Here is a 144,179-nt window from a genome sequence, read left to right as displayed (position 1 = left end):
CGTTTATGTTTCCACATTTTCCAAAAACTCATGCATTTTTGTTCCGAATTAAGATTCAAAGTTGTCTGCAAAAATAATGGGGTGTCAGTTATGACATGACACATTGAGTTATAAAAAATATATTTTGATTATTGAACTACAGTAAGTGATGTGGATTTACATCCAGTCGCAGAATTGTGGTAACGGAATTTCATCATGGGCCTCCTGATTTATATTACACAGAAATGCATAATTATGGGTATGAATGTCATTCTCTTCATGGTAATGTATCCTAAATAGGTACACAAAAAATTTAGAAATATGTACTATCATCCTTTGCATATTTGGGTATTATTTTTTTATGAGCTCTGCCATCAAACAAGAACAAATTTGGTTGGTCCTGACCGGACCAAATCTGAACCAATCATAGACGTCTATGTTCAACAAGTTCGGACATCAAAGTAAAGCATAGTACAGTATAGCACAGAACAGTATTGTTTTGAGTCCATTGTTTACTCAACTCTAGTGTGCTCTACTTTGTACTGAACTCCATTATCCTACTGTACTGAACTATACTTTACTGTACTCTACCGTGTAGCAAAGACAGACCTAGCTCGAAATAATGCAGCTCGCCTTGCCTTTAACTGCACACACAGAACTAACATCAACAGCATGCATGATAGTCTTTCATGGTTCAGACTACTTGGACTACTTCTCTTCTAGCCTTTTTAAGAAAAATGTGTTGAAAATGCCTAACGACTTGTATAATCTACTTGCATACACGTCAAAAGGTATGTACAGTACAAGTCAAAAGTTTGGAAACACCTACTCATTCAAGGGTTTTTCTTTATTTTTACTATTTTCTACATTGTAGAATAATAGTGAAGACATCAAAACTATGGAATAACACATATGGAATCATGTAGTAACCAAAAAAATCTAAGCCAGGGTTGATTTTTCAATGTCCATGGACTTCCAGTGTCGGTCGGTGATCAGTGGGTGAGGATGGTGTTTACAGTAAATGGAAAGAGAACGGGCTCGTGGGTAGATGTCAGTAAGAGCAGAGAGAGGTGACATTAATGGTGAAGGTGCATAACGATGGAGGAATTCAGATATGAGGTCATCGTTTGAGCACTATCCCCAGAGTTTTTAAACTACAGTGTGCGACATGGTTTAAATTTGCCTATACAAATCAGCACAATCTACTAGCAGCTAGAATTGGGATCATGTATACTGTGCTAATGCCGATACAGAAAATTAGTAACGGAGAGCACTGTACAATACTGTGAACTTAGCAAAATAGGTGTTTCTGGTAAGTACATGGGGGCCGGCATCTATATGCACCCTTGCCATTGGAGAGAGAGCGAGAGCGAAAGAGGCGGGTGGGGAGATAGGAGGGCTTGTCCAGACTTTTCACTCTTGCTTTGTCCACCAGACAACAGAAAGAAAACAGTTATCAGCTGAACATAAGAGTATGCCAGTGGAATGGAGGATAGTAGCAGGTTACCCAACTGTGATTTGTGACTACTATGATTTCCTCTTATAGCCAATTCAATTGCAGAACTTCCGTTACTGATTTTTGGCAAATTCTGTTACCGATTTGGTAATAATAAGACCCCTTTTCCATCTGACAATAAATCAATGCCTTTGCTTATTTCAATTTTTCTTGAAAAATGTATACTTACCTTAATAAAAAAATAAGACTCTTAGCTTTCATTTAACAGCCAGTTTGATATGCTCCTATAAACTTTTACATGGAAATTACCACACACATCGTATGGATCTGTTCAAATCTGCTACAGTAACAGGCAACTTTTTTATTTAAAAGATTCTTTCACTCTGATTTGAAAGTTAAGGGCCAAATATTTCAAAAACTATTTTGAAAGCGATGATTATGGAAGTTTCTAAACGTTAAAACACAGCGTCGTAATTGTAGTTCACACGGACCCATCCGTGGGCAACGCTAACCACTGAAAACCCCTACACAGAGCTAGGCAGTAGGCACTACTATACTAGACCCCTTGTGCCAGATATGATACAGACTTACTGACAGTAGTTGCCTCCACTGATTATACCCCCTTAGGCCTATTATGGGATGGTTTCTGCCACAAAAAGGCATGTCTAAACCAGCAGAGTGCATGTTGAGTGTGTGAACTCAACCTGGTCTCAGAGCATTTTGTATTTTTCCGGATGTTAATCCAAAACACTCCTTTTAGTAAGATGTTACATTTGGTATGGTTACATAAGACAGATGGTTTCTTAAGTCAAAAACAAAAGGAGGGTGGTTGGTCAGGGTGGATGGGTATAACGCAAATGTCTAGCAATCCAAAGGTTGAGAGTTCGAATCTCATCACGGACAACTTTATCATTTTAGCAACTTTAACTACTTACTACTTAGCATGTTAGCTAACCCTTCACCTAACATTTACCCTAACTCCAAAACTTATCCATAACCCATAGCCTAGCTAACAATAGCGAGCTAGCCAATGTTAGCCACCTAATCACCTAACTAGAATTTGTAACATATTGTACGTTACCAAATTCATAACATATATTAATTGTAATTTGTAACTAATCGTACGAAATGGGTGATGGGCATCCACAAATTAATTCATACCATAAGAAATGTAACATACTAAAAATGGAGTACTCAGAATTAAATACAGAATAATACGAAGTGCTCTGACACTAGGTTGCTGAACTGTACTATAATCATTTGTGTGCTAATAAGCAAACAACTATCTGATCGCGCCGCGCACTGTTGCAAAATAACAATTTGACAGATATCTAGTTTTAGAACATTGTGCAAGACCAAGACACCAAACCTCATTAACGTTAAACTTGACATTTTCTTGAACAAACAAAAAAGATCTACGTGACATTGTTTTATTCACTCTGTTAAATCAGGTGTAAAAAAAAAGGTACAAGTTACAGTAAAAAAAAAGAAGACTGAAGGTACAGTGGAACTAGAACAATATCAGAAAGGTTGACGGAATGAGCCTAGGACAATGTAGAAGTTTCATCTTAATTTTAGTTGTTTTAACTCATGACAAAACAAGTGCTGACTTTTCCTGAATAAATATTGGGGTTAAACGTAGGCTACTTGTCATATCTGACTGACTACACACAATTTGATCAGCGGTGGACCTGACGTGAGTTTAATTGAATTAGCGAAACCCACATTACACAACCAATAATAATCATGCGTAGGCCCATAATAAAACATTCGGTTGCTTACCGCTGTTTTAGAACAAAGTTTATCCAAAGTTTCGCCACAACTATAACCCCAAATGTAACTTATATTTGGAACACTTCCAACAGGTAAATGTACATTTTCAACCCAAGAGGCCAGGGTTCCTGTCAATAAGCACTGTTTTGACTGCTCATGCAGTTTTGCTTCGGTACTGCAGATTAACTGACGCCCGGCCCAGATAGACAATTTCCATACACCGCCACCTAGACAAGTCACATTCCAAGTAAGACATCACCTACAGCCAGAGTTATTAAAGCTGCAATATGTACGTTTTGGGGCGCCTGACCAAATGTACATTGAAATGTGAGTTATAGATCTGTCACTCTTTGAAAGCAAGTCTAAAAAGCGCCAGATCTGTACTATGTGCGTTATTTCTATGCTTCCCATTAGGGTTCATGTTCGAGTCTTTAACTTTCGATTTTGTACACCGGCTTCAAAAACCTATACAAGAAATGTTAGTTATTGAAAATATATTTCACAGCGGTTTAGATGGTACAATGATTCTATACACTGCTTGTTTTATCACAAACTGAAATTAGGAGAACTATTAGAATTTTTGCAACCAGGAAATGGCAGAGCGATTTCTGCATATTGCACCTTTGAAATGTTATATTCATCCAGTCTTTAAAAATTTTTTTTTTTTTTACTAACAACAAATCAATACAGATAGTACATGGGGGAACACAAGTATACATAAATGATATACAAATGACAATTGGGATACAATATCACATTACACAAGGACCTTAAGGACCTTACAATTTTAACAGATTAAAAGTCAATAAATAATAAAGTTTATCTCAACAATGACAGAGGTCAAACGTTTTCACAAGGTTTTCACACACTGTTGCTGGTATTTTGGCCCATTCCTCCTCCTCTAGAGCAGTGATGTTTTGGGGCTGTTTCTGGGCAACACAAACTTTCAACTCCCTCCAAAGATTTTCTATGGGGTTGAGATCTGGAGACTGGCTAGGCCACTCTAAGACCTTGAAATGCTTCTTACGAAGCCACTCCTTCATTGCCCGGGCCGTGTGTTTGGGATCATTGTCATGCTGAAAGACCCAGCCACGTTTCATCTTCAATGCCCTTGCTGATGGAAGGAGGTTTTCACTCAAAATCTCATGATACATGGCCCCATTCATTCTTTCCTTTACACGGATCAGTCGTCCTGATCCCTTTGCAGAAAAACAGCCCCAAAGCATGATGTTTCCACCCCCATACTTCACAGTAGGTATGGTGTTCTTTGGATGCAACTCAGCATTCTTTGTTCTCCAAACACGACGAGTTGAGTTTTTACCAAAAAGTTATATTTTGGTTTCATCTGACCATATGACATTCTCCCAGTCTTCTTCTGGATCATCCAAATGCTCTCTAGCAAACTTCAGACGGGCCTGGACATGTACTGGCTTAAGCAGGGGGACACGTCTGGCACTGCAGGATTTGAGTCCCTGGCGGCGTAGTGTGTTACTGATGGCAGGCTTTGTTACTTTGGTCCCAGCTCTCTGCAAGTCATTCACTAGGTCCCCCCGTGTGGTTCTGGGATTTTTGCTCACGTTCTTGTGATCATTTTGACCCCACGGGGTGAGATCTTGCGTGGAGCCCCAGATCAAGGGAGATTCCTAATAATTGCTCCCACAGTTGATTTCTTCAAACCAAGCTGCTTACCTATTGCAGATTCAGTCTTCCCAGCCTGGTGCAGGTCTACAATTGAGTTTATGGTGTCCTTTGACAGCTCTTTGGTCTTGGCCATAGTGGAGTTTGGAGTGTGACTGTTTGAGGTTGTGGACAGGTGTCTTTTATACTGATAACAAGTTCAAACAGGTGCCATTAATACAGGTAACGAGTGGAGGACAGAGGAGCCTCTTAAAGAAGAAGTTACAGGTCTGTGAGAGCCAGATATCTTGCTTGTTTGTAGGTGACCAAATACTTATTTTCCACCATAATTTGCAAATAAATTCATAAAAAATCCTACAATGTGATTTTCTGGATTTTTTTCTTCTCATTTTGTCTGTCAAAGTTGAAGTGTACCTATGATGAAAATTACAGGCCTCTCTCATCTTTTTAAGTGGGAGAACTTGCACAATTTGTGGCTGACTAAATCATTTTTTGCCCCACTATGTGGCAACATCCAAACTTTTTCCAACAGATATTATCAATAAAACCGTTCCAATAAGGCATGACATACAACATCCTGCTGAAACAAAGTTCGTATCGCTCTGTTGTTGAATGGACCAAAAGAGAAACAAATCTCTCCTCCTGATGACTCAACAGGGTTAATGGAAGGTAGGCTCTGAGGGTCAGGTCTTGACAAGTCCTGAATAATAAAGCAACACATGAGGGAATGGCATCTAAAACAACTGCAAAATCTTTAGGTGTTACAGGGACCTTGTAAAGTGATAAGAATTCCTTATAACTAAGTAAGAAACCCTCTGCATGTACAAGTTGGCTCACCAATAGGATAACATTTTGGAAGCAATATTCTAAAAACAAAGAGGTATTTTTATACAATATATCTTGATTATTCCATATATAATATCTGTGTGGAGAAAAATTATGTTTATAAATTAAGGACCATGACAAGAACCTGCCGATGAAAAGCAGAGTTTCACTGGAACTTTGTCAATATTATAATTGCAAAACAACATGAGGTTAAGGCCACAAAAAGTAGAGAAGACACAATGAATCAAATTCCACATAGAAGTGGGTATTCTTAGGAATTGTTTTATCCAATTGATCTTAAAAGTATTATTTAAGGTAGTCCAGAAAGTCCAGAAATTTCAGCCCACCATAATCATAAGTGTTGATTACAACAAATCTCCAAATGTAATTGTTACGATTTCTCCACAGAAAGTTGAAAAGCATCTGGTCCATCTCCTTGCTTATTTTACCGTCAAGATATAAAGAGAGAGACATATTTTAGCCTAGAGATACCTTCAGCCTTGGTTATTAGGACCTTTCCTTTAAAATATGTGAGAGGGTCCAAATGTATTAAGCCTCTAGACTTCTGATCCTTAGTAATGGTTATTCCTAATTATGTACAGCTGTTTACATACACTTAGGTTGGAGTCATTAAAGCTCATTTTTCAACCACTCCACAAATTTCTTGTTAACAAACTATAGTTTTGGCAAGTCGGTTAGGACATCTACTTTGTGCTTGACACAAGTCATTTTTCCAACAATTGCTTACAGACAGATGATTTCACTTATAACTCACTGTATCACAATTCCAGTGGGTCAGAAGTTTACATACACTAAGTTGACTGTGCCTTTTGGGATAGGGGGCAGCATTTTCACTTTTGGATGAATAGCGTGCCCAGAGTGAACTGCCTCCTACTCTGTCCCAGGTGCTAATATATGCATATTATTATTATTATTGGATAGAAAACACTGACGTTTCTAAAACTGTTTGAATGATGTCTGTGAGTATAACAGAACTCATATGGCAGGTGAGAACCCATATGGCAGGTGAAAACCTGAGAAAAATCCAACCAGGAAGTGGGACCTCTGAGGTTTGTAGTTTTTCAAAGCTTGGCCTACCGAATACACAAAGTTGCACTTCCTACGGCTTCCACTAGATGTCAACCATCTTTTGAAACTTGAATGAGGATCAACTATAAAGGAGGGGCTCATGAGACCTCTTTGAGTCAGTGGTCTGGCAGAGAGCCTTGGTCTCATGACGTGCGCTCCCGACAGAGTTAGCTGGTGATCCAGTGGTTTTCTGAAGAAAAAGAAATTCTCCGGTTGGCTCATTATTGACGTTTTATGTTAAAAACATTCAAAAGATTGATTCTATACATTGTTTGACATGTTTCTAAAGGACTGTAACGGAACTTTTCAAGTTTTTGTCTGGATGAAGTGCCTGCGCCTCATGAAGATGGATTACTGGGCTGAACACGCTAACAACAAGTGGCTATTTGGACATAAATGATGGAACTTTAGGGAACAAATCAGTAATGTATTGTCGAACTGGGATTCCTGGGAATGCCTTCTGATGAAGATAATCAAAGGTAAGTGAATATTTATGGTGTTGTTTCTAACTTTGTTGATTCCAAAATGGCGGATATTCCTTTGGCTGTTTTGGGTTCTGAGCGCCGTTCTCAGATTATGGAAAAAGTTTTTTTGAAATCTAACACAGCGTTTGCATTAAGGTGAAGTCTATCTTAAATTCTGTGTATAACACTTGTATCTTTTATCAATGTTTATTATGAGTATTTCTGCAAAATCACCGGATGTTTTGGAATCAAAACATTACTGCATGTAAGGGGCCAATGTAAACTGAGATTTTTGGATATAAATATGCACATTATCGAACAAAACATACATGTATTGTGTAATATGTCATATGAGTGTCATCTGATGAAGATCATCAAAGGTTAGTGATTCATTTTATCTATATTTCTGCTTTTTGTGACTCCTATCTTTGTCTGGAAAAATGGCTGTGTTTTTTCAACTTGTGACCTAACATAATCATATGTTGTGCTTTAGCTGTAAAGCATTTTTTAAATCAGACACGATGGGTAGATTAACAAGATGTTTATCTTTAATTTGCTGTATTGGACTTGTTAATGTGTGAAAGTTACATATTTCAAAAAAAATGTTTTGAATTTCGCGCTCTGCCTTTTCAGTGGAATGTTGTGCACTAGAAAGGTTAAACAGCTTGGAAAATTCCAGAAAATGATGTCATGTCTTTAGAAGCTTCTGATAAATGATGTCAATTAGCCTGAGTCAATTGGAGGTGTACCTGTGGATGTATTTCAAGGCCTACCTTCAAACTCAGTGCCTCTTTGCTTGACATCATGGGAAAATCAAAAGAAATCAGCCAAGACCTCAGAAAAATAATTGTAGACCTCCACAAGTCTGGTTCATCCTTGGGAGCAATTTCCAAATGCCTGAAGGTACCTATCTGTACAAACAATAATATGCAAGTATAAACACCATGGAGCCACGCCGCAGTCATACCACTCAGGAAGGAGACGCGTTCTGTCTCCAAGAGATGAACGTACTTTGGTGCGAAAAGGGCATATCAATCCCAGAACAACAGCAAAGGACCTTGTAAAGATGTTGGAGGAAAAGGGTACAAAAGTATCTATATCCACAATAAAACAAGTCCAATATCGACATAACCTGAAAGGCCACTCAGCAAGGAAGAAGCCACTGCTCCAAAACCGCCATAAAAAAGCCAAACTACGGTTTGCAACTGCACATGGGGACAAAGATCGTACTTTTTTGGTGAAATGTCCTCAGGTCTGATGAAACAGAAATAGAACTGTTTGGCCATAATGACAATTATGTTTGGAGGAAAAATGGGGAGGCTTGCAAGCCAAAGAACACCGTCCCAACCGTGAAGAACAGGGGTGGCAGCATCATGTGGGGGTGCCTTGCTGCAGGAGGGACTGGTGCACATCGCAAAATAGATGGCTTATGTGGATATAGTGAAGCAACATCAAGATATCAGTCAGGAAGTTAAAGCTTGGTCACAAATGGGTCTTCCAAATGGACAATGACCCCAAGCATACTTCCAAAGTTGTGGCAAAATGGCTTAAGGACAACAAAGTCAAGGTATTGGAGTGGCCATCACAAAGCCCTGACCTCAAGCCTATAGAACATTTGTGGGCAGAACTGAAAAAGCGTGTGCGAGCAAGGAGGCCTACAAACTTGGCTCCATTACACCAGCTCTGTCCGGAGGAATGGGTCAAAATTCACCCAACTTATTGTGGGAAGCTGTGGAAGGCTACCCGAAACGTTTGACCCAAGTTGGACATGAGCCTTCACAACAACCGTTGGAAAAAAGTGGCTAAAGGAATGAACACAGCAACATAAAAATTTATCAAAATACATACATCTCCAGTTCCACAGGCTAGACCTCCTCCACCTCCACCACTAGAGTAATGCCAAGGGGCCCAGGATTTCCTTCTACCTCAACCACAGGGATGCCAAGGGCCCCAGGATTTCTTCCCTTCACCACAGGGATGCCAAGGGACCCAGAATTTCTTCCCTATTTCTCCACCACAGGGATGTCCAATATGGAGTAAAGCAATTATGCTTTAGCGAGCTCACATTTCAGAGAGAGAGAGAAAGCGAGTGAGAGACAGAGAAAGATTTGTTTTAGGTGTGAAGCTCTCTTCCAGTTTCCAATTACTTACAGCTAGTCATATCTGTGAAATGATTTAAACACCGATTTCCATTTGTGACAGGTGCTATGATGAGCACCTGTCCATTCCTTTACTTAGATCTGTGTGTTTGTCATGGAATTGTGAGATTACTTGTTTGATATTGCTGAACTGTCGGAACTAGAAGCACAAGCATTTCGTTACACTCGCAATAACATCCACTAACCATGTGTATGTGACCAATACAATTTGATTTGTTATTTTACTATTGCTCTTCAATTATTTGTTACTATTTATTTATTTTTAGGTATTTTTCTTAACTGCATTGATGGTTAAGGGCTTGTAAGTAAGCATTTCACTGGAAGGTCTACCTACACCTGTTGTATTAGGCGCATGTGACAAATACAATTTGATATCTTGGTTATCCAGGTGAGAAAACTACCCATGTTAGGCCTGGAATATCAGCCTCTGAGCTGGCTCAAATGATCAGAACCCTCTCCCTGATCCGTGTGCCTGAGGGTAAGTGCCCTTTTGGACAATAAATATTCACTCTACTCTCGTAAAACAAGCCGATTGGGCTGGTGAGGAAAATAAAGGGTCCACTATTGTCCATTCTAAATCCAGTCATCAGGCTTCCATCCATGCTTTTTCTTTGTTCCTCTAGCTAATGGAACAACAGTGCATTCGGAAAGTATTCAGACCACTTGACTTTGCCACATTTTGTTACGTTATGTCCTTATCGGGGCGGCAGGTAGCCTAGTGGTTAGAGCGTTGGACCAGTAACCGAAAAGTTGCTAGATTAAATTCCCGAGCTGACAAGGTAAAACTATGTTGTTCTGCCCCTGAAGAAGGCAGTTAACCCACTGTACCTAGGCCGTCATTATAAATAAGAATTTGTTCTTAACTGACTTGCCTAGTAAAAGGTTAAATAAAATAAAATTGTAAAATGGATTCAATTATGTTTTTCTCATCAATCTACCACAATACCCTATAATGACAAAGCAAATCAGGTTTTTATACATTTTTGCAAATTATATCACATTTCCATAAGTATTCAGACTCTTTACTCAGTACTTTGTTGAATCACCTTTGGCAGTGATTACAGCCTCAAGTCTTCTTGGGTATGACACTACAAGCTTGGCACACCTGTATTTGGGGAGTTTCTCCCATTATTCTCTGCAGATCCTCTCAGGCTCTGTCAGGTTGGATGGGGACCGTTGCTGCACAGCTATTTTCAGGTCTCTCCAGAGATGTTCGATCAAGTTCAAGTCCGGGCTCTGGCTAGGACTCTCAAGGACATTCAGAGACTTGTCCTAAAGCCACTCCTAATTTTGTCTTGCTGTGTGCTTAGGGTCGTTGTCCTGCTGGAAGCTGAACCTTCGGTCCAGTCTGAAGTCTGTAACGTAACAATCTCTGCTGGCATCACAAACACATCTTTCTTGTGAAATTCACAGCTTGTTTCTAGCCTAAAGCATCAATTCACCATACACTGAACGTACAAAATATTAGGAACACCTTCTTAATATTGAGTTTCACCCCCTAAATAACCTCAGAACAGACTAAATTCTTCGAGGCATGGACTCTACAAGGTGTCGAAAGCATTCCACAGGGATGCTGGCTCATGTTGACTCCAATGCTTCCCATGGTGATGTCAAATTGGCTGGATGTCCTTTGGGTGGTGGACCATTCTTGATACACATGGGAAACTGTTGAGCATGAAAAACCTAGCAGCGTTGCAGTTCTTGACATACTCAAACCAGTGCGCCTGGAACCTACTTCCATAAAGGCACAAATATTTTGTCTTACCCATTTACCCACGTGTCTATGCATAGATAATAAACAGAGGATAGCAGCAGCGTAAACAAGGGTGGGGGCCATGCAAATAGTCTGGGTAGCCATTTGATTAGCTGTTCAGGGAGTCTTATGGCTTGTTGAAGCCCTTTGGACCTAGACTTGGTGCTCCGGTACTGCTTGCCGTGTGGTAGCAGAGAGAACAGTTTATGACTAGGGTGGCTGGAGTCTGACAATTTTTAGAGCCTTCCTCTGACAATGCCTGGTATAGAGGTCCTGGATGGCAGGAAGCTTGGCCCCAGTGATGTACTGGGCTGTATGCACTACCCTCTGTCGTGCCTTGCGGTCGGAGGCGGTTGCCATACCAGGCAGTGATGCAACCATGCTCTCGATTGTGCAGCTGTAGAACTTTGAGGACCCATGCCAAATCTTTTCAGTCTCCTGAGGGGGAATAGGTTTTGTCGTGCCCTCTTCACGACTGTCTTGGTGTGCTTGGACCATGATAGTTTGTTGGTGATGTGGACACCAAGGAACTTGAAGCTCTCAACCTGCTCAACTACAGCCCTGTCGATGAGAATGAGGGCGTGCTCGGTCTTCCTTTTCCTGTAGTCCACAATCATCTCCTTTGTCTTGATCACACTGAGGGAGAGGTTGTTGTCCTGGCACCACACCACCAGATCTCTGACCTCCTCCCTATAGGCTGTCTCGTCGTTGTCGGTGATCAGGCCTACCACTGTTGTGTCATCAGCAAACTTAATGATGGTGTTGGAGTCTTGCCTGTCCATGCAGTCATGAGTGAACAGTGAGTACAGGAGGGGATTGAGCATGCACCCCAGTCTGTGCTAGCAAAACAGTCCTGTAGCTTAGCATCTGCTTCATCTGACCACTTTTTTTATTGACCGAGTAACTGTTGCTTCCTGCTTTAGTTTTTGCTTGTAAGCAAGAATCAGGAGGATAGAATTATGGTCAGATTTGCCAAATGGAGGGCGAGGGAGAGCTTTGTATGTGTCTCTGTGTGTGGAGTAAAGGTGGTCTAGAGTTTTTTTCTCTCTGGTTGCCCATTTAACATGCTGGTAGAAATGAGGTAAAACAGAGTTATGTTTGCCTGCATTAAAGTCCCCGGCCACTAGGAGCGCTGCCTCTTGATGAGCGTTTTCCTGTTTGCTTATGGCCATAAACAGGTAGTTAGTGCCAGCATTTGTGGTGCTAGACAGCTACAAAGAATATAGATTAAAAACTCTCTTGGTAAATAGTGTTGTCAACAGCTTATCATCAGATACTCTACCTCAGCCGAGCAAAACCTTGATAGTGCACCAGCTGTTGTTTACAAATATACATAGATCACCACACCTTGTCTTACCAGAGGCTACGGTTCTATCCTGCCGATAGTTTATAAACTGCCAGCTGTATGTTATTCATGTCGTTGTTCAGCCACGACTCGGTGAAACATAAGATATGGCAGTTTTTCAAGTCACATTGGTAGGATATACGTGCTTGTAGTTAATCTATTTTATTAGCCAATGATTGTACGTTGGCTAAGGAAAATTACTCACTCGCCGCTGTCTCCTCACAAGACACCCCGACCTTCGTCCTCTGTCTCTTTCTCCTGCGAATTACGGGGATGAGGGCCTTGTCGGGTGTCTGGACTAAATCCCTATCGTCCGACTCGTTAAAGAAAAAAATTGTATTTTAAACCGAGGTGAGTCATCGCTGTCCGGATTTCTAGAAGCTCTTTTCGGTCATAAGAGACAGTGGAAGAAACTTTATGTACAAAATAAGTTACAAATAACGCAAAAAAAACACAATTGCACAATTGGTTGTGAGACTAAAACGGCAGCCATTCTCTCCGGCGCCATTCTTTGTCCTCACAGCATGATGCTGCCACCCTGCTTCACTGTACGGTGGTGCCAGGTTTCCTCCAGATGTGACGCTTGGCATTCATGCCAAAGAGTTCAGTCTTGGTTTCATCAGACCTGAGAATATTTTCTTATGGTCAGAGTCTTTATGTGTGCTTTGGCAAACTCCAAGCGGGCTGTCAAAAGCCTTTTACTGAAGAGTGGCTTCCGTCTGGCCACTTTACCATAAAGGCCTGATTGATGGAGTGCTGCAGAGATGGTTGTCCTTCTGGAAGGTTCTCCCAACTTCACAGAGGAACTCTGGAGCTCTGTCAGAGTGACCAAGGCCCTTTCCCCCCAATTACTCTAGGAAGATTATTGGTGTTTACAACCTCATCCATTTAAAAATGATGGAGTCCATGGTGTTCTTGGGGACCTTAAAACATTTGTGCAGCATTGAATACGCTTCCCCAGATCTGTGCCTTGACACAATCCTGTCTCCGAGCTCTTCGAACAATTTCTTCGAACCTCATGGTTTGGATTTTGCTCTGACATGCACTCTCAACTGTTGGACCTTGTATAGACAGGTATGTGCCTTTCCAAATCATGTCCAATCAATTTAATTTACCACAGGTGGACTCCAATCAATTTGTAAAAACATCAGTGATGATCAATGGAAACAAGATGCACCGGAGCTCAATTTCAAGTCTCATAGCAAAGGGTCTGAATACTTACGTAAATAAATTATTTCTGTTTTATTTTTACGTAACAAAATGTGCAGAGTTAAGGGGTCTGAGTACTTTCTGAATGCATAAAAAATTATTAACACCCTTGACTTTTTCCACATTTTGTTATTGAATTTAAAATGTATTCAATTGAGATTATGTGTCACTGGCCTACACACAATACCCCATAATGTCAACGTGGAATTATGTTTTTAGAATTAAAAACAAAAAGCTGAAATATCTTTAGTAATAAGTATTCAACCACTTTCTGATAGTAAGCCTAAATAAGTTCAGGAGTAAAATGTTGCTTAACCAGTCACATAAATTGCATGGACTCAGTGTGTGCAAGTGTTTAACATGAGGTAGTCCTAAAAAAAAATCATCTCTGTACCCCACACATACAATTATCATCATTGAATTTTAAACCGATTCAATCACAAAGACCAGGGAGGTTTTCCAAAGCCTCGCAAAGAAGGCCACCTATTGGTAGATGGGTGAAAAAAAGCAGACATTGAATATCCCTTTGGGAATGGTGAAGTTATTACACTTCAGACAGGTATCACTACAAAGATACAGCCATCTTTCCTAACTCGAAGAAGAAGAAGGAAACCACTCAGAAATTTCACCATGAGGCCAATGGTGACTTTAATGGCTGTGATAGAAAACTGAGAATGGATCACCATTGTAGTTACTCCACAATACTAACCTAAATGACAGGGTGAAAAGGAGGAAGCCTGTACAGAATAAAAAATATTCCAAAACATGCATCCTGTTTGCAACAAGGCACTGAAGTAAAATACTGCAAAAAATGTGTCAAAGCATTAAACAAATGTTGTCCTGGTATTTATACTTTCTGAAGGCACTGTACATGCTACAAATGGGAAGCTTCACTATTCCTCCAATCTCTAACTCTCAAAAGTTCGTATCCCTAAAGACAGCATGGGCTAGTTTTACAGATAGATTGCACCAGTACTGTACTACATTGTGCTCTAGTCCATAAATAGTCCATTCCCAACATCACAGAACCAAATGTAGGACTTCACTAAGGAAACCAGTCCAGAGCCCTTATTACCATAATCCAATGTAATAAAAAAAGACCAACATTTTGTTTATTTTTTATTTTCTATAAAAGAGATGAGTTTACTCCATGATCATAACAGATTTAATCATTGACCGACAGACCACTCACATACCAAACAATAAATCAAGGAAAATGTTACACAAAACCCCCCCAAAAACAAGAAAATGTAACACAAAATAAAATACCTGAATAAAGCAAACTCTCTGCTGAGCACATTCTGAAGAATCCATATCTATGGCACATAACTTCCATCAGTTACCATGGGGATAAAATTAAGGAATTAATAAAAGGCTTGAAGGAATGAAAAAGTATTTGACTTTTTCATAACTTGTCTAACAAAACAAAATTATATGTAGGCTATTCATATATGGTGGAATTCATCAAAATGACTGACTTTAGCCAAGAAACTCGTTCTCTTGTAGCATTTTGTATATTAATCTTCATCCCCGTTTAAAATGCTTTTCTACAAAGGGACACATGCGTCCCTGCGCCACATACTAAAATCATACATACACACTCATCCACACAAACATTCTGACACACAAATGCTAAAGTGGCGCGGCACAGAGACATGTCTACTTAAAAGTGTACTGATTGAAAATTATAGTAGTTGAGTAGTTGAGTCAAGTGTACACTCATACCACAGAAGTCCAGCTAAAACTAGATTTAAACCTGAATATCGTTAATTGGGTCAAATATAAAATGCTGACTTTTACGTTTTACACAAGCTTATCCTAAATCTCCCTCCCCATCAAATATTACACCTCCCCTTCCGTATCCACCCCAAGTGTAATATATGCCAACTAGAATCCTAGAACAATACAAGCACTGGAGAATTACACCATAAGAGAAAACGCAGAGGACCGGGTCAGAGGTCAACTCGTCGTGACCCTCGACCTGTGACGCCAACAGAATTAGAACTCACATGTATCCACTAGAATCGAACAAGAAAAATGACAGAAATCAGAGCTGTTTTTGTAGAGTTTTCTAGAACATATGTCGTCAAATTTTATGCAATTTCCTTATTTCTCAAATTTGTACAGCTAAAAGTTTCCCTCTGATTAATTGTAGTCATAATATTAACAGCAAGACTCACGCACAGACTAGCCAGGAGGTGGAGCTCTCTTTTAGTCTCTGCATTAGTAAAGTCTGGAGGGTGGAGGTACATCCCAAACGGCCCCCTATTTCCTATATAGTACACTACAGTACCCTGTTCAAAAGTAATGATGCATCCTGGCTGCATCATGGAGCTACATCGATGAGTAGTGTCTCATCTGTTCTTATAAGAGCCCAATAAAGTTGCTGTTAGAACTAATTATGTTTTGAGGTTTGCCTCTTATCCCATTCCTTGTCCCCAAATGACATAAAGTAGAGTGGCGGGCTCACTACCAGATTAGAACCCTTTGGATATGTTCTAATAACCATACCAGCACACCACTTATATTGCATGACCAATACATTGCTGTTTTTTAATATATTTTTTTAAGTAGTATGCTAGTGTGGATAAAGTAACATTTTCATTTTAACTACGCAAATTCCAGGACAATATACGAGCAAGGAACAGGGAGGAATCAACACAGTTTGTAAATCAAACAGTTCAGTAATAGTTATTGGATTCTCTGGTTCAATAGTTTGTGAATCAGCTACAAAGAGGAAAATGCCATTAATTAATGACTACTTTCCTAGCTGTCTCTAAGAGCAATAATACACAATAAGGTGTTACAGTGATGGTGAACTCGGAGTCAAATCAACCAAGACATAGCTCTAGAAACAGCTGGACTCTGACTTCCTCCCAAATGGGAGCCTATTCTCTGTTTAGTGCACTACTAAACTAGTGCACTATGTAGGGAATCAGGTGCCATTTGGGACTGAGCCTCTGCCTCTAGTACTGATCAGAATGTTTTGCTCCAGCTTCAGATGAGGAAGAAAACATGAAATATGACAACTTCAAATGGTTCTTTAATTAATTAACACTTGATGGAATAATGCATATATTAGGTTTTATCCTCTTAAAAAAACTACCTAAATGCTTTGTTTGAAGAGGGGTGAAGAGGACAAGGGGGAAAAAATCTATTTATATATTAAGAAAAAAAAACACTTTATTTGAACAAAGAAGCATTAAAAAAAAGGAGAAGTGGGAGGAGTTCAGCATTAAAAAGGTAATGGTGGTTTGGCATAGACGGTGGGGGAAGTGTGTTGGGGAGGGAGGGGTAAAAACAAAAAATATATATAAAAACAAACAAATAAACAGTAATCATAGAATAAGAAAATACCTCTTTACAGTAGATCCTACATAATGAAAAAAGAAATCCGCTTTCTCCCTCCCGCTGTCGGCGGACTGTCCCATACTTTGTTGTTACTGATTTGTTCGTATGCCCAGGCAAGGGAGAGATAGGCCTATGTACTGTCTGTGTGTGTGTGTGGACAATGGACAGGAATGAGGCAGAAGGCAAAGCTGCACTGTACCTCCTCTCCTGACAAAAAATACATGTCAGAAGTTAAATCCCCCCCCCCTCTATACACACACATCCCCACCATTTCCTTTCATGTGTTCTTTCTATAACAAAACGAAAAGCAGATCACATAAAAATACTTATTCTGCCTCTCCTCTTATCAGAAAGACGTCTGTCTTGGCAGTCTATATGAGCGCCTCGGTCTCGGTCTGTACATGCGCATCAGTACTTTGTTTCTCAGAGCATGTCACCGTTACTGTGTTTTCTGTTATCATCTTTAACTTCCTGTTTACAACATTGTTCTCCTTTGCTCTGTCCCATGTGAAAGTATCAAACAGGTGTGACATTACATGACCACCAGGAGTCCTTTCCCTCATGTCTTATTGCCAGGGGCAACAACAAGGGTCAAATCCCTAGAGAAACGACACCAAACGTGGTTGAAAATATCCTGTTTATGTTGCTCCTTCAATGTGGCATCTTACTTCCAAAGAGGCTGCATAGCAGAGCAGGTAACATCCCAGTAGCATCTCGCCAGTCTGGACCAGTCCAGCTGAAGATCACCCTCTCTGCTCTGCGGGGGGATTGTTTAATTCACGTCCTGTATCTTGGTTCATTTACCCCCCCCCCCCCCCAACCATCTGTGATGTCATACAGAAGATTCCATTTCATAAGAAATGTTCCATTCCATAATCATTATTCCATTATGTGTTCTTTTTGCAGTTCTAAGTTTCTGGGGGTTCTCTCGTCATCAGAACAAGTTCTCCTCAAAGATAGCCATCAGGTCGCTTTGGAAATTCATGTCAATGGTTGCCGCCATCTGTAGATAGGAGAGGAGAGATTGAGGTGTCAGAAGAGCTGAGAGATTGAACATAGAATGGAGACTGATCATAACAAACTCTGACATTGCTTGTGCTTCTCCCCTCCTGTCAATTCCCAAAAAGAAAAGCATGGATGTGTAAAATATATATATATATATATATATATATATATATATATATATATGTTTTACAAAATGCAATACATGAGATAGGACAAGGACATGCAATAGTCTTTTTAAATATGGAACCAATTTGGTTTCAGCACTTGTTTCCATGAATGATCAAAACTTTTTTTTCGTGGCTCTCTCGCCTATCTACAGCAGATATATGGTGAGCAATGTTTGGACCATGGAATCGCAATAATAAGTATCGTGATAACATATCGTGAGGACCCTGGCACTTCCCAGCCCTACCAAATATATAGGAAACTTGTCTCACCGCTTCTCTCCTCCTCCTCTCCTGCTCGCGGCGTCGCGCTAGCTCCCTCTGCTGGTCCTGGGCTGAGGGCTGGGGCGGCGTGGGGGCCTGTGGGGGCTGGGGGAGGGCAGCCGGCTGGGCTTGGGGGGCTGGTGCCTGGGGTTGCTGCTGGGGTTGGGGGGCCTGGATGTGTTGCTGCTGCTCCAGACGTCTGCTTCGAGGCTCCTCATGAACCCTCCTCGACTGCTGCTGAGGCTCCAGGATATCCTCATCATCCCTGTCACGACCACTGAGAGAGAGAGAGTCAGAGGAGTGAGTTTCCCCAAAGGCTTTATAGCAAACGCTCTCTTGACGACCAAGACTTACTCATAGAAAAGCAAAGTGCTTCAATTTGACATATTTTGTTCATTCATAGAGAGAAAAGGAATGAGAATTGAGAGAAAAGGAATGAGTTTCGTAAAGCTTGGTAGCTAACATGGTATGTTCTTTCTGTCGACAATCCCAGACCCGCAAGACTCATAGAACAGCAAAGTGAAACTTCATTTGAAAAATGTAGCTTGCTCACACAAACACAGAAAATGTATTGTCAAACATCGATGTTGAAATACACAGAGAAACATTGAATGCAGGGTTGAAAAACTTTGGGGTTGATCCTCACCGTAGTTTCTCCTGCTCCCGGCGCAGTTTGTCCCTCTCAGCCTGCTCTGCCTGGGCCTTAAGAGCCTTTTCTCTCTCCTCTTTCTCCCGGGCGGCCCGGCGGAACTGCTCGAAGCTGTCGCTAGACGACTTCACTGCAGACAAGGGCGCTGACGTGGGCTTCTGGGCCAGGCTGGCCCACGAACCCATGTTCTTCAGTTTCACATCCTGACCGATGGAAAGATAGACGGAGAGTGAGACAGACACAGATAGACAGATGAGCGCGAGGGAGGGGATTAAGGAAGAGCAGATACGTTAGTATTTGATCATGACTGAACAAGGGGTCGACTTATCACATAGCCACTCATTTCAATTGTTTGGCTATGACGGTATTCTCATTATAAGAGATAATATACAGAGTATACCAAACATTAGGAACAGGGGAAACTGTTGAGCTTGACAAAAAACGGTGCCATGAGCGACTTACATGAGCAATTAGGGTTAAGTACCTTGCTCAAGGGGATGACGGCAGATTTTTCACCGAGTCAGCTCTGGGAATCGAACCAGTGACCTTTCGGATACTGGCCCAACGCTCTTAACTGCTAGGCTACCTGCCGCCCCATATGTTTATAATAAGGTGTATGTGTGTATGGCAACGTGCTGCTTGGTCTTCCACCCACCTGTACCTTTTTGGGCGCGACGGGCGTTTTGGGCTCCTGTTTGAACTTGTCCTTGTCTGGCAGGGAGGAGGGAGGACCGCTGGGCTCTGAGGAACGGATGACCGGCCGAGAGCTGTCCATCGACTTTACATCTGATGCACATAAACACATACAAGGAATACAGAACATGGTCAAAAAAGAAACACATATGCACTCATTTGCTGTGCACCACACACAACCACGTTTATTCTTACGTGTTTGTCTGCAGATGAACACTATTCCCAAATATTGTTCTTCCATACACAGTACACCCCCCATATAAAATCATACACACTAGGGCTGGGCAATATGGCCAAGGTATTTGACACGATTTTATGTTTTTGAATCATATAAGTTCTACATTTGCTTTATGAGTAGTGCATGACCCCTAGGGTGGCAACATATATTCTAAGTGTTTTTAATGTGGCTTTCTCCATTCTGATTGTTTTGTACTGTTTAAATCCAACTTTTTCCGAGTGCATTTCCTGCTCTCATTTGAGATCATTTCCACACAAGGCTGCACGATATGGGCAATACAGCTAGGCCTTGTTTTTATCCAAATGTTAACTTGTGATTTAGATCAAAACACTTTGAACGGTTGTAATCATGGAAATATAATGATTATTATAATTCTATAGTTAGAATATAATAGTAGGCACTTTGAATACAGTGTTTGACATGATAACGAATGAAAATGCAAAAGAGTTATTTATACAGAGTAGAAACCAAAGTGTTGGTCAGTGTTTTCCAGGGGACCCTATAATCTTTGGCTATTAAATGTTTACTATTACTTTTACCTTTGTGGATTTATATTAATAAGCAAAGTGGAAAGGAGCTTCGTTGTCATTCGACATCTTGTTGTATCTGCTGCATTGACTATGCAGTCTCATGGTCGAAGCATTAACTGCGCTACTTGATTGACAGGGGGCAGGGCTTGGTGAGAGAGTGAGAGCAACGACTCAAGTAGCGGAGTAAACTATAAAAGAGGACGTTACACACGGCGGAGTGGCGTATCACATTTAACATACCAAACATTGAAATGCCATTAAAGAAGTTCAAGTAAAAACCCAAACCGGTCAGTGCATAAATACCGGTATATAGTAAAATACAGTATAACGCCCAGCCCTAACACACCCACAGTTTTATTTTGCTATCGTTGTGGGGACCAAAGAATTGATTCCAATCCTATTTTCCCTAACCCTAAATCTAACCATAATACTAATCCTAAACAAAATATATTTTTTCCCTTGTGTCAGCAAGGGTCCCCACAGGTGTACTCACTCTGCTGTGTGTGACCTGGTAGAGAGGGCTTGCTGTGGCAATCTAGGTGTTTGTGAGGGTCTTGTCTCATGGCTGGGCTGAAAGGCTCTCCTCCTCTCATCACTGGAGAGGGAGGCAACTTCTCTTCTTTCAAGCCTACCAGGGCCGGGGGCGCACGCTGCTCCTTCAACACACAGCACAAAGCCGGACTGGGTTAAAGGCACATTCTGGAAGATGTTCTGCTGTTCAATGGTTGTTTCGATGAATGATATTCACCCATTAAAAAACATTCACCCATTAAAAGACTTAAGATTGTGGCTTAAATGCTTGCTGTCCCTTCAACAAGCACATAGAAATAGGTTAACGCGTACATTCCCCACACAGAGGCTCTATCGAACTTCACAAGGCACAACCAGACAAGACCAGGGATTCAAATAGTATTTGTTTTCATTTAAATATGTTCAACTTTTGATTGAGCCGGCCTGGAGCGCACTTTTTTTTAGGACTAGTCTATTAACTCCATTGTGCCAGGCAAGCTCAAACAATCCAGTGAAGCTATAGTACTTGAGAGAAAACAAATATTATTTGAATGCACGTTTTCTAAACAGATCCAGATGCAGACTGACAGAAATAGAGACCGACACACACAATACTCACTTTCTTGGGCTGCAGGTTGTGTGGCGGAGACTGGTGCGTTATGGGGGGATACTGGGGGAGGTGGGGGGAATGCATCATGATTGGGGAGGGGTTCTCCCTTAGGTGCCCTGTAGGCAGAACAGGGCATGATTAGAAACACTATTTAGTCGGATTCAAATCCTACAGCAGTGTCCTAACATACCGAAACACACAACGTTCTAAATTGTCTCTTTTGCAGTCACGCTGTATAGATTGCTATGTTACAATAATGTAGTTCCTGAGACAAAACACACTTCCAGGTTTTGTGAGAGCTGAGGTCTTCCAATAAATTGATCAACCAACCAATTTAATCACTCAATCAACACTTGAGTCTCACCGCTGTTGTATGGATCAGCCTTGATCTGTCGAGGGGAGAGGTGTTGCTGGATGATATGCTGTGCTTTGGTGGAGGACTGCATGGAACCCTTGTGTTGCCCTGCAGCGGCGTGCCTGTCTGACTGACCCGTCTGCTGCGCCCCAGGCCCCTGGGAGGGGTAACCCATCTGTGCATGCTGCTGCAGGTGGCGGGCTACCTGGTGCGGGGGTAGGATCTGCTGGGGCTGGCGCGAGGGGGGGGTGGGTTTGGACTGGGGCTGGGGAAGCTGGACTGAGAGCTGGGGTGGCTGAAGAGAGGGTTGGGAGGGCTGGACCTAGGATAGGAGGATAGGATCAATTTAATGTCCCAGAGGGCAAATTTGACTAAGACACACAGTGACTCTGTATAAGAAATAAACAATGTACATTACACAATCAACGTACACAATACAAATATTGGGATATTGGGATTGAGAACAATGCAGCAAAGGCAGCAGCAGAATAGATGAGGAAACAGCCCTTGCCTTAAATAGGCAAATTATTTTTTTACTGATGCATTTGGCAATATTCAATCCATTCCTACAAAACATATGAACAAAAGCATTCACTGTGAACGTTGATACATTTAGGCCCTTCGTATATAGGCTATGCGCAGCACTTCGTTCAATTGATCGAATCAGTTATTGTTTTCTTCCTCAATCCGTGAGCAACACCTGTCAAACAGACATTTCTCTCAAAACACAGGGATGTCGATTCGCAAGGGTATTATAGTATTATCAGAAGACCTTGGAGTTCGTCAAAAAACAGTAGGTTATTCTGTCTGGAATTGTTTTTAAAAATATTTTTTTAAATACAATCTGCCCGCAGTGACGCCATTCAACCTTTACATTACATTCAGTCATTTTTTATTTATTTATTTGACCTTTATTTAACTAGGCAAGTCAGTTAAGAACAAATTCTTATTTTCAATGACGGCCTAGGAACAGTGGGTTAACTGCCTGTTCAGGGGCAGAACGACAGATTTGTACCTTGTCAGCTCGGGGGTTTGAACTTGCAACCTTCCGGTTGAACTTGCAACGCTCTAACCACTAGACTACGCTGCCGCTCATCTAACCGTCTCCCGTCCAGAGCGACCCACAGGAGGGGTCAAGGACCCCCGCCCAAGGGCACGTCAACAGATCTCCCACCAAGTTAAAACACGGACCCGAACCAGCGACCCACTGGCCCCCCGGGAAAAAAATGTAGGGCTTAACCTCTAGGATAGGGGAGGGGCCCCCTATCCTAGAGGTTAAGCCCTACATTTTTTTCCCATTTGGAATTTTGGATGAAAAGCATGCCCAAATTCAACTGCCTGCTACTCATCCCCAGGAGATAGATTTGGATAGAAAACACTCTGAAGTTTCTAAAACCGTTTGAATCATGTATGTGAGTAAAACAGAACTTGTGTAACAGGCAATTTTTTTGTGAAGTCACCCTATTTTCAATGAGGTTTCATTGGGAATCCAGATTTCTAAGGGACTTGCTTGCAGTTCCTACCGCTTCCACTGGATGTCACCAGTCTTTAGAAATTGGTTGAGGTTATTCCTTTGTGTATTGAAAAAATACAAAGTTGTATTACAAAAGTAGTTTGAAATGTTTTGGCAAAGTTTACAGGTAACTTTTGAATATTTTGTAGTCACGTTGCGCAAGTTGGAACCAATGTTTTTCTGGATCAAACGCGCCAAATAAATTGACATATTGAACAAAAGGACCATTTGTGATGTTTATGGGACATATTGGAGTGCCAACAGAAGAAGCTCGTCAAAGGTAAGACATGATTTATATTTTTATTTCTGCATTTTGTGTCGCGCCTACAGGGTTGAAATGTTTTCTCACTTTTGTTTATGGAGGTGCTATCCTCAGATAATAGCATCGTTTGCTTTCCCTGAAAAGTATTTTTGAAATCTGACATGTTGGCTGTATTCACAACACGTGTAGCTTTAATTTGGTATCTTACATGTGTGATTTCATGAAAGTTTGATTTTTGATTAGGAATTTATTTGAGTTTGAAGCTCTGCATTTTCTCTGGCTTTTGGCCAAGTGGGACTCTACCGTCCCACATATCCCAGAGAGGTTAATACGGTAAATTACTTAGGCCTATATTGTAATATATACTCTAATCAATAATTTATTTGTTCATGCCATCACACGAGACATTCATGCTTTGAAATTAAATCAAGCAGTTTTGTTTTAAAATTAAATAAAGGGAGCTTTGGATAACTAACCTAAACAAGAAATAAACCGCAATTCACAAATGCATGCAACTGTTTTTAGCCTGCTGTAATAAAGGCTTTATAATATTATTCGTTAGAACAGAGTCTCTGGCACAGTTAGTGATTATTTTTAAGTTTATTTTTCACGTCTTCCGCATCCATTTTGCTGTCGATATTACTGCGTTTATTTTATTTTAACCAATTAATTGATGTGATTATGATAGGCTATAGGTCAGGCCCTATTGGTCACATACATGCGATGCTTACATGTGTCACGTAAAGAGAGAGCAAGGGTTGAGGGAATAGGGAAAGTTTTTCCTAAACCAATTTGGGATTTCGGTAACAGAACTTCTGTCAGAAACAAGTAAGAAACTATATGGCTGTAATGATGTTGCAGATAAACACTTGCTGTGCTGTCTTTCTCTGCAGTAGGGAGGAGAGCGAGACAATGTGCGCCAGTCATCTATATTCATCAAACCGTGTGTATCAGACAAGCTCAGTGCGTACGTAGTTGATTTTATTTAAACACATAGGTTGTGTCTGCCCATATATGGAAAAGTAAGGATTGGTCGAAAGAACCATTCATTCGACCAATATAATTTTTTAGTTGGGGACAGCCCTAAAATATATTACACACTCAACGTATACACAATACAGACCTGTACAGACTGCAGGAGGGGAGCCTGGTTCTGTTGTTGTTGGCGAATCTGGAGAGACTGCATGATCTGCTGGGGATTGTGTGGTTGTTGGCCAGGTCTTCCCTGGCTCTGTCCCTGCTGGAGCTGTTGCAGGTAGAGATGCACCTGGCTGAGGGGTAAGGGCGGAATCACCTCCTCATCGTCCTCCAGGAGCATCTGGGGGGGCAGGGAGGACATCAGGCCCTGAGGGGTGAGGGAGGGGGGGGAAAGGGGCCGCTGCTGCAGGGATTGGGGGGGGGTGGGATGGAGAATGTGGGGCTGGAGGTGGTGCTGGGGTGGAGGGGCTTGTGGCTGGAGCTGTTGTTGTTGTTGTAGTATTAGGGTTGGCTGGGTCGCTGGTTGCTGCTGCTGCGGGGGTTTGGGAGGTAGAGCTGCTGCCCTGTGGCTGGGTCGAGATGGCTGCTGGGGTAAGGCGTTGTGCAAAGCTACATGTGAAGAGGAGGAAGGGAAATAATGAGAAAATGTGGTTAGGAGAGTCATGATGGAAACATCACAATGAAAAAAGTCAAAGGACTGCCTAGTTAATCTAATCATAGGTCAACAAATTCTTAGAATAAACTTTTAGGAAGCCTTCGGATAACCCAAGACCAGCTTATTGCAGAACTGGGTTCAAATAGTGTTCTGTCAAATACCTATCTTGCGTTCGATCACTCCTGCCCAGTGCACCAGATGGGTGGGTTTGGCAAATTATAGACTTTTCCATTGGTCCCATTACGCCAGGCAAGCTCAAATCAACCATAGTATTGGTATTAGAAAAAAATACGAAAGACTATCTGACCTCAGGCAGGTCTGGCTTGAAGAGGCCGGGACTTACCTGGGTTAGGGTTGGCGTGGATGGGGTGCTGGTTGAGAAAGGGGTGCGTCTCCGGGGACACCGGCCCCGCTGCCGAGTGAACGTTGAGGTGGGGGGGCAAGGCAGGCGACGAGGAGTGGTGGTGCTGGGACAGGTGCATGAGTGGCTGCTGGCCGAAGTGGGGCAGCAAATCAAACGTGTTCTCCAGCAACTGGGAGGACTCCAACGCCGTGACCGTTACCTAGGCATTAAACACACGCACGCACCATTATACAATGAACTTCACTGCTGCACTTTTTCAAATGCTTTTTTAGTAATTTGTAAAGTCCCACTGTACAGTCCCCATCCAATCAAATCGTATTGGTCGCATACACATATTTAGCTTGCGTGTGTAGAGAAGTGCCCCACTACATGTTTTCTATATCGTCTTACTGCTGTTTTTAAGTCCTGTAATAAGCTTTTATGAAAACAGACAATAACATTCTATCATGTCGTATCTTTAAAACCACATATGAAATAAACATTCAAGCTTTGTGTTTTTATCCTGGATAATGGATCATGTATGCAATGTTAAGTATCTTAAATAAATCCTTGTGTATTTTCCTACTAGCACTGACTTTTCTGAGGGACCGTGTACTTCCGACTGTGACATGTGGTTATTTAAATGACCAAAATGTTAAATATGTCTCCGGCTGGGGCAGCCTACTACTTTTAGTTCTCATAAATTCAATCAATCAATCTTACCGGGGGAGGGGCCATGTAGGTGACGGGGGAGGGGTTATGGTGCTGTTGTTGCTTCAGGTGGATGCTGGGCTGCAGGACAGGACCCTGGGGGTGAGGGTGGCCCTGGGGGTGAGGGTGGCCCTGGGGGTGAGGGTGGCCCTGGGGGTGAGGGATGCCATGGGGGAGGGGCCCAGCTCCAGACATGGTATGGTGGAGATGGGGCTTCTTCCCTTCGTTGGTCCCGTGGCCTTTCTTCTGTTTCTGTTTAGGAGGGATTCCTGACAAGAGAAGGCAGAGAGGAGATCCTGACTACTGAATTAAGCTTTCGTCTATCAATTCTGAATACGTGATAAAAATCTGTTGTTGACCACAGCCACAATGTGAGATTGTTAAATATTCAAGTATTGACCATGATATATGCATGAGGTAAATAATATGGGGCGTGCGAAATACCTCAATGTTACGCTTCAAACCAAAGAAGATAATAAAGGCTTAAAAACAACATTTGAGGAGTGAAATGAGAAGGGCTTAATGCGTGTCCCTACCCTTCTCCTCATCACTGTCTGAGGAGCTGGAGTCGCTGCTGTCGGAGTCAGAGGAGGAGCTGGCCTTGATCTTGGCGGCAGTCATGGCCTCCATGGTCTTCTCTGCCACTATAGGAGGGAGCGGCACATGACTCAACATCTTCTCAAGACACACTAACATGTTAGGTCAACATAAAACTACATTGCTAAGACAAAGTTAAAGGAAACCGCTTGGCAAAATTATAAAAAGTGACCTAGGCGCTAAAGGAAAGCTGTGGAAAAGTTATCAATACCTCGTTATTCATGTTTTGTAACCGTAATTTCGGGATTGATTTGAATGAATTACGCAACATCATTACATTTCAAATTATTTGTAGGAGGTTAGGGAGTTTCTGTTTGGCCACAGGGGGAGGCAAAGATACGCATGTTGAGACTCACCAGGAACCTTCTTCTTGTTCTTGCGGAGGCACGACGACACGTATCTCTCCAGCTCTCTCAGCGTGGACGGCTTGAGCGTCTCAAAGTCTATCTCGATCTCGTCGGGGTTGGAGTTCTTCAGCGAGGGCTCTCTGGACTGGATGATGTGGACCACACGACCCAGCTTGTCGCCGGGCAGCTTGTTGATGTCCAGACTCAGCTGCCTCTTCTCCTCATACGACATGGGCCTACCCTTCTCCCCAGGGGCTCCAGCTGCAGCCGGGTCGTCCTCCAGGCCCTCCCCCAAGCCCGACACGGGCTGCAGAGCTGGGGGCTGCAGCGCTGCCTGAGGGCCCAGGGCTGCAGAGTGGTTGTTCTTCACCGCACCTCCCTCCTTCTTACTGCAAGATCAGAGCAGAATATATAAACTATCAGTACAATTTCAACTGGAAGAGAATAACCTTTGTCTCTATTCCAATGTCCAAACAAGCATACTACTTAGAATGAAGTAGGTTCCTGGTAACTGAGCTAAACGACTACCACCCTGCCCCGTAGCACTCACTTCCGTCATCATGAAGTGCTTTGAGAGACTAGTCAAGGACCATGTCACCTCCACCCTACCTGACACCCACTACAATTTGCTTACCGCCCCAATAGGTCCACAGACGACGCAATCACACTGCCCTATCTGTCCCATCTGGACAAGAGGAATACCTGTGTGCGAATGCTGTTCATCGACTACAGCTCAGCATTTAACACCATAGTACCCTCCAAACCCTGGGGCTCGACCCCACCCTGTGCAACTGGGTACTGGACTTCCTGACGGGCCGCCCCCAGGTGGTGAGGGTAGGTAACAAACATCTTCACCCCGCTGATCCTCAACACTGGGGCCCCACAAGGGTGCGTTCTGAGCCATCTCCTGTACTCCTTGTTCACCCACGACTGCGGGGCCATGCACGCCTCCAACTCAATTAGAGGTCGACCGATTAAATCGGAATGGCCGATTAATTAGGGCCGATTTCAAGTTTTCATAACAATCGGAAATTGGTATTTTTGGGCACCGATTTTTTTTATATATTTTTATACACCTTTATTTAACTAGGCAAGTCAGTTAAGAACACATTCTTATTTTCAATGACGGCCCAGGAACAGGGGGTTAACTGCCTTGTTCAGGGGCAGAACGACAAGATTTCCACCTTGTCAGCTCGGGGGATCTAATCTTGCAACCTTACATTTAACTAGTCCAACGCAATAACGACCTGCCTCTCTCTCGTTGCACTCCACAAGGAGACTGCCTGTTAAGCGAATGCAGTAAGCCAAGGTAAGTTGCTAGCTAGCATTAAACTTATCTTGTAAAAAACAATCAATCAGTCATAATCACTGGTTAACTACACATGGTTGATGATATTACTAGATATTTTCTAGCGTGTCCTGCGTTGCATATAATCTGACTGAGCATACAAGCATACAAGTATCTAAGTATCTGACTGAGTGGTGGTAGGCAGAAGCATTCATTCAAACAGCACTTTCGTGTGTTTTGCCAGCAGCTCTTCATTGTGCGTCAAGCATTGCGCTGTTTATGACTTCAAGCCTATCAACTCCCGAGATGAGGCTGGTGTAACCGAAGTGAAATGGCTAGCTAGTTAGCGCGCGCTAATAGAGTTTCAAACATTACTCGCTCTAAGCCTTCTAGTAGTTGTTCCCCTTGCTCTGCATGGGTAACACTGCTTCGAGGGTGGCTGTTGTCGTTGTGTTGCTGGTTAGAACCCACAGAGGAGCAAGGAGAGGGACAGAAGCTATACTGTTACACTGGCAATACTGAAGTGCCTATAAGATCATCCAATAATCAAAGGTTAATGAAATACAAATGGTATAGAGGGAAATAGTCCTATAATTCCTATAATAACTACAACCTAAAACTTCTTACCTGGGAATATTGAAGACTCATGTTAAAAGGAACCACCAGCTTTCATATGTTCTCATGTTCTGAGCAAGGATCTGAAACGTTAGCTTTCTTACATAGTACATATTGCACTTTTACTTTCTTCTCCAACACTTTGTTTTTGCATTATTTAAACCAAATTGAACATGTTTCATTATTTACTTGAGGCTAAATTGATGTATTATATTAAGTTAAAATAAGTGTTCATTCAGTATTGTTGTAATTGTCATTATTACAAATAAATAAATAAAATAAAAAATTGGCCGATTAATCGGTATCGGCTTTTTTGGTCCTCCAATAAATCGGTATCGGCGTCGAAAAATCGTAATCGGTCGACCTCTAAACTCAATCATCAAGTCTGCGGACAACACTACAGTGGTAGGCTTGATTACCAACAACAACGAGACGGCCTACAGGGAGGTGGTGAGGGCCCTCGGAGTGTGGTGTCAGGAAAATAACCTCACACTCAATATCAACAAAACAAAGGAGATGATCGTGTACTTCAGGAAACAGAGGGAGCACACCCTTATCCACATCGACGGGACAGTAGTGGAGAGGGTAGTAAGATAAGTTCCTCGGCGTACACATCACGGACAAACTTAATTGGTCCACCCACACAGACAGCGTTGTGAAGAAGGCGCAGCAGCGCTTCTTCAACCTCAGGAGACTGAAGAAATTCGGCCTGTCACCAAAAGCACTCACAAACTTCACCGCCTGGTACGGCAACTGCTCCGCCCACAACCGTAAGGCTCTCCAGAGGGTAGTGAGGTCTGCACAACGCATCACCGGGGGCAAACTACCTGCCCTCCAGGACACCTACACCACCCGATGTCACAGGAAGGCCATAAAGATCATCAAGGATAACAACCACCCGAGCCACTGCCTATTCACCCCGCTATCATCCAGAAGGCGAGGTCAGTACAGGTGCATCAAAGCAGGGACCGAGAGACTGAAAAACAGCTTCTATCTCAAGGCCATCAGACTGTTAAACAGCCACCACTAACATTGAGTGGCTGTTGCCAACAGCTCACTTCAATAATGGAAATTGATGGAAATTGATGTAAAAACTGTATCACTCACCACTTTAAACAATGCCACTTAATATAATGTTTACATACCCTACATTACTCATCTCATATATACTGTACTCAATACCTTCTACTGCATCTTGCCTATGGCGTTCTGTACCATCACTCATTCATATATCATATATCATATTCATATATCTTTATGTACATATTCCTTATCCCTTTACACTTGTGTTGTTGTGGAATTGTTAGGTTAGATTACTTGTTGGTTATTACTGCATTGGAAGCACAAGCATTTCGCTACACTCACATTAACATCTGCTAACCATGTGTATGTGACAAATAAAATTAGATTTGAAGTAGTGAATTCTAAATAGTATGCTAGAAGATGGGCATTGTAATGTAGCCACTGTAATGTAACATCTCTGTGAAATGCAGAAAGAGCAGAGGGAGTATACAAATCATGTTACAACACTTGCCGTGGAAATGAGACAGAAGCTTATAAATGGCTTAGAGGATTAACAACGAAACAGCTTCAGTACTTTTATAATGTGCCAATACAATCCATGCGCTCAGCAAATTATGTGTCCCCTTGAAAATGTCACAGGTCCTGACTTCTGTAAACATTTTTTATTTTACCTTTATTTAACTAGGTAAGTCGGTTAATAACAAATTCTTATTTTCAATGACTGCCTACGAACAGTGGGTTAACTGCCTTGTTCAGGGGCAGAACGACAGATTTTTACCTTGTCAGCTTGGGGATTCGATCTTGCAACCTTTCGGTTACTAGTCCAACGGTCTAACCACTAGGCTACCTGCCGCCCCAATGCCACACCTAAGACAGAAATTCCCATAGCTGTGTATTGTACTGATGGAGAACCAGGTCAGTGCAGTACAGATGGGTTTATGACAAACCAGGATCACTGAGTTAACCAGCTAACTTTATTAAACAACCGGAAATAACTCGTGATTTTCTGTTTAATATAAATAGCTGCATTTAAATATTTTTTCCACCATTTTTTAAATCAATTTGCCCATTTCAAGCTCCTCTTAAAAAAAATATTCAGGCAAGTTAGCTGGCTAACTCCTTGGTCCTGCTTTGTAGCATACACCTCTTCTCAGCTTGGCTCAGTAGTGTGAAAAAGCTATTATTGTTCCAACCTGGGTTTCTTGGTCTTCTTGGGCAGGAGCTCCTTGTTGTTGTTGCTGCTGCTGTTGTTGTTCTTGGTCTTCTTGGGGAACTGAATGGCCGGCTCCGGGATCTCCTCCACCGCTCCTTTCCTTTTGTGCTTGTCTTTCTTCTTCTCCTTCTCTTTTCTCTTTGGTTTGCTGGCCTGTGGCTGCGAGAGGGCCGCCAGCTGCTCGTGGACAGCTTTGAGCTGTAACAGACAGACAGGAAACCAACGGTCAAAAAACAATGGATAGTCATTGACTGGACATCACCAAATATTCCAGGGGTCAGAAAAGACACAGCACCCTTCATCCATCTTCAGGGATTCAATTAGATTTTAAACAACTTTATTTATCCATCAAATGTATCACAAATGGATGTTATTAGTGCCAAAAGAGTTAGGAGGGGGTTATGGTTCATTTCAATAATGTATGATGAATAGAGATGTCACCAGAGAGGCTGGAATCCCTCAATCAGGGGGAAAAATCCAATCCTATTTGCATTCCATGTTGTTGTTTCGGTCTTTCCTCACCTGTTCTTGTAGCTCGGCCAGTCTCTGGGCTCTCTCCTCCTCCAAGTCGTTTGTGGAGGATTCCGACTCAGAAGACGAATCACTGGAGCTGTCCGAGGAGGAAGCGGGGTGTTTGACCGAGGCAGGACCTAGGATGGAAGAGGCAGGGTTTAGGATGGGCGGCGGCTGGGCCTTGATGATGGGGGCGGAGGACTGGAGCAGCACGGGGGCAGGAGCCGAAGCCAACATCTCCTCGGGCTCATCTGGCATCTTGGCGAAGCGCATCTCAAACACGTCCTGTTGGAGAGAGAGAGGGAGGGAGAGGACATACTCAGTGTCAGAGTCTGGATAGAGAACAGAACTGGGTGGTGCTCAATTGGGCACACCGTAGCAAAACTAGTTGCAATGGAAAAGCAAACATCGGCGTTCTGATTTTGGAAAAGTTCAGGAACCTATGAATTTCACTCGGTTTCAAAACGTATTCTCCCTATTGAACAACCCAGATTTCAAAGACATCTGCTGCACCAGTAAAACACAGAAAATAGTTTGGCATACAGGTACATGAAAAAGTTACAAACAGGTACATGAAAAGGCCTAAGCTCATGTGGGCATTTGTTATGAAATAGAGTTTTGTGACTTACATGTTTATCTGTCACACGTGAACGTTGCCATTTATATATTTACTATACATCTTTATCTCATCAGACTTGCCACAACTTAAGTTCCTTCTGGAAAATGTAAGTAATTAAATATAATTATGAGGGTATTATTTACTGTGTTACAAGTGTATTACCTGTAGTCTGCGTGCCATAGCCACCACCTCGTGGTCGGGTGGGTTGTACTTGTAGCAGTTAGAGAACATTAACCGAACGTCGGCAGCAAACTCCTGGGCGTCTCTGTACTGCCTGTTGTCCAGCTTCAACTACAAACACATCACAACATGTCAACAAAACCACGTCACAATGTTGGAATCCTTTTAGAGGACAAGGACATCCCTTAGAGAGCTAGACTTCTTCAGGCTTTCCTGCCAACCCTAATCCAACATAGGGCTCTGGTCGAAAGTACTGCACTATGGGCCCTGGTCAAAAGCAGTGTACTATATATCGGGAAAAGGGTGCAATTTGGGACACACCCATAATTGTGTTCCATTCAAACCCACCTTGACGGTGGCAAGGTCCATGGGGTGTTTGATGATGTCGTGGTAGTCGTGCAGCCCCAGCATGTCCACGTTTACTGGCTTGTAGAAGGGCCAGGCGTAGGCCGCGTGCTTCTTATGTAACATGTCTCGGACCAAGCTGGAGCAGTACCGTAGCTGCTCCTGCTGCTTGGGGCTATGAGCCCCTACCCCTGGTCCTCCGGGTCCCCCTAGACCGAGACCTATCCCAAGGCCCAGGTGGTGCTGGGAGTCTGGAGCCTCCTTCTTGATTAGCTTGGTGGGCCTGGCGCTTTCACGTCGCGGCAGCGTCTTCCCCGACTTGGACTCGGCTGGAGAAGACTCACTCAGCTGGTCGTTGGCCGTGGGGGTGGTCGTGTCTGCTTTCCTCTTCTGGCTCTTTCTCTGCTAGAAGGGGGTATAGAGAAATTAGGGGCACAGGGAGAGGGACAGAAAGGGGAAGGAGAAGAGGCAGAGTATGAGAGGAGAATGTGATTGTTTTAAATCAGATGCAAGGTAATAAACAGTGTACTTTTGTCAAAAGCATTCTGAACTGCGATTGATTGAGCTTCCTTGGTGCAATGGAACCAATGGAGTAGCCCTAAAAGTGCAAACCATGTCCATTTGGCACTCCAGAGAGGTTCAATTAAAAGCTCAAAGTATTTGAAGGAACGCAAATACTATTTGAATCAAATACTATTTGAAGGGTCGTTCATTATGCATCAAAATGAAGAAGAAAAAAACCAGACAAACAGGGAGGGACCACCTCGAAACACTCATTAATTCTCATTTTCCATTTTGCGCTATAATAAACACAACCCAGTTCTGCAAGCAATATATCCCGCACCCTCCCTGTGCATGCCAAACCCTCCATCTGACTCACTTTGGCCATGGGCACGGGGTTCTGCAGTATGGGGGCAGTGCTCTGGATGGAGGTGGGGGGCAGAGTGGTCTGGGTGGGTGGAGGAGGCACGGAGGTCATAATCGGGAGCTTAGGAGGGGCCTGGAGAGGCAGGTCCGACGGGCCCAGTGAGTAGGGGGCCCCCAGCTGTGGCGCATGGGCATGGGTGTGGACAGGTAGCGTTGGGGGCACGCGGGAGGGCAGGGCCTGCATGAGGGGCTGAGGAGGTAGAGATGGTGGCCCCTGGTCCTGGGTCTGTTGCTGCACTGGTGGTCCTCTGGTCTGAGGGCCTGGGGAGTGGCTGGAGAAGCCCCGTGTCTGGGGGGTGGTGGACGGAGAATCCATAGTCGGGCCTGGCTTCAAGTTCAGACCTGGGAGGGTGTGAGACACACAGAGAGACAGAACAATGCGTGAATGAAATTGAATAAGTAGAACTACAAGAAATCTAAGATGTTAATTAAATGATATCCAGCTCAGGGCTCCAACTATGCATTTGGTTTTCTAACTTGCTAGATAAGTGGCTAGATGTCAAGATCAAGCTTCTTGGTTACAGTAGATATTCAATCCCCTCCTGGAGAAAGATCTAGGGCCCTATAAAATCCGGAATACGTAGAATGTGGACGGAACTCACGGAATCCAGAAATTAAAACGGAATTCAACAAAATTCTAAAATGCATTGAACTTAGTAGGGAATCAACTAAATGTATTGAAAACGTAGCAATTAATCCAAGTTTACCATAAAACATGAACAGAATGCATCATTGATTTGCATTTCCTGCAACTTTCTGAAGAAACTTTGTGCAGCCGTTAGCATGATGCTAATGAAAAGTCTTCTGGTAGATGGAAAGGCTTCCACAAAAACCTTCTCAATTAAACATTAACTACAAAGTAGCCTATGCTGACCTGGCAGAATGGTATCATTATTATTTGCATCAATCCAGTGGGTATTTGTTTAGCGAACTCTATCATCACGTGCCAAAACAACACAGCTAAATAACAGCCTTTTGCTGGTGTGCACTGTAATTAAAGGGGTAAGTACACCCCAAAATGTTACTTTCTCAAATGTTTCCCCAGACCTCAAGTGGTCTCTTCATGTGGTTAAAAAAATAAATAATTATACTTCATATTCATCATCTCCAGCACCATCCCAAAATAAACATGTGAAAATCGTGCATTTCTATGTTTTGCAGTAAAAAGGCAGAGGAACATAAGTGTTTCCAATTACATTGTTGTTGCCTCGTGTGATTTCAACCTATTATGAGTAGGCATTGCATACTAATTGTCTACTAATGTAATTGGAAACACTTCTCTTCTTCTATCCCTGTTGCCTAAAGTGTTGAGCGTAAAAACTCAATTTTTAAATTGCGCCCCTTGTGTGCACTTACGGTAACACCGTATACACGGTATGGTACAAGGTATGACGGTATAAAAACGTGGATACCGCCAAACCCTAAATTGAATTAACTTAAATGTATTTTGGTGCCAGTTGGCAACCCATCCCAGGATTAATTGACACAAACATACACGATGATGATACACAGTGATAATTATTCCTTTTATTTAGTATGAAAAGTGGAGGTTACACACTCGAAACATGAAACCCCCCCAAAAAGTCACAAGATATGACAAAAGACAACCTGAAACCTACTGTGCAAAGTTCGAGCAAAGTTCCAGCAACTATGGTGGACGCATAACCTGGCCAGCACAGTTCAGTAGGGTATTGGAAACCCCAGGCCAGGAGTGTGTATGCGTTTCAGTGTGTGCCTGTGTGTTTGTGTGCAGTACCCTACCTCCTTCCCGTCGGCCCCGGCCTCGTCCCTTGCCGGTCATGACAGCAATCTCTGTCTCGTCCTGGGGCATCTCAGTAATCTTCTGGAGAAACATCTTCTCCAGCTGCTCAGCCATTAACACTATATCATCTCCAGGCTTCAGTCATGGGGAGACAGACGCTCCATGTTAATACAGTACCAGAAACCAAAGCCTATACATACCTAAGACCTAGACGTACACAGATCTAGCACTACCTAGGACCTAGACATACATTTATCTAGCACTACCTAAAAAAAGGCATCCATTCTAAAACAGTGTCCATTCTAAAAGTTAGCCAAACTAAATATACGTCTCTGACACTAACTATATGGGGTGTGGCGGTCATAAAATGAACCACCTGATTCAAATTGTCAGGGTTAGTGGTTCCAAGCCCTTTCTATAGATTATATTTCTATGGTGGTGGTTGACAACAGATACAGTGCATTACTGCATCGTTACCTTGTTGTAAATGTAGCAGTTGGTGAACATGGTGTTGAAATCTTGAATACATTCTTGGGCGTTCCAGTAGTAGCTGTTCTCAAGTCGCTTCTTGATTGTTCCCATATCCATAGGAACTTTAATAATCTTGTAGTAGTCCTGAAAAACATTATTTTTTTTAAGTACAATTCAATTAAAACAAGACAGTCGCAGTCAGACAGAGGAATCTGCCAAGTGTGCATGTTGGGTGCTTGGGTGGCACAGCCACACATAGAAACACTAGTAGAATCAATAATCAACTTAATACTTCATGTAAAAAAAAAAAGCTCTTTGGGGTGCAGAGTTGTAAGGGTGTGACTTAGAAAAGGGAAAACTATCACTCACTGGAAATAGTATAGACTGTTCTCTCTGCTACCGCAAAGAAAGAGGTACCAGTGCACAAAGTCTGGAACCAACAGGACCCTTAACAGCTTCTACCCCAAGCCATAACACAACTAAACAAGACCACTAAATAGCTAATCAAATGGCTACTCAGAATACCTGCATTTACCCTTTTTTGCACCAACTGGCATGCACCGACTATGGACATACACTGGACTACCCAGACATAACACAAACAGCATGCGCACACATGCATACTGACGCCACACACGCACACGCTACTGTCTATTATCTATCCTGTTGCACAGTCACTTCACTCCTACCTACACTCTGGCCTGTTTATTAGGAATACCACATCATTCATAAAATTGGTTCGCTCCTGCAGACAGTGAGTCACGTGGCCGTGGCTTGCTACATAAATCACGCAGACAGGCATCCAGTTACTGTTTGATTGAATGTTAGAATGGTCAAAACGAGTGACCTAAGCAACTTGGAGCGTGGCATGATCATCGGTGCCAGGCGCGCCAGTTCCAGAAACCTCAGAAACAGCCGGCCTCCTGGGCTTTTCAAGTGTGACAGTGTCTAGGGTTCACAGAGAATACTGCGACAAAAAAATATATATAATAATCCAGTCAGCGGCAGTCCTGGGTGCGAAAACAGCTCGTTGACGAGAGGTCATAGGACAATGGCAAGAATCGTGCAAGCTAACAGGCGGGATACAAACACGTAATTAACAGCACAGCACAACAGTGGTGGGCAGAACAGCATCTCAGAACGCACAATTCATTGGATGGGCTGTTGCAGCAGACAACCACACAGTGTTCCACTCCTATCAGCTAAATACAGGAAGTAGCGGCTCCAATGGGCACGCAATCACCAACACTGAACAACCGAAGTGGAAAAACATTGTCTGGTCTGACGAATACCGGTTCCTATTGCGTCATGCTGATTGCAGAGTCAGAATTTAATGTAAGCAGCATGAATCCATTGCCCCAATGCAGCATGATGTCAACGGTACAGGCTGGTGGTGGTGGTGTAATATTTTGCTGGCACACGTTAGGCCCCTCGATACCAATTGAGCAACGATTGAATAATTCAAGATGTTCTGGAGGTAAACAGGGGTCCGAGTCGGTACTAGATGGTGTCCCTAATAAACTGGTCAATCAATGTATATGTACATCGCAACCTTAATTACCTTGTACATCAACTTGGTACTGGTACTCCCTGTATATAGCAATGTTACTTGGACTCATTGTTTCTCATTATCCATTGTGTATTTATTCCTCGTGTCACTACCCCCCCACAAAAAAACATTGTTCTTTATCTTAACTCTGTTAGAAAAGGTCCCGTGACATTAAAATAGTTGGAAAAGGACCGCTAACTTCTTTGGGGTAGGGGGCAGTATTGGAAATTTTGGATGAAAAGCGTGCCCATATTAAGCTGCCTGCTACTCAGCCATAAAAGCTAGAATATGCATAGAATTAGTAGATTTGGATAGTTTTAGAAACTTCAGTGTTTTCTGTTTGAATGATGTCTGTGAGTATAACAGAACTCATATGGCAGGCAAAAACCTGAGAAAAAATCCCACCAGGAAGTGGGAAATCTGAGGTTTGTCGTTTTTGAACTCAGCCCCTATCGAATACACAGTGGGATATTGGTCATTTTGCACTTCCTACGGCTTCCACTAGATGTCAACAGTCTTTAGAAACTTGTTTGATGCTTCTACTCTAAAGGAGGGGCTCGTAAGAGCTCTTTGAGTGAGTGGTCTGGCAGAGTGCCACAGGCTCAGTCTCGCGCGCTCACGTGAAAGGTAGCTACGTTCCACTTCATTTCTGAAGACAAAGGAATTGTCCGGTTGGAACATTATTGAAGATTTATGTTAAAAACATCCTAAAGATTGATTTTATACATCGTTTGATGTGTTTCTACTAACTGTAACGAAGCTTTTTTGACTTTGTCTGAAACTAGTGAACGCGCTTTATAAATGTGGATTACTGGACTGAACGCGCTAACAAAAGGAGCTATTTTGACATAAATGGACATTATCGAACAAAACAAACATTTATTGTGGAACTGGGATTCCTGGGAGTGCATTCTGATGAAGATCAAAGGTATGCTATAATGCTATTCTGACTAATGTTGACTTCACAACATGGCAGACATATGTATGGACTCTGAGCGCTCTACTCAGATGATAGCATGGTGTGTTTTTAAAAAAAAAATTATCTGACACAGCAGTTGCATTAACCTCTTGAAACTAGGGGGCACTATTTTCATTTTTGGAAAAATGACATTCCCAAAGTAAACGGGCTATTTTGTCAGGAAAAGATGCTAGAATATGCATATAATTGACAGCTTAGGATAGAAAACACTAAAGTTTCCAAAACTGTAAAAATATTGTCTGTGAGTATAACAGACGTGATATTGCTGGCAAAAGCCTGAGAAAAATTCAATCAGGAAGGGACTCTTATTTAGAAAGCTCTGCGTTCCTATGCGTCCCTATTGAGCAGTGAATGGGATATCAACCAGATTCCTTTTTCTATGGCTTCCCTAATGTGTCTAGTGTCACAATACATAGTTTCAGGCTTTTATTTTGAAAAATGAGCCTGAACGACAACATTACGTCAGTGGTCAGCTGGTGGCTCTCAGAGTGATTTGTGCGTAATAGACAAATGCGGCCACTGTTTCTCTCTTTCCTACTAAGAAGCCACCTCTCCCGGTTGATATATTATCGAATAGATATTTGAAAAACACCTTGAGGATTGATTATAAAACACGTTTGCCATGTTTCTGTCGATATTATGGATCTAATTTGGAATATTTTTCGGCGTTGTCGTGATCGCAGTTTCCGGTGGATTTCTCAACCAAACGTGAAGTACAAACAGAGGTATTTCGGCTATATAAATAATCTTTATGGGACAAAATGAACATTTGCTCTCTAACTGGGAGTCTCGTGAGTGAAAACATCTGAAGCTCGTCAAAGGTAAACCATTTAATTTGATTGCTTTTCTGATTTTCGTGACCAAGTTGCTTACTACTTGCTGGACATAATGCTATGCTAGGCTATTGATAAACGTACACAAATGCTTGTCTTGCTTTGGCTGTAAAGCATAATTTCAAAATCTGAGATGACAGGGTGATTAACAAAAGGCTAAGCTGTGTTTCACTATATTTCACTTGGGATTTTATGAATATTAATATTTTCTAGTAATATGTTTTGTCCGCTGCGTTATGCTAATTAGTGTCAGTTGATGACAATTCTCCTGGATCCGGGAGGGGTAGTTCTAAGGAGAAGTGGATCTAAAATTTCATGCATAACACTTGTATCTTTTATCAATGTTTATATATGAGTATTTCTGTAAAATTGATGTGGCTCTCTGCAAAATCACCGGATGTTTTGGAACTACTGAACGCCAATGTAAACTCAGATTTTTGGATATAAATATGAACTTTACTGAACAAAACATACATGCATTGTGTAACATGAAGTCCTATGAGTGTCATCTGATGAAGATCAAAGGTTAGTGATTACTTTTATTTATATTTCTGCTTTTTGTGACTCCTCTCTTTGGTTGGAAAATGGCTGAATGCTTTCTGTGACTAGTTGCTGACGTAACATGTTGTGCATTCGCCGAAAAGCGTTTTTGAAATCGGACACGGTGGTTGGATTAACGAGAAGTTTATCTATAGAATGGTGTGAAATACTTCTATGTTTGAGGAATTGTAAGTATGGGATTTCTGTTGTTTTGAATTTGGCGCCCTGCAGCTTCACTGGCTGTTGAGAGGTGGGACGCTCACGTCCCGAACGGTCCCAGAGAGGTTAAGAAAGCATTTCACTGTTGGTCTACAACTGATTTGTTAAATAGAAATGCAATTAATTTGCCTGATGATTCATCCTGAAATTAATTCCACTGCATACATTTATTTAGTCTGAAACTGCCACCCCCAAAAATTTGTGCTGACGTCAAAATGAGGGGCGTTGTACAACACAAATTCATCAACGTCACTAACCAATCACAGTATCAAAGCCAATAACGGCTCTGGCCCAACCCTTCTGTATCTGGGACCAATCAGAACGGTCATTTTATAAAATACCAGGGAGAAAAGCAAACCCAGACTCATGGTGGGGAAGAAACACTAGTCGTTTGGTCAGAGCAATGTGGATGGGTAGTCAGGATAGGTCTAAAGCAGGCTACACTCCAACCCAAACCGGCTCTGAAGAATATTTAGTGAATTCAACTTTTAAATTAAATAAACTTTCAAAGACTATTTTCAGGTCGTACGTTTCTCCTTTTCTAGTCCATATAGTGAGACACCACAGCCAGCCAGGCAGAAACACAACACTCACCGGCAGGTTGAGTTTGACAGCATCGACGGGTGCCTGGAAGGGCCAGGAGAAGTGGTGCTTCCACAGGGTCTTCAGCACCACCTTCAGCAGGTACTGCAACTGGTTGGTCTGCCGCTTGGGCTGCGATGAGTTGATGTACTCCGGGGGCGGCGGGTTAAACTCTGGCACGGTTGGAACGTAGGTGGATGGCTGGGGCTGAACCCCCTGGCTGCTACTACTGCTGCCCGACGAAGACATCTGCACTGTGGTTGCGTCCAGGCCGTCCCCCATTCTTGCAGAGGTGACTGGGGGCGCGGGCACAGGGGCTGGAGCAGGGGTAAGGGTTGGGGTAGGGGCGGCGGAGGCCGCGGGACACCAGTTGTTTAGTCTCGACGGCGGCGCGGACGACTCCACTGAGAGAGCACCGATGATTCCATTGCACTCCTCACTAGGCTCTCTAGGAGAAGAGGGTGGGACAGACAGAAAGAGACAGTCATTAGCATCTCTGTCAGACATACATTGGGGCAAAAAAGTATTTAGTCAGCCACCAATTGTGCAAGTTCTCCCACTTAAGAAGATGAGAGGCCTGTAATTATCATCATAGGTACACTTCAACTATGACAGACAAAATGAGAAAATGTTTTCCAGAAAATCACATTGTAGGACTTTTAATGAATTTATTTGCAAATTATGTTGGAAAATAAGTATTTGGTCAATAACAACATTTTCTCAATACTTTGTTATATACCGTTTGTTGGCAATGACAGAGGTCAAACATTTTCTGTAAGTCTTCACAAGGTTCACACACTGTTGCTGGTATTTTGGCCCATTCCTCCATGCAGATCTCCTCCTAGAGCAGTGATGTTTTGGGGCTGTTGCTGGGCAACACAGACTTTCAACTCCCTCCAAAGATTTTCTATGGGGTTGAGATCTGAAGACTGGCTAGGCCACTCCAGGACCTTGAAATGCTTCTTACGAAGCCACTCCTTCGTTGACCGGGCGGTGTGTTTGGGATCATTGTCATGCTGAAAGACCCAGCCACGTTTCATCTTCAATGCCCTTGCTGATGGAAGGAGGTTTTCACTCAACATCTCACGATACATGGCCCCATTCATTATTTCCTTTACACGGATCAGTCGTCCTGGCCCCTTTGCAGAAAAACAGCCCCAAAGCATGATGTTTCCACCCCCATGCTTCACAGTAGGTATGGTGTTCTTTGGATGCAACTCAGCATTCTTTGTCCTCCAAACACGACGAGTTGAGTTTTTACCAAAAAGTTCTATTTTGGTTTCATCTGACCATATGACATTCTCCCAATCTTCTTCTGGATCATCCAAATGCTCTTTAGCAAATTTCAGACGGGCCTGGACATGTACTGGCTTAAGCAGGGGGAGAAGTTGCCCAATTGGTGGCTGACTAAGCTCCCTCTAAATTACCAGTTACCGGAATCTTCAGTCATTTTGGTAAGTAACAGGTAATCTATGGCAACTTTGGTCATTTATACTTAAATAACTTTTTCATATATTGTATACATTTTTCTATATGTGCCCATATTGTCCATGAGCTTCTAGTGGATAGACTGTCAGGTTCAAGAGAAAATGGCTCTTCCAACTGTCTTTTTTTCACAACTGCCATCAGTTTGGTCCTAAAACATGTACAACAAAGACTAAATAAAATAAAAGGTGTGCAAAAAAAGAACACTGAAACCCACAATGGTATTCAATAAATTAATGGTTTATATATTTAGGATTATGTTATACAGCTTTAAAAAAATAAAAAAAAAATAAAAAAGATTTTTGTAAAAAAGTAATAATATTTATATATATTTAATATATTTTAAAGACGTGATAAAGCCACAGAGGGACAGAGATAATTACAGACAGCTGTACCTGGAGTACCCAAAAAAAGCAATAAATGTAATGATAAAATTGCATATATTCCTTAAAAGTTAACAAAATGAATGGTAGTTTACTGGTAAACTTTGAATGTTTCCAGTAATATACCCTCCCCTTTGCAACTCTGTGGGTGACTCTGTGGGTGACTCTGTGGGTGACTCTGTGGGTGACTCTGTGGGTGACTCTGTGGGTGACTCTGTGGGTGACTCTGTGGGTGACTCTGTGGGTGACTCTGTGGGTGACTCGGCTACAGCTGCTAAACACCGAAAGGCATGGGATGTAACGATTCACCAATGTATCGGTCTACGATTCAAAATGTTTAAGATACAAATGGCCGGTTCACGTTGTATTACATTTTATACCTTCTCAAAATCGAATCTCTTGTAACAACTGATGAGTCCTCTCCTTCAGTTTCGAACTGCATGTAAGTGCGTTAACAGCCATTGATCCAACATATGTAATTTGCTAGGTAGGCTACTGTTATCTACTGTTATCTATACTCTGTTGAAAATTGTTTCACCTTAATAAAAAAGTAAACACCGGAGAAATGTCATCAGGCTAATAGCCTACCGGCTTAAGGGGGCTTACAATATATTTAATTTGCAGTCACTTTAACTCAATTAACCGGTGCCCCCACACATTGACTCTGTACCGGTACGCCCTGTATATAGTCTCGCTTTGTTATTTTACTGCTGCTCTTCAATTATTTGTTATTTATTTTTTTAGGTATTTTTCTTAACTGCATTGTTGGTTAAGGGCTTGTAAGTAAGCATTTCACTGTAAGGTTGTATTCGGCGCATGTGACAAATAACATTTGATTTGATTTTGATCGTTCAGGTTCACTGTCAGCAATAGTTTAGGTAGTTTTGCTTTAAACAGTCAGTCTATATGGCCATTATTAGATAGAGTAAAGTTGATAATTTCACAACGAGGACATCACTTTTGCGAGAGCCCTGCATGGCCGAAGACAGAGAACACCACTGCTTAAACTTCAAAAAATTCAAAACCATTAGATTATGAGATACTGAAATCTAAAGTTGTCCTAGTGCAGTCAGTAAGTATTTTGAACCCTTCTCTTTTTCCACATTTTGTTACGTTACAGCCTTGTACTAAAAATGGATTCAAATTTAAAAATCCTCTTGTCTACACACAATCCCCAATAATAACGAAGCAAAAACAGTTTATACATTGTTAAAAAATTTATTAAAAAAAAAACGGAAATATCTTATTTACATAAGTATTCAAAATTGAGCTCAGGTGCATCCTGTTTCCATTGATCATCCTTGAGATGTTTCAACAACTGTAGTACATTCAATTGATTGGCCATGATTTGGAAAGGTCCCTATGTAAGGTGCCACAGTTGACAGTGCATGTCAGAGAAAAAAACAATCCATGAGGTCGAAGGAATTGTCCGTAGACCACCGAGACAGGATTGTGTCGAGGCACAGATCTGGGTAAGGGTACCAAAACATTTCTACAGCATTGAAGGTCCCCAAGAACACAGTGGCCTCCATCACTCTTAAATAAAATAAGTTTGGAACCAGCAAGACTCTGGCTGCTGTGCCAAACTGAGCTATCGGGGTAGAAAGTCCTTGGTCATGCAGGTGACCAAGAACCCAATGGTCACTCTGACAGAGCTCCAGATTTCCTCTGGGGAGATGGTTGTCCTTATGGAAAGTTATCCCATCTCTGCAGCACTCCACAAATCAGGCATTTATGGTAGAGTGGCCAGATGGAAGCCACTCTTCAATAAAAGGCACATGACAGCCTGCTTGGAGTTTGCCAAAAGGCACCTAAAGGACTCAGACCATGAAAAACAAGTTTCTCTGGTCTGATGAAACCAAGATTGAACTCTTTGGCCTGAATGCCAAGCGTTACGCCTGGAGGAAACCTGTGCAGCATCACTCCCCATCCAACCTGACAGAGCTTGAGAGGATCTGCAGAGAAGAATGGAAGAAACTCCCCAAAAACAGGTGTGCCAAGCTTGTGGAGTCATACCAAAGAAGACTCAAGGCTGTAATCGCTGCCAATGGTGCTTCAACAAAGTACTGAGTACTCATGTAAATGTGATATTTCATTATTAATTTTTTTGGCAAACATTTCTAAAAACCTGTTTTTGCTTTGTCATTATGGGATATTATGTGTAGATTGAGGAGGGGGATTTAAAAAAAATCCATTTTAGAATAAGGCTGTAGCGCAACAAAATGTTGAATAAGTCAAGGGGTCAGAATACTGTTAATTAGTGGGTGATTGCAGAACCAGTGGGGTGGCAAAAAACTTAGTAGGTTACATTGCCCCCCCCCCCAATCTGATATAGATTAGGGGGGGGCAATAGATACTAGATAGTCTCCCTTATGGCTCAGCTCAGGTGCTTACATAGTGCATACACCACAGATATTCACACACACAAATGTCAGCTCAGAGGCCCAGATCATGAGCTCCATCAGCAGCAGATTTTTCTTTAGAATGGAAAATGTATGCATTTATGCAACAAATGTTAGTTAAATTCGGTACAGTCCATCAGTCCAGTTTGCGGGTAGAGTACTGTACTTTCCTAAATGTTTTGGGATTTCCCCATTCTACTCAGCATGTGACATTTTAACCACAACAAGACAACACAGATATAACAAAAACCTGGCTTTCCATGGGAACACAACAGTTAGAGCAAATTAAAGTAAGACAACTGAGATCGTAGCCTATGATTCAAAAAGTAAACTATTTCATCTAACATATCCAGGAAATGCATAATTTATATTTTGATGGTAACCTGTCAAAAATAGGACCCATAATTATCAGGTGTATTTTTGCCTCTTCAGAGAACTTGCAGAATCTTTGACCATATTGATCTATTATTCACAACATGAGCAAGTGCGAACTAAAAAAAAAACACTTAGCTAGATTGCTAACTCTAACTATGATAGTGTTTCTATATAGCCATGTAGGCTACTTGATTAATGTAATCAGTAAATGTAGGCTACTCCAAAAACTTTCCAGTGCTAGGCCTAGGCTACTTGATAGGCTTATTCACTGCGAATGGCGTGCTCTGCGGGCACATCAAAACCATAGGCTACCACACCCTACTCCGGTTGTAAAATGGTGCCATGAACGCAATATTAAAAGGGGAGAACTAAATTATATACTCACAGAAAGATATGACACCTCACTATAACTAATACAGTAGTTGCTGTGAAAACTGTATTCTTATCCGCAATTGCATTTTGCGCAACGGTCATATGGTTGTGCTTCTCACGATGCATCTCCCCCTTCTCCGTGAGCAGCGGGGGAAGGGGTGTGAGTGGCTCGCTCATACAGCAGCCGACAGCGAAACAAGAACAGGCAGACACTTTCATGGCAGGAATTAACATAATGGACAGGCCATTACTGTTGAACAAATAATGGTTTTAGAACAATCTACAAGAACGTTGGGAAACTAAAATCACATAAAATTACAAAACGTATGCTAAATGCGTCAGTAAGAGGAAGGCAATGTGTGTCTAATTTTCGGTTTATCATCCCAGCGCTACCATCATGCCCCAAAACCTACCCACAAAAAAATTCTGCGTCGTCATCATCATCATGATCCCACATTCAATTACCGCACCTAAACTAGATGTGGTCTGTGAGTTGGTGCATTGCAGGAAGATCAACCATCCCTGTTCTGAGCTCTGACCTTACAGGTTTCAGGGTTCTCCCCAAAGAATGCAAGAGAGGCGTTGCTCCACTTTGTGTAAAATAAAAAAATATAAGGATTATTTTTGCTCTGGATTGGAGGAAATGGCAGTTACAAGGTGTACAAAAACGCAAAAATCTCTCGAGTCCAAAAGGGGGACACAGGCCTTCGGTCCTCCCCCCAGCCCTTCATAAAACTCAAAAAATAAAAAGGCTGTCAGGGTTGGGATTAATTCCATTTAAATTCCTGTCAATTCAAGGTCTATACTGAAACTATACTAGTTCCAATTCTGGTTTACTGAAAGGACTAGAACTGAAATTGACCCCAACCCTGTGTGTGAGAGAGATCAGAGATGGGTTAGTGGTTAGCCATCACTGGGGTTTTGGCAGGGCTTGTGTGTGTTGCTGTAATGGTTTATGCAGGTCCCTGGTAAGAAACAGACTATCCCATTCCTTGGAAATCTCTGGTCTCTGGAGTGTTTCAGGATGTGGGAGGTTGTTTGTGTGTGTGTGTGTGTGTGTGTGTGTGTGTGTGTGTGTGTGTGTGGTACATTTGGCATCATCTGGCTGCTGGTGGAACCCAGTGTTCCCATGCTTCATCTTGCCTCTACCCTTCTTGTCCCTGCCCCTCCCAGGCTACTACGTCACAAGGCCAGTGTGTTGGAGACAGAGTACAAAGACGCAGCAAAGTGTAGCAATGTGCCATACCATAAATTATTGATCATGAGGGGTTTTAGTTTAGAACTCTGGCCAGTTGCACACACCAGTGTGTGGACCTCACTCGAACTAACCACATTCCTGATGAGTCACCTTTCTGAGAAGTTAGCAGTTAACCAAGCACATGATCACTGCCAAGGCCTCCCTGGAGGAAACACACCCACACACTGACTGACCTCTGTATGGGATGACAACAGGAAAGAGGAATTTTAACTTGTCTGCTACTTGCCTTCCCACTCGGGTCAAAGCACCACCCAAAACATTTAATTGAACGTTTCTTATAACAGAGTACAAACTTCCTGAATATAATGCTAGACATGTTACAGGACAGAGCTGCTGCTGATGACCGAATAGCAGCCTGCATTAGGAGACAAAGATCCACATAACTCCCTTGCAGAAAGCAGATTGGGACAGTGGTGGCTTTGGTACCATGCAACTTTAAAGGAGGGAGAAGCTGGGGCTCCTCTGGCAATACATTTGGGTGGTACAGACAGTGTGTGTTGTACAGTGTGTGTGCTCAACTGAGGTGGAGGTACAAAAGAGGTTGACCGGGACAGACAATAGGACCAAGCAGCAGTAGCAGCAGACATAAGAAAGAAACTGATAGGCCCCTCCGCAAAGAACAGGGTCGTTCGTGTTCATTGGGGCACGCAGAAAACATTTTAAAATCTCCTCATTGGACATAATGGACAAATCCAGGACAGTTCCCTCCCTGTTATAAACAGAAGAACACCACCCAGCTCCTAGACACAGGAGGACAGATATTGGGGAGGTGTCTGTGGCAAGTACAGACTGACAGGTCAGGGACAGACAGGAGGGCTCCCTCTACAGGGACAGAGTGTAGCAATGTGTTCGTTAGGTAGCTAGCCACAACAACAGGCTGGGCCGGGATGGAGATGGAGTGTTTTCTGGGACTAGGAATCTGCCGACGTATACCAGCACACACAAACATAACCACCAGATGGTTCACAACAGCCAGGCAACAACAATCAGGGAATCCAGGGACACACACACAGTACAAAGTACACAATTTATCCCCACTGTGTGCTATTGCTCCACTATTGGGTCTAGTCTAGTGTGATTACTTAAACCCTCAACTAACTGCTGACTGAACCCATTTGACCAGATAAGATGCAGAGCAAACACGATTAGCTCAGGCAAAGATGCCACACAAGTCCTGTTGGTTTTCACCAGGTTTTACTGCAGTTTCTAATGTTTGAAGAGATGTTTATTTAGCCCCCCCCCCCCCCTTTACACATATGTTGCATCCCAAATGGCACCCTATTCCTTATGTATTGCACTACTTATGACCAGTTCAAAAGTAGCGCACTATAGGGAATAGGGTGCCATTTGAGACGTGTTCCCTAATCAGGTCTACTTGGGTCCATTCTCACCTTCCTACTTCACATAAGTGACAGCAAAATGTTTGGTTTCAATTGGCAACAGGAAACTTTTCAGACTGGTAGTCCAACAGACAATTGACATGTACATGTCAAAAATACTAATCTCACCAGGAATAGAAGTGGCTAATCGAGAAGCTGACAAAGCCGCTGACCAATGCTTGATGGCTGACCAATGCATGATGGCCAAAACACATCCATTGTGATTAAACTGTTTGGTCACTGGGGGGGGCTCAGTCTTGGTGCATTACACGACCACACTTCAAAAGAAAACAGCATAAATACATAAATCGCTCTGATTCTTTCCTGCTGCGGCCCAAAGGGCAACAACACCAGGGCCCGTATTCACAAAAGGTCTCAGGAGTCGGAGCGCTGCTGTGCTGATCTAGGATCAGTTTTCGATTATATGGATGGGGGGGACCTTATCCGAGATCAGCACTGTCTCCTACTCTGATGTACTTTGTAAATATGACTCAGCAGATGCAGATTCCAACAAGAGTTGTGACTTCCTGCCTACCGATGTGCGTGTCTTACCACATACCCCCTACCGCTCTGGGCTCTGGAACAACAGTTGACCTGGACATAGATCACCACAGACTGCCGAGGAATGTTGGGAGAGAGGGGAGGAGGCGGCTCTGGTTATCAAGGGGCCTAGTCGTAGCCAGGAAATCAGGATCTATCAGTGACTTTCACTTGAAAAGGGAAATCTTGTCCTAAACGGCACCCTATTCCCTATATAGTGCACTACTTTTTGACTAGCGTCATAGGGAATAGGGTGCCATTTGAGGGACACACACCTCATGTCAGGTTACAAAATAGATGTACCGTATCTACTAGGCTAATCTATTCCATCTAGAAAGTAAATAATCATTCACGTTTTCCTCCCGAGTGGCGCAGCGATCTAAGGCACTGCATCTCAGTGCTCGCGGCGTCACTACAGAGACCAGTGTTCAAATCCAGGCTGTATCACAACCGGCCGTGATTGGGAGTCTCATAGGGCGGCACACAATTGGCCCAGCGTCGTCCAGGTTTGGCCGGTTTAGGTCGTCATTGTAAATAAGAATTTGTTCTAAACTGATTTGCCTAGTTAAATAAAAGGTCAAATAAAACATTTAAAAACACTTGGGGAGGGGAGGTAGCTGCAGCCAGTAGGAAAGTAGGCCAGAGGATCCCACTCTACACAACAGTGCAGTAAGAGACATGCAGCTACAAGTAGGTCCCAAATGGCTAAAAAAAAAGTGGACTACATGTGCCTAGAGAAGTGGCCACAAAGAAAGTTGATGTTTTAAACTGCAAAACACATTTTTACATAGTTATTCCACAAAAATTCCTTATGTGAATTCACAACGCAGCGGTGCTGCTGCCAGCATTGGTTTGGGTCTTACGGTGCATCTGTTTCAGATGGTTAAGCATTGCACCTGTACAGCAGTCGGCAGTCAAAAGTACTCATCATTCTGGAATTTCATTTTTGGACACAAACTGTAGTTAGTTATTTATGCCACAAAAATCTGAAACATTGGATAAATAAACTATTGGTTTGATGATGTTGAGGGAAATACACAGCCTACAGACTAATGGGTCTAGCCTATTTCATTTTAACTCTTTCCGTCTAAAGTATGTTGTGCGTCAGACAGTGGAGTGAACCGTCACATCTTCACCCAGTGGGGGTCCGTAATGGGCACAGCATGCTTTCGGTCAGCCTGGCCAGGATTTAGGCTACGTCTTTGTCCCAAATAACGCCCCATTCCCTACATCAGGGATCGTCAACTAGATTCAGCCGGGGGACCATTTTTGTATTGAGTGGATGGTTAAGGGTCCAGAACATAATTACAAATAATTAGTATACTGCAAATTGACCACAAGAAGCCCAAACATATGTAATATTTGACTAAAACAATTATTTCAAACCTTGTTAATTGCTGAATTAAAATCAATTGGAGGTGATTTCCTGGTGTTTTTATTTCCAACAATGAAAATGCAACAACAATATTTGGAAACTTGGGGGGCCAAATTAAAACCACTCGCAGACCACCAGTTGGGGAATCCTGCCTTACATATGGAACTACTGTGGACCAGGGAGGCAGTGCCATTTGGGAGGCAAACTGCCTCACCTCTCACGTCAGCTCTCACCTACATGCATGCAGGCTCATGCATGCATCTGGCATGCCATTCCTGGAACCTAAACCCACTTTTTTGAGGGAGCCAATCTGAGTCAGAAGCATGCGTAATGTCTGACTGTTCAAAGTCCTCCTTCTCTTTACTGGCTGTGTGTGCTGTGGGGCTCTGTAGAGGCAAGCAGGCTTCCTCTGAGTGACTCAACACCACACACACACGCATGCGCACACACGTGGGTTGGGCAATATTTGGGGAGACCTATTCCATGATATGCTACTCCAAATATTGCAGATATCTGATATTATCATTGTGCATTGTTGATGACAAAAATAATTCCACTGTGCTTATTTATGATAGTATAGTTGCCTTCTCATTAAAAAAAAATACACGTATGACAAAAAAAAGAGGCTTTATTCATTTAGACTTCATATTGATACACACTGATAAAACTGCACAGTTTTGATTTGTCAAGTTCAAATATCACCAATACTCAATATTATCATATAGTATATCAGCCAACCCTAACACACGCACTGCTGCTGGTGACAAGCCTACATTAACCAGGTTGGGTGTGTTTGGTCGAAGTCACAGAACACTGTGGTGAAACACTCATCTCTGACTTTGCATCTAGGTGCACCAAACACACAGGGTGGTGCTCAACAGGAGCAAAAAGTTTCAATACACAAAATAATCTGTTAAAAGTGGACAAAAAGCCAGGACGAAGGGGTGAGGAGAACACACACCAAGACTGGAGAGAAGTGATAACACTCACATACGATTCACTGAGTCACTTTGTAAACAAAACACAGAGAACTGGAGATAAAGGAACCCCCTTGCTCTCTTTCTCCCTCCCTTCCTCACAGGCTGAACTCACAGGGCTGATTCATTCACCAAGACATTTCCAGGAATCAGGATACATTACCCCCAGAAAATAGCCCTGCTGCCACAAATACAACCCACTCTCTCTGTAACCCCCCACACCTATCGCCCTTCAGGAGAGTTACTGGCAGAATGGTGGCAAACAATGCAATCCTCCGAAACCAATGATTTCCACAGGCTTTCAACTAATAGGCTACTTCAGAGAAAATGACACATTAATAGGTCATATTTGATGTCCACAAACAAAGACCTCTCTCTGTAAACTGGAGATTTCCCTTTCAGTTCCACATTTTAGATTAGGTGGCCTTAATAGAGTACAAATGTAAGCTGTAGGCTTAGTTTATGTACACTGAATAAAAATTTAAAAAAACGCAACCTATGAAGTGTTGGTCCCATGTTTCATGAGCTGAAATTAAAAGATCCTAGAATTGTTGCATACGCACATAAAGCTTATTTCTCTCAGATTTTTTGCACAAATTTGCTTACATCCCTGTTAGCATTTTTACTCTGCCAAGATAAGATAATCTATCCACCTGATAGGGGTGGCATATCAAGAAGCTGATTAAACAGCATGATCATTACAGAGGTGCACCTTGTGCTGGGAACAATAAAAGGTAACTAAAAGGTTTAGTTTTGTCACAACACAATGCCACAAATGTCAAATGTTGAGGGAGCGTGCAATTGGCATGCTGACTGCAGGAATGTCCACCAGAGCTGTTGCCAGATAATTTAATGTTCATTTCTCTTACGGTAGAGAATTTGTTAGCACGTCCAACCGGCCTCACAACCGCAGACCACTTGTATGGCGTTGGGTTGGCAACCGGTTTGCTGATGTCAACGTTGTGAACAGAGTGCCCCATGGTAGCAGTGGGGTTATAAGCAGGTATAAGCTAAGGACAACAATGACCAACAGATGCATGTGTGTTCCCAGTTACGTGAAATCCATAAGTTTAGGGCCCAATGAATTTATTTAAATTGACTGATTTCCTCTTATCAACTGTAGCTCAGTAAAATCTTGAATGGGAAACACGAGGGAATATATATATATATATATATATATATATATATATATATATATATATATATATATATATTTAAATCTCTATCTACCAAACGTTACCTTTTCACAGAGACAGAAGAATAATGTGCAATTTTTTCCAAGAGCGCATCCAGAGTCTGAAAATCCAGCAGATCGTTAGACTTAGCATGCATCTTGTAATCCATCTAGAAGCTTCCCTCAACACAAAGCAAAAAAAGAAAACAGGAGAAGTTTGGCTCCCTTTCTCTCCTTTTCCCACAAACACAGGAAGAGAGAAATGGGTTCTTTTCAAGGTTCCAATATAAATCAGTTTCACAAAATCCATAAACAATAATCCACACACGATTAATCCATAGATCCAGGTTTAAGTGAGGGGTATTCCTTGAAAAAACCTACAAAAAACAGAAAAGGGCCAGGGAGCGGGGTAAGATTGAGCCTGTTGAGGCCTGGCTGGAGCCGGCTGGCTGAGTTAGCTGTGTGTGCCGGTCTCCTTCGCTCGACCCCCTCCCCCTCTCAGCAGCAATACAACGGCCCAGTAGCCACAGGCTCCTCGCCCCATTGTGTGTCCACCCCGGGCCTCCCCCCTCACAAGCAGTAAGAGTGCGAAAGGAAGGAGAGGGCTCCGGTAAAAAAAATAAATATCCAGGAGCAGGAGAGCTTGCTTCTTTCCTTTCTCTCGTAGCTCTCCTCTCTCTCAAACACACACACAGCAAGCGGCGTGCTGTGGTTATTCAACACTGAAAATGGCTCGGCTGTTTCGCTTCCTCATTGAGCGCTAGTCTCAGCCCACAGCTTGTTACCCCTCCCTCTCCCTCCACCCCTCCCTTTTCTTTTCCCCCATCAATAGCTTGAGGTCCCTCCCTCTCTCTCTCCCTCCCCACCTTTGGCACACCACCCTTCTTCCCTCCCTCCTTCCATAACACCCTGCCCCTCCCCCACTTGCTGTTCTCCTTTCGGGCTGATCTTGTGAACCAAAGCCTGCTTACCCCCACCAAACCAAGGGCTACCTTATCTATTGCTCTCGCTCCTTCCCCCTACATCCCTCCCTACATCCCTCCCTCACCACCACACTGCTGCTGCACGCGCACACTCACGCAGCACGTCTAGACTAGGCCAAAACAAAAGCATCCACGCCGGCCAGGCTTTTGTCAATGCAGAGAGAGAAAGAAGAGAAACAACGAAAGGGAGAGAGAGATATGTAAGACAGTGCTATCAGAAGGGGAGGATCGAGCTATCCATTCCTTCTTCACAAGGCCAGCGGGACTGCTAAATTGCAAATAACACATTTTAGGATGGTAAACATTCAGAGTAAACTTAAGCGAGATAAAGTATGTAGCATAAGAACACAGTGTAAACCGTGGCAAAATGTGTAGAATTGCAACAAATTAGCTTTAAAACAACCAACATTTTGTCTCCGCGGCCAATAGGAAGGCCTATAAAAACATTGGTCAGAGACGGCTGAAATAAATCCTGCTTGAAACAGTGGATATTCATCTCCCACAAACTGATATCAACTCAGACACGGGGGAGAAATTTGGCACGAGACAGGCTGTTCAAACATACTCCTCAACAATATACTGTGGAATAATGGAATTCCCACACAAGTTAACAGAAAGGCATCCCTTGCTTTACGAGCATAATAAAACACTTGTCAGCAAGTAGTCATTTCATTCAAGGCTGTGTGCGTTTGCGGGAGAGAGTGTGACACACACAGCTACAGCGTTCCCCAGAAGACAATTAATAATCCCCCCCCCCCGTAAATCAGCCAGCCATCTGTCTCCAGAAACAGTGATTCACCTCATCATGACCCATTAAAATGACACCAACTACTGTCTTACCAAATAACATGATGACAAGAGACCACGTCACATACAACTGGAGAGAGAAAGCAAGAGAGAAAATTAAGGGAGGGCATGACAGAAAGAGTGACAGAGCAGAAGTAAAGGGAGAGATCACCCATGTCCAGAGAGATAGATTGCAGGAGAGAGAGAGAGAATGAAGCCTGCTGTGCTGTAATTAAGACCGGGTGTCTGAGGGTACAGTAGTACCAGCGTTTCAGTTATGAAAATGTGGCACCAGACACTTGACCAGCAACATTTTAATTTACGGGACATTTGAGAAATTTACCGGACCCAGTAGCCCGATTAGGGTGTCCACCCTAATCAGAATGACAGAAATCACATTTAGATTATGGTGATTCATCTTAACAAAACATTCAAGTCGAGGATGCAAGGATGTGTGTCCTTTCCTTGCACCTTGAAGATGTTAGAATAACTGACCACATTTACTTTTCCTCTCCTTTCCAACAAGACTTGTAAGGAACAGAAAAATCACTAGCCTATGCATAGGCAAAGCCTATTGTTTGGTGAAGCAAATTTTCCCCATAAAAATGCATCTTTATAATAAAGCATTCCATGAATCATCGCATTTGCAGACTGATGTAAGATAGCCTACTATTCATAATGTGATGAGTAGATTAGATTACCGGGTAGATTACTGGGTAGCCAACGGTGCTGACACTGACCAACAGATCAGTAAAAATGACGTTGTCCATGTAATAGGCCTACGAGAAGGGGAGACAAACTGTGGCACTGACCCAACAATGAGAGTGAAGATGTGCTGTGCGCACTCATGCACTCCGCTGGCCTACTGTTGTTCGCTCAATTACGTTTTTTGATATGTGTCCTTTTTTTTAGTTTAGTGTATTTTCTTTACAACAATAGCCGTTTGCTTTCCAAACTATGTTATCCCGCAATTTAATTTGGAAATATTGCCATATGCCTGGCTGGGCCTATACTTTTCACTGACAGGTGCAACTCAATAATATATTTGCAGCACGTGCTGCACCAATTGCGTGCACTGCCTTGCCTTCCGATAGTAAGCAATGTGACTGTAGGCAGGCTAGGGGAAGCTAATGATCCTCTGTGGCCAAATCATGTTTTATTAGCCTATTATGAATAATTGTATTTATTTTGGTATAGACAAGAGTATGTCAACTATGTAAAGTTTTCTACTATGGTGGATAGTAGGTTGACATATTCTATTGGTCAGCTTGTCGAGAAAGAAATAGCCTAAACAGACTCTGGGACGGTAGATCCCAAATTCATACAACCAGTTGGTCTAAGCTTCATAAAAATTAAAAAGCAATTCATATTTTTTTGTTCTTCTTTTCCCTGACATGTGGCCTGTGCCAATTGTATTTATCGTCTTTTTCATTATTTTTAAATGGGCAAAAGCTGGGTATTAACAGCTAACGAAAACCCTGAGTAGTAGACTGAGCTCAACCAACTGAACGACACCTTTACCTCATGGCTCTGATGCACAGATCAAGGCTCTGTTCAGGGGGGTGCAACGTCACAGAACAAATGTTCAGGTAGGAATGTATTGTGTGGAACAGATATCGGTGTCTGTCAGACCATTTGTTCACTGTTCAATTGACCTAAATCACGTGATTAATGTGTGTTATGCAAGAGCAAGCGAGACAGAGAGAAAGAGAGAGTTTGGGAAAGAGAGAGCGAGAGGCAAAGAAAGAGATGGAAAGCGAGATAGGGAGAGAAAGAGAGCACGGTTACATGCACACAATAATACGATTGTGGAGAATCAAATTCAAATATTACTTCAATTAAAACATTTACATGCTTTGCAAGAAGAACAATCTCTCTAATAATCCTGTTTATATGACATCTGAAATCAGGCTACCTGATGGGACTTGTGATCAAAGCAGAAAATCAGCAACCCAATTGTTGTTTTACCACAGTTAGTGACCATTTTATTTTTGCAAATACTATTTGATTCTGAATTTGGACATATAAAGCTTGCGCTACCGGTGTTGGCACATGCACAGATCAATCACCCCCACCGCACTAAACACACACACTTTAAAGGGGCAGTGCAGTTTAAAAAAAACATGGAGGAAAAAAAAGCTTGGAATTTCAGGCTTTTCGTGTGGGATGGAACTTTTGTTCCACATCATTACATCACAATGTGATCGGATTATAATAGACCAATGACTTCACTTCTGAGTAAGGGGATGGGCTCTAGACCATCCTATCAGCCAATCAGGGCTGTGTGTGCGTGTGTATATATATATATATATATATATATCTTCATATTTGTTTCTTAACACCTACACAATTAGACTGCGCATTTCAATGGTCAAAGGAGAATCGGGTAGCGCTGGGCGATACATCAAATTAATTCAAATGTATGTTTAGCGTGATATTCCAAATGCCTGTATCGCAAGAATCAAGCTCGAGATGTCTTTTTGGTCACATCTCCACCTGTGCCATGTGCTCTTTCCCATTTATACACACAAAATCTGCAATAAGCATAAAGCACAATTATATAAGGAATTGGCAACTGGTTCTCAATCTGAGAAATAAGGTAGGCCACTTGATTTCAACATCTGAACCAAGTGGACAGGCTAGTATGCTGTTCAAACAGTTGAGGACGGACAGAAGGGTGTGTTCATAACAATTCAACTGTTCTACCTTGTCAGTTAGCAAATAGATCCAAGTTGGCTAAACTTGAAATAGAAAGATTAGCTGGCTGCTCACTAGCACATGGGTTTGTGCTTGAGAGATTGATTTTGAGACCTGTGTTAATGTTCTATAATGCCTGCAGTGCAACAACAAGTTAGCCATTATTAGTGAATGTGCATTATGCATGGTTCTGCTTAACTTTATAACAAAATGGGCATTTTCATTACTTGAAAAAGACTTGAAAGTCAGATCAGTGATTATTGCATTTTAAAAAAGCAGGTTGAACTTTTTATAAAATAATGAAGCTATTATGGTTGCGGGTGGCTTAGATTTAGCCTAGGCTACACAAAGTGGTAGACAAACACGCGCAGACAGACAGGGGCATTCCTGTGCTTTTGCCACTTCAGCAAGTTGAAGGAAAATATGTATCACTGACGCATTTCGTTCATGTCTTATGACAATCTTTGGCAAATGAATGGATTTTCTAATCAATTCAATACATTTATTTGATTTTCCCACTAAGTTCATTCAATTTTGCTGAGCACTGATTTCTATACTGTTGTCTAGCCTTGATCAGTGAGAGATGTGTCAGATCTGATTCCACACATACAGCCAGTGTAGGGGTGTCTCAAATGGCACCCTATATTTCCTATATAGTGTACTACTTTGACCAGGGCCCATAGAGTTCTGGTCAAAAGTAGTGCACTACACAAAGATTATGGTAACATAGGGCTCTGGACAAAAGTATACACCGGTCCAAAGTAATGCACTTTAGAGATTAGGGTGCCATTTCAAACGCCCCCTAGGACACCTTCTGTACTACAGACACTGTCTTCCTAGCAGCACAGCACGCCCCACCCCCTCCTCCCAGACTATCCACGTGCCATACACACCCCTACCCAGGGACAATACAGCAGCTGCCAGAGTGACAAAGCTCCAGATTCATAGAGGCTGGGGCTACGTCCCAAATGGCACCCTATTGCTTTGGACCTGGGCAAAAGCCGTGCCTTCGGAAAGTATTCAGACTCCTTGACTTTTTCCATATTTTGTTAAGTTACAGCCTTATTCTAAAAAATGTATTAAATAAATAAAAAATCCTCAGCAATCTACAAACAATACCCCAGACGGTCACTGCTCAATTATGTGCGCACCACACAAACAGACACACAGGACTAATGTTGACATCGCCCTACCTTACTGAGCACTTACTGCAACATTCAGTCATGGATGGGAGAGGGGAGGAGGGGGCTGCCTGGGTCTGGCTTCCTGCATTATTAGGGAGGATGGGATGGGGGGGGGGGGGGGGGGGGTTGGGTTAGAAGGCAGGAGAGGCAGAGACAGCAGTGGAGGCACACACACTCGGGCACACACACACAATTCAAATGTTATTTGTCAGATGTGTCGAATACAACGGTAGACTTTACAGTGAAATGCTTGCTATGAGCACTTATCAACAATGCAGAGCAAAAATTATTTAAAAAGTCACACAAGAAGAATTAAACACAATCTCTCGCACACACACAGAGGAGATGAGTGGGCCAGGAGGAGGAAGTGCCTTCAGACTTCAGAGGCCATTAATCATGTGAGCAACAGAGCAGCCAAAACCAACAGGGACCCCAGTCGAGGAGAGAGAAGGGACAGCCAGCCAATCTGCTGGCTCTGGGTGTGTGTGTTTTTACATGCAACAACAATCAGTGGTTTTATTGGACAAATGCAGGTATTAGCATAGTGCCTCCCTGTTTCACTACAATTTGAAACGCTTTCTCCCTGAACACGATCCAGTACACATTACACACACGGCCAGGGAAGCTATACTTTTCCCTCAGTCAGTTCCAGAGGAAAATATACTAGTACGCTAGATGATAAACTTACATGTGTATCTCTGCGTGGAGGTCCTTAATCGAGAGTGCATTTCCTCTCCGGCCTCATTCAGCAAAGAGGTGCCACGTGGCCCGGCCCGTCACCTGATCCAGAGAAGAGTCCCCTTAGGCACACTGCTGATGAGGAAAAGGGGAGTACACCTGGGAAAAGGACAGAGAGGACAGTCCATGAGAACACGAGCGAGAGAGAGGGAAGCAAACTCTCAAACATGACACACGCACAAAGACCCTAGGGTCTAGACCAGTGGTTCTTAACCTTGTTGGAGGTACTGAACCCCACCAGTTTCATATTCGCATTCACCGAACCCTTCTTAATTGGAAAAATAAAATATGATTTTTTTCAAATTCAAAACATAGGTATGTATATATTTTACTGGTGCACAAAATGAACCGTGCATCAACATCACTGTGTTCAAAGAACAAAATCATCAAAACATGATTTTCACACAAAAACAAAAACATAATAATGAATATTTACTGCAAATTAGTGTGACTTCTGCTGTTGCCTTTCAGAGACCAGTTCAGAAATACGCTGCTTCACCTTGGCAAGTGCCACTCTCATGTCATTTTCGCAACAAAGTCTGTTCCTTTTCTTCGTTTTTATGTCCAGCATCCTCGAAAAGGATTGCTCGCAAAGATATGTTGTAACAAACGGTATGAAAATCTCCAGAGCTTTCTTAGCAATAACAGGGTACGTTACCATTTGTTGACACCAAAACGTTGAAAGCGTTGTTGTTCTGAAGAGTTGCTGTTGAACCTGGCTCTGCTGAATTTCAATGATTTCATCGAGGTATTCGTCATTGACATCTGTTGTCTCAACACTAAACGTGAACGGCTGTCTCACCCATGCTGGATATGACTCTCTTGTAGGGAAGTATCCGTTGAGAGACTTTGCAAGCCCATCTAAGTGCGTGGCAATTGCTTGCTTCAGTTCCGCGGGTACAGAAATGTCTCAGATTCCAGATACATCTTCGATCTTACTTACACAGTCATCCAGCAGGGGAAAGTTTGCGAAGTTATCGTTCTCTGTTCATCATTTCCATAACTGTAGCTTTTTTTGAAAAGCCTTCAGGTTTTCCTCCGCTTCGATGATGTTGACTCCACCACCCTGCATCTTTTGATTGAGATGATTGAGAGCTGCGAAGATATCAGCTATGTACGCTAAAATGAGAATGAACTCAGAATTTTTGAAGCAATCTGCATGACAATGTTGGTGCTCTTGCAAAAACAGGGCTAATTCCACACGCACGGCAAAAACACGATTCAGCACCTGTCCCCGGGATAACCACCGAACGTTAGAATGGTACAGAAGTACCTCGAATTCAGAGCCCATTTCTTTACACAGCTCACTGAAGATGTGGTGCCTCAGAGCACTAGTTCGCACATAGTTCACGCATTCCACTACAATTTTTAATACTTCTGCCAGTTTTGTAGGCAAGGTTTTTGTTGCCAACGCATGCCTGTGCAGAATACAATGCGTAACAATGATGTGTGGTGCATCGGCTTTCACTAGCGCACCAAAACCAGACTTTCTTCCCAGCATGACTGGAGCTCCGTCCGAACAAACTGCAGAAACCATATCCCATGAAAGATTGTTGTCTTTGAAGAAGTCATCCACAAGTTTCTTCACATTGGCTGCCTTAGTTGTTGTTGTAAGAGGCTTACAAAATAAAAAAAATCTTCCTTTATCACGGCGTCTTTCACATAGAGCACGAATACAGCAAGCTGGCTTAGATTGGAAACGTCTGCGGTCTCGTCGAGTTGAAGGCTGAATTTTGCCGGGCTTGAAATCAGATCTGCAACTACTTGAGCCAAGATGTCTTTGCTCATGTCCTCTATTCTGTCGCTGATGGTGTCATTTGAAAGAGGAATTGGGGATAACTTAACTTCAGCCTCTTTTCCCAGCATGATATTCTCCGTCTTCAACACAGCTGGTTTTCTGAGTGTTTCACCAATGGTGTGTGGTTTGCCCTGCTTTGCGATCAGGTAAGCAACTTCGTACGATGCTGTGAGGATCGGTTTGTTGATGGGTACAAAGCTGAGAACAGGCAGAGTAGCCTTTTCATCGAATCTGGCTCTCTTCACCTTGAATTCAGCGAGCGTTGTGTTCTTGTATTTTCCATCTCCATGCAGCTTAAGGAAGTGTTCTCTTAGTTTTGCCGGTGCTAGATTAGAATTGCTTAACTTGGCATTGCAAATCATGCAGTTAGGACGCTGACTCCCATCACGTTCCGTTATACATGTGAATCCATATTGTACATATTCGTCCGACCACTTTCTTTTTTTGCTCGACATAGTAAATATGAAGGAATTAAAATATTAAGAAAGAAATCACAAGACGTACCATCACGACAGTCACAAGTCGACTACTGAGCGCACCAAATTCCCTGCAGCACAGATAGGCCAAGCGATGTAGCGTGATCACCTGCAGCCAATGATGGCCAAGCGGGGCGTGTCATCACGAATCATATGAGTCGGAAGTGTGTCTTGACCTCCGCCGAACCCCTGAGACTGACTCACCGAACCCCTGGGGTACAATCGAACCCAGGTTAAGAACCACTGGTCTAGACAAATCTGGGTCGCATTCAGGAAGGTGCAACGTACATGGCAGATAGAAATGTCACCACTAGAGCTGACATGATTCACCCGCTACAGGTAAGAGGCATGTGTGTTACTCTACTATATAATATTTACGCCTACATCTGATTCTCAACAAACCTAAAAGTTGTTTCATGCTGAACGCAGCCCAGTGCTACATTCTCTGGTCCTGGCATTGGCACACATGATGCAATCAGACTGCTGTTTTTAGGAAAGGTGTGCAAGGGGGAGTCATGCAATCTCCATAGACAAACATTGGCAGTAAAATGGCCTTACCGAAGAGCTCAGTGACTTTCAACGTGGCACAAGTCAGTTCAACAAATTTCTGCCCTGCTAGAGCTGCTTTTAGTCAACTGTAAGTGCTGTTATTGTGAAGTGGAAACGTCTAGGAGCAACAACGGCTCAGCCACGAAATGGTAGGCCACACAAGCTCACAGAACAGTACTGCAGAGTGCAAAAAGAAATAAATAAATATATATATATATAATAACAGCACTTACAGTTGACTAAAAGCACCCGAGAGCAACACTCACTTCCGAGTTCCAAACTGCCTCTGGAAGCAACGTCAGCACAAGAACTGTTCGTCGGGAGCTTCATGAGATGAGTTTCCATGATCGAGCAGCCGCACACAAGCCTAAGACCACCATGCCCAATGCCAAGCATTGGCTGGAGTGGTATAAAGCTCGCCATCATTAGACTCTGGAGCAGTGGAAATGCGTTCTCTGGAGTGATGAGAACGCTACCCGAGGAGAACGCTACCTGTCCAAATGCATTGTGCCAACTGTACAATTTGTCAGAGGAGGATTAATGGTCTGGAGCTGTTTTTCATGTTTCGGGCTAGGCCCTTTAGTTCCAGTGAAGGGAAATCTTAACGCTACAGAATACAATGATGGTCTAGACGATTCTTTGCTTCCAACTTTGTGGAAGGCTCTTTTCTGTTTCAGCATGACAATGCCCCCAAGCACAAAGCGAAGTCCATACAAAAATGGTTTGTTGAGATTGGTGTGGAAGAACTTGACTGGCATCCACATAGCCCTGACCTCAACCCCATCGAACACCTTTGAGATGAATTGGACCACCAACTGCGAGCCAGACCTAATCGCCCAACCTCACTAATGCTTGTGGCTGAATGGAAGCAAGTCCCCGCAGCAATATCTAGAGGAAAGCCTTCCCGGAAGAGTGGAAGCTGTTATAGCAGCAAAGGGGTGGACCAACTTCGTAATAATGTTCATGATTTTGGAATGAGATGTTCGACAAGCAGGTGTCCACATACTTTTGGTCATGTAGTGTATGCCGGACACAGCTCTACTGAAAGGCTTTTATGGAATGGCATACAAGGGAGGCATGATGAGTCAACAATGTTCCAGGAGCTGCTTTTAGACAATTTCATCAGGGAGACGGAAAGAAAATCCATACGAGCTGTTTAATATTAGACGACTAGTATAGTTTCACCATAACATGGTAATAATCAAGACTATAAATCATTATTGATTAATGAATCATGATTAAAACAGGACGAGGTTAAAATTAAGTGATTTTGTTTATCCTCCACTCCATTCGCTCCCCTCCATTGAGGTTTTTCCACAACTAGGCCAAGGATGGAGTTACCATGGTTACTTAACCATAGAGAGTACCCGCAGATTTTCTCAAGGAGGACAAGTAAGATCGAGGGCAATTCCACAGTAACAGAATGATACTGGACTATTTTTAATATGTTCACAGAACATTTTACTAAAACAAATTTACTTGAACAGTGCAGATGCAATGTTTGGTAACAGAATTCTGTTTTTTGCTATTTGTGCTGGCATTCTGTGACCAAAATTTGTACCGTTCAAGTAAACTTATGAAATTTTCTGTGGAAATTGTTAAAAGTGTTTCTTGTGCATAGAGTTGTATGTTTGTTTAACTTTGCAATCATTGCTTTTTTTTGTTTGGCATGCATTTTAAGAGACAAATCTGAGTCTCAGCATCATTCTGTCACTGTGGAATTGCCCTATAGCTTACATGGCCTCAATGACAATCTGAACAGCATATAGACAGATGTAGCCAAGAAATTATCCATCCCCCACCTTAGGCCTCAAAATCAATATCCTCACTAGGGATGGACGCAACTCAATTCAAGAGTTGTATTCGATTACTATTAAATGGTGTGAATGTTTAAATGTTAAAACTTTTAAAAAGAAATTGGGATCCTTAACGGCAAGAAAAATCCCAAAGTGAAAACGTTGATGCAGAAAGTAAACAGCCTAGTGGTTCAATTTCTGCAACAACTAAGAGTGTTGAAGCGCAAGGTTCAACTTCCGAGCTCTTTGGTTGCCCTGGCTACCAAACCTGCGCATATACTGTGTTTGAGCAAAGTGTTGCATCTCACTCATCTCAATATCCTAGCCAATTCATTGATGCTAGGCCCTGGTTTATTGAAGGTTTGAGATATTGCAAGCCAAGAAATTATGAAATACAGCATTCCATTGCGAGATACAGTTTTTGATTGCCGATAGACAGGCCTAGTGCACAGTTTTGACTGTCGACCTGGTGGTCAACCTGCTTATACTGTGCCCCTCTCCCCGTCCCTCTGTAGCTAGCTATGAAAGATGTGAGTGTCTGTGTTCTCGGAAGTAGGGCAACTAATCACTCCTCCGTTCCAAAAATACTATATCGTAGGAGTCGATTCATCAATTATTTGAGTCAACTACCCACTATTAAGCCATCATTGTTAACAGTTGGAAAATGGCAGCAAAAGACAAGCGACAGCAGCAAAGTCCTGTATGGCAAGCAGTTAAATGAGAAAGAAATACAGTAATGGCAGTACAGGTGCAATGTTTAATCTTATGAAAGGGATGCACCGTGGGACCCAAACCATTGCCAGCAGCAGCAAAGCTGCATTGTGAATTCACATGGAACTTTATGCATTTTATAATTTTAGTGCTAACCTGTTTAAAAAAATAGCAGTTTAAAAAATGATTATTTTTCATCCTAAATTAATATAGCCCTAACTTTCTCGCTCTACTAATATTGTGAATATTTAACATGCATTTTTCTGGAAATAGTGGAGTCGTCACACATTAACTTGATCAATAGGTTTAGCCAAATTCTCCTGTTCTTCTTCTAAACTCAACACCCCTCCTGTTTACAGCACATTTTATTGGATGCTCCCTAACTATTTCCACTGCCCTTTGACACAAATCCAGATGCATTTGGTACCAGTGTAGATAGATACGGATGGACATAAACACACTAACCTAAAAGCTTCATAAAAGCAATTCAACTTAACCAATAACGTTAATGGTAAATGCAATTGATTGTCAGAAAAGCAATGCAACAGAGAAAAAGAGGTGACAGCCCCCGAGGGGTCCTGGTACATAGAGTAGGAAAAATACCATTAAGTGAAGTGTGTGTACTTAAGGATACAAATACAAGGCATGGGCAACATCAATACGTGAAATGCTTGTTCTAACCCTAATCAGAGGATACTAACGGTATGCCAAAGTCGAGAGTAACCAGTCAAAACGAAAGTACAGCGTCGACAGCAGCAGCGAAATTGTCACGGAAAACAAGGCTACGATACTGTACTTGAAATACACCAACAATGTTCACTCTATGGATGAGATTTTAGACAAACAAAATATGACAATTCGGCTTGTTTCCTTACATCTGTTCTATAAACCACCAACGTTTTTCCACTTCTCTTCAGACCTCCTGGGACAACACAAAATGGCGACTGCAAGCAAGCAGCTTCAAGTCCCTATTCAAAATCCCAAACGCCTTTTCAAATGTTTTGTTACTATATTACTCTAGTGGCAACTGCATAAGTGCAGATGTCACGGTTTCGCCAAACCGAGCAAGAGAACACGCTTAAAACGAAGTCTCGTTAGATATACAAAGTCCAGTCCGAAGCAGTTAACGTTAGCTAGCAAGCTAAGTTAACATTACAGTGGTGGATCCTTTGCGTAGTTACGAAATATTACCTACTTCAAATCCAGTTGAGGGAACGAAAATGGCGTTGTATGAACAGTCACTTGTCATTGTCAGGCCAGATATGTGAGAAGTAAGCACGTTCATCCTCGTTAAATTTGGAAAGTGACCATTTGTTAAAAATCCAGCTAGTTAGCGACCTACTGAACTGAAAATCATGTGTTTCTTGCGTATCTTCTCTTCTAGAATGTAAACTAACTACGTAACAATTTTTGTACCAGTATTCCCAAAAGGTTAGGTAGTCTCGCGCATACCATCCAACACAGCAAGCTGAGCTCATACGAAAGCAACTTTAGTTGTCTTACTTGCTAGCTAATCAACTAGATGTCAATACTGTTGATGTTGTTAGCTGGCCAACAACTAGCCAAGTCAACGACCTGTGGAAAGGTAGTTAGTTATCTAATACTAGTGATGATAGGTAGCTAGTTGATACAGTTAGCTTAGCTAACGTTACTGTAATCTTGTGTTAAGAGAGGCCCGTGGAAATCCAAATGAAGTAGGTTGTGATGTAATCAGGACAATACTAGGGCATAACGTTAACACTGAAGGGTTCGTTTTTTGTTAGCTTAGTCAGAGATATTAGAAAGGGATATCTTAGTTAGCTTGTTTAATTCCCGTGTCTCAGTAGCAGGCCTTTACAGACCGCTCGCTCCCTGTAGGCGCACGCTACGTCGACCTCTAACGACGAAGTCCTTAGATTTGTGCTCAACAGGAGCTTCGTGTGAAATACATTACTTTATAAAGGCGTGCATTCACACGGTGTGAAAAAAAAAACGAATACGTTTTACCTCGTTTATTCGGTTGTCAAGGTGCGCGGGATCTTTCTTTCCCAGGATCCAGAACAAACACCTCTCGTCGTCGGTGACGTCATGCGCAGACAGAACGTGAAGTACGTAACGCCGCGTACACGCACAGGTTGCATTAGTACATTGCTATACCGTACATTTTAGTCTTCACAATCCCATGCACTGCATCACAACAAAAATGATCACGCTACACATTATCAGCTTCTTCATTGGTTTATCTACTTCAGTTCATTATACCACATGGCAAAGCAACGCACAAGTGTTTACCCAAAAGGCTCGAACTTTCATTTACATGGGCACCTGCTCTCACCTGGGGCCAAAGCCAGGCCACTGCTTCTTTTGAGCTTGTACATAACACTAGCCAACTGTGAACTTTAACATAAGCTGTTTTGATTATGCAAAGGTATTAATTATTTAATCTATCGTAATACCCGTAAAGGAATTCTGGGATACTAGTAGATGTAAAACTTTTCAAATCCTGCAACACAAACTCAAAAAAGTTCTGGGACACTGTAAAGTCCATGGAGAATAAGAACACCTCCTCCCAGCTGCCCACTGCACCGAGGATAGGAAACACTGTCACCACCGATAAATCCACTATAATTGAGAATTTCAAAAAGCATTTTTCTACGGCTGGCCATGCTTTCCACCTGACTACCCCTACCCCGGTCAACAGCACTGCGCCCCCCACAGCAACTCGCAACCAAGCCTTCCCCATTTCTCCTTCTCCCAAATCCAGTCAGCTGATGTTCTGAATGAGCTGCAAAATCTGGACCCCTACAAATCAGCCGGGCTAGACAATCTGAACCCTTTCTTTCTAAAATGATCTGCCGAAATTGTTGCAACCCCTATTTACTAGCCTGTTCAACCTCTCTTTCGTGTCGTCTGAGATTCCCAAAGATTGGAAAGCAGCTGCGGTCATCCCCCTCTTCAAACTGGGACACTCTTGACCCAAACTGCTACAGACCTATATCTATCCTACCCTGCCTTTCTAAGGTCTTCGAAAGCCAAGTCAACAAACAGATTACCGACAATTTTGAATCCCACCATACCTTCTCCGCTATGCAATCTGGTTTCAGAGCTGGTCATGGGTGCACCTCAGCCACGCTCAAGGTCCTAAATTATATCTTAACCGCCATCGATAAGAAACAATACTGTGCAGCAGTATTCATTGACCTGACCAAGGCTTTCGACTCTGTCAATCACCACATCCTCATCGGCAGACTCGACAGCCTTGGTTTCTCAAATGATTGCCTCGCCTGGTTCACCAACTATTTCTCTGATAGAGTTCAGTGTGTCAAATCGGAGGGCCTGTTGTCCGGGCCTCTGGCAGTTTCTATGGGGGTGCCACAGGGTTCAATTCTTGGACCGACTCTCTTCTCTGTATACATCAATGATGTCGCTCTTGCTGCTGGTGAGTCTCTGATCCACCTCTATGCAGATGACACCATTCTGTATACTTCTGGCCCTTCTTTGGACTCCAGACGAGCTCCAATGCCTACAACTCTCCTTCCATGGGCTCCAATTGCTCTTAAATACAAGTAAAACTAAATGCATGCTCTTCAACCGATCGCTGCCTGCACCTGCCCGCCCGTCCAACATCACTACTCTGGACGGTTCTGACTTAGAATATGTGGACAACTACAAATACCTAGATGTCTGGTTAGACTGTAAACTCTCCTTCCAGACACACATCAAACATCTCTAATCCAAAGTTAAATCTAGAATTGGCTTCCTATTTCGCAACAAAGCCTCCTTCACTCATGCTGCCAAACATACCCTTGTAAAACTGACCATCCTACAGATCCTCGACTTAGACGACGTCATTTACAAAATAGCCTCCAATACCCTACTCAATAAATTGGATGCAGTCTATCACAGTGCCATTCGTTTTGTCTGTACGCTCTCGTTGGCTGGCCCTCGCTTCATACTTGTCGCCAAACCCACTGGCTCCAGGTCATCTACAAGACCCTGCTAGGTAAAGTTCCCCCTTATCTTACTTCGCTGGTCACCATAGCAGCACCCACCTGTAGCATGTGTTCCAGCAGGTATATCTCTCTGGTCACCCCCAAAACCAATTCTTACTTTGGCCGCCTCTCCTTCCAGTTCTCTGCTGCCAATGACTGGAACGAACTGCAAAAATCTCTGAAACTGGAAACACTTATCCCCCTCACTACTAGCTTTAAGCACCAGCTGTCAGAGCAGCTCACAGATTACTGCACCTGTACATAGCCCATCTATAATTTAGCCCAAACAACTACCTCTCCCCCTACTGTATTTCTTTATTTTGCTCCTTTGCACCCCCATTATATCTATCTCTACTTTGCACATTCTTCCACTGCAAATCTACCATTCCAGTGTTTATTTTATTTATTTTTTACTTGCTATATTGTATTTACTTCACCACCATGGCCTTTTTTGCCTTTACCTCCCTTATCTCACCTCATTTGCTCACATTGTATATAGACTTATTTTTCTACTGTATTATTGACTGTATGTTTGTTTTACTCCATGTGTAACTCTGTGTTGTTGTATTTGTCGAACTGCTTTGCTTTATCTTGGCCAGGTCGCAATTGTAAATGAGAACTTGTTCTCAACTTGCCTACCTGGTTAAAATAAAGGTGAAAAAAAAAAAAAAAAAACTGAGCTGTCAAGAAGTAGAGGAATGGACTAATTGGGCAACCTTGCCTCACTCCTCTGTTGACTTCAAATGTAGGTGGTGTGGTTTTACAGAGCTATTACTTCCATTGTAAAGAGTTCTTATTGATTTAATAAAGACATCTCCAAATGTAAAAAAAAAAAGAAAAAAAAAAGTGGGGGGGTATTAAAAAGAAACCTATGGCTTACAGTACCAAGGACCGCGAATAGCGCTGACCGTAAAGAAATGGGACTCTAGTCACTGATTGGATATTTTATGAAAAGACGTAACCCTAAACCAGGAAGTACAGTGTAAAGGTTGGGTCAGCAACAGCGTAAACATGGGGGGTGAAGATAGAGGTGTTTCGTGTGAGTAAAATATGTTTGTTCGTTCAATCATAATGACGTGATAAATAGCATACACGAGGGTACAATGTTTCGTTTGTAAAGGATCTTAACTGCAACAAGAAAATAGACTGCATGCGAAATGCTCTGTATTGTGGTAGATCGTTACAGTACATTCGCTAGCTATTCAAGTGGTCACGTAACTCGTCCTCGACAACACTGATATTATTTTAGGGGACACACTCTTTTCACGCCACTTCGATAGTGATTTTTCGTAGCAGTTTAGGAGAGCATATTCGCTAACCCTTTTCCTAACTTTAACCTCAGTCGCCTAACCTGCTACGTTAATTATCTTAAGTTAACCTGCTACGAAAAAGTAGGGATGTCAAACGTTCAGGCTGCTACACAGACACTAGACACTAGGCTCTAGTTTTGAGCGCTGATTGACATGCATGTCATTCTTCAGTAGGTTGAGTGGGCAACATACTATCATCTTAAATTAACATTGTTAGCCTACACCTGTTTACGAAGCATGTGACAAGTAACTTATTTTTCCATATTAAATTATTGTATATTGTGCTAATTTCCCTAACGTGGATAGTTTGTTACTACTTTACACAAGCTTGCATTTTCAACCCACAAAATGTTGTGTAATTACATATCCTTCTTGTCTCAGATTGGTGATGTTAGTTTAAAAGTTTATAGTCATCAGGAGGATATAAAATTGATTTCTTTAAAGGTGCAATATGCAGAAGTCAAGCCTCCATTTCCTGGTTGCTAAAATTATTTCATTTTGACAAAACAATGTATAATGTAGAGAATCATTGTATCTAAACTGCTGTGAAATCTTTTCAATAACCAAAAATATTGTATTTTAGGCTGTTTGACGCTGGTGTACAAAATCTTATGTAAAATTTGCAAAAACGAAACTTAAGAACCGGAAGCATAGATAACGTGCAAATAGATCATATCTACCGCATCTTATACCTGTGTTCAATGAGAATGAGATATATATATATATATATATATATATATATATATATATTTCTATATTAATTTGGTAGGGTTGTGCAAAATGTTAATATTGCAGCTTTAACAGATCAGATCAGTATTTTTGGTTTTGTACCTGTGATTTTGTTACACACACTTTTGCACGGAAAATTCGGCATGGTCTCTATAAAAGTTGCGTGCCTCAAACCAATACATCGATTTGACAGTCAAACTATTACTTAAATATCAGCCAACCGTTGTCACTGTTTATATCCTATGCCGCGTCTTGATTCGTATAAGTTAACAGGAAAAAGTGGTCTGTTCCCTTTTCCGTGATGGCAGCCTCCTGAAATCAACATCCAACACTCCAAAATATAGATAGATATAAGCCTTCTACAAGTTCTCATCTAACCAACCATGTATAGGTTATTCCAAGTGTCTGTGTGCCGTTTGAATAGTGTTAGTTTAAACAGCGTTACACCCTAAAAGTTTGCCCCATGTTCTATTTATTTCAGCTCGATATTGATGGACGTGATTAACAAAAAAATTATTAAGTTAGACTTACCACGTTGGCCACTCACTTGACTCTAAATGCAACACTTCAAAATGTAGCTAGCTGTTTTCTACAAATTATCCTTTAACCAGCAGGGCGGTAACCAGGGTTTGAGTTTTATTCGGTGTATTTGAAAGTTGAAACGTATTTACTGAATTTCTATACAATTAAAACACATTTTAAAAATGCTATTTGGAGAACAGCAAAAACAAGGAAAAAATACCCCAGCAACCACATTGGCTGCAGTAGGTTCATTCACTTTAGTCAATCTACAAACACATAGCCTAATAGCTATACAATTGTAATGTTATACCGCGGAATGAGAGAAATGATTCAAACTGACATCATTGACAAAACGAAAACGTATTACTTTTTTTATTTTTATTTTTTAGAACTGTATTGTTTGCATTTTAATCTTGGCCTATAGCAAATATAGGCCATGTGTTTCAATATGAACATATCCACATCTTTTTTTTGTTTTAACTTAAGATAAGATTAGTAAAAAAAAAATCAGGGGACTCCCAATGGCACCCAGTCCCCAGGTTTGGGAACCACAGTACTAACCTCTATCTCTGCTTGCTTCCCCTCTCTGTCTCTGTCTCCTCTGCTCCCTCCTGCATGCATTTCAGCCCACCTCAGCCTCACCACTGAGCGTCAGTAGCCTACTCTCTGTAAAGCAAAGTTATTATTAGAATTTTGTAGCATATTTTTTGCTCCTTCCTCAGTAGGCTCCGTTTAACGTTAGCTTAGAAGTCTTCCGGCTGCTAGCCACCTTAGTGACTGAGATAGATGGATGGATATATATATATATATATATATATATATATATATATATACTGCTCAAAAAAATAAAGGGAACACTTAAACAACACAATGTAACTCCAAGTCAATCACACTTCTGTGAAATCAAACTGTCCACTTAGGAAGCAACACTGATTGACAATACATTTCACATGCTGTTGTGCAAATGGAATAGACAACAGGTGGAAATTATAGGCAATTAGCAAGACACCCTCAATAAAGGAGTGGTTCTGCAGCTGGAGACCACAGACCACTTCTCAGTTCCTATGCTTCCTGGCTGATGTTTTGGTCACTTTTGAATGCTGGCGGTGCTTTCACTCTAGTGGTAGCATGAGACGGAGTCTACAACCCACACAAGTGGCTCAGGTAGTGCAGCTCATCCAGGATGGCACATCAATGCGAGCTGTGGCAAGAAGGTTTGTTGTGTCTGTCAGCGAAGTGTCCAGAGCATGGAGGCGCTACCAGGAGACAGACCAGTACATCAGGAGATGTGGATTAATTCATTAATTCTAGTTGGACACCAGAAAATGTGCAACGCTTCCCAAAACCTTATCCACCATCTTTTCATTCACAAAATGCTCCATGACCAGTTTATTGAAATAGGAGGGCAACAACCCAGCAGCAGGACCGCTACCTCCGCCTTTGTGTAAGGAGGAGCAGGAGGAGCACTGCCAGAGCCCTGCAAAATGACCTCCAGCAGGCCACAAATGTGCATGTGTCTGCTCAAACGGTCAGAAACAGACTCCATGAGGGTGGTATGAGGGCCTGACGTCCACAGGTGGGGGTTGTGCTTACAGCCCAACACCGTGCAGGACGTTTGGCATTTGCCAGAGAACACCAAGATTGGCAAATTCGCCACTGGCGCCCTGTGCTCTTCACAGATGAAAGCAGGTTCACACTGAGCACATGTGAGAGTCTGGAGACGCCGTGGAGAACATTCTGCTGCCTGCAACATTCTCCAGCATGACCGGTTTGGCGGTGGGTCAGTCATGGTGTGGGGTGGCATTTCTTTGGGGGGCCGCACAGCCCTCCATGTGCTCGCCAGAGGTAGCCTGCCTGCCATTAGGTACCGAGATGAGATCCTCAGACCCCTTGTGAGACCATATGCTGGTGCGGTTGGCCCTGGGTTCCTCTTAATGCAAGACAATGCTAGACCTCATGTGGCTGGAGTGTGTCAGCAGTTCCTGCAAGAGGAAGGCATTGATGCTATGGACTGGCCCGCCCGTTCCCCAGACCTGAATCCAATTGAGCACATCTGGGACATCATGTCTCGCTCCATTCACCAACGCCACAGACTGTCCAGGAGTTGGCGGATGCTTTGGTCCAGGTCTGGGAGGAGATCCCTCAGGAGACCATCCGCCACCTCATCAGGAGCATGCCCAGGTGTTGTAGGGAGGTCATACAGGCACGTGGAGGCCACACACACTACTGAGCCTAATTTTGACTTGTTTTTAAGGACATTACATCAACGTTGGATCAGCCTGTAGTGTGGTTTTCCACTTTAATTTTGAGTGTGACTCCAAATCCAGACCTCCATGGGTTGATAAATTTGATTTCCATTGATAATTTTTGTTTGATTTTGTTGTCAGCACATTCTACTATGTAAAGAAAAAAGTATTTAATAAGAATATTTCATTCATTCAGATCTAGGATGTGCTATTTTAGTGTTCCCTTTATTTTTTTGAGCAGTGTATAAATAATCAAAGTGACTATTTACCAGTTTTGCACTCATTCTCAGTATGTTTTTGTTTCTTTTGGGGAATGTATTTTGTCCGGCATCTTGTAAACACTGTCGGCGGCATCTCAAGTTGTCTACTTGAGCTTACTGCGTGTTGGGGTAGTTTGCTTCACGCCTCTATCACACCGATAGCGTTATTGCGCAAAATGGTCCGCAGCATCATCTGGATATGTGTGCAACAAAAGTTCAACATTCACCTTCTGCTACCATTTCTGTCAAGCCATCTACGCATACATTTTGATGCGTACGTTCTTACATCTTATGCACCACACAGAATGCACTGCAACTGCCTCTCCAACGCGAACACAGCGTTCGATTGGAAATTAATGTACTTCTGGTGTGCCAAAATGCATTGACGCTATCAGTGTGATCGAAGCGTCAGGCCATTGGCCTGTGCCGCGAGAGGGCGGAGTTAGCCATTTCAGAGAGTTGTGAATGTGCTGCTTAAAGGCAAATCTGGGGGACACATCCGAACATAATGAACAAACCACTATTCATGATTCCACTCATTTGCAAAGAGGCAGGCACGATTAGAACTGTCAGATCAGCATTCTGAGCTTTGATTAACGCTCTGACTGATATTTAGATAGTGACCCTTATATATTTTGTACACAATAAAGAAAATAATTTATTTCAAATTAGAAAAACAATCCACATACCTGTGTCCTCCATATATACACTGAACAAAAATGTAAACGCAACATCCAACAATTTCAAAGATTTTACAGAGTTACAGTTAATATAAGGAAATCTGTCGATTGACACATTCATTAGGCCCAAATCTATGGATTTCACATGACTGCTAATACAGATATGGAACTGTTGGTCACAGATACATATAAAATAAAGGTAGGGGTGTGGATAAGAACCAGTCAGTATCTGTTGTGAACACTATTTGCCTCATGCAGCACGACATCGCCTTCTTATAGACTTGATCAGGCTGTTGATTGTGAAACACGCCATCATACATGTCGATCCAGAGCATCCTAAACAGGCTCAATGGGTGACATGTCTGAGTATGCACACTGTTCACATTGTTGACATCAGCAAATTGCTCGCCCACGTGAAGCCATACATGCTATCTTCCCAGTTCAGTTGAAACCGGGATATATCCATGAAGTGCACACTTCTCCAGCATGCAAGTGGCCATCGAAGGTGAGCATTTGCAGCAGGAAGTTGAGTGCCGTCTGGTAGCCGTGACTGCGGTAGATGGAACTGCATTAACCCCCTGAAGTTGGACGCCGAACTGCGGTCAGGGCAAGAATATGGTGATGACGAAGAGCATGCAGATGAGCTTCCCTGAGATGGGTTTTGACAGTTTGTGCAGAAATTCTTAAGTTGTGCCAACCCACAGTTTCATCTGCTGTCTCGGTGTCTGGACTCAGAGGATCCTGCAGGTGAAGAAGCCGGGTGTGGAGGTCCTGGACTGGCATGGTTACACGTGGTCTGTGTTTCGTGAAGCCGGTTAGTACACCCAGTAAAATAATACAAATATTTGGGGGGTGGGAGCTCCTACTGGGGAAAAATCGCTTTGAAGCAGCATACAACTTGGAATTCCAAGATGGAATCAATGGCATCTTTCTAGAGTTCCGACTTGAAGATCACTGACGTCATTTTTTCCCCCGAGGTCCCAGTTGTCTTGAAAGCACCAACTGCCTGATTGTTGACTGATGACATTCGTGCTCACTGATACACAAATCAATGTTGTTATCTATTATATTGACTCATGTAACATGTCTGACAAAGAGATGGTAGTGACTTGAAATAGTTGTTTATTGTGTCTGCATTTTTTTGTAATCAGATGATGCTGTATCTGTCTTTCCCTGTGACCATGTTCTGGATCTCCAACCAAGCAGAGTATTTTGAAGAATATATTGTGAAGAGGAAGGTTAGTGTGGTCTTATCTTGATTGATTGATTGGTTGATTTGATTCATTTTATTTTATTTAATGATTAAAAGTACATAGAACTAAGGTTGCTTCAGCCGGAGACAACAGTTGCTACATGCATAACAATTGTTGAGGCTAATACATAATAAAGTCCAACGGGTTATTAGGCTCTGGTTCATTCTTTCAGTACTTTAAACATTGTTTAGGCTACACATTATTATATTGTCTGAAAATGTCTGAAAATGTTGACAGTACTCTCTGACAAACTAAAGCAAATTCTGACATTTTGTGTATGACCATGTCATAAGTAGTTTTTATCTGATGTTCATTAATGTTCCTCTTTCATGGTGATCTTTTCTACAACCTTCAGAGGGAGATTTTCCCACCTGATGAGAAGATGCATGTGAGTGTGTGAATAATGTCATGTTATCATGCCAACATATCAAATCACATTTTATTTGTTACATGTGCCGGATACAACCGGTGTAGACCTTACAGTGAAATGCTTTACAAGCCCTTAAAACTTCTTAGGGATCAAATCCCGTTAACGGGATTGATTTGACAACAGCCAGTGAAATGGCAGTGCGCCAAATTCAAACAGCAGAAATCTCATAATTAAAATTCCCCAAGCATACAATTGTTATACACCATTTTAAAGATAAACTTCTTGTTAATCCAACCACAGTGTCCGATTTCAAAAAGGCTTTATGGTGAAAGCATACCATGCGATTATGTTAGGTCAGTGCCTAGTCACAAAAAACATACAACCATTTTCCAGCCGAAGAGAGGAGTCACAAAAAGCAGAAATAGAGAAGATTTATCTCTAACCTTTGGCCATCTTCATCAGATGGCACTTATAGGACTTCATGTTACACAATACATGTATGTTTTGTTCGATAAAGTTCAAATTTCTATCCATAAATCTTAGTTTACATTGAGTAATGTTTTGCCTCAAACATCCGGGGGAATTTGCAGAGAGCCACATCAATTTACAGAAATACTCATCATAAACTTTGATGAAAGATACAAGTGTTATACATAGGATTAAAGATACACTTCTCCTTAAAGCAACCGCTGTGTCAGATTTCAAAAAAGCTTTACGGCAAAAGCATACCATGCAATAATCCGAGTACAGCGCTCACCCACCAAAACAAGCCATACAGATATCTGCCAAGTTGTGGAGTCAACAAAAGTCAGAAATAGCGTTATAAATATTCACTTACCTTTGATGATCTTCATCGGAATGCACTCCCAGGAATCCGAGTTCCACAATAAATGTTCGATAAAGTACATCTTTATGTCCAAATACCTCCTTTTTTGTTCGCACGTTTAGTTCACTAATCCAAATGCACAAAGCGTAGGCACTAAGTCCAGACAAAGTCAAAGTTCCATTAAAGTTCGTAGAAACATCTCAAACAATGTATATAATCAATCTTTAGGATGTTTTTTTTAATCATAAATCTTCAATAATATTCCAACTGGACAATTCCGTTGTCATTAGAACAGAAAGGGAACGGAGCTCACGGCCACGCACGATAAACAACTGATGGCTTTCGCTAAGCCACTTACTCCGAATGCTTTTATTCTCCCCTTTCACAATAGAAGCCTGAAACAACTTTCTAAAGACTGTTGACAACTAGTGGAAGCCTTGGGAAGTGCAATCTGACCCCATTTACACTGGATATCGGATAGGCAATCACTTGAAAACCAACAAACCTCAGATTTCCCACTTCCTGGTTGGATTTTTCTCAGGTTTTTCACCTGCCATATGAATTCTGTTATACTCAGACCTCATTCAAACAGTTTTAGAAACTTCAGTGTTTTCTATCCATATCTATTAATATGCATATCCTAGCTTCTGGGCCTGAGTAGTAGGCAGTTTACTCTGGGCACGCTTTTCATCCGGACGTGAAAATACTGCCCCCTAGCCCAAAGAGGTTGTTTAACCAACAATGCAGTTTAAAAAATAACCCCCAAGAATAAGAAATAAAAGTAACACATTTTCTCTTAAGTTAGGAACAATGAAGTATGACGAATATCAATGCCTACTAATAGTGATACTTTTGGAGGGTAAAGATTTGAGATTAAAGGAATATCCCACTCCCAAAACAATTTAACATAATATTTTGAGTAGAATATCCCTTTAACTTGTTATGGCTGCAATCCCCCTATCAGGATAAGTGTCATCAACAACCTCTGAATAGCATAGCGCTACATACAACAAATATTACTACAAATATTTATATTAATGAAATCACAAGTGCAATATAGGAAAACACAGTTTAGCCTTTTGTTAATCCACCTGTCGTGTCAGATTTTTCGCGCGATAAAACATTAAGTACACTTAGCATCAGGTAGCTCGGTCACGAAAATCAGAAAAGCAATCAAATTAATCGTTTACCTTTGATCTTCGGATGTTTTCACTCACGAGACTCCCAGTTACACAACAAATGTTCCGTTTGTTCTATAAAGATAAAGATTTTTATATCCAAAATACCTCCGTTTGTTTGTCACATTATGTTCAGAAATGCACAGGAAAGAGCGGTCACAACAACGCAGACAAATTCCAAATAGTTTCCATAATGTCCACAGAAACATGTCAAACGTTTTTTATAATCAATCGATAATATATCAACCGCAAATGTCTTTCACAGTAGGAGAGGGGAAAACAATGGCTGTCCAAATTCTGTTGCGCACTTGCCACGATGTTATCGTTCTCGCTAATTTTTCAAAATAAAAGCCTGAAATGATGTCTGAAGACTGACAACTTGAGGAAGCGATAGGAAAAGGAATCTGGTTCATATCCCTTTAAATCCAGCAAAGGAAGGCTATGGAACATGGAGTTTTCAAAATAGAAGCCACTTCCTGTTTTGATTTTTCTTAGGGTTTCGCCTGCAATATCAGTTCTGTTATACTTTTGACAGTTTTGGAAACTTTAGAGTGTTTTCTATCCAATACTAATAATAATATGCATATATTAGCAACTGAGACTGAGGAGCTGGCCGTTTTACAATGGCCACCTTTTCATCCAAGCTACTCAATACTGCCCCTGCAGCCGTATGAAGTTAAAAACTGTTTTGATGGTGGGGTATCGAAGGACAGAGTATGTTGTATTTGTTATCAATGTCTCTGTCCTCATAATTGAAAATCTATCAATAAAGTTTAAAATGAACTGTTTTGATTGACAGTGGTCGATTATGACTGAACGATCTGTGTTACAGAGGAAAGAGCTGGAAGACTTCAAAGAGTGGATGCGAGACTGGAAGGAGCGGCGGCTACTGAAACGGATGGCCTTTGATGAGGCTGAGAAGGAGTGAGAAGGACAGTTCAGAGAGACAATCAGAGTAGGACGATGCCCAATCAGAAGCCTTGTTGTTCCACAGGAGGGGGGAGCAGTCTCACTGTCAGGCCTGTGGACTGGAACATGTGTAAAGCCCTGAAAGAAATTGATTAAAAACAATCCCCTGGCCCTGATGAACTAGACCCCCGCCTCCACCTAGCCACAGACATCATTGCTCCCCCCTTAACATGTATTTTTAACCTTAAGCTTGATGTTAAGGAAATCCCCAAGTTATGGAAATCTGCTTTTGTACTGCCTCTTTTGAAAGGTGGAGATCCCCCGCTACTTGACAACTATCGACCCATATAAAAATTGTCTGTACTGTCAAAGGTACTGGAGTCCTTAGTTAGTAGGCAGCTTAAGACCTACTTCCAAGAAAACATCTTAAATGGAATGCAATCAGGTTTTAGGTCTGGCCACAGCACTGTTTCAGTAACATTGAAGATTTTAAATTACATCCACTGTGCTCTTGATAGGAAGTTAAATTATGTGTCTGTTTTTATTGATTTGTCGAAGGCTTTTGACACCGTGGACCATGCTGTGTTAGTGCAAAGATTAAAATGTTGTGGAATTACTGGTCATGCTCTAGATTGGTACACAATGTGTAATGGCGGATGGTTGTAAATCCATAGAGGTGTGCTCAGGTGTTCCTCAAGGTTCTATTTTGGGCCCACAGTTGTTCATTTTGTATATCAACAACATTGGGGATCTTATTGAAACAGCGGATGTTAATTGTTAAGCAGATGATACTGTTCTTTATTCAAGTGGTGGTAGTTTATCTTTAGCTTTTGAAAATGCCCAAAGAGCATTTAACATCATACAACAGAATCTGTATGATTTAAAGCTGATTCTAAATTCGGTTAAAACAAAATGCATGGTATTTTCAAATGCCAGGCATGTTACAAATCATGTCATTGCTACATTGGCTGGACATACTATAGAGCAAGTTAGTGTACAAATATTTGGGTGTGTGGGTTGATGATAAGCTGAGCTTCAACTGTGCATGTAGAGAACTTGATAAGGAAGCTCAAGCTGAAAATGTTATATTTTATTACCGGCATAAGGCTCGTTTTTCTTTTAAAATGTGATGATCTAGTTTTGTTGGTGGAGTTTAAACACTTGTTCGATGTATATATCATAGAAGAGTGTAATTGTTTTTAGGCCAGCCATTTTTAGTCAAGATGTTTGTGTTTTTAATGTAATATGTAATTGTTGTACTGTATGTGTGTTTATAGTTTTGTTTAATGTAGTGTTTAAGTTGTTTTGTCTGAAAAGTTGTTCCCCCTGCTGCTATTGGACCATGTCTCTTGGAAAAGAGATTATCTCAATGAGAAAAAACCTGTATAAATAAAAAGGTAAAATTTAAAAATGTTCCCTGTCACAAAAGGCACCCTATTACCTATTTAGTATACTACGTTGACCATGGCCCATAGGGCTATGGTAAAACGTAGTGCACTTTATAGGAAAAAGGGTGCCATTTGGGGTTGGAGGATTTTGGATGTCGTGGAGCATGTAGGCTATACTATACAGCCTTTGGGAGGTTGTGCTGGAGGGGGACCTTAAAGTTACCCCTTTGAACTGAAAAGCTTTTTATGAAATGCTTTATTTCACTGCAGTAAACCACGACTTGACTGTTGATGACCTGCTCTGTGATGGTAAACCTTGTGTGTGTGATTGTCTCAAAAGATGTGTGAATGAAATATGAGGACAGAATCATATGGCTTGGAATGTTATTTTTTATTTAGAATGTGTCTTTTGTAAATGTATGTTTCAACTCTGTCCTTTAATTAAAGTTTAAATATCTCTTTGTTGAACCTCTTCAGTTTGTTTTGTGATGACTTACTTTGGAATATGACCATTCTGGTCTAGAAACAGTATGATGTCACAAAGCCCCTGTGTTGTGATTTGTGACATGTCATTTTATTGCTGAGTCGTGTTCAGTTGGGAGAAAATGTTTTGAATCTGTAAACTCTCCTCGATTCCTCATGTCCTCTTGCCTCCTGAAAACATCAGAGGGAAGCAAGGACAGACAGCATTAGAGGCGAACATCCAAGATTTGAAGAACGACTTAAAATTCAACCAAAGTTACAGAAATACTATTATCAAGTTGTGTGTGTAACCCGCAGACTGGAAGTCCAGCACCACTCAGTCCAATGGGGAAGATGTTTGAGTGACAAAACAGCTTGTCTGGAGTCCTGGATGACTGCATGTATAGACTGTCAGTTCGAAAGGTTAGCTAACTTATCATAAATAAGAGGCTTTGCCTTAACTGTATATTTGTCCCAAATGGCACCATATTCCCTATATAGTGCATGACATGGGGAATAGGGTACCATTTAGGATAAAGATATGACAATTGTTGCTCAGTGGAGTAAAATGAGATAAAATCCCCCATCTAAACTCAGCAAAAAAAAGAAACGTCCTTTTTTCACCCTGTCTTAAAAAAGATAATTCATAAAAATCCAAGTAACTTCACAGATCTTCATTGTAAAGGGTTTAAACACTGTTTCCCATGCTTGTTCAATGAACCATAAACAATTCCTGAACATCCACCTGTGGAACGGTCGTTAAGACACTAACAGCTTACAGACGGTAGGCAATTAAGGTCGCAGTTATGAAAACTTAGGACACTAAAGAGGCCTTTCTACTGACTCTGAAAAACACCAAAAGAAAGATGCCCAGTGTCCCTGCTCATCTGCGTGAACGTGCCTTAGGCATGTTTCAAGGAGGACTGCAGATGTGGCCAGGGCAATAAATTGCAATGTCCGTCCTGTGAGATGCCTAAGACAGCGCTACAGAGAGACAGGACGGACAGATGATTGTCCTCGCAGTGGCAGACCACGTGTAACAACACCTGCACAGGATCGGTACATTTGAACATCACACCTGCGGGACAGGTACAGGATGGCAACAACAACTGCCTGAGTTACACCAGGAATGCACAATCCCTCCATCAGTGCTCAGACTGTCTGCAATAGGCCGAGAAAGGCTGGACTGAGGGTTTGTAGGCCTGTTGTAAGGCAGGTCCTCACCAGACATAACCGGCAACAACGTCGCCTATGGGCACAAACCCAGTGTCTTCGTCCTCGGCTCTGTCTCCCTCTCCAGTGGCCTCTACCTCGTGTTCGGATCCTCGGAGCTCCCAGCCATGTGACTGCCTGAGAGATCGGCCCATTCAACAACACCAGCTGTCATCAAAGGCAGGTCTATGGTGAGAAACTCGGTCCCCAAGGCAAAAAAATGGCCAATAATTTCAGGTCCAGTACCATCGTTGGGCCGCGGGTGTGAAAGATTCAGCGGACTGCTGGCATTACACATCTTGCTAAAAGACTTGCTAGAGTCACTTTTATTGGTAACTTCTGGAAACAGAAGATACTCTATAGGAATGACAGAGTCCATCCAAATCATCTTGGCTCCTGTCCACGCATGAAACAATTATTAGTAGATGTTTTTTATTTTTTTTATTTAACTAGGCAAATCAGTTAAGAACAAATTCTTATTTACAATGATGGCCTAGGAACAGTGAGTTAACTGCCTTGTTCAGGGGCAGAACGACAGAGTTTTACCTTGTCAGCTCAAGGATTCGATCTAGCAACCTTTCGATTACTGGCCCAACACTCTAAACACTAGTCCCATAAATGATCCAAGACCAGCTCAGTTAATCCCTACCATTGTGACAATGAGTCATCATAATGCTGCATCAGATGTACATGATATTTGGGGCATTGGCAAACACGATGTAAGTAATTTAATTTATGTACCCCTAATTGCACCGAATACATATGTTTATCAGGAGACACTGTGGCCCCATCCGATGACAACCCCGACAGGGCCAAACAGGAAGGAAAACCCCCCACCCACTTTGCCAAAGCAACAGCCCCCACACCACTAGAGGGATATCTTCAACCACCAAATGACCATCCTGAGACAAGCCGAGTATAGCCCACAAAGATCTCCGCCACGGCACAACCCAAGGTGGCGCCAAACCAGACAGGAAGATCACATCAGTGACTCAACCCACTCAAGTGACGCACCCCACCTAGGGACGGTATGAAAGAGCCCTAGTAAGCCAGTGACTCAGCCCCTGTAATAGGGTTAGAGGCAGAGAATCCCAGTGGAAAGAGGGGAACCGGCCAGGCAGAGACAGCAAGGGCGGTTCGTTGCTCCAGAGCCTTTCCGTTCACCTTCACACTCCTGGGCCAGATTACACTCAATCATATGACCCACTGAAGAGATGAGTCTTCAGTAAAGACTTAAAGGTTTGCATCTCTCGAATGGGTAGGCAGACCATTCCATAAAAATGGAGCTCTATAGGAGAAAGCCCTGCCTCCAGCTGTTTGCTTAGAAATTCTAGGGACAATTTGGAGGCCTGCGTCTTGTGACCGTAGCGTACGTGTAGGTATGTACGGCAGGACCAAATCAGAGTGCTAGGTAGGAGCAAGCCCATGTAATGCTTTGTAGGTTAGCAGTAAAACCTTGAAATCAGCCCTTGCCTTAACAGGAAGCCATTGTAGGGAGGCTAGCACTGGAGTAATATGATCACATTTTTTGGTTCTAGTCAGGATTCTAGCAGCCATATTTAGCACTAACTGAAGTCTATTTAGTGCTTTATCCGGGTAGCCGGAAAGTAGAGCATTGCAGTAGTCTAACCTAGAAGTGACAAAAGCATGGATTAATTTTTCTGCATCATTTTTGGACAGAAAGTTTCTGATTTTTGCAATGTTACATAGATGGAAAAAAGCTGTCCTTGAAACAGCCTTGATATGTTCTTCAAAAGAGAGATCAGGGTCCAGAGTAACGCTGAGGTCCTTCACAGTTTTATTTGAGACGACTGTACCAACCATCAAGATTCATTGTCAGATTCAACAGAAGATCTCTTTGTTTCTTGGGACCTAGAACAAGCATCTCTGTTTTGTCCGAGTTTAAAAGCAGAAAGTTTGCAGCCATCCACTTCCTTATGTCTGAAACACATGCTTCTAGCGAGGGCAATTTTGGGGCTTCACCGTGTTTCATTGCAATGTACAGCTGTGTGTCATCCGCATAACAGTGAAAGTTAACATTATGTTTTCGAATGACATCCCCAAGAGGTAAAATATATAGTGAAAACAATAGTGGTCATAAAACGAAACCTTGAGGAACACCGAAATTTACAGTTGATTTGTCAGAGGACAAACCATTCACAGAGACACACTGATATCTTTCCGACAGATAAGATCTAAACCAGGCCAGAACTTGTCCGTGTAGACCAATTTGGGTTTCCAATCTCTCCAAAAGAATGTGATCGATGGTATCAAAAGCAGCACTAAGGTCTAGGAGCATGAGGACAGATGCAGAGCCTCGGTCTGATGCCATTAAAAGGTCATTTACCACCTTCACAAGTGCAGTCTCAGTGCTATGATGGGGTCTAAAACCAGACTGAAGCATTTCGTATACAATGTTTGTCTTCAGGAAGGCAGTGGGTTGCTGCGCAACAGCCTTTTCTAAAATTTTTGAGAGGATTGGAAGATTCGATATAGGCCGATAGTTTTTTATCTTTTCTGGGTCAAGGTTTGGCTTTTTCAAGAGAGGCTTTATTACTGCCACTTTCAGTGAGTTTGGTACACATCTGGTGGATAGAGAGCCGTTATTATGTTCAACATAAGAGGGCCAAGCACAGGAAGCAGCTCTTTCAGTAGTTTAGTTGGAATAGGGTCCAGTATGCAGCTTGAAGGTTTAGAGGCCATGATTATTTTCATCATTGTGTCAAGAGAAATGGTACTAAAACACTTGAGTGTCTCTCTTGATCCAAGGTCCTGGCAGAGTTGTGCAGACTCAGGACAACTGAGCTTTGGAGGAATACGCAGATTTAAAGAGGAGTCCGTAATTTGCTTTCTAATAATCATGTCTTTTCCTTTTCCTCAAAGAAGTTCATGAATTTATTACTGCTGAAGTGAAAGCCATCCTCTCTTGGGGAATGCTGATTTTTAGTTAGCTTTGCGACAGTATCAAAAATTGTTCTTATTTTCCTAAATTAAGTTGGAAAAATAGGATGATCGAGCAGCAGTAAGGGCTCTTCGATACTGCACGGTACTGTCTTTCCAAGCTAGTCTGAAGACTTCCAGTTTGGTGTGGCGCCATTTCCGTTCCAATTTTCTGGAAGCTTGCTTCAGAGCTCGGGTATTTTCTGTATACCAGGGAGCTAGTTTCTTATGAGAAATGTTTTTGTTTTTAGGGGTGCAACTGCATCTAGGGTATTGATTTTTGTCCTCTGGCGTCCTTGGGTAGACAGAGGGAGTCTGGAAGGACATCAAGGAATCTTTGTGTTGTCTGTGAATTTAATTTATAGCACGACTTTTGATGTTCCTTGGTTGGCGTCTGAGCAGATTATTTATTGCAATTGCAAACGTAATAAAATGGTGGTCCGATAGTCCAGGATTATGAGGAAAAACATTAAGATCCACAACATTTATTCCATGGGACAAAACTAGGTCCAGAGTATGACTGTGACAGTGAGTAGGTCCAGAGACATGTTGGACAAAACCAACAGAGTCGATGATGGCTCCGAAAGCCTTTAGGAGTGGGTCTGTGGACTTTTCCATGTGAATATTAAAGTCACCAAATATTAGAATATTATCTGCTATAAGGTCCGATAGGAATTCAGGGAACTCAATGAGGAACGCTGTATATAGCCCAGCAGGCCTGTAAACAGTAGCTATAAAAAGTGATTTAGTAGGCTGCATAGATTGCTTTTTCATTGGCAAGATAAGCAAATTTAGGGATGACATGCCAGCAATAAACGCTGACACTACACATGCAAGTATATCGGACCAAATTATGAAAGACAAAAATTTTACTTTTGAATTACGTAAAGTCAGTGTGGAAGAGGTAAAAAAATGACTGTTGTCTATCAACAATGACAAGCCACCGGCGTCTGACAATCTGGATGGAAAATTACTGAGGATAATAGCAGATTGCCACTCCTATTTGCCACAACTTCAATTTAATCCTACTAGAGAGTGTGTGCCCTCAGGCCTGGACGGAAGCTAAAGTCATTCTGCTACCCAAGAATAGTAAAGCCCCCTTTACTGGCTCAAATAGCCGACCAATCAGCCTATTACCAAACCTTAGTGAACTTCTGGAAAAAATTGTGTTTGACCAGATACAATGCTATTTCACAGTAAACAAATTGACAACATAACTTCAGCATGCTTATGGGGAACAAGCACAGCACTTACTCAACAAGCACAGCACTTACACAAATGACTGATGATTGGCTGAGAGAAATTGCTGATAAAATGATTGTGGGGGCTGTTTTGTTAGACTTCAGTGCAGCTTTTTACATTATTGATGATAGTCTGCTGCTGGATAAATGTATGTGTTATGGCTTTACACCCCCTGCAATAATGTGGATAAAGTTAATTGTTACTTGTCTAACTTAACACGGAGGGTGTTCTGGAAGCCCCTCAAATATAATCCAATTAGAATCAGGAATTCCCCAGGGCAGCTGTTTGGCCCCTTGCTTTTTTCAATTTTGACTAATGACATGCCACTGACTTTGAGTTAAGCTAGTGTCTATGTATGCGGACGACTCAACACTATACACATCAGCTACTACAGCGACTGAAATGACTGCAACACTCAACAAAGAGCTGCAGTTAGTTTCAGAGTGGGTGGCAAGGAATAAGTGTCCCTAAATATTTCTAAAACTAAACGCATTGTATTTGGAACAAAACACTCACTAAACCATAAAACATCAACTAAATACTGTAATAAATAATGTGGAAATTGAGCATGTTGAGATGACTAAACTGCTTGGAGTAACTCTAGATTGTAAACTGTCATGGTCAAAACATATTGATGCAGTAGTAGCTAAGATGGGGAGATGTCTGTCTATAATAAAGCGACGCTCTGGCTTCTTAACGACACTATCAACAAGGCAGGTCCTACAGGCCCTAGTTTTGTCGCACCTTGACTACTGTTCAGTCGTGTGTCAGGTGCCATAAAAAAGGACTTAGGAAAATTGCAATTGGCTCAGAATAGGGCAGCACGGCTGGCCCTTGGATGTACACAGAGAGCTAATATTAGTAATATGCATGTCAATCTCTCCTGGCTGAAAGTGGAGGGGAGATTGACTTCATCACTACATTTATTTATGAGAGGTACTGACATGTTGAATGCACCGATCTGTCTGTCTAATCTACTGGCACACAGCTCCGACACCCATGCATACCACAAGAGGCCTCTTCACAGTCCCCAAGTCCAGAACAGACTATGGGAGGCACACAGTACTACATAGAGCCATGACTACATGGAACTCTATTCCACATCAATTTTTAAAATGTATTTAATTTAACTAGGCAAGTCAGTTTAAGAACAAATTCTTATTTTCAATGACGGCCTAGGAACAGTGGGTTAACTGCCTTGTTCAGGGGCAGAACGACAGGTTTTTACCTTGTCAGCTTTGGATTCGATCTTGCAACCTTTTGGTTACAAGTCCAACCACGAGGCTACCTGCCACCCCAAGTAATTGACGCAAGCAGTAAAATTTGATTTAAAAAACACCTTATGGAACAGCGGGGACTGTGAAGCAACACAAACATTAGCACAGACACATGCACATACACACACAATAACATACGCACTATACATACACATGGATTTAGTACTGTAGATATGCGGTAGTGGTGGAGTAGGGACCGGAGGGCACACAGTGTGTTGTGAAATCTTTGAATGTATTGTAATGTTTTTAAAATTGTATAAACTGCCTTAATTTTGCTGGACCCCAGCAAGAGTAGCTGCTGCTTTGGATCCATAATAAATACAAATGCAAAACATTTAGCATAGTAAGGGCTTGCTTACACTTATCCAGACCCTTTAGATTGGCAGACATGAGGGTTGTTTTTTCAGTAGGGAATCACTTTTTCTCACACCTTCAGTAATAATATCTCCCCAATTTCCATGTTATTTGTATTAGGTGGGTTACCTCGACCTCAACCTGTCTGAGTATTCAGGCTCTGGGTATGTGACCCGACACTGCCTCCTAGAGGGATATGTGAACAAGGACAACAAGCTGGACAACTAAGTGAACCCCACAATGTATTTCAGATTCATCAGAGGACACCCTGAGAAGGCAGCTGGCGATGAAGCGGATCCAGACTGGATGCCATGCCAGTCAGAACCCGGAGGCAAAGGAGAGAGTCAGAGTTGCCGGTCAGTTGACTCGGGTCAAGAAAACACGGCTGGATGGCCAGGATGTGGTTGAACATCTCTGTCTGGAGAGCTTGTGCTCAGTATTTGAGCTCCCTCCTCCCATGGAAGGTGCTTTGAACTTGATGCTGGTTTCAAGAACACAGATTAATCCTAGCCTATGTAGGATGTAAAGCATGACATATTACTCAATAGAGAATGCTAATGCTTAGTATCTATATCTATTACAGAAGCTGGACTTGCACTCTTTATTGGTCAGGATGATGGCACCACAACCCTTGGTGTCACTCATATACAGAACAGGTAACCTATTGGAGATGGATCTCAACTGATCCTTTAATTGTCATGTGTTGATTCTAATGTAATGAGATTCCGATTCTAAATTCGATTTCTAGTGATGATCAACAGGGACTCACTCCTATGCTGAAAGTTAAGAGAAAGTCATCATAATGAAATAAATATATTGAAATAAAGATGTTTCGCCCCCAAACCACAAGAACATCTTATTTTCTTTGCTCCTACCCTATATCAGATACCTACTGTAAATTACTATTGTTTTAATGCAAATGCACTCATGAAGAATATTAATAACACTTTAGTAAAATTGGAAACTCTTCTTTGCTTATTAATTTTGAGTGCATTTGGACACGTTTCTTGCTTTGATAAACGAAGCAGACACGACGTAGGTGTTGTGATGATTATGTCAGCCAGTTAAAAAGTTGCAGGAAAAAATATCGACAACACGGAAGTGTCAAGATGGCTCCAAGTGGACTGAAGGCGGTAGTCGGAGAGAGTAAGTCAAGAAATGTGTTCATTTTATAACTATCAAATCTCTATTGTTCGGCGGTAGAAATATTGAATGTTTTATACCATCAAGCTTTTAGCTTGTTGTCACGAAAATTAAGAACAGAAAACATCCAAACAAACTGCCTGGTTTAGTTAGCGATACATAGCCTTCGTCACTCAAGCAAGTTGCTTCATAGTAATGCCTGGCCATGGTTGATAGTTAGCGGTCATTAGGCTATTTAAAATTGAAATGTAAAATGTGACTGGGAAGGGTATGCCTTATCACTAGTAGTAGTATTTCAAGTAGGCTCTAAAACTTGAGTGTTTTGCTGACTCAAGAAAAGTTTGTGGTCATACGCACATCCTTTAAAACAGGTGCTGGGCTAAGGAAGAATACTGAAGAACAAGAAGTCCCGCTCACGGTTAAAGCTCCCAATTCACCGCTTTATTGACAACGTTTCGATTCGAAACGGATCCTCGTCATGTCGAACAAACTAAGTGCTCACATCCCAAAATATACATATTCCTCATCATGTCTTCTCTACTTTTGGTGGCCTTAACCTCATGTTGTTTTGCAATTATAATATTGACAAAGTTCCAGTGAAACTGCTTTTCATCGGCAGGTTCTTGTCATGGTCCTTAATTTATAAACATAATTTTTCTCCACACAGATATTATACATGAAATAATCTGGATATATGGTATAAAATACTTCTTTGTTTTTAGAATATTGGTTTCCGAAATAATATCCTATTGGTGAGCCAACTTGTACATGCAGAGGGTTTCTTACTTAGTTATAAGGAATTCTTATCACTTTACAAGGTCCCTGTAACACCTAAAGATTTTGCAATTGTTTTAGATGCCATTCCCTCAGGTGTTGCTCTGTTATTCAGGAACGTGTCAAGACCTGACCCTCAGAGCCTACCTTCTATTGACCCTTATGACTCATCAGTAGGAAAGATTTGTTTCTATTTTGGTGATACGAACCTTGTTTCAGCAGGATGTTGTACCTTATGTCATGCCTTATTGGAATGGATTTATTGATAATAACTGTTGGAAAAAGTTTGGATGTTGCCACACACCTACTTGTTAACAAAATTAAGGAAGTTTCCTTTAAAATGATTCATAAATATTATCCTGCCAACCACTATATGAAGAAGTTTAAGGAAAACATCAACTCAAATTGCTCCTTTTGTAATGACCACCCAGAAACAGTGTTGCATCCTTTTTGGCATTGTATTCATGTAACTGTGGCAAGACATCAGTAGATTTTTATAATTTAACATATTTATGAAGATTTTACACTATTGTGGAGAGATGTACTGCTTGGATTCTTTACATACGATAGAAATAAGCTGAAACATTTTTATGTAATTCATTTCATTATTCTTTTGGCCAAAGTTCATATACACAATTGTAAATTTACAAACAAAAAAAAACATTTTCTTACCCTACAAAAATAAATTGAACTGTATTTTAAGACAGTTAAATACTCTACTAACAAAAAAGCTGTTAGAATTGTAAGGGTATGTATGTCCCTTAAGGTCCTTGTGTAATTGTAATGTGATATTGTACCCCTGAGCTCGATTGTCCATTGTATATAATCTATATATACTTGTGTTCCCTCATGTACTTTCTGTATTGATTTGTTGTTAAAAATAAATAAAGAAAATCCCAAAATATACATATTTCACCTCACATGACCATTGCGGACATGATGCATGGTGGATGCAAAACAATTTATCTCTAATAATTTAATAACAATGAGATGGGTCCAGGTAGTAGTTCCAGAAAATAATATATATTTACAAAATTACCAAGTAGATGACCTGGAAGGCAAGACAAATCAAAATGGCATTCATGTAAGAAATGGTCTGTTATCAAACTCCTGGTTCAGATTTCTAGGAGACATGGTACACAAACGATGACTCCAATACAATTCTCTTCTCAATAATAGATTATCAGTATCTGCCCCCCATCCTTAGAAGTTTCAACATTTTCGTTGACAATGTGTCTCAAAGAGCTAATGTTGTGACGATTCACCATGATATGCGCAGCCAAAGGCTTTCTCTGGTCAAGGGTGCTGATATTACTCCTGTGTTCTGCTTTCCTTGTTTTCAAAGCTCGTTTTGTTGTTCCTACATTGCATAGACCACACATACACTTGATCAGGTATATCACATTTTTTCAAACGTGATGATGCCCTTAATCCTAATGGCCTTCACAGTAGGATAATTGAACATTGTGCATTTGTTTGTAAAGTTACACTGGGTACATCTGCCACATCTATAGTTACTGTTCGGCACATTGTCTAGAAAGATACTACGTGGCACTGGTGGAAGATCAGACCCCACCACCATTTGACTGATGTTGTGGGCGCGTCTGAAGACCTACCCTCGGGTTCCTTTAAATGTCTTTTCCAGTTGTGGATCAGTGCTCGAGATGTGTTTTTATTTTTTTTTATGATGTGGTCAAACTGTTTACTCAGTGGGGAGTATTGAAGGAAGCATTGAATGTGTTGGTCAGGAGGGTGGGAAGTTTTGGGCGTGAGGCTGTCATCCTGGGTCATATTTTTACAACGTTCCCTTGCATTTTGATGACTTTATTAAGGAAGCTGTGATTGGAACAATAGGTCAAGTAGCTAGTTGATTTTTAAAAAATTGTAAAATTTTATTTTACCTTTTTATACAGGTTTTTTTTCTCATTGAGATTATCTCTTTTCCAAGAGACATGGTCAAATAGCAGCAGGGGGAACAACTTTTCAGACAAAACAACTTAAACACTACATTAAACAAAACTATAAACACACATACAGTACAACAATTACATATTACATTAAAAACACAAACATCTTGACTAAAAACGGCTGGCCTAAAAACAATTACACTCTTCTATGATATATACATCGAACAAGTGTTTAAACTCCACCAACAAAACTAGATCATCACATTTTAAAATGTTCAGGAGAGAATTCCAGGACCACGGTGCTAAGTAACAAACTATTTCTACCATGACCTGTCCTAATTTTTGGTACTGTTAGAAGCAAATCAGAATGGGACTGTAATTTATATTTATTTACTGACCTGACTAGAAAAGAACAGAGGTAAAATGGCATTTTACCCAATATGGCCTTATAAATCAGTGTATACCAGTGTTTAAGCCTACGCAAGGTCAATGACGACCAGCCAACAGCGCTGTAGAGATCACAATGATGTGTTAGACGTTTCTGATTTGTAATGAACCTGAGGGCTGCATGATACACTGAATCAAGTGCTCTCAGGGTAGTGGTTGAGGCCTGCATATATTTAACATCACTAAAATCAAAAACCGACAGTAATGTACATCGTACCAGCTCCTTCCTGTCCTCAAAAGAAAAACGGGCCTTATGCCGGTAATAAAATCCTATTTTCAGCTTGAGCTTCCTTATCAAGTTCTCTACATGCACAGTTGAAGCTCAGCTTATCATCAACCCACACACCCAAATATTTTCTACACTAACTTGATTGTGGGTTGCCTTGTGATCAACTATGTATGTGAAGGAAGACAATGTGTACCTACTACCTGTGTAAGTTCATGTTCCTTTGCCTTTTACTACACAATTAGTTACTGTTTGACACTGGCTAGCAAATGCCACCTGAAAAAACATGGATCAATTGGGTCAACTTTAAGAGATCTCTGTATGAACCAGGAAAAAAGATTGCAGACCCTAGACTACTGTTGTCTGTTTCCTTATTTTTTTTTTGCCTCTTGCCAGGCCGTCATTGTAAATAAGAATTTGTTTTTAATTGACTGCCCCCAGGTAAAATAAACACCACTACGCATTCTAACTCTAAAATGCAACTGAGTTGTTGGGACACATTTCAGTTTTGGTACTGTAATATTTCATACTTCCTCTGTCCGTCTTTCCTCATCTCTTAAGAAATCCTGAATGGAGTTATCAAAAGTGTGAAGAAGGATGGAGAATGGAAGGTATTGTAAAAAGTATCTAGCGTTGCTCTGAAAAGATCCAGGTCAAAATACATAATGTCTTACTATGTTAAATTGTCTTTCATGATAGCCTAATGATCAATTGAATATTAATTGATAATGGCCATCTCTGTTTGTCCAGGTGCTCATTGTGGACCACATCAGCATGCGGTCAGGGACAACATTGTGGAGAAGTACAGATCAGGGTTGGGTTATAAAAAAATATCTGAAACTTTGAAAAATATCTGAAACTTTGAACATCCCACGGATGTATAAATGTATAGAATATGGCACCATAACAAACGTGCCAAGAGGGGGCCGCCCACCAAAACTCACGGGCCAGGCAAGGAGGGCATTAATCAGAGAGGCAACAAAGAGACCAAAGCTAGCCCTGAAGGAGATGCAAAGCTCCACAGCGGAGATTGGAGTATCTGTCCATAGGATCACTTTAAGCCGTACACTCCACAGAGCTGGGCTTTACGGAAGAGTGGCAGAAAAAAAGCCATTGCTTAATGAAAAAATGTTTGGTGTTTGCCAAAAGGCAGGTGGGAGACTCCCTAAACATATGGAAGAAGGTACTCTGGTCAGATGAGACTAAAATTTAGGAAAACGCAATGTCTGGCGCAAACCCAACACCTAAAATCACCCAGAGAATAGTGAAACATGGTGGTGGCAGCAGCATCATGCTGTGGGGATGTTTTTCATTGGCAGGGACTGGGAAACGGGTAGGAATTGAAGGAATGATGGATGGTGCAAAATACAGGGACATTCTTGAGGGAAACCTGTTTCAGTCTTCCAGAGATTTGAGACTGGGATGGAGGTTCACCTTCCAGCAGGAAAATGACCCTAAACATACTGTTAAGCAACACTCAAGTGGTTTAAGGGGAAACATTTAAATGTCTTGGAATGGCCTAGTCAAAGCCCAGACCTCAATCCAATTGAGAATCTGTGGTATGACTTAAAGATTGCTGTACACCAGCAGAACTCATCCAACTTGAAGTAGCTGGAGCAGTTTTGATTTGAAGAATGGGCAAAAATCCCAGTGGCTAGATGTGCCAAGCTTATAGAGACATACCCCAAGATACTTGCAGCTGTAATTGCTGCAAAAGGTGGCTCTACCAAGTATTGACTTTGGGGGGATGAATAGTTAGGCACGCTCAATTTTTTTTTGTATTTTTTTTTGTTGTCTTATTTCTTGTTTGTTTAACAATTAGTATTTTGCATCTTCAAAGTCGTAGGCGTGTTGTGTAAATCAAATGATACAACCCCCCCCAAAAATCTATTTTAATTCCAGGTTGTAAGGCAACAAAATAGGAAAAATGCCAAGGGGAATGAATACTTTCACAAGCCACTGTACTTGAGTGTCTCTGCTAGTTCAGTTGCAAGTTACCCTCTCTTTCTCTCCCTCCCTCTATCATAGCGGTTCTGAGGAGAATGCTAGACTGGCTGAGGAGGTGTATCAGCGTCTGAACGCCCATAAAGCAGACAACCCCAGCATGGGAGAGGTGAGGAGACACCAATGCCTCACCACCTCATGCAATACACAACACTTCTTTACAGTACTAATAGTACCATGTCTGCTTGGTTCAAAATGACCATTCACTTTGTCTTTAAGATACTAGGATTAATATATGATTATTGAAACATTTTGGAAGTCTTACATCTGTGAGTTTCTCATAGCTACTTCTACTTTCTGACTTGATTTCCTGTTATCTTTCACACTCTCTGCTCGGCTGCATTTTCTCTCCTTTTCTGTCTTTTCTAGCTGGCATTTCCTTAAGCTTGTGTTGGACTTCTGAAGGCATGTATTCATTTGATATCATTTCTGCTCTTATCTTCTCCATGGTCTCTCTGCCTCAGTACCAGCACAGTAATACAATTTTCACACTATCGTGCAGAACTGTACTATGCTGGCTTGGATATGTTTTTTTTCACAACAAAATATCCACTGTGGTGGGTGCATAAAGCAGGCCAGTGCAGTACAGTGTGAAATGGGTATTAGAATACACAAGGAATAGATATTTTGTTGTTATTGGGGTTGTACTTTAAGGGGGGGGAACTATTCTGAATGTGGTAAAGTCTGATAGTGGCACTAACTGAGTGACTTGTTGGTTAAACCTGTTACCCAAAAGCATTCCTGACATTCTATTGTGGAGCTAGAGGCAATAGATTTGACTTAAAATAATGTCCTTTCTGCCAAAGCATTGAACTGGTAATTCATGTTTTTATTTAAATTTTATTTTACCCCCTTTTCTCCCCAATTTCGTGGTATCCAATTGTTTTTTTAGTAATTACTATCTTGTCTCATCGCTACAACTCCCGTACGGGCTCGGGAGAGACAAAGGTCGAAAGCCATGCGTCCTCCGAAACACAACCCAACCACTGCTTCTTAACACAGCGTGCATCCAACCCGGAAGCCAGCCCGCACCACTGGAGGAAACAGTGCACCTGGCAACCTTGGTTAGCGCGCACTGCGCCCGGCCCATCACAGGAGTCACTGGTGCGCGATGAGACAAGGCGCGAACCCAAAGTCTCTGGTGGCCCAGCTAGCGCTGTGATGCAGTGCCCTAGACCACTGCGCCACCCGGGAGGCTAGAAGTTACATTTCTAGGTATCATTTCTTGCCCTGACATGAAATGTCTGATGCGTTTTCAGGGTCCTGACAAGGCCAGGTCACAGCTATTAATTGTGGATCGTGGCTTTGACCCCATCTCTCCCATTCTGCACGAGCTGACTTTCCAGGCCATGGTCTATGACCTTCTGGACATCAAACAGGACATCTACAAGTAGGCTTAGTTTGGCAACCTATTCCCAATATAGTGCACTACTTTTGACCAGGGCCTATGATGAACATACGGAAAATGCTATACAGACACTCCTGACCTGCAAAACAATTCTTAATTTCAGAATTGTTTAAGGGTTAGTTTTACATTTCAGTTAGTCATTTTACAGGTTAGGAGTATAACCTTTCTCCGACATTATTATTGTTAATGTAGCTATACATATTACAAATGTATATTTACCTTCTAATTATGATATGTATCTCTCATATGGTATCCCTGTATAATACAATCCCTGTGTGTTGTAGATATCAGACGACTGGGATCGGGGACTCTAAGGAGAAGGAGGTTCTTCTGGACGAAGACGATGAGCTGTGGATCCAGCTGAGACACATGCACATAGCTGACGTCACCAAGTAAGACACACAATCATCAAGATTGCATACAACTAGTGTTTTTAACTAATCTAACCTCGACCAATAAGAGGTGATATGATCCAGAGTTGGTTGAGGTAAGTTTCGTGTTCTATTCAGGAAGTGAATTATAGAAATGTATATCGTGAATACGCTTTCTTAATTGAACACTGAATTGAACCCAACCCTGGTATAGTCTTTGTCAGATGTTGATGCTCATTGTTCGTGTTCCAGGAAAGTGACGGAGCTGCTGCGTGTGTTCTGTGAGAGCAAGAGGATGTCCACTGATAAGGCCAATATCAAAGACCTGTCTCAGATGTTGAAGAAGATGCCACAGTACCAGAAGGAACTGAGCTTGGTGGGTATTCCTCGTCTTTCCATCTAAAATCAGTTGATTGGTTGAGACTGGCTTTCATGTCTCTCCAGTGATCACATACTGTCAGTCTAAATGTCAACACGTGTTCTATTCCCATTTAATAGCATATAGAAAAGCACCTGGGTGTTTTGTCAAAGACATGGGCCATGTTCCCAATGTCTTTACTAGCAAACAGTATGTTCTTTACCTGCTCTGCTGAAAGCTTAGTGCAAGCTACTGTTGTGTCATTAATGTGTTTGGCTGTTATTTTCTAACATGATTACATACCACGTTCAATTATTACGCGATTAAATTAATCATATAACAATTAAGTATTAATCTGGGGCACCACAGAAAGTTATTTAACGCGTTACTATCTCCCGACTAAACTCTAAAGATATAAATATCCCTTAAATCAGTCAGTCAATTCATTAATTCTTATTTACCATCAGTCTTGTTCTGAATGTCGCCTATGATCCTCACCCAAAAGGGCAAGTCATTGTTCTCGGGCGTGAGCTGCACATAAAAAAACCTGTGAATTTTACACTCAAGGGGTGTGAGCCTGATTTTTAATTTAAATGAATAGGAGCGTATTACCCTCTGCAAACGTTGCGCATCCGGTGTAGCAGGCCACTTTTATAATGCATGCCCAGTAGCATTTCTTCATTCTACTGTGCCTTCAGAAAGTATTCACACTCATTAACTTTTTCCACATTTTGTTTTGTTACAGCCTGAATTTGAAATTGATTAAATTAAAATGTTGTCACTGGCCTACACACAATACTCCACAATGTAAAATTGTGTTGAGTATTCAACCCCTTGGTTATGGCAAGCCTAAATATGTTCAGGAGTAAACATTTGCTTAAGTTACACAAGTTGCATGGATTCACTCTGTGTGCAATAATAGTGTTTATGATTTTTGAATGACTACCTCATCTTTGTACCAAACAAAATTATCTGTAAGGTCCCTCAGTTGGGCAGTAAATTTCAAACACAGATTCAACCACAAAGACCAGGGATGTTTTCAAATGCCTCACAAAGAAGGGCCACCTATTGGTAGATGGGTAAAAAAACAAAATAATACAGACACTGAATATCCCTTTGAGCATGGTGGTTATTAATTACACTTTGTATGGTGTATCAATACACCCAGCCACTACACACATACAGGAGTCCTTCCTAACTCAGTTGCCGGAGAGGAAGGAAACCACTCAGGGATTTCACCATGTTACAGAATTTATTTGCTGTTATATAAGAAAATTAGGGATGGATCAACAACATTGTAGTTACTCCACAATACTAACCTAATTGACAGAGTGAAATGAAGGAAGCCTGTACAGAGTAATCTTTAAGGACTGGGTAATTTTTCAGGATTAAAAAATAAATGGAATGGAGCTAAGCACAGGCAAAATCCTAGAGGAAAAGCTAGTTTGGTCTGCTCTCCACCAGAAACTGGGAGGTTAATTTACCTTTCAGCTGGACAATAATCTAAAACACAAAACCAAATCTACACTGGAGTTGCTTATCAAGAAGACAGTGAATGTTCCTGAGTTGCCGAGTTAGTTTAGACTTAAATCTGTCAAGACCTGAAAATGGTTGTCTAGCAATGATCAGCAACCAATTTGACAGATCTTGGAAGAATTTTGAAATTAATAATTGGGAAATGTTGCACAATCCAGATTTGGAAAGCTCTTAGAGACTTACCAAGAAAGACCCACAGCTGTATAATCAAAGGTGCTTCTACAAAGTATTGACTCGGGTGTGAATACTTGTGTAAATGAGATCCTGTAGTTCACCCCCCACACACAATTTAAATATGTCTAAAAACATGTTTTGATTGTGTCATTATGGGGTAGTGTGTGTGTGTGTGTGTGTGTGTGTGTGTGTGTGTGTGTGTGTGTAGATGGGTGAGAAACTACAATTTATCCATTTGAATTTCAGGCTGTAACAACAAAGTGGAGTATTATTATAGTGTGGAGTGATGACATCAACTTTTTATTAGTTAATAAGTAATGTTTGATTGCAGTACTCCACTCACCTGCACCTGGCTGAGGCCTGCATGAAGAAATTCAAAGCCTCGGTGGACAAGCTGTGTGAGGTGGAACAGGTCAGTGTTGCCACAAAAGTCCCAAATGGCACCCTATTCTCTATATAGTGCACTACGTTTGACCAAGACCCACAGGGATCTGATCAAAAGTAGTACACTATATAGGGAATAGGGTGCTGTCAAGCTCCCTCCCTCTCTTATGAAACCATATGCAAATGACCTGGCAGGTACTCCCAGGAGCATGTTTTTGATTCTCGGAAGTGTAAAAAAGCCTATTTTTATTCAACCTTTTAACCAGCAAGACCCTTGAGATGAATCATCTCTTTTTCAAGAGTGACATATAGCATTTTAATTATGTTTGTGTTCTGTAATTTTCCCATCTTTCCTGACATCCGTTCTACACTGAAATGTTTATTTTCCCAAACTGATATCTTCATCCGTTTTCTATATAATATATTTTTTTAAAGAATGTCTTGAATAATCAAATCCCTGGTTGTTAGCCTTAGGTGGTTAAACCATGAATGACCAGGTCACCATGATGTTGTGTAATATATTTAGTACTATCGTATCATATAATAATGCTCTCCCACTCACCCCATCTAGCCTCCACTGGGGTGCTGACCTCCCCACGTTCCCATCTCTATTTTTACCTCTCTGAGTCTCATAAAAGCTTTATATGCTGCTGCTTCCCAAATGGCGCGCTATTCACTAGTGCACTACTTTTGACCAGCGCTTACTTTTGACCAGAGCCCTGTGTGTCCTGGTCAAAAGTAGTGCACTATATAGGGCATAGGGTGCCATTTGAGACTCAGACATTGTCTGACGCTTTCTGGCGGCCTAGTGGGCATCCACTTCACTAATGTTGTGTAAAGGGCTTGAGACGAGACGTGTCGCACACCTTGATCAACTGTCCCCCTCTGAACCTACAGTAATGCACAGGAAGCTGTTATGCCATTATGTCAAGTATTTTAAAAACCATTCATGTTGCCAGGCTGTTATTACTACATCCATCCATCCATGTCTTCCAGAAATCTTACACCATAAGGCATCAAACATCTCTATAACCTCTTTCCCTTCCTAGTTCCCAGAACAGCTCCTACTTTCTCCCTCAACACAATTACTACATCCCAAATGGCACCCTAGTCTTTATTTAGTGCATTACTAATAGCATGCCATTTGGGATGCAAGCATTGCTTTGGTCTTAATAGTTCTAATAGCTCCGCACAGGTTTGTTTTTGATAATCTCTAATATAGTCGGTTTAGTGGTTGATCATTTGAAACATTCCTAACATGTCCAGGAGTGATGTAATCTGGGTCTGGTTGTGGGATTATGATCTGAAGTGTTAATGCAGTGATGTAGCTTGGGAGAACTTAAAGGCATCATTCTTTGTTGATTGTTTTCCCCCATATGTTTCCCAGGACCTGGCCATGGGGACTGATGTAGATGGGGAACCCCTGAAGGATGCCATGAAGAGCATCGTCCCTGTACTCCTCAACACCGACATCGACCCCTACGACAAGATCCGCATCATACTCCTCTATATCTTCCACAAGAAGAAGGGTAGGTCAACAGAATGGCACCATGATCCCAATGTCTGCTTTCTGTCAGTGCATTGTCAAGATACACACAGCAGGTACAGCAATATGAGTGTTTCTAATATGATACGACACAGCTACTACTCTCCACATGGCTGCTATTGAAATTAAAGAGGAGCAGATGGGGATCTTTAAGTTGAGCACTTGGCTCTTCTCTGTATATAATGGTGGTCTCTGTAAGGATATATGTGGTTACTATTGATCCTCGTGGAATGACAACAGGCTAGCTAAAGAAGCAGTTTTGATTAGGCTAACTTGGTGATGAGTCGTCATTACATTCTCCAGCTCTACTCTGTATAACGGTGGCCTCCTCACACACAGGCATTGGAGAGGAGAACCTGACCAAGTTAATCCAGCACGCCAACGTGCAGGCAAACAGCAACATCATCACCAACCTACAGCACCTGGGCTGCCCCATCATCGCAGGGGTCAGTAGGGCTCTGTCGGTCTGTCCCTCTCTCTCTCTGTCCAACTGTCTGTCTCTGTTGGTCTCTCTCACACATTGAACAATTGCATCTCTTTACAGTGAAGCCTTTTTTCTCTTGTTTATATTTGAATTATGTGAAATGTTTCAGGCTCCCAATGCTGGGAAAACACTGCCTGAGAAGAAAGAGCGCAAGGAGAGCACGTACCAGCTCTCCCGATGGACACCCACCATCAAAGATGTGATGGAGGTATGGAAGAGGAAGGATAGACAGACAGTGTGGTAGAGGACTTCACTGGTCCAAAATGTTGGACCTGTTCTGAAATGGGCCTGGGGATTTCCCACCCGGACCCGATATGTGTATATATATTTTTTCAATATAGAGACACTTTCCGAACGGACCCGGGACAAGTAGACCCGTTCCATATAGACCTGGTCGGATCCAGACTCGGTCGGATCCGAATGAGGGAAGCAGCAGAAAAGTACATTTTTAAGATACTTCATTAACAAGAGCTGATAAAGTGTGAGGAAGAGAGGTGGCTCTCTAGCAGGGGCCGTGCTTGTGTGTCTGAACTGTGAGTGAAGGAGAGACTCCAAGAAAGACTTGTACTATAGTAGATTAATGGCAGCCATAGTTAGGTTATTTATCATTCAATATGATATAGTTCAATATACATAGTACCTGTCTTGACTGCATCAAACATGAAGCTAGTCTAATTGAGGCTGCATGTACTTTCTCGTCTTACTCAGTTACAAATAACGCCATTCAGATTATTACGTAGCAGGCTACCTCTTGGTCGGTGTAGCCTTTCGTTCTCCTTTAACAATTAATTCCGTTATTTTAATTCCATTGATTAGATATCTCCCAACTTTTGCCAGACACGGAGGCTCTGACTGTAGCCAATTGCCGCTTTGATGACTTATGCTTGGCCAACAACACGCTCCAGGCGCCGCTCTTGTGGAAAGCAACATCAATTATACAATTTCTGAGAAGTCTCATTCGGACCATTCGGGACCATTCGGACCTGTATGGGTCCTTCTGGACAAATGACTTCTACCGTGACAATAATATAAGATAAGACCCGTGACATTATTTACAGTTCTGGATCCGGATCGGGTATTTTGATACAGGTGGATCCGTGAACAGCTGACTGAAAACAGGATGGCCGGGCAGTAGTGCAGTTGAGTCCGTTTTGGTGGATTCTAAACAAAGTGATTAAACTTTGTTGCTCCTTACTGAAACAAGCAACAAACCCCCCCCCCCCCCCCCCCCCCCCCCCCCCCCCCCACACACACAATGCAGCAGCACACAGAAATAGAATGAATAGAAGTGGCTTGGAACCTATAACCTTGGCAATTTGACTAGTAAACTCATGGGTACACTCGCAATGACTTCCTGATATAGACCCAGTCGGTATTAGAACGTCGCGACCCTGCCCGTCTGTGTGGAAGACAACCTGTGGTTACCCCAGTGGCTTACAGCAAAAACATTTTTCGCAATTTCCTTGTTTTAGTCAATTACAAAAATACATTGAAGAAAAGTACTAAATGTCTAAAGATTACGTTTCAACATTGCCTACTCTCTTGCATTCTCACTACTTAGAAATAAACGCAAGGCTTCCCACATCCCCCTTTTCTGTCTTGACGATGCTAGCTAGCCAGCAGCGACTTGAGTGAGAGTACTAGCTACCGACTGGAACATTAAGCTAGCGAAGACCAACAACACAAACAAACAGACTATACAAGTAGTGAGTGGAGTTACAAACGGACTGTACTAAACAAGTTAAATGTCTTGTGATTAAATGTTTTCCACACACACAGCTACGTGTAGCCTACTTTTTGACCTGGCTACATGTACATTGAGCAACACAGCAGCTTTTCTGCATGTTTTGTTGTTTCTGTATAACAAAAAAAATCCTGTACAATGGGGAATAACAGGAAAGAAGGTTGGTTTTCCCCAATTTGTGGGCGTGGTCGAATTCCTTATTACATGAGAACTGACTGGTACTATTGTGAGGCAATATTTCCATGATAATAAAGAATGTTCATTCAAAATTTTTTAACTGATGTGGCTTATGCAATGGAATGTGTTTTTTGTAAGGTCAGCTGAGTTGAATCAACAATTGATGGGTACACTTCCTGCTTTGCTTCTATGGGTACATTGGCAATGGCCGCCAGTCCACCCATTATGCCATCATTGACTTGAATAGGGACGCCTGTTCTATTCGTTCTATTTCTATGGCAGCACATGCAGTCAGAAGGAGATTATTGAAAGTATTTTATTATATGTTTTGCTATTTGAAAGGTTATCCAAAGGCCATGACTGTCACAGCCCAAGTCTGACCAACCCTGTCTGTCTATTTTCCCAGAATGCCATAACAGACAAGCTGGACAGGAAGCAGTGGCCGTTCATCTCTGACCCTGCCCCCATTAACACCATGCAGACGACTGTCAGGTGTGTGTGTGTGTGTGTGTGTACACCATGGGGGGGGGGGGGGGGGGGGAGCCAGGGACAGAGACTGAAGGGTCACATACATTAACACTTTATCCTCACTTGTCATCTTGAAAATAGAGCTTTGCTGTAGTTATGTGAGCTGGAGAGGTGAACAGTTAGTTGATCCAAGCTGCCATTAGACAGCCTGTGAATAATCTCCCCTGCCCCATACCAGGAGTTATTTTATTTTTAGTTTGTTGACATTGCTTGTTCATGTTGTTCAGTGCATTTTGAAAGTATTCAGACCCCTTGACTTTTTCCATATGTTTGTAATGTTATAGCCTTATTCTAAAATGTATTAATCCATTTTTTTTTATCAATCTACACACACAATACCCCAAAAGGACAAGGCAAAAACATGTTTTTTTATTTATAAATTAGCAAACATCTCTAAAAACCGACTCCTTATTTGCATAACTATTCAGACCCTTTGCTATGAGACTTGAAATTGAGCTCAGGTTCATCCTGTTTTCATTGATCATCCTTGATGTTTCTACAACAAATGCTGACGCTCCAGATACTCAACTGTTGTTTTGATTAGAGTAGTTTTCAGCTGGGCTAACATACAGTTGAAGTCGGAAGTTTACCTACACTTAGGTTGGAGCCATTAACTTGGTTTTCCACCACTCCACAAATGTCTTGTTAACAAACTATAATTTTAGCAAGTCGGTTAGGACATCTACTTTTGTGCATGACACAAGTAATTGTTCCAACAATTGTTTAGACTTTTTCACTTATAATTCACTGTATCACAATTCCAGTGGGTCAGAAGTTTTACATACACTAAATTGACTGTGCCTTTAAACAGCTTGGAAAATTTCAGAAAATTATGTCATGGCTTTAGAAGCTTCTGATAGGCTAATTGACATCATTTGAGTCAATTGGAGGTGTACCTGTGGATGTATTTCAAGGCCTACCTTCAAACTCAGTGCCTCTTTGCTTGACATCATGGGAAAATCAAAAGAAATCAGCCAAGACCTCATGAAGAAAAACTTTGTAGACCTCCACAATTCTGGTTCATCCTTGGGCGCAATTTCCAAATGCCTGAAGGTACCACGCTCATCTGTACTAACAATATTATGCAAGTATAAACACCATGGGACCACGCAGCTGTCATACCGCTCAGGAAGGAGACACGTTCTGTCTCCTAGAGATGAACGTACTTTGGTGCGAAAAGTGCAAATCGATCCCAGAACAGCAGCAGAGGATCTTGTGAAGATGCTGGAGGAAACGAGTAAAAAAGTATAACCTGAAAGGCCGCTCAGCAAGGAAGAAGCCACTGCTCCAAAACCGCCATTTAAAAAAAGCCAGACTACAGTTTGCATCTGCTCATGGGGACAAAGATTGTACTTTTTAGAGAAATGTCCTCTGGTCTGATGAAACAAAAATAGAAGTGTTTGGCCATAGTGAACATCGTTATGTTTGGAGGAAAAAGCGGGAGGCTTGCAAGCCGAAGAACACCATCCCTATAGTGAAGCACGGGGGTGGCAGCATCATGTTGTGGGGGTGCTTTGCTGCAGGAGGGACTGGTGCACTTCACAAAATAGATGAAATCATGAGGACGGAAAATTATGTGGATATATTGAAGCAACATCTCAAGACATCAGTCAGGAAGTTAAAAGCTTGGTTCCAAATGGACAATGACCCCAAGCATACTTCCAAAGTTGTGGCAAAATGGCTTAAGGACAACAAAGTCAAGGTATTGGAGTGGCCATCACAAAGCCCTGACCTCAATCCTATAGAACATGTAATGGCAGAACTGAAAAAGCGTGTGCGAGCAAGGAGGACTACAAACCTGACTCAGTTACACAAGCTCTGTCAGAAGGAATGGGCCAAAATTCACCCAACTTATTGTGGGAATCTTGTGGAAGGCTACCCGAAATGTTTGACCCAAGTTAAACAATTTAAAGGCAATGCAACCAAATACTAATTGAGTGTATGTAAACTTCTGACCCACTGGGAATGTGATGAAATAAATAAAAGCACAAATAAATAGTTCTCTCTACTGTTATTCTGACATTTCACATTCGTAAAATAAAGTGGTGATCCTAATTGACCTAAAACTGGATTTTTACGAGGATTAAATGTCAGGAATTGTGAAACACCTTAGCCAAATAAATGTATGTAAACTACTGACTTCAACTGTAATTGCAAAAGGGTTTTCTAATGATCAATTTGCCTTTTTAAAATGATACACTTAGATTAGCTAACACAACGTGTCATTGGAACACAGGAGTGATGGTTGCTGATAATGGGCCTCTGTACACCTTTGTAGATATTCCATAAAAAAAATCTGTCGTTTCCAGCTACAATAGTCATTTGCAACATTAACAATGTCTACTCTGTATTTCTGATAAATTTTGATGGACAAAAATGCCGACGTGACTCAACTTTTGAATGGTAGTCTACATGTGTTATTTTATTTTGCTGCCGCAGATAATCTGTACATAATTAGGTATCTATATGTTTTACATTTATATCATACTGCAGCAGTGCTCGGTTTGGACAATGGCACAAGAACAAGTCTCCAACGGAGTATCGTTCCGGCCCTCGGCTCATCATCTTCATGATCGGAGGTGTGTCCCACTCCGAGATGCGCTCCGCCTACGAGGTCACTCGAGCCACCGATGGAAAATGGGAGGTCCTGATTGGTAAGGAACACAATAGTTGGACTGAACCTTAATAGTGTACACTTTATTTTATTTAACATTTTCTTTAACCAGGCAAGGCAGTTTAATTGTTTTATTTTATTTACAATGATGACACACCATGTACCCTCGTTTGGAATTCCCCTGCTGGTGGCGCTAATAGATCCTACAGTGCCTTCAGAAAGTATTCATACTCCTTGACTTATTCCACATTTTGTTGTGTTACATGTAATCCATTTTCAATTCAGGCTGTTTTTTCTTCTTCTACACAATACCCCATAATGAGAAGGTGGAAACATGTTTTCAGACATTTTTGCCAATGTATTGAAAATGAAATGTATAGAAATATATCTAATTTACTTAAGTATTCACACCCCTGAGTCAATACTTTGTAGAAGCACCTTACACCTCTGGGTAAGTCTCTAAGAGCTTTCCACACCTGGATTGTGCATTTTGTATGTTTATTATTTTCAAAATTCTTCAAGCTCTGTCAAATTGTTTGTTGATCATGGCTAGACAACCATTTTTCAGGTCTTGCTGTAGATTTAAGTCAAAACTGTAACTCGGCCACTCGGGAACATTCATTGTCTTCTTGGTAAGCAACTCCAGTGTAGATTTGGCCTTGTGTTTTAGGTTATTGTCCTGCTGTCAAGTTGAAGCAGACTGAACCAGGTCGGACACAAAAAAAAATCCCAAGTGGGTGTGTCTATGCCTTCCCAGGCCCACCCATGGCTGTGCCCAAACCATTCATGTGAAATCCATATATTAGAGCCTAATTTATTTATTTCAATTGACTGATTTCCTTATATGAACTGTATCTCTGTAAAATCTTTGAAATTGTTGCATGTTGCGTTTATTTTTAATCAGTACACAATGTTGTTGATCCATCCTCAATTTTATCCTATCACAGCCATTAAACTCTAACTATTTTAATGTCACCATTGGCCTCATGGTGAAATTCCTGAGCGGTTTCCTTCCTCTTCGGCAACTGAGTTAGGAATGACGCCTGTATCTTTGTAGTGACCGGGTGTACTGATACGCCATCCAAAGTGTAATTTAATAACTTCACCACACTCAAAGGGATGTCTGCTTTTATTTTTTATTTTTTTTACCCATCTCCCAATAGGTGCCTTTCTTTGTGAGGCACCTCTGGTTGTTGTGGTTGAATCTGTGTTTGAAATTCCCTGCTCAACTGTGGTACCTTACAATTATCTGTGTGGGGTAGAGAGATGAGGTAGTCCTTCAAAAATCATGATGAACACTATTATTGCACACAGTGAGTCCATGCAACTTATTATGTGACTTGTTAAGCATTTTTTTATTCCTGAACCTATTTAGGCTTTCAATAGCAAAAGGGTTGAATACTTATTTACTCAAGACATTTCAGTTAAAATTCTTTACAAATTTAAAATATTTATTTTTAAACAATTCCACTTTGACATGGGATATTGTGTGTAGGCTAGTAACAAAACATGTCTAAATTCAGGCTGTAACCCAACAAAATGTGGGAAAAGTCAATACTTTCTGAAGGCACTGTATATTCCCCAGCATGCATGTTTTTTATGTCTGGTAAATGCACCGCTAAGTCTGTCTCTCTCCATACATTTTCGTCGTGAATCTTCAACGAATGTAAGCATCTTTTGGGTTTCAGAAAAGTACTACTATAGTGTTAATGTTTCTGTGTTGTCTGTTCCCCTTCTCTCTATAGGTTCGTCTCACATTGTCACACCCACCAGCTTCCTAAATGATCTGAAGAAGCTGGACCTGGATCCAACTCCTGAAAGCTAGATATGTCCTCGGCCTGGAAGGGAGCTGTTCTGAGTCTGCAGAGAGAATGGATCTGAACACAAACCTGGATTCAAATTGTGCTTGTTTTCTTTCAAATATGTTGAGTGTTTCGATTAAGCCTGCTGGGAGTGCCAGATCAGTGGGATTTGCAGTTTGCACTTTTAGGACTGTTCCAGTGGTTCTTTTGGGTTAGACAAGTTCAATTAAGCACAGTTAAAGTATTTGAAAGAGAACAAATACTATTTGAACCCTGGTCTGCTCATTATGAGACACTTGTGTACTCGTCTAACTGTAAAACAAAGTGCCGGTTTAAGATGTAGTCATTAAAGGATAGTATCTTTTGATTCTCAATCTTTTATTGAATTTCTTTAATTACGGTTGAAGTAAAAATAAATTATGTACATACGTATTAATGTAATGCTGTGATGGACATTTTTTGCTCTGAATATTAAATTAAAAACAGTCCTTATATTATGAGGATCATTTTAATCTGTCTCTGTCTTCGAGTTACAAATATGGGTTGCATCTCAAGTCTAAAGTGGCTTCTTCTCCTTTTGTCCTGTTAGTGCAGATGAACTAAAGGACATAAGGAGCAGTGGCCTCTAGACTATTGATATGCAACTTTTGTGTTGGGACCATTAAATACTTGTGCCTCTCCCAAGTTACATTTGTTTTCATATGTCTAAATGTCTTTACTACTGTAGTGTGCCTCTGAAATCATGCACTTTCATGTTTGGGCCTTTGTCTTTTAGTCAATTATGAATAAACAATATGCATACATTTTACTCGTTTTGTACATTGTGTCTTATTGAAATGTCATATGTTCTAGCTGCCATGAGAATGCCTATAGAATCCCTGGTTTTGAAGCTAGGAGAAAAAAACAGTACTAGTCTGGGTGCAGATTAAGCCTGGAAAAACACTTGGTTGAGATTATTTTTAGCCCAGGACTAGGCATATTATGTGTCCAGGAAACTGTCCCTATATTTATTGCATACATGGATTCTAATTTCCATTTCTATGGCTTTCACAATCGATGCTGAAGGTATTTGTTTAATGTAATTGACATTGACCATAAGCCTGTTTAGAATTAGAGACCTTATGGCACTGATCTTAATTGCTTATGCATGCTTAACCTCACCTCTTAATACTGCATTATGTCTCAGTCTGAATAGCAAATATTTGTCCCACTTGTTTTAATGTGTAAAGGCTTTGAGCATTCATGAGGTCTTCATAAACACCACATGCTTCTCAAGTCATTTATAGCATTTATAATTAGATAAAGGGGATATAACAGGCCCTTACATCTGGCATTTGCTATGGTCCACTGTAGCTCAGCTGGTAGAGCATGCAATACCAGGATTGGGGGTTCAGTTCCCAGGACCAACTCTTTGTTATTGTCCAACAGGGAGCACCAGCTGAGCAGGACAAGTTCCTCACCATGATGAGTCACGCCCAACGTGGTCGTATGGAAGAGCAGCACTGTCTTGAACCCTACCGGGACCACTCCCTCTACCCCCAAACACACCACTACTATACCCTCAGGTCAGTACTGTACTAACCTAACGTAGCAGGTGTTAAAGAAATACCCTTGCAGGATCCTCACATCAGATTTTCAGGGGAAAATGAAGCTAGGTTGAAGATAATGTATTCCTGAAAATTTTATTTTTCTGGGTTTTTATGATGCTGTTAAGGATGGCACTGTACTGAAAATGCAGATATACAGACAAATAGCTGCCAGTAGTTCTTTCTATTCATCTGGGAAAAGTTGGTATTGATTGTTCTGTCTTCTTTCTCTCCCCTCTTTCTTTTTCTCTCCCTCAGTCCCACTCAATTTCTCTCTCTCCCTCCATCTCTTTCTCTCTCTCTTCTTCCCCCTCCAACCCCCCCTCTCTCACTTCTCCATCTCTCTCTTTCTGATAGCACAAGATGCTGACCTGTTCTTTAACCTGTTGGCCAACACCCAGGGGCATCGGCTTGACGACCAGCAAGGGACCCTTCCCTTGTTGCCGGGGATACTGCTGGTCATCAGGATGGGGTGAAGACGAAGGCTGGACCCGGTCAAGCTGTCACACCCCAGGTAGGCCCTATTCTGACTTCCAAATCAACCCCTAGCCCAGTGTTTTTCTTCCCAAAGGGGTGCACATTTTAGCCCCTACTTCTAAGAGGTACGAGGGGGACAAGGGGAGCAGGTAGGTGGCTATTTAGCAGCCTGATGGTCTGGGGGTAGAACGTATTGGCCAGTCTGTTCGTTTTAACCATGATAATCCTGTACTGCCCACGTCTGAGTGATGGAAGCGGGGAGAACAGGCCGTGGCTTGGCTGAGGAACCTGATGATCTTTGTGGCACCTGCGACACCTGGTGTTGTAGGTGTCATGGAGGGCAGGCAGTGTGCACCCAATGTGCATTCGGCTGAGCATACCACCCTCTGTAGTGCCTTGCGGTCAGCTGCAGTGGAATTGCCGTACCAGGCTGTGATGCAGGCCGATAGTATGCTCTCGATGGTGCTCCTGTAGAACACTATGAGGGCCCTCGGGGACAGGCTACATTTCTTTAGCCTTCTGAGGTTAAAGAATCGCTGTCGTGCCTTCTTGAACATGGTATGGTTTGACCATTTCAGCTCCTTGGAGATGTGTACGCTGAGGAACTTGAAGTTTTTGAACTCGTCTCCATGGCAGTCCTGTTGATAAGGATGGGGGCGTTCCTGAATTCCACAATCAGCTCCTTTGTTTTGCTGACATTGAGGGAGAGGTTGTTTACCTGGCAACCTCCTCCCTGTAGGCCGCCTCGTCGTTGTTGGTAATCAGTCCTACTACTGTTGTGCCATCAGTGAACTTGATGATGGAGTTGGAACTGTGGGAGGCCACGCAGTCGTGGGTATACAGGCAGTACAGGAGGGGACTGAGGACGCACCCTTGTGGGGCCCCTGTGTTGAGGATGAGTGTGGAGGAGGTAATCTTGTTAAACTTCACCACCTGGGGTCGGCCGTCAAGAAGTCCAAGACCCAGTTGCTTTGGGAGTTCAGTCCCGGATGCTGTGAGCATTGTGACGAGCTAAGACACGATGGTATGCATTCCTCTTGTCCAGGTGGGTGAGGGCAGTGTGCAGTGCAATGGTGAAGGCGTCGTCCATGGATCTGTCGGGGGATAGGCGAATTGGAGAGGGTCGAGTGTGTCGGGGAGAGAGGAGGTGATGCAGTCATTCAGTTCAGTTACTTTCCCTTTCTTGGGCACTGGGAGGATAGTGGACGTCTTGAAGCAATTGGGGATAACAGCCTGGGCTAGATAGAGATTGAAAATGTCTGAAAACACAACAGATGCTCTGAGGGCGCCCCTTTCCTGAACCAGCAGACTCCCAGAGAGACACACCGAGATCAGCCTCCTTTAGCCCTAGCTCTGAATAAGACCATACAGGATCCCCCAGCTCAAATAAATAAATTCACTTGAAATGTTTATTGCTATTGTGGGATAACATCACATGCACATTTAGGAAAACAAATTCAGAGGTATTCATATGTGGGTTAGACAGGCAAGTCACTACGCAACAGGGAAGATCAAGTAAATATATGAATGTTTTCATGTTTTCTTATATTTCATTTTCATTATATATTTTCATTCTCATTTTGATAAACCGTTGTCTATTGATTATGGATGCATGTTGATTTATTAACTTGGCTTCTTATACATTCCCACCATCAGACGCTTGTATTTTGAAAGCATGATTAAATCAGTTTATTCTATGCTTGCTATACTCAACATCTGAACTCTGAAAGAATAGTTTTATTGTTGTCTGTGTTGTTTTTTAATGACATTAACTGTGATATCTTCTCTCTGAAGGTAACATTGAGGTTGCTCATGTGCTTCACTCCACAACTGGTAAGCCTATGCATGATGTTGGTTACAGTCTACTTGTTTGAAGAGTGTGGTCATACAGTACGTCACTATTGTGGTCAACAAGTAAAACCTCAACCTACAACACTGTGTTGATTACTCATTTGGGAACTCATAAAGGCAGTTACAGAATGCAGTTATATAAGACTAAGAATGCAATAGAATTCACATTACAATTCGTTTTCCGTTTCTTTCACTCAGGGACGCAAGGTCGACAACAAATGCCATGCTCCTTACCAGAAATGTTCCTCGATTTGGGACCTCCAGGAGAGGCTCTGATGGTCACTCTGAGCTTAACCCCAGGAAGACCCCTATCCTTCAACATGGATCCAGAGAGTGGGCATTGCACAGCTCCAGAAGGGTCTGGGACTAGTGGGGGAGAAGGGGAGAGGAGATCTAGAGAAGGGAAGGGTCAAAGAGGATCAAGGAAGGGGAATGGAAGAAAAAACAGGAAGGAGGGAGGCAGGAAAAGATAGTTGGCGATCAAATGTGGAATATCTGGAGATGAGATAGGTTGAGCTGCAGTACAGAGATGACAAATTGCAAGGGTTGATATAAATACAGTCTTTCTTCATTGTTTTTTATTTATCATTGTCTGTTATTGTTGTTTCTGTTTGTCTTTGAGTGAAAGTGAAACAAGCCAAGCAATTCCTGACTTTGTCATGCTCAGGGAGGTGAAGTTAGGGTGGAAAATGGGTCTGTTCCAGGTTGTGTTTATTTCAATCATGTTGCAGATGATCAGATCTCACTAAGCCTGGTGAAGTGCTCCTATGTGTTTTAATCTTCCAAGATGTGTATCCCCATTGAAAAAAAAGACTGTCTGGAACAACACCACCATATCAGAATCTCGAATGTCTTGATATATAGTCATATTTTTCAGCCATGTTATGCATTTTATGATGAGCTGCAGGTGAGAATGCAGCATTATGTGAAAGTTCTTGTTTTGAAAAGCAAGTTGTAAGTCAGTGTAACTCTTGTTAATAGCTATCCAATAAAAAATACATGATTGGTTGAAATTCTGTTGCTTCTCATTGAATTTTGAATTCATGTCGAGTCGTTTTTGAAGAATGTCCTAGTGTGTATTCAGTCATGTGAAATGTTCAGAACCTTGCAGATAATAGCTTTGGTTCAGTCTGCAGCATCACAGTCAAAGACCAAACGTCCAATGGAAGTCTCTCAATCACCAATGGGAATGGAGAAAAGCAGAATAGTACACAATTGAATCACTAGCAGAAATTGAGGCCAAAAATGCAAACTTTATTCAGAATGTTGAGAAGATAATTTTAATTCCCATCATAACAGGTCAATATTAGATCTAATCTAAACAGATCACTTCTGTGGTTGGGTTTACGTAGGCCTGGATTTGGGTTAGGCCGGATCCAGCATCCCAGCCAATTAAATGCGTCCGACTGTGGATTTATATATATATATATTTTTTTAAATTAGCTTGGCTGTCAACAAGATACAGAATGCGTCCCTTTATGCACATAAATAACCTCTGTCTGCTATTTGCAGTTGGTAAACTAACTAATGGATACTACTGTGCTGATTCCATAATGCAATGCATTTGTCCTGAAGGGCTGTTCTCCTGTCCAATGTTGGTTAGAATGCGCCTCAATCTTCTGTCTGATACCATAACCCATACAAGGCATTGTCATGTTGTATTCTCCTTCTTGTGAACACTCTTTGTGTGCCTTCTTTGGGATTCAAGCGCTTTGAAGCGCGTACCGCAATCAGTGCACACATACAGTCATTCCTCATTGTGCATTGTCTGGTGCTTATTCAGTGAAGCTAACGTGGCAAAACATTTATAGCATTCAGAACACATATAGGGTCTCTCCCCTGTGTGAACTCTCATATGCACTTTCAGGTTATCTCGTCTGTTAAAAAGACGATGGCAAACCGGGGTAAGGAAACGGTTTGTCCCGTGTGAATACTCCTATGCTTTGTCAGACAAATCACCCGACCTGAAGCCTTTGCCACAGTCACTGCAACAATGGGATCTTTCCCCTGTGTGAATCATCATATGTCTTTTCAGATTACTAGTCCAGTTGAAACATTGACCACATAAGTGACAAAAAATATTTTTCATGTGAGTTTGGAGATCGTCTATAAGAATTTTTTGTTTTCCACAGACACCACAAAGGCAATCTAGGTTTATATTCGTGTGTGTTCTCGTGTATGTTTTATTAAAAAACTCAGAGTAACATTTTTTCCACACACACCACACCAACAGGTTGACAGTGTGGGCTAAAATGGGATGAGACTGGATTTCCTTCCTTTTTTCCAGATACTGGAGATTTGGCTTGTTATTTTCTGTGCTTTCTTTGATTTGAGTGGCTTAAACCTAATCCAAGGTTCTGTTTCCTCTTCTTTGACAACTCACTTGGGATTGGATAACAGTCTGGATTTACTGCAGAGAGGGGCTGAGAGTCACTCGTTAGCTCTAATACTCTGTAGCCCTCTCCATCGGTTTCAGCTTTGATCTGTTCCAATGAGGTGCTAGGTAGAGAGGCTCCCTGTCCATATTCCTCACTTTGGGTTTGGTAAAGATGTGAGGGCTGACATAAGTCCTCTTCCTGATCATAGTCACTTTTCACACAGTCAGAGCTAATTATGAAGGTGTCATTATGAAACTCTTCCTCCTGACGGGTCCTGTTTGTTGTTCCTCTTTAATCTGTGTGGGCTCTGGGTCTTCTTGCCCCAGACTGGGGCTCCACTCCTGCTCAGTGTTGCTGCTCAGGGGAAACCTCCTCTTCAAAGACAGTGAGAGAGAGCTGCTGAAAGTCTGGAGAGGAGAAAGGATTCAACAAAAAAGTAAAAGCTGACATGAGACCATAATTACATTCCTATGTATGCAACATAATACAAAATGTCTTTCAGCAAGACATGACATGTATCGTGCTCAAATGTAATAAAATAAAAAAGATGGCCAATGTCGCATAATATTGATGTCAGCGGGAAAAAATGTAATAGCTAATGACAAACCTGTCCTATGTAATTTTATCTCTGGTGGTTTGAGAACGATATCAATCAAGCTGCCTCTGTAGAGGCCGTTCTCCTCTTTTGAACGATACACTTCTTCCAGGTACTCTGCTATCGTTTTCTCAACAGCCCCAAATATCTCATTAGCAGCTGCTGTTAAGCGCTGGTTGAGAAACATTGTCAATAACTGTATTTTAGCCATTATAAATAATCCAAGTAGCCTACGCGGCTGGCTAGGGCGTTCGTGTTTGTCGACGTTTTGATAACATTTCACCTTTAGTTTTGTCCATGCACGAGCATATCAGATTTTCCACTGTCGCCACCTGCTGGGCTGGAGTGCTAACATATGCTGTTTTCTTTGTGACTAATGATTGGATAGTCTGTTGAGTGACCGTTATACTACCCAATATTATTTCCACACGGGGCGGGGTTTATTTTACATTCTGAACACGTTGGAGGAGTCAGGAAGTTTAGTAACAATACCTACATTTTTGGGAACTTTTGACAACTACGGGCGTTTATTTTGGTCTTAAAATAAAAAATGGCGTCTCTAAATGGGAAACCGGACGTAATATTTGTAAGTTATTTCATGAATATTGATATTTCCTTGTGGAATTCTCTCAGCATGCTGTAATATTTATGCGGCCTCCTCGACCTCGGCTGTGTCGATTTGAATGTCCCGGCAAACTGTTCCTTGAGATACTGTACAGTCTACTGTGTGTGAATTTACAGCATATTGTTGCCCTTTCTATTCTCCGAGCAACGTTGCACTAGTTTTGAGAACAGTGCCGCGTTTTTCGAAGGAGAGAAAAGTGTTCAACTTCCGAAGGAGAGAAGGCTTCCTGTTGACCGTTTTGCTGGGTTTGTGATGGTATTTTTCAGGAGGAAGATGACCTGCCTTATGAGGAGGAGATCATCAGGAATCCGTACTCGGTCAAGTGCTGGATGCGTTACATCGAGTTCAAACAAAACGGCACAATGTCCATCCTCAACATGATATACGAACGAGCTCTGAAAGAGCTACCTGGCAGGTAGAGGCAACGTTTCTCCCAATCCTGGTCCTGGGCAAAGGGGTGCCATGCATAGTTTTGTTTTTGCCCCAAAATACACCCCCCTTGGCCCCCAGTGCCAGAATAAGAATACACTGCTAAAGGTTCATGGAAAATACTGTAGTGTCCCAGACTAATGTTTGTAGTCTGTCTCTAACTAGAGACAGGAACATTTTCACAGACAGTTACTGTTGCACATATACAGTTGAAGTCGGAAGTTTACATACACCTTAGCCAAATACATTTAAACTCAGTTTTTCACAATTCCTGACATTTAATCCTAGTAAAAATTATCTGTCTTACATCAGTTAGGAGCACCACTTTATTTTAAGAATGTGAAATGTCAGAATAATAGTAGAGTGATTTATTTCAGCTTTTATTTCTTTCATCACATTCCCAGTGGGTCAGAAGTTTACGTACACTCAATTAGTATTTGGTAGCATTGCCTTTAAATTGTTTAACTTGGGTCAAACATTTCGGGTAGCCTTCCACAAGCTTCCCACAATAAGTTGGGTGAATTTTGGTCCATTATTCCTGACAGAGCTGGTGTTACTGAGTCAGGTTTGTAGGCCTCCTTGCTCGCACATGCTTTTGCACTTCTGATTGAGGTCAGGGCTTTGTGATGGCCACTCCAATACCTTGACTTTGTTGTCCTTAAGGCATTTTGCCACAACTTTGGAAGTATGCTTGGGGTCATTGTCCATTTGGAAGACCCATTTGCGACCAACCTTTAACTTCAAATCAAAATCAAATCAAATCAAATTTTATTTGTCACATACACATGGTTAGCAGATGTTAATGCGAGTGTAGCGAAATGCTTGCGCTTCTAGTTCCGACAATGCAGTAATAACAAGTAATCTAACTAACAATTCCAAAACTACTGTCTTGTACACAGTGTAAGGGGATAAAGAAAATGTACATAAGGATATATGAATGAGTGATGGTACAGAGCAGCATAGGCAAGATACAGTAGATGGTATCGAGTACAGTATATACATATGAGATGAGTATGTAAACAAAGTGGCATAGTTAAAGTGGCTAGTGATACATGTATTACATAAGGATACAGTCGATGATATAGAGTACAGTATATACGTATGCATATGAGATGAATAATGTAGGGTAAGTAACATTATATAAGGTAGCATTGTTTAAAGTGGCTAGTGATATATTTACATAATTTCCCATCAATTCCCATTATTAAAGTGGCTGGAGTTGAGTCAGTGTCAGTGTGTTGGCAGCAGCCACTCAATGTTAGTGGTGGCTGTTTAACAGTCTGATGGCCTTGAGATAGAAGCTGTTTTTCAGTCTCTCGGTCCCAGCTTTGATGCACCTGTACTGACCTCGCCTTCTGGATGATAGCGGGGTGAACAGGCAGTGGCTCGGGTGGTTGATGTCCTTGATGATCTTTATGGCCTTCCTGTGACATCGGGTGGTATAGGTGTCCTGGAGGGCAGGTAGTTTGCCCCCGGTGATGCGTTGTGCAGACCTCACTACCCTCTGGAGAGCCTTACGGTTGAGGGCGGAGCAGTTGCCGTACCAGGCGGTGATACAGCCCGCCAGGATGCTCTCGATTGTGCATCTGTAGAAGTTTGTGAGTGCTTTTGGTGACAAGCCGAATTTCTTCAGCCTCCTGAGGTTGAAGAGGCGCTGCTGCGCCTTCTTCACAATGCTGTCTGTGTGAGTGGACCAATTCAGTTTGTCTGTGATGTGTATGCAGAGGAACTTAAAACTTGCTACCCTCTCCACTACAGTTCCATCGATGTGGATAGGGGGGTGTTCCCTCTGCTGTTTCCTGAAGTCCACAATCATCTCCTTAGTTTTGTTGACGTTGAGTGTGAGGTTATTTTCCTGACACCACACTCCGAGGGCCCTCACCTCCTCCCTGTAGGCCGTCTCGTCGTTGTTGGTAATCAAGCCTACCACTGTTGTGTCGTCCGCAAACTTGATGATTGAGTTGGAGGCGTGCGTGGCCACGCAGTCGTGGGTGAACAGGGAGTACAGGAGAGGGCTCAGAACGCACCCTTGTGGGGCCCCAGTGTTGAGGATCAGCGGGGAGGAGATGTTGTTGCCTACCCTCACCACCTGGGGGCGGCCCGTCAGGAAGTCCAGTACCCAGTTGCACAGGGCGGGGTCGAGACCCAGGGTCTCGAGCTTGATGACGAGCTTGGAGGGTACTATGGTGTTGACTGACTGATGTCTTGAGATGTTGCTTCAATATATCCACATAATTTTCCGCCCTCATTGATGTCATCTATTTTGTGATGTGCACTAGTCCCGTCTGCAGCAAAGCACCCCAACAACATGATGCTACCACCCCGGTGCTTCACTATTGGGATGGTGTTCTTTGGCTTGCAAACCTCCCGCTTTTTCCTCCAAACATAACGATGGTCATTGTAGCCAAACATTTCTATTTTTGTTTCATCAGAACAGCGGACATTTCTCCAAAAAGTACAATCTTTGTCCCCATGTGCAGTTGCAAACCATAGTCTTTTTTTATTGCTGTTTTGGAGCCGTGGCTTCTCCCTTGCTGAGCAGCCTTTCAGGTTATGTCGATATAGGACTCGTTTTACTGTGGATATGGATACTTTTGTACCTGATTCCTACAGCATTTTCACAAGGTCCCTTTTCGCACCAAAGTACGTTAATCTCTAGGAGACAGAACGTGTCTCCTTCCTGAGCGATATGACGGCTGCTTGGTTCCAGGGTGTTTATACTTGTGCACTATTGTTTGTACAGATGAACGTGGTACTTTCAGGCATTTGGAAATTGCTCCCAAGGATGAACATGACTTGTGGAGGTCTACAATTCTTTTTTCTGAGGTCTTGGCTGATTTCTTTTGATTTTCCCATGATGTCAAGCAAAGAGGCACTGAGTTTGAAGGTAGGCCTTAAAATACATCCACAGGTACACCTCCAATTTACTCAAATGATGTCAATTAGCCTATCAGAAGCTTCTAAAGCCATGACATCATTTTCTGGAATTTTCCAAGCTGTTTAAAGGCACAGTCAATTTAGTGTATGTAAAACTTCTGACCCACTGGAATTGTGATACAGTGAAATAATAAGTGAAATAATCTGTAAACAATTGTTGGAAAAATTACTTGTCATGCACAAAGTAGATGTCCTAACCGACTTTCCAAAACTATAGTTTGTTAACAAGAAATGTGTGTAGTGGTTGAAAAATAAGGTTTAATGACTCCAACTTAAGTGTATGTAAACTTCCGACTTTAATTGTAGGCCTGATTTCCAGGACTCATCTTAAACTAGCCTTTCAACGAATCTGAGAGTGGAAGACGCCTATTTCTCGTCTCTAACATGTAGTCTCATTTTTGTGACCAGTCCCATCACAAGTCAGACTGTTGAATAAACTTAATTTGAACCTGCTTGACCTGTTGTCTGCTGATTTTGTCTTAATGTAGGAGTTACTCTGAGACAAAATATCCACAGAGTAGTGTTATTAACCCGACTTTCAGTACGCTGGTCTGTATGCCGGTTTGTATTTCTGTTTTATATTTTCAATGCTGACACAATTTGCACGCAACTTACACAATATGTCAACAATGGCCGAGTTTAACCGAAGCACAGACCACATGTTGTCCCACGCAAAGAGCTGGCAAATATCACAAAAACTTCCAGCTGACTGTGAGGGAACGCGCTTTGGTCGACAGCATTCGGTTACATCCGGCTATTGTTCACATATTGTGCATCGCGTGAAATGCGTCAAGAATGGAAAATGCAAGCAACAGAACCTTCCGGCCCTCAAAAACGCGAGGTAAACAACACTATCCTGTGGTTACCTTATCTCCACTTCCTACCACCAAAAGAACCAACAGCATGGACAACCGGTAGAGTATGTTAAAATATCATTGTATTCAACATTCTGGCTTGTTGAGACTATTGTGTCTTTACAGCAACTTCTTTCAGACTGACATCCATGGAGTAACCATGGTAACATGCTGATGTTTAGACAAATCTTAGACCTAGTCCTGGACTAAAAACATTTGTCAATCAGTCTCTGGAAAATCGGCCCAAAATCTAGGCTTATTTGAAAATCATAGAATGGTTGTTATTGAATACCATACCAGTGTCTGGGTTATGGTTTTAGGCATTGCTAAATGTCATGACTGTGTTCACGGATTGTTCATACGTGACCTTGCAGTTACAAGTTATGGTACAACTACCTGAGAGAGAGACGGAAACAGGTCAAAGGGAAGTGCATCATGGAGCCAGCCTACGAGGAGATCAACAACTGCCATGAAAGAGCACTGGTTTTCATGCACAAGGTAGGCATATGCTTATGTCCCGTTGTCCGTCCATCCCCTGTTAAGAGAAAATACTCGCACAAACTCTGAGGAATATCATTGTCCATTCATTGGCACAGACTATCACAGAGTACATTTATGTGTGAGAGTATTTTTTACTTGGAAGTAGATTTTGTCGTCTGAGATTGTAGGAATAGTATCCCACATAACTTGTTCTTCCCGTGGATGTCCTAGATGCCGAGGATATGGCTGGACTACTGCCAGTTCCTGGTGTCTCAGTGTAAGATCACCAGGAGCAGACGCACATTTGACCGAGCGCTCCGAGCCCTTCCCGTCACTCAGCACCCTCGCATCTGGCCCCTGTACCTCCGCTTTGCCCGGAACCTGCCCCTGCCTGAGACCGCCATCCGTGTCTACCGCAGGTACCTCAAGGTAAGAGGACATTTCTAGAAGATTTGCTCCTCTGTGATTGAACTACAACCAAAGCTGAAGCCACGGAAGCCTCACCTTATGGAAGATAGTCACAGGATTAAAAAATAAATAAATAACAAATCAGAATTCACATTAATACACACTATTTATTTTCAACAATGGTGATAAGATTTTGTCTTGGTTATGAGATTATAACAACACCAACCACACGTCACATCAGAAACCTACAATATATCACTTAACATAGAAGGTAGGCCTGGAATAGATGACAGTGTGCATTTGCCCGTAGGCGTATGTACACCTGATCTCCCACCTCCAGCTGTAGAGTGACTGCATCCCCGTTATCTGCTGTATCAGTACTAGACTTGTGATCAGATGTAATAGGCATACACTCTTCATTCTTGAACAGGGATGTGTGGGAGTCTTCAGATCCTCCAGCATGAAAGAAGAAGCTGAAGTAGTACACCCCTCTTACAGGGGCTGTTAACTCTCCTATGTGGGGGTGGTTGGCATTGCCAATGTTAGGGATGACCTTGCTGTAGGTCAGATTAGTTCCTGGCTGAAGGGCCCTATTTCTCCAGTCTCTCTCAGGACAGTGGAGAAGAGCACCTTTGACTCCTAGTTTTTCCATTGTGGTTTGCAGTTTTTCCACTGTGGTTTGCGGTTTCTCCTCCATGACTCCGAATTCTGTAATCAGAGTCAACATGTAGCATGAGTTCTGCAGCGCATTCCACCTCATGTTCAGTCATTGGGGTGTCGTCCTGTGCCACAGACAGGCCGCAGCTCAGAGACACCATCAGAAATGCAGTAGTTTTCATCCTTCACCTGGGTTCTGATACCTCTCTGAGTAACCTGTATTGGTCGGCCTAACCTTTTTTTGATTCCAGAGTTCTCTCAGCTTCTTTTCAAGCAGCCAGGTTTGACGTGATCCAGTTCACTGGAAGTTAGTCCTTGTTGGTTTTATAGTTAACTATTCAACCTTATAGTCCATAAGTCAGACCCCCAAATTTGATCTGTCGGTACCATCTGGGGCTGTGATTTTTTGTTGTTGTTTATTTGTCTGTGATTTTGTACCTAGAGTGGGCTTGGACAAAGCTTACTTACTGGCCCTGTTCCTAGAGTTTCCTAACTTGTGATAACATTGCAGCAATGTCATGTTGTGTGTGTAATCTCCAAATCATATATCATTAGAAATCTGAAACATTTTCTGAATATTTGGGTCAAGAGATCTCTGACCTCTAGGGTTCATATTGGAATTACCTGTATGCATTACCCTGATAACCCTAGATATTTATTTAGCTCTTGTAATTATTTGAAGGAATGGACAGGACCATATACATGCGTTCAAAATATTTTCTCTCTGCTTAATGTTTTCTTGTCTTCCACACAAGCAGCAGTGTGGTATTCCAGAATTATATATATATATTTTTCTCCCCAATTTAGTGGTATCCAATTGGTAGTAGTTACAGTCTTGTCTCATCACTGCAACTCCCGTACGGACTCGGGAGAGGCGAAGGTCGAGAGCCATGCGTCCTCCGAAACCCAACCAAGCCTCACTGCTTCTTGACACAATGCCCATCCAACTCGGAAGCCAGCCGCACCAAGGTGTCGGAGGAAACACCGTACACCTGGCGACCTGGTCAGCGTGCACTGCGCCCGGCCCGCCACAGGAGTTGCTAGTGCGCGATGAGACAAGGATATCTCCGCTGGCCAAACCCTCCCTTAACCGGACGACGCTGGGCCAATTGTGCGCTGCACCATGGGCCTCCCGGTCGCGGCCGGCTGCGACAGAGCCTGGATTCTAACCCAGAATCTCTAGTGGCATAGCTAGCACTGCGATGCAGTGCCTTAGAACACTGCGCCCGTATTCCAGAATTATTAGATACATGGTTGATAAAGAAAGCTACATTTATATATTGGTTGTCATGTGCCAAAAGTTTATATTTCTCAAAATGACAGTTATTTCTGCAACAGCCCCCTGGATTTGACTCTCTCTTTCTCTGCAGCTGTCCCCAGAGAATGCGGAGGAGTACATAGATTACCTGCGTTCCTGCGGCAAGCTGGATGAAGCAGCAGTACGTCTGGCAGCCGTTGTCAACGATGAGAGCTTTGTGTCCAAGGAGGGAAAGTCTAACTACCAGGTAAGACCACGTCTGGCTCATCCTCCTTATCCCCATGTTGTTGTGTGGTTGATATCTAACGTTATCCCCATGTTTGTTTGGTTAATATCTAACAGCTATGGCACGAGCTGTGTGACCTGATCTCTCAGAACCCAGACAAGGTGAACTCTCTGAATGTTGGGGCCATCATCCGTGGAGGCCTCACTCGCTTCACAGACCAGCTGGGCAAACTCTGGTGCTCCCTGGCTGACTACTACATCCGCAGTGGACATTTTGAAAAGGTACTGGTCTGGATAGATGCTTCCCAAACGGCAGGGATGACCCTATTCCCTTTGTATTGCACTACTTGTGACCAGAGCCCTATAGACGATCATCTTTATAGTCCACTTTTGACTCTGTCGTCATGCATCAGGGTCATTAGAAATGATGTAGGATTATAGGGTAACTCACCACCATAACATTGTCATAATATATATTTGACACGTTTTTAATAGCTATCATGCATGTTATGAAGCTTTACAACATTGTTATGTAGTGCAAGTTAAGTGTTAATAAATATATTCACAGTTTTTGGGATGCACACACACAGACTAATTTGAATGCTTGTGTGTTGTGGCCCACCAGGCTCGTGATGTGTATGAGGAGGCCATCTTGACGGTGGTGACGGTGAGAGATTTCACCCAGGTGTTCGACAGCTACGCCCAGTTTGAGGAGAGCATGATCGCTGCCAAGATGGAGACTACCTCAGAGTTGGGGAAAGATGAAGAAGGTGGGTGCATCTCAATAGTCTAAAGTGTCTTACTCTCCTTGTCTCCTGCTCAGATCTCAAATAACTATTAACCTGTCTAGGACTAGCGGAACCCCACCCCTCCCGCAACAGCCAAATTCACAACAACAAAAATTAAAATTCCTCAAGCATACAAGTATTTTGCACCATTTTAAAGATACAATTCTCGTTAATCCAGCCACAGTGTCTGATTTCAAAAAGGATTTACAGCGAAAGCACCACAAACGATTATGTTAAGCCACAGAAAAACAGTCATTTTTTCCAGCCAAAGAGAGGAGTCACAAAAAGCAGAAATAGAGATACAATTAATCACTAGCCTTTGATGTTCTTCATCAGATGACACTCATAGGACTTCATGTTACACAATACATGTATGTTTTGTTTGATAATGTCCATATTTATATAAAAAAATCTGAGTTTACATTGGCGCGTTACATTCAGTAGTTCTAAAACATGCGGTGATATTGCAGAGAGCCACATCAGAAATACTCATAATAAACAATGATAAAGATACGACTATTATACATGAAACTTTAGATAAACTTCTCCTTAATGCAACCGTTGTGTCAGATTTCAAAATAACTTTACGGAGAAAGCAAACCATGCAATAATCTGAGTACAGCCTTTAGACAACAAAGCAGCCAAAAAGATACCCGCCATATTGGGTAGTCAACATTACTCAGAAATAGCATTTTAAATATTCACTTACCTTTGATGATCTTCATCAGAATGCACTCCCAGGAATCCCAGTTCCAGCATAAATGTTTTGATTTGTTCGATAATGTCGATCAGTTAGGTCCAAATATCTTCTTTTGTTAGGGCGTTTGGTAAACAAATCCAAAAGCGCGTTCAGGTTTAGAAACTTCAGAGTGTTTTCTATCCAATACTAATAATAATATGCATATATTAGCATCTGGGACAGAGTAGGAGGCAGTTCACTCTGGGCACGCTATTTATCCAAAAGTGAAAATGCTGCCCCCTATCCCAAAAAGGTTAAGGGAAATCGATTCCTGACCTAGGTATCCATGTTACTGTTTTCCCAATCCTGGTTGCGACTTTGAGTAAAAAAAATCTAGTTAAAACAAATGTTATTTGTCACGTACACAGTTTACAGAAATGCTTGTGCGCTAGTTCCTTCAACATAAATGCAACTGAAGAGAGTAGTCTTGGGAAGCCAGCCATTTTAGAGTATTGAGATGCACCCAGTGTGTCTGGATTGTAGAGTATCACAATTTCTCGCAAAAATAGATTTGATCTCAACGAGAATAACTGTAAATAAATATTACAAGGGGGGGAATCACAGCCGCAAGTGAATGCTTTGCCTTTGTCGTTATGCTCAACTCGTGTTCCCTTTCCCGTCTCAGAGGACATAGACCTGGAGCTGCGTCTGGCCCGCTTTGAGCAGCTGATCGCCCGCAGGCCCCTCCTGCTGAACAGTGTGCTGCTGAGACAGAATCCCCACAACGTCCACGAGTGGCATAAGAGGGTCAAACTGTACGAGGGGAAACCACGACAGGTAGCTGAAACCAGAAGTGGATGATCCAGGATCAGTTTATTCTGAATATGATTATATGAACAGATGGGACCAGATCCTAGATCAGCACTCTGAGACCCTTTGTGGATACAGGCCCTGAGCTCTTAGCCCTAGTCTTACTGTGCCATCTTTTTGGCACTGTCTCTAATACCCATTTTATTCTACTGAACTGCGGTGTACTGCCCTGGCCTGGTTCCGCGTCCACTGTTGTAGCTGGAACTGTGATGTGAAATGAAAATATCCGAGCCAGCGCAGTACTTTTCAGGTTGGAATTATGTGAAAAGGGTTTGAGAAAAATCAGAGCTAGTTTACATCTGTGTTATTGGTAGAGAGTAGCAATTAATACATGTTTAAAGATTTTACATTTAACATGGTTTCTTAGTCTTTCTAGCTGGCAATAGGTACCTTGCATGCTCTTCCTCACATACATGTACAGTGTCTCTTAACCCCCTTTTCAGATCATCAACACCTACACAGAGGCAGTTCAGACTGTGGACCCTATGAAGGCTACAGGGAAACCCAGCTCTCTCTGGGTCTCCTTCGCCAAGTTCTACGAGGAGAACGAGCAGCTAGACGACGTGAGTCTCAAACTAAGGTTTCCCCATTTAGGAGATTTACTCCTTCAACCCAAGAGGAAGTTAAGTTTTATTTATTGTTTTAAATGTTCTTTTTCCACTTTTCCCCACCATCAGGCGCGGACCATCTTTGAGAAAGCCACCAAGGTGAACTACAAGCAGGTTGACGACCTGGCTGGCGTGTGGTGTGAATACGGGGAGATGGAGCTACGCCATGAGAACTACGAACAGGCGCTACGTATACTGAGGGTGAGACGGAAACACAGGCACAACAAATACTGACCCACTATCTGTCACACACTCCAAAGACACGTACATTTTGTTTTTACTTTTCTGTCATCCTGAATTATTTCTAATGCGTTTAAACTGCTACACATTGCTGTGTGGGCGGCTGACCTGTACTTGCTTTTTTAATGTATCTATTTAATAACTTCAATAAATGAATAACCTCATCTAATCTCAAATTCTATGATGTAGACCGCTCTTCTCATAGTTTCAAATATTCTTTCTATAGATGTACATTTTTTATTTTACCCTTATTTTACCAGGTAAGTTGACTGAGAACACATTCTCATTTACAGCAACGACCTGGGGAATAGTTACAGGGGGATGAATGAATGAACTGGATGCATGTCTGTGCAAATATCCCTCGACTTTCTCTCTTTCCAAATATGTAGAAAGCAACTGCCATCCCGTCCAAGAAGGCAGAGTACTTTGACGTGTCAGAGCCCGTGCAGAACAGAGTGTACAAGTCTCTGAAGGTCTGGTCCATGCTGGCTGACCTGGAGGAGAGTATGGGAACCTTCCAGGTACTTTCTTCATGTTTCCCTCTACGGTGTCTGTCTTCGTTGTATTTCAATTGCACTGATTTAGAAAGGAAAAGAAGGTAGCTTTGATGCAACACATCTAAGCCTGCATTTATACAGGCAGCCCAAATCTGATCTTTTGCCCCATTATTGGCAAAATAAATATCTGCTCTTATTGGTCAAAAGATCAGAATTGAGCTGCCTGTGTATACGCAATAGTCAACTAACGTTTTGGCTGCAAGAAGCTTTCATTTAAAAAAAAAAAAGTAACATTTATTTAACTAGGCAGGTCAGTTAAGAACAAATTCTTATTTACATTGACGGCCTACCCTGGCCAAACCCGGACTACGCTGGGCCAATTGTGCGCCGCCCTATGGGACTCCCAATCATGGCCAGATGTGATACAGCCTGGATCCGAACCAGGGACTATAGCGACGCCTCTTGCACTGAGATGCAGTGCGCCACTCGGATGCAGTGCGCCACACTTAGACCGCTGCGCCACTCGGGAGCCCAAAAATCCTTCATTAGGGTTTCTGGATTGGATTGATTAACATTGTTTAGGTTATACGTTTCTTGTATTCCGTGAGCTCTTCTCTCAGATGAAATCTTGTTAGAATAGGAGAAACTGAAAATTGCATCTTGTGCATAGTGATGACCCGGTTTTAGGGACCAAACATGTAACGACCATACGATGTAACTAACAACCCTACCTTTTGTCTTGGTCGTTTCTCCCCGTCAGTCCACCAAGGCGGTGTACGACCGCATCATTGACCTGCGCATAGCCACGCCCCAGATAATCATCAACTACGCCATGTTCCTGGAGGAGCACAACTACTTTGAGGAGAGCTTCAAGGTGACACCAACCACCTGCCCTGCTGCACACATCTCACTAGCCTGGTCCCAGTTCTGTTGTGCTGTCTTGACAACCTTTATGGTCATTGTCATGATGCCTGAACTGGGACCAGTCTAACATTTCACAGCCTAGAACATAAACGCTAACTCATACTGCATTCAAACTGTTACTTTACAACTGGGTCATGTCTAGGGCCGAGTTCCCTACTGAACACGAACGACCCTGACCATGCCTTCACCCTTAACTACAGCATTTTGATCAGTTGTAAATTCCTGTCGCTGATGGTCTTCATGCACTCTCTGCAGGCGTACGAGCGTGGCATCGCCCTCTTCAGGTGGCCCAACGTCTATGACATCTGGAACACCTACCTCACCAAGTTCATCGACTGCTACGGGGGCAAGAAGCTGGAGAGGGCCCGGGACCTGTTTGAGCAGGCGCTGGATGGCTGTCCAGCCAAGTTCGCCAAGAGTAAGATACATTGTTGTCTACGTGACTTCTGTATGTCTTTATGTCTAATGCATGTTTGTGACGTCTGTCTAGACTCTAAGTTGACATGCTGTACAATGAAAAAATAATTTCCTGACTTATACAATAAAGTCATCATCATCACAGTTGCTTTTTAGGTACTGAGAAGCACCAAAGAAAATACAATCCTTTTCACACTACGAAGCCAAGCTGTACTGTGCTGGCCTGGTTACGCATCGACCACAGTTGCAGGAATCGTGCTGGGAATGACAGATGTTAAAAGACCATGACCGAGCCAGCTCAGTACGGTTCAGGTTGGCATGATAGTATGAAAAGGGTGTTCAAGTATCTTTCAGCCTCAGTCAGTTTTTATAATCAGTTTGTTGCTGGGTTCTATTTGTGATAATGGCCTTATTTATGTGGTACTATCCCCCCAGCTACAGGAATGACGAGTGATATGTTAACTATTTTCTGTTGTGATTGACAGCTATCTACCTGCTGTACGCCAAACTGGAGGAGGAGTTTGGGTTGGCGCGTCACGCCATGGCGGTGTACGAGAGAGCTACGCAGGCGGTGGACAACACGGAGAGGCATCACATGTTCAACATCTACATCAAGAGGGCTGCAGAGATCTACGGTGTCACCTACACCAGAGCGATCTACCAGAAAGCCATCGAGGTAAGAGTGTAGTGGCTCATTTTGTTATGCACACACACACAGGTACATCTCAATAGTCTAAATCAGTGTCCCGTGAGGGGCGTCCAATCCGGCCTGTGGATGGTTTGAGTAAAAAATATATATATATATATATTTTTTTTTTACTCAAACCATCCACAGGCCGGATTGGACGCCCCTCACGGGACACTGATTTAGACTATTGAGATGTACCTGTGTGTAAAGTCGGAAGTTTACATACACTTAGGTTGGATTCATTAATACTCGTTTTTCAACCACTCCATTTCTTGTTAATAAACTATAGTTTTGGCAAGTCGGTTAGGACATATACTTTGTGCATAACACAAGTAATTTTTCCAACAATTGTTTAGACAGATTATTTAATTTATAATTCACTGTATCACAATTACAGTGGGTCAGAAGTTTACATACAATAAATTCCGTGAAGCTTCTGATAGGCTAATTGACATCATTTGAGTCAATTGGAGGTGTATCTGTGGATGTATTTCAAGGCCTACCATCAAACTCAGTGCCTCTTTGCTTGACATCATGGGAAAATCTAAATACATCTTCCAAGACCTCAGAAAATTGTAGACCTCCACAAGTCTGGTTCATCCTTGGGAGCAATTTCCAAACACCTGACGGTACCACGCTCATCTGTACAAACAATAGTACGTAAGTATAAACACCATGGGACCATGCAGATATCATACCGCTGAGGAAGGAGACACGTTCTATCTCCTACTTTGGTGCGAAAAGTGCAAATCAATCCCAGAACAACAGCAAAGGACCTTGCTGGAGGAAACGGGTACAAAAGTATCTATATCCACAGTAAAACGAGTCCTATATCGACATAACCTCAAAGCCAGACTACGGATTGCAACTGCAGATGGGGACAAAAAATGTACTTTTTGAAGAAATGTCCTCTGGTCTGATGAAACAAAAATAGAACTGTTTGGTTATAATGACCATCATTATGTTTAAACGAAAAACAGGAGGAGGGACTGGTGCACTTCACAAAATAGATGGCATCATGAGGACGGAAAATTAGCTGGATATATTGAAACAACATCTCAAGACATCAGTCAGGAAGTTAAACTTTGGTCGCAAATGGGTCTTCCAAGTGATGGACAATGACCCCAACCATACTTCCAAAGTTGTGGCAAAATGCCTTAAGGACAACAAAGTCAAGGTATTGGAGTGGCCATCACAAAGCCCTGACCTCAATCCTATAGAACATTTGTGGGCAGAACTGAAAAACCATGTGCAAGCAAGGAGGCCTACAAACCTGACTCAGTAACACCAGCTCTGTCAGGAGGAATGGTCCAAAATTCACCCAGCTTATTGTGGGAAGCTTATGGAAGGTTACCCGGAACATGTGACCCAAGTTAAACAATTTAAAGGCAATGCTACCAAATACTAATTGAGTGTATGTAAACTTCTGACCCACTGGGAATGTGATGAAATAAATAAAAGCTGATATAAATCATTCTCTCTACTATCATTCTGACATTTCACATTCTTAAAATAAAGTGGTGATCCTAACTGATGTAAGACAAGGAATTTTTACTAGGGTTAAATGTCAGGAATTGTGAAAAACTGAGTTTAAATGTAGTTGGCTAAGGTGTATGTTAACTTCCGGCTGTTTTATATACATGCATACATATAGTACACGTCCAAAGTTTGGACATGCCTGCTCATTCCAGGATTTTCTTTATTTTTACTATTTCTACATTGTAGAATAATAGTGAAGACATCAAAACTATGAAATAACACATGGAATCATGTAGTAACCAAAAAAGTGTTAAACAAATCAACGTATATTTTCGGATTCTTGGCATTCTCTCAACCAGCTTCATGAGGTCACCTGGAATGCATTTCAATTCACAGGTGTGCCTTGTTATTTTGTTGAATTTCTTTCCCTCTTAATGCGTTTGAGCCAATCAGTTGTGTTGTGACAAGGTAGGGGTGGTATAAGACCAAGTCTATATTAGGGCAAGAACAGCTCAAATAAGCAGCGAGAAACAACCGTCCATCATTACTTAAAGACATGAAGGTCAGTCAGTCCGGAAAATTTCAAGAACTTTGAAAGTTTCTTCAAGTGCAGTTGCAAAACCTATCAAGCGCAATGATGAAACTGGCTCTCATGAGCACCGCTACAGGAAAGGAAGACCCAGAGTTAAACCTCTGCTGCAGAGGATAAGTGGATGAGAGTTAACTGCACCTCAGATTGTAGCACATATAAATGCTTCACAGAGTTCAAGTAACGGACACATCTCAACATCAACTGTTCAGAGGAGACTGCGGGAATCAGCCCTTCATGGTCAAATTGCTGCAAAGAAACCACTACTAAAGGACACCAATAAGAAGAAGAGGCTTGCTTGGGCCAAGAAACACAAGCAAGGCACATTAGACCAGTGCAAATCTGAGATTTTTGGTTCCAACCGCGGTGTCTTTGTGAGACGCAGAGTAGGTTAACGGATGATCTCTGCATGTGTGGTTACCACCATGAAGCATGAAGGAGGAGGTATGATGGTGTGGGGTTGCTTTGCGGACGACACTGTCGGTGATTTATTTAGAATTCAAGGCACACTTAACCAGCATGGCTACCACAGGATCCTGCAGCGATATACTATCCCATCTGGTTTGCGCTTAGTGTGACTATCATTTGTTTTTCAACAGCACAATGACCCAACACCTACCTGTGTAAGGGCTATGCTGCCCTACCAAGCAAAAAGGCAGCATCTGCTCACTTGGTCAAAAATGAGTTAATGTCATTTTTGCTACATTAAATACATGCTTCATCACGTGGACAAGTATCCTGCCTCTATTGTATGGTGTTTTGGAGAAAATGGGGGTCCTTGTTAGCAGTAACTGCATAATGTTACTGTGATACCAAGGTTAATAAAAGCCATTTTTCTCAGTTCCACTCTGAGCAGTTACTGCCTTTTTGCTTGGTAGGGCAGTTTGACCAAGAAGGAAAGTGATGGAATGCTGCATCAGATGACCTGGCCTCCACAATCACCTGACCTCAACCCAATTGAGATCAAATCAAATGTATTTATATAGCCCTTCGTACATCAGCTGATATCTCAGTGCTGTACAGAAACCCAGCCTAAAACCCCAAACAGCAAGCATTGCAGGTGTAGAAGCACGGTGGCTAGGAAAAACTCCCTAGAAAGGCCAAAACCTAGGAAGAAACCAAGTTTTTTTCAACTGTAACCAGGTGGCCAGTCCTCTTCTGGCTGTGCCGGGTGGAGATTACAACAGAACATGGCCAAGATGTTCATAAATGACCAGCATGGTTATATAATAATAATCACAGTAGTTGTCGAGGGTGCAGCAAGTCAGCACCTCAGGAGTAAATGTCAGTTGGCTTTTCATAGCCGATCATTGAGAGTATCTCTACCGCTGCTGCCATCTCTAGAGAGTTGAAAACAGCAAGTCTGGGACAGGTAGCACGTCCGGTGAACAGGTCAGGATACCATAGCCGCAGGCAGAACAGTTGAAACTGGAGCAGCAGCACGGCCAGGTGGACTGGGGACAGCAAGGAGTCATCATGCCAGGTAGTCCTGTTTCATGGTCCTAGGGCTCAGGTCCTCCGAGAGAGAGAGAGAGAGAAAGAAAGAGAGAATTAGAGAGAGCATACTTAAATTTACACAGGACACCAGATAAGACAGGAGAAGTACTCCAGATAAAACAGACTGACCCTAGCCCCCCGAAACAAAATACTGCAGCATAAATACTGGAGGCTGAGACAGAGGGGTCAGGAGACACTGTGGCCCCATCCGATGATACCCCAGGACAGGGCCAAACAGGAAGGATATAACCCCACCCACTTTGCCAAAGCACAGGCCCCACACCACTAGAGGGATATCTTCAACCAACAACTTACCATCCTGAGACAAGGCCGAGTACAGCCCACAGATCTCCGCCACGGCACAACCCAAGGTGGGTGCCAACCCAGACAGGAAGATCACGTCAGTGACTCAACCGACTCAAGTGACGCACCCCTCCTAGGGACGGCATGAAAGAGCACCAGTAAGCCAGTGACTCAGCCCCTGTAATAGTGTTAGAGGCAGAGAATCCCAGTGGAGAGAGGGGAACCGGCCAAACAGAGACAGCAAGGGCGGTTCGTTGCTCCAGAGCCTTTCCGTTCTGGGCCAGACTACACTCAATCATATGACCCACTGAAGAGATGAGTCTTCAATAAAGGCTTAAAGGTTAAGACCGAGGATGCGTCTCTCACATGGGTAGGCAGACCATTCCATAAAAATGGAGCTCTATAGGAGAAAGCCCGGGCTCCAGCTGTTTGCTTAGAAATTCTAAGGACAATTAGGAGGCCTGCGTCTTGTGACCGTAGCGTACGTGTAGGTATGTACGGTAGGACCAAATCAGAAAGATCGGTAGGAGCAAGCTCATGTAATGCTTTGTAGATTAGCAGTAAAACCTTATAATCAGCCCTTGCCTTAATAACAGGAAGCCAGTGTAAGGAGACTAGCACTGGAGTAATATGATCAATATTTTTGGTTCTAGTCAGGATAACTGAAGTTTATTTAGTGCTTTATCCGGGTAGCCGGAAAGTAGAGCATTGCAGTAGTCTAACCTAGAAGTAACAAAAGCATGGATTAATATTTCTGCATCATTTTTGGACAGAAAGTTTCTGATTTTTGCAATGTTACGTAGATGGAAAAAAGCTGTCCTTGAAACTGTCTTGATATGTTCGTCAAAAGAGAGATCAGGGTCCAGAGTAACGCCGAGGTCCTTCACAGTTTTATTTGAGACGACTGTACAACCATCAAGATTAATTGTCAGATTCAACAGAAGATCTCTTTGTTTCTTGGGACCTAGAACAAGCATCTCTGTTTTGTCCGAGTTTAAAAGTAGAAAGTTTGCAGCCATCCACTTATGTCTGAAACACAGGCTTCTAGCGAGGGCAATTTTGGGGCTTCACCATGTTTCATTGAAATGTAAAGCTGTGTGTCATCCGCATAGCAGTGAAAGTTAACATTATGTTTTCGAATGACATCCCCAAGAGGTAAATATATAGTGAAAACAATAGTGGTCCTAAAACGGAACCTTGAGGAACACCGAAATGTACATTTGATTTGTCAGAGGACAAACCATTCAGAGTCAAACTGATATCTTTCTGACAGATAAGATCTCAACCAGGCCGGCACTTGTCCGTGTTGACCAATTTGGGTTTCAAATCTCTCCAAAAGAATGTGATCGATGGTATCAAAAGCAGCACTAAGGTCTAGGCGCACGAGGACAGCTGCAGAACCTCTGTCTGATGCCATTAAAAGGTAATTTACCACCTTCACAAGTGCAGTCTCAGTGCTATGATGGGGTCTAAAACCAGACTGAAGCATTTCGTATACAATGTTTGTCTTCAGGAAGGCAGTGAGTTGCTTTTTCAAAAAAAATTGAGAGTAATGGAAGATTCAATATAGGCTGCTAGTTTTTTATATTTTCTGGGTCAAGGTTTGGCTTTTTCAAGAGGGGCTTTATTACTGCCACTTTTAGTGAGTTTGGTACACATCTGGTGGATAGAGAGCTGATTATTATGTTCAACATAGGTGGGCCATCACAGGAAGCAGCTCTTTCAGTAGTTTAGTTGAAATAGGGTCCAGTATGCAGCTTGAAGGTTTAGAGGCCATGATTATTTTCATCATTGTGTCAAGAGATATAGTACTAAAACACTTGAGTGTCTCTCTTGATCCTAGGTCCTGGCAGAGTTGTGCAGACTCAGGACAACTGAGCTTTGGAGGAATACCCAGATTTAAAGAGGAGTCCGTCATTGGCTTTCTAATGATCATGATATTTTCCTCAAAGAAGTTCATGAATTTATTACTGCTGAAGTGAAAGCCATCCTCTCTTGGGGAATGCTGTTTTTTAGTTAGCTTTGCGACAGTATCAAAAATACATTTCCGATTGTTCTTATTTTCCTCAATTAAGTTGTAAAAATAGGATGCTCGAGCAGCAGTGAGGGCTCTTCGATACTGCACGGTACTATCTTTCCAAGCTAGTCGGAAGACTTCCAGTTTGGTGTGGCGCCTTTTCCGTTCCAATTTTCTGGAAGCTTGCTTCAGAGCTCGGGTATTTTCTGTATACCAGGGAGCTAGTTTCTTATGAGAAATGTTTTTAGGGGTGTAACTGCATCTAGGGTATTGCGCAAGGTTAAATTGAGTTCCTCAGTTTGGTGGTTAACTGATTTTTGTCCTCTGACGTCCTTGGGTAGGCAGAGGGAATCTGGAAGGTATCAAGGAATCTTTGTGTTGTCTGAGAATTTATAGCACGACTTTTGATGCTTCTTGGTCGGGGTCTGAGCAGATTATTTGTTGCAAATGTAATAAAATGTTGGTCCGATAGTCCAGGATTATGAGGAAAAACATTAAGATCCACAACATGTATTCCATGGGACAAAACTAGGTCCAGACTGTGACAGTGAGTAGGTCCAGAGACATGTTGGACAAAACCCAGTAAGTCGATGATGGCTCCAAAAGCCCTTTGGAGTGGGTCTGTGGACTTTTCCATGTGAATATTAAAGTCACCAAAATTATTATATTATCTGCTATGACTACAAGGTCCGATGGGAACTCAATTAGGAACGCTGTATATGGCCCAGGAGGCCTGTAAACAGTAGCTATACAAATTGATTGAGTAGGCTGCATAGATTTCATGACTAGAAGCTCAAAAGACGAAAACGCCATTTTTTTATTTTGTAAATTGAAATTTGCTACCGTTACATTTTTAATTACACCGCCGCCTTTGCGGGATGCATGGGTGATATGGTCACTGTAGCTAGGAGGTGAGGCCTCATTTCTCACAGTAAATTCATCAGGCTTAAGCCATGTTTCAGTCAGGCCAATCACATCAGATTATGATCAGTGATTAGTTCATTGACTATAACTGCCTTTGAAGTAAGAGATCTAACATTAAGTAGCCCTATTTTGAAATGTGAGGTATGATCTCTTTCAATAATGGCATCAATGGAGGAGGTCTTTATCCTAGTAAGTTTGCTAAGGCGCACAGACACGGTCTCAATGGGGATAGCTGAGCTAACTACACTGACTGTGCTTAGTGGCAGACTCCACTAAGCTGACAGGTTGGCTAACAGCCTGCTGCCTGGCCTGCACCCTATTTCATTGTGGAGCTAGAGGAGTTAGAGCCCTGTCTATGTTGGTAGATAAGATGAGAGCACCTCTCCAGCTAGGATGGAGTCCGTCACTCCTCAGCAGGCCAGGTTTGGTCCTGTTTGTGGATGAGTCCCAGAAAGGGGGCCAATTATCTATCTATCTATATTTTAGGAGGGGCATAAAACAGTTTTCAACCAGCGATTGAGTTGTGAGACTCTGCTGTAGAGCTCATCACTCCCCCTAACTGGGAGGGGGCCAGAGACAATTACTCGATGCCGACACATCTTTCTAGCTGATTTACACGCTGAAGCTATGTTGCGCTTGGTGACCTCTGACTGTTTCATCCTAACATTGTTGGTGCCGACGTAGATAACAATATCTCTATACTCTCTCCACTCGCCAGTTTTTTAGCTTTAGCCAGCACCATCTCCAGATTAGCATTACCGTCGGTAGTGTATGATCGCTGGATGATTTGTTTTAAGTCTAATACTGCGGGTAATGGAGTCACCAATGACTAGCGTTTTCAATTTGTCAGAGCTAATGGTGGGAAGCTTCGGCGTCTCAGACCCCGTAACGGGAGATGGCTCGGCCAATGACTCCGGATCGTTGCTTAATAGGGAGAACCGGTTGAAAGTTTCTGTCGGCTGAATGAGCGACACCGGTTGAGCATTCCTATAGCATTTCCCTCCAGAAGCCGTGAGAAAGTTGTCCAGCTGCGGGGACTGTGCGAGTGGATTTATACTAATGTTACTATCTGTACTTACTGGTGGCACAGACGCTGTTTCATCCTTTCCTACACTGAAATTACCCTTGCCTAACGATTGCGTCTGAAGCTGGGCTTGCAGCACAGCTATCCTCGCCATAAGGCGATCGTTCTCCTGTATATTATGAGTACAGCGACTGCAATTAGAAGGCATCATGTTAATGTTACTACTTAGCTTCGGCTGTTGGAGGTCCTGACGAACAATGTCCAGATAAAGCGTCCGGAGTGAAAAAGTTGAGTGAGGGAAAAACAAAAAATATAAACGGTAATTAAAAAGTAAAAAACGTAAAGTTGTCAGGTAGCAAAGTAAGGTTGTTTACGTGTTGCTGTGCATTTTGTTGCCAAGTCTGCAAGTTGTGACCGGAAGTAACCCTAGAAGAGGGTGGCTTGGGATGAGTTGGACCGCAGAGTAAAGGATAAGCAGCCACAAGTGCTCAGCGTATGTGGGAACTCCTTCAAGACTGTTGGAAAAGCATTCCTCGTGAAGCGGTTTGAGAGAATGCCAAGAGTGTGCAAATCTGTCATCAAGGCAAAGGGCACCTATTTGATGAATCTAAAATTATATTTTGATTTGTTTAACACATTTTTTGTTTCCTACATGATTCCGTATGTGTTATTTCATAGTTTTGATGTATTCACTATTATTCTACAATGTAGAAAATAGTACAAATAAAGAAAAACCCTTGAATATGTAGGTGTGTCCAAACTTATATAGATTCAAAAAAATTGTGGGGGGGCGAACAAACTCAATATACTTTCAAATGACTAAAACCAAATAGAAACGTTGTAAAAATGATAAGAGACCTACATTCATACCATTTCTTGACTGTCTCCAGCTCGCTAATAATCACTGAAATGAAAGCTAGACAATCAGTGAGCATAAAACATTTCCCAAAAGATGGATATTGGAAAATGTTTTGCTAATTCTGACGGCAAAGAAAGATAACACATCTTCTGTTTCGGCTCTCCGGACCTCGTTGAAGAACGAATGCAGCCCCGATGGCAAAATGAGTTAGACACCCCTAAATTAATCATGTGATTTTTCTTTATTGAGATGGTGCAACTAATATATTCGAATATATAATATAATATGTTGTTTTCTTCCAGGTGCTTCCAGACGAACACTCCAGGGACATGTGCCTGCGCTTCGCTGACATGGAGAGCAAACTGGGCGAGATCGACCGGGGCAGAGCCATATACTCCTACTGCTCTCAGATCTGTGACCCAAGGGTGAGCTCTCACACTCTGACCTAGGGTCCTCTTCATTAGTGCGCTGGGCAATATGAAAAAATCCATATTGCGATAAATTGCCTGAATTGATGTGATAACAATAAATAGAGTGATACGTTTATAACATTAATGTGCTACCACTACTACTAGTTTGATGGTTGTAGCCACAAAATGGGCAATTAACAATCACTCTGCAAACGTATTTAATTTCAAACTTCACATTTCTCTAGTGTACGCTACTTATAATTAATGATATAAGCAAAATGCCTGCGATAAGTTATCGGTATGGTCGGTGACGATAATTTGTGGTTTATTGTCCCAGCTGTAACGCACACAGTAAGAAAATGTTATTGAACAGAAAACTAGCTGTTCTTATTGGACAATCCACGTACTCCTTCCCTGTTTCAGTCCTTTCCTCAATTTGTGGAAACACAGGTTTGTGCACAGTAGCGATAAAAAGTTTTACTTCCTGTATGTGTGTTTGCTTCAGATGACGGCCACGTTCTGGCAGACGTGGAAGGAGTTTGAGATCCGCCACGGGAACGAAGACACTATCCGGGAGATGCTGAGAATCAAGCGCAGCGTCCAGGCCACGTACAACACACAGGTCAACTTCATGTCCTCACAGATGATGAAGGCCACCACCAACGCCACCAGTAAGAATGCGCACACACACACACGCATACAAACATATACGCACCCACACCTTCGGTCTCTAATGATGAATCAATTAATCTCGTGTCATCTTCCATGTTGATTTTTAACATGATTTTGAAGTGTCATGCTTACAGCTGTAAATGTTTTTCATGAAAAACACAGGCCAGATGGGGCTTGGTTAGTGTTAGGGCTAAATCAGTGTTAGGGTGTACCTCTGTATAACTCTGTTATTTTATGTCTGTGCAGTCTCAGACCTTGCCCCGGGCCAGCTGGGGCTGGATGATATGAAGCTGTTGGAGCAGCAGGCCCAACAGCTGGCCGCCGAGGCTGAACAGGACAAACCCAAACTCAAAGAGAAGATCCTCTTCGTCAGGTCTGTCATCCATCCCCCCACCCATTTAGCATCCTTTCCATTGTCCTCTGAAAACCCAACTGCAGACCAGGGCCCGTATCCACAAAGCGTCTCAGAATATTAGCGCTGATCTAAGATTTTAAATCATAATGAATAAGATAATATGGACAGATCCTCGATCAGCACTCCTATTTTTAGATGCTGTGTGGATACGGGCCCAGTAAGTGGGCAGTCATTTAATATAAATACAACAATGCAGAAATGGTTCAATACTGGTCTTAACCACTCTGTGTCATTGTATATCTGTTTGTTTAGGAGTGACACATCTCGGAGTGAGCTGGCTGAACTGGCCAAACAAGCCAACCCCGATGAGATTGATATTGAGGATGAGGATGGTGATGATGAAGACCAGGGCCCAGAGGGTGAGTTACAACACCACTAGGTGGCGCTGTTCAGGAGGGAGCAATGCTACAGAACATTCACATAGAAATGGACTGTGTAGATTACAGAAAATTATTCTGTCATATAATATAGAAGCATGACAACTCTATACATTGCATTTATATCTGCAATGTTTTGAATGTTTCACTTGATTGAATATGTTCTAGCTGTTTTCTTGACAACCCTAATAATAAAAAATATTAATAAATATATAAACACCTCATCACATTAGTGTATTCGGCTATTTCAGCCATACCTGTTGCTGACAGGTGTATAAAATTGAGGATACAGCCATGCAATCTCAAAAATTAGCAGTAGAATGGCCTTGATGAAAGCACAGTGACTTTCAACGTGGCACTGTCATAGGATGCCACCTTTCCAACAAGTCAGTTTGTCAAATTTCTGTCCTGCAAGAGCTGCCCCAGTCAACTAAGTGCTGTTATTGTGAAGTGAAATCATCTAGGAGCAGTATGGCTCAGCCGCGAAGAGGTAGGCCACACATCTGTCCTCGGTTGCAACACTCACTACTGAGTTCTAAACTGCCTCTGGAAGCAAAGTCAGCACAAGAACTGTTGTTGGGAGCGTCATGAAATGCGTTTCCATGGCCAAGCAGGCGCACACAAGCCTTCAGCCTTCACACAAGCATCACGCTTCACATTCTGGGTTTGGTGGATGCCAGGAGAACGCTACCTGCCCGAATGCATAGTGCCAACTGTAAAGTTTGGCGGAGGAGGATTAATGGTCTGGTGCTGTTTGTCATGGTTTGGGCAAGGCCCCTTAGTTCCAATGAAGGGAAATCTTAACGCTCCAGCATGCAATGACATTCTAGACGATTCTGTGCTTCCAACTTTGTGGCAACAGTTTGGGGGAAGGCTCTTTCCTGTTTCAGCATGACAATGCCCCAGTCCACAAAGCGAGGTCCATACAGAAATGGTTTGTCGAGATCAGGGTGGAGCCCTGACCGTAACCCCATCAAACACCTTTGGGATGAATTGGAACCTAATCGCCCAACATCAGTGCCCGCTGCAATGTTCCAACATCTAGTGGAGCGCATTCCCAGAAGAGTGGAGGCTGTAATAGCAACAAAGGGGGGACCAACTCCACTAGATGTTGGAACATTGCTGCGGGTACGGATGTTGGCCAATTAGGTTCCAATTCATCCCAAATGTTTTTGATTTTGGAATGACATTTTGGAATGAAATGTTTGACGAGCAGGTGTGTGTCTTTGAGAGAGCGAGAGATGCCTTGCAGCACAGCGTGATGGCTGCAACAAGCATGTGACCTGTTTACTTTGAGAGTGGTGTCAATGTTCCAAATGGCACCCTATCCCCTATATAGTGCACTTTTTTAACTGGTCATAGGTAGTGCACTATATAGAGGATAGGGTGCCATTTGAGACACTACCATGGTGTTTATGTAAATGTGTGCTTTGATTATGTTTGTCTCTCTCCAGAGGTGCAGCTGGAACAGAAAAGTGTCCCCACTGCTGTCTTTGGAGGGCTGAAAGAAGGAGAAGATTGAATACAGAATGTTGGGATGGTATCTGTCCCACAGACATGACATCACAGACGAGCTCCATGGTCTACGAATGGAGCCTTCAACACCCGTAAAATGTATGATGAAAATAGATTGTATGGAATGTGAACTTCGTCGTTGATCTTTTCTACAGTGGCAAGAAAAAGTATGTGAACCCTTTGGAAATACCTGGGTTTCTGCATAAATTGGTCATAAAATTTGATAATCTAGGTCACAACAACATACAAACACAGTCTGCTTAAACTAATAACACAAACAATTATACGTTTTCATGTCTATTGAACACACCATATAAACATTCACAGTGCAGGTGGGAAAAGTATGTGAACCCTTGGATATAATAACTGGATGACCCTCCTTTGGCAGCAATAATCTCATCCAAACGTTTTCTGTAGTTGCGGATCAGACCTGCACCACGATCAGGAGGAGTTTTGGACCATTCCTCTTTACAAAACTGTTTCAGTTCAGCAATATACTTGAACTGCTCTCTTGAGGTCATGCCACAACATCTCAATCGGGTTGAGGTCAGGATTCTGACTGGGCCACTCCAGAAGGTGTATTTTCTTTTGAAGCCATTTACTATTGTGTTTTGGGTTGTTGTCCTATTGCATCACCCAACTTCTGTTAAGCTTCAATTGGCGGACAGATAGCCCAACATTCTCCTGCAAAATGTCTTGATAAACTTGGGAATTCATTTTTCTGTCGATGATAGCAAGCAGTGTATTCCCTGAGGCAGCAAAGCAGCCCAAACCATGATGCTCCCTCCACCACACTTTACAGATGGGATGAGGTTTTGTTGTTGGTGTGTTGTGCCTTTTTTCTCCACACATAGTTGTTGTGTGTTCCTTCCAAACAACTCAACTGTAGTTTCATCTGTACACCAAATATTTTGCCAGTAGCGCTGTGGACAGTCCAGGTGCACTTTTGTAAACTAAAGACGTGCATGAATGTTTTTGAACAGCTGTGGCTGCTTCCGTGGTTCCTTCCATGAACACCATTCTTGTTTAGTGTTTTACGTATCGTTGACTCGTCAGAGATGTTAGCATGTTCCAGAGATTTCTGTAAAGTCTTTAGCTGACACTAGGATTCTTCTTAACCCCATTGAGCATTCTGCACTGTGCTATTGCAGTCATCTTTGCAGGACGGCCACCCCTAAGGAGAGTAGCAACAGTGCTGAACTTTCACCATTTATAGACTGCTTTTAGAGATACTTTTGTAACCCTTTCCAGCTTTATGCAAGTCAACAATTCTTAATCTTAGGTCTTCTGAGATCTTTTTTGTTCGAGGCATGGTTCACATGAGGCAATGCTTCTTGTGAATAGCAAACTGAGTGTTTTTTTTATAGGGCAAGGCAGCTCTAACCAACATCTCCAATTTCGTCTCATTGATTGGGCTCCAGGTTAGCTGACTCCTGACTGCAATAGCTTTTTCAGAAGTCATTAGCCTAGGGGTTCATACTTTTCCCAACCTACACTGTGAATGTTTAAATTATGTATTCTATATAGACAAGAAAAATACAATAATTTGTGTGTTATTAGTTTAAGCACACTGTTTGTCTATTATTGTGACTTAGATGAAGATCAGACCAAATTTGATGACCAATTTATGCCGAAAGCCAAGTAATTCCAAAGGGTTCATACTTTTTCTTGCCACTATGTTGTCGACTGTAAGTGTTTTGCTCTACATTCATAGATTGTCAAGTCTGCACTAGATCAGTGAATAAAAATGAGATTTGTGAATAAAGTTTAAATGCTCCTTATTCTAAAAACAATGTAAATGCTCAATTTCCTTCTAAACATGAGGACCAAGGCACGTTTCATAAAGTTAAAATGTTTAAATTACGACGGCATGTTCAATAGAACAAAATCGTAAAAACTAATGACGTGTTTTGGCACAAGTTTTGTCAGGTAGTTTAAGATGTATCTATTGAACATGCTCTGTATGTGGGCCTTGGTCCTCCTTGTTATTTATGTCAAATTAACCCCTTAACCGAAGAGCGCCTTCAACATACAAAGATCTACTAGTAGTGTATCCTAGCAGCGCTTCCTATTCTTTTTTTCAACAAATGCTCCTTCTTGATGTAGTGATGCATTAAAGCAAAACTAGCATTGGCAACAAGGTGGCACTCTTTCTACAGTTGAAATCACTGTTTGCTACAGTATTGTATTTTTATGGATCCCCAGCAAAATTGCGGCAGTTCATACAATTTTTTTAATTTAAATTTTTTTTTTTACCCATTTTTCTCCCCAATTTCGTAGTATCCAATTGTGTAGTAGCTACTATCTTGTCTCATCGCTACAACTCCCGTACGGGCTCGGGAGAGACGAAGGTTGAAAGTCATGCGTCCTCCGATACACAACCAACCAAGCCGCTGCTTCTTTAACACAGCGCACATCCAACCCGGAAGCCAGCCGCACCAATGCGCCGGTGCGCCGAAACACCGTGCACCTGGCCACCTTGGCTAGCGTACACTGCGCCCAGCCCGCCACAGGAGTCGCTGGTGCGCAATGAGACAAGGACACCCCTACCGACCAAGCCCTAGCCCCACGGACCTCCCGGTCGCGGCCGGTTACGACAGAGCCTGGGCGCGAACCCAGGACTCTGATTGCACAGCTGGCGCTGCAGTACAGCGCCCTTAACCACTGCGCCACCCGGGAGGCCCAGTTCATACAATTTTAAAAGCGAAACGATACATTCACAGATTTCACAACACACTGTGTGCCCTCATGCACCTACTCCACCACTACCACCCTACACTTGCACATATTTTTGAGTCTGTTGTATGTCTTGGCATTGCGATTATTTCAACCTGCATGACATTTGAGTCTGTTCACAATGGTTCTATGAAATTGATATGTAAACTGCTGACATAACTCCCACTGTAAGTCCAACACCATGACTGACAGTCTGTGCAGCAGTGCTTTGCTGCAGAAAGAGGAGTTTACTTCCCTAGAAAAACAGAGGGAGTAGTTACGCTGGGTGAATAGGGAATATTTCATTGATACTGGAGCTGGGAGTTGTAGTAAGCAACAAGAGCCATATTTTACAGCCTTGTCATGCTCCCTGGCTTACTGTTTTTTGATTAAAAACTGTTTAGCACTCACTCTAGCTGGCATTCAAAAATTCTTAGGAATTAGGAAAAAACACGTCGTATCCAAGACTGGATCTGAGCAGTATGTTGTGAATTGTAGCCAAAAGTTATATAATGTAAACTTCCACCTAAACTAACCCTTAAACCAGTTTTTTACTGATTAGTTTGTATTGTTATGAAGGGAAATGAATAACCCTAGAACGGAAAAAGAAATAGACCTAGCATTCTCTTCCATCTTCTGTTTTCAGTGATCGATTAGTTATTCAGAGAAGGGAATAAACCTGGAATGGAAAATAATAGGCCATTCTCTTTCATAATTAGATCAAAATAGTTGAGGTAATCCTCACAGGTTGTGTCCCAAATGATACCCTTTTCCATACATAGTGTTTTACTTTTGATCAGAGCCTTATGGGCCCTGGTTGAAAGTAGTGCACTATATAAGGAATAGAGTACCATTTGGGACGCAGACACAATGTTACTGCTGAGGGACGCTGAAAGAGCTCTTGGAACTTTCAAGGCAGTGATGTGATTGTGAGATCTGTGTGCCTGCTGAGAATTCGGTGTTTCCTGTGTGGTTTGCAAAGCTTGAGCGTTGACTGGAAAGTGTAAAGAAAATAAATTAAGGCATAGTCTCCTATTTCACATGTTTTATTTTAGTACAATTTGGGGGTTTGTGGCAGTCCATGTGTTTTATTTTGATAGAAGTTGCTTATAATTTGATGGGCTACTTTTTGTTCAACACCCCACAGAGTAGGCCTACTTGCATTATAATTTATCGCACCTAGGCCATTTATGCACCTGTTTAATTAAAACGTAAAAGCCTATACATGGCATATAATTCTCAAAATGCATCGTTGGTGTTTTCTTTTATCTGTATGGTATGTTTCATGGTTAGAGGACAATATTTGGAGACAAGTGTATGAAAACCTCCTGTAAGGCTACTTGCTCAACTCGGCAAGTTTCACCAACCTAATGCACCTGTCTCGAGAGCTGTCATCATACCTGCTGGTCGCGTTCACACGACCAAGATCCCACCCCTTCACTCTTCCTCAAACACGATTGGCCAGTCGGCTGAGTGAGTGATGCCATTGTGGAGCACCTGGAAATCAGTCATCGGCCGGGCTCTAGCCTACTGTAGAGCGCTAACCAAACGTTAGCAATGGGGACGGCGAAACGGAAAATAATACGCCTTTATAT

General features: G+C 42.2%; 4 protein-coding genes and 1 pseudogene across 14 annotated transcripts; 3 read left to right on the top strand and 2 right to left on the bottom strand.

Moving 5' to 3' along the window:
* Window positions 1-14,796: 14,796 nt before the first annotated feature.
* Window positions 14,797-66,638, bottom strand: LOC139364546 (bromodomain-containing protein 4-like). Of its 11 annotated transcripts, none has more exons than XM_071101361.1 (23): window positions 65,437-66,622; window positions 59,182-59,330; window positions 58,503-58,575; window positions 41,136-41,571; window positions 36,428-36,565; window positions 35,950-36,085; window positions 34,142-34,530; window positions 33,265-33,666; window positions 32,899-33,027; window positions 32,127-32,402; window positions 31,585-31,802; window positions 27,475-27,854; window positions 27,058-27,165; window positions 26,534-26,790; window positions 25,811-26,030; window positions 24,958-25,421; window positions 22,069-22,381; window positions 21,714-21,820; window positions 21,078-21,240; window positions 19,779-19,909; window positions 19,121-19,326; window positions 18,484-18,751; window positions 14,797-18,044 (listed from the first exon to the last, which is right to left on the bottom strand). In XM_071101361.1, the coding sequence occupies exons 3-23, from the start codon at window positions 58,532-58,534 to the stop codon at window positions 17,976-17,978; spliced, it is 4,842 nt and encodes a 1,613-aa protein (XP_070957462.1). In that variant the 5' UTR covers window positions 58,535-58,575; window positions 59,182-59,330; window positions 65,437-66,622; the 3' UTR covers window positions 14,797-17,975. The 11 variants fall into 11 exon arrangements, with proteins under 11 accessions (XP_070957462.1, XP_070957464.1, XP_070957461.1 ...); XM_071101363.1 differs by having other exon boundaries at window positions 58,519-58,575; window positions 66,548-66,622; XM_071101360.1 differs by having other exon boundaries at window positions 66,548-66,619.
* Window positions 66,639-69,547: 2,909 nt separating this feature from the next.
* On the top strand, window positions 69,548-80,679 carry LOC139423545 (protein PET100 homolog, mitochondrial-like; the record flags this gene model as incomplete). The annotated part of the gene is made up of 4 exons (XM_071175142.1): window positions 69,548-69,571; window positions 75,431-75,517; window positions 75,888-75,920; window positions 78,739-80,679. Coding segments are annotated over 4 exons (240 nt in total), but the record flags the coding sequence as incomplete, so codon positions are not given.
* An 8,120-nt stretch (window positions 80,680-88,799) lies between these two features.
* On the top strand, window positions 88,800-108,125 carry LOC139423544 (syntaxin-binding protein 2-like). The gene is made up of 14 exons (XM_071175140.1): window positions 88,800-88,836; window positions 92,749-92,798; window positions 92,938-92,989; window positions 94,158-94,300; window positions 95,451-95,581; window positions 95,884-95,991; window positions 96,223-96,346; window positions 98,370-98,450; window positions 99,810-99,951; window positions 100,308-100,414; window positions 100,562-100,660; window positions 102,780-102,865; window positions 105,395-105,555; window positions 107,261-108,125. Exons 1-14 carry the CDS (start codon window positions 88,800-88,802, stop codon window positions 107,338-107,340), a joined length of 1,401 nt encoding a protein of 466 aa, XP_071031241.1. The 3' UTR covers window positions 107,341-108,125.
* A 4,339-nt stretch (window positions 108,126-112,464) lies between these two features.
* Window positions 112,465-114,463, bottom strand: LOC139364549 (zinc finger protein 81-like; annotated as a pseudogene).
* A 173-nt stretch (window positions 114,464-114,636) lies between these two features.
* Window positions 114,637-141,634, top strand: LOC139364545 (pre-mRNA-splicing factor SYF1-like). The gene is made up of 19 exons (XM_071101355.1): window positions 114,637-114,790; window positions 115,096-115,244; window positions 119,424-119,547; window positions 119,761-119,958; window positions 121,965-122,099; window positions 122,195-122,359; window positions 122,703-122,847; window positions 124,230-124,381; window positions 124,858-124,977; window positions 125,092-125,223; window positions 125,652-125,783; window positions 126,520-126,633; window positions 126,939-127,101; window positions 127,586-127,776; window positions 136,783-136,905; window positions 137,396-137,561; window positions 137,809-137,935; window positions 138,230-138,336; window positions 139,809-141,634. The coding sequence occupies exons 1-19, from the start codon at window positions 114,755-114,757 to the stop codon at window positions 139,874-139,876; spliced, it is 2,547 nt and encodes an 848-aa protein (XP_070957456.1). The 5' UTR covers window positions 114,637-114,754; the 3' UTR covers window positions 139,877-141,634.
* Window positions 141,635-144,179: the final 2,545 nt, after the last annotated feature.

The sequence above is a fragment of the Oncorhynchus clarkii genome, chromosome 13, assembly GCF_045791955.1.
Source record: "Oncorhynchus clarkii lewisi isolate Uvic-CL-2024 chromosome 13, UVic_Ocla_1.0, whole genome shotgun sequence".
NCBI classification, from domain to species: Eukaryota; Metazoa; Chordata; class Actinopteri; order Salmoniformes; family Salmonidae; genus Oncorhynchus; species Oncorhynchus clarkii.
This window is presented reverse-complemented; position numbering and strand designations above follow the sequence as displayed.

Bases quoted from the DNA above. Each gene is read 5' to 3' on its own strand.
- LOC139364546 (XM_071101356.1), bottom strand. From the start codon at position 53,013: ATGGATTACAAGATGCATGCTAAGTCTAACGATCTGCTGGATTTTCAG. The intron at 21,821-22,068 runs GTGAGACTCAAG...TTCTGCCTACAG, and splicing joins GGCTGATCCATACAACAGCG to GGCACCTAAGGGAGAACCCC. The intron at 18,045-18,483 runs GTGAGACAAGTT...TCCTATCTACAG, and splicing joins AGAGGAGGAGGAGAGAAGCG to ATGGCGGCAACCATTGACAT.
- LOC139364545 (XM_071101355.1), top strand. From the start codon at position 114,755: ATGGCGTCTCTAAATGGGAAACCGGACGTAATATTT. The intron at 114,791-115,095 runs GTAAGTTATTTC...GGTATTTTTCAG, and splicing joins GGAAACCGGACGTAATATTT to GAGGAAGATGACCTGCCTTA. The intron at 127,777-136,782 runs GTAAGAGTGTAG...GTTTTCTTCCAG, and splicing joins TCTACCAGAAAGCCATCGAG to GTGCTTCCAGACGAACACTC.
- LOC139423544 (XM_071175140.1), top strand. From the start codon at position 88,800: ATGGCTCCAAGTGGACTGAAGGCGGTAGTCGGAGAGA. The intron at 92,990-94,157 runs GTACAGATCAGG...ACTGTACTTGAG, and splicing joins AGGGACAACATTGTGGAGAA to TGTCTCTGCTAGTTCAGTTG. The intron at 95,992-96,222 runs GTAAGACACACA...TTCGTGTTCCAG, and splicing joins CACATAGCTGACGTCACCAA to GAAAGTGACGGAGCTGCTGC.